Source organism: Rissa tridactyla, chromosome 18, assembly GCF_028500815.1.
Source record: "Rissa tridactyla isolate bRisTri1 chromosome 18, bRisTri1.patW.cur.20221130, whole genome shotgun sequence".
Classification (NCBI taxonomy): domain Eukaryota; kingdom Metazoa; phylum Chordata; class Aves; order Charadriiformes; family Laridae; genus Rissa; species Rissa tridactyla.
Window position 1 is genome coordinate 953,175 of NC_071483.1, and position 113,702 is coordinate 1,066,876.

The window sequence follows — 113,702 nt, forward strand, 5'->3', positions numbered from 1 at the left end:
GAGTGGAGTGTCCCGGGAGCAAGCCCCCCAAACCACACGGTATCGAGCATCTCTGGAAGGAGCATCTCCAGAGCGAGTGTCCCTGGCCACCGGACATGGAGTATCCCAGGCACGAGCTTCCCAAGCCAGCCAGCATCAGCCCTCCCAGAGAGCACCCCAGGCCGGGGCATCCCCCTTCCTCTCCTTTCCTCTAGGTCCAGGAATTGCTGGAGGCACCGAGGTTTACAGGGACACCAAATACCTACAGAGACTTCACGTTTCTTGGGAAGGGCAGGGCACATCCTCGTCCTCCAGTTCCCGGGCCAGAAGCCCAGTGGAGCCCATTCCCGCTGGAGTCCCTGCTGCAGGCACAGCCTGCCCCCACCCATTCCTCTCCATCCTCTACAAATCCGCTTTGAGACGGGCTCCAAGTGTGTTTCCCAGCCAACACCCACAGCTTATTCCCACTGACAGATGAGGAAACTGAGGCACGCTGCTGGGAATCCCCTTTCCGAGCAGGCGGGGGGTCAGGGGTGCCCCGTCCCACACTTTCCGCACCTCTGCAGAAGCTGGGTCCCCCCCACCCCCCGCGGGTGCCTGGGGCCTGTGCTCCTGGGGAGGAAAACAAGTTAAAGGCTTTGCTCAGTGAATTATTTAACGTGGCGGTTGGAGATCCTGGCACCGGCGCGGGCCCTTGTGAGCACTGCGGTATGTGGTAGGTCTCGGGAAACACACTCAATAAATAGACAATTTTATTTACTCAGGCACGGGGGAAATGGTGCTGGTGAAACCCACCCCAGGAGCCAGCCTGTAACCCCCCCTCCGAAAACGCGTCTCCATCCTGCCGCCACGCAAACTCCACGGCAGCGAGATGGGGACGAGAGCCACATCCGTGGAGGCTGAAATCCCATAAATCCCAACCAAATTCTCCCCTGGGGGTGGGTGGCGTCTCCTCCACGCTCCCCTCCGGCCCTGCCCCCTGCCGCCCCCTCCAAAGGTGGGCCAGAGCCCCTGGGCGCAGGGTGCCCCCAGCTCGTCTCGCCCCCCCGGCAGACACTCCCCGCAGCCGAGCCGCCACGGCGGGAGCACCCTGACCTTCATCCCACCGTTTGGTTCAGCGTATTCCCCTCGGCCGCGAGGTTTAGGTTTCACCTGGAGATTGATTAAAGCCTCCGGGCTGGGGCCGGCAGGGGGGGGCAGCGTTAAGGTGACCTGGAAAGGACTTGGGCCATGGTAGGCGCTCGCTGGAGAGGAGTCGGGGGAGTTGGGAGTTGTTTTATTCCTGCTGCTGGGTGGGGAATATCCAGGCTGATGTCCCGGGCTCGCCAGGGAAGCCTGGGCAGAGCTGTGTTTGTAAGTGAAGAAGAACTGCTGATTTTTTTTTTAAACAAAGACGTCACTTCTCTAAATTGTTTGCTGGAGTCGGCGAGCCGCTAATAAATTAGGGGAGAAAGTGAACTGCCACCACCCACCAGCCGCCTTCTCCGTTACTGTCACTTTCTGGCCTCCCGCACTTTTATTTTTGCTTTCCAGCCCCCGAGCAGCCCCCGGCAGCCGAGGGAACTCCGCAGGGCTGCGGGGCCCGCCACGCCGCTGGCTGCCGGCGGGGCTGAGCCCGGGGGGGGTAACAGGGACACAGAGCTGGGGCTGGGCTGGGGCGGTGGGTCCCATCCGCACCCTGTCACTGCCCGGACCCCGGGAACCTCCATCGATCCTGGGGCTGGGAGGTTTTGGGATGGAGCCAGGGACTCTGAATCAACACGGTACTGACCCATCCATGGGAACCGGCGGAGGTTTTGGGAAGCCGTCCTGGGTCCTGCCGGCTTTGCCCCCCTCCTGCCCGGCCGCGGGGGTCCCCCAGAGCCATTCGTGTCCCCCGGCCCAGATGGAAGTTTAAAGCGGATTTCCGAGGCTGGGAGATGGCGAGTGGGGAGGCCTGCGTGCTCGGAGCTTGATGCCCTCTTGGGATTGCAGCTCGAGTTCCTGGCACGGCCGGGAGGCCGGGATTTGCATCTACAGGATTTCCAGTAAGTTTTGCAGCCCTGGTATGCAGCGGCGCGGCTGGGGCTGGGCAGGGAGGCCGGCGGAACAGGGGGGGAGCCGGGATTCCTCACCCGGGCACGGGGACCGGAGCGATGTCCCAGCCTGGCTCCCTGGATGGGGGGATGCTGGGGAGCCCCAGGCAGAGCTGGGGGTGGGGGGAGAAGCAACGAGCCCGCTCTGTGCGAGGAAGCCTGGTTTGGTGCTCAGTGGCTGGGACAGGCAGAGCCGGGGGCAGGTGGGCTCAGGGGACCTGGGGCTGGCGTTGCCCCGGGAGCTGGGTGAGCACCGGGGACAGCCAGCAGCGGTGCCGGGGGGAGCGGGGAGGGCTGCGGAGCACCTGCATCTGCAGAAGGCTTGGCCTCGGCCCAGGGCAATTAGCTCCTGGCGTGGGTGCGAGCACACGCTCTGACAAACAAGCGGCTGGGACGCCCCGGCATCGCTTCGGAGGGTTCCCTCCCTCCCTCCCTCCTGCCGCCGGTGTGGGACAGGGAACCCCCCGGGGCGGGGGCCGTGGGGCCGCTCTGCGGGGTCCCGGCGCTGCTGCGGGGCCGTGTCAGCGCTCGCCCACCCCGACCCCAAGCTCGGAGCGACGCCAGCACCGCTGGGAGCTGCGGCGGGTCCCACGGAAGGAGCAGGGATGCTTCCACCCCGCTCTGCCGCGATGCCACTGCACAGGGAGTGGGATGGGGCAGGGACTCGGCTCCTTTTCCCAGCTCCGACGGCAAGGAAGGAAGAACGGACAAGGGCTTCAAGCGAGCTTTGCACCCCCAGGAGCCCTGGCGTTGGCTCGGCAGACGCTTCACAACCAAATCCCTCCAGAGGCGTTGGGTCCCTGCGAAGGTGGAGGGGAGTCCTGCAGCGACGGCAGCGAAGAGCCAGCACCGCTCCCCGGGGAAAGACGATTTGCCAGCACTGGCTGCAGGGGGTGAACCCAGAGCCCGCCCCGCGCAGCTTCACCCCAGTCCTTTTCCCTCCATGCCCGGTGGCTCCCGCACCCTGTGGTCCTCATCCCCACGGTGGCCGCGTGACCTTCATCACAGCGAGTTTTTCCTTGGAAGAGGGTGGCTGGATGCGGCCGCCCCAGGGAAGGGCAGCCGTCAGCAGCAAAACCCGCAGTAAACCGAGCGCCCCGGTTCCCAACCGCCAACGGCCAGCGCTCGCCCGCGCGGGGGTTGTGCTTCGCTCATCACCCCGGGGAGAGGCGGAAATTAAAACCTCTCCTTGGGGGAAAAACGCTGCTTCCTAATCAGCTTTCGTCCCCTGGGTTCTGGGAGGTGCGATTAGCTCTGCCGCCTTCACACAGCGTCACCCGCCGCACTTGCTGAGCCGCCGACAGAGGGTCCGGTGTCCCTGCCCGCGGGTGCCGTGACTCCCCCAGTCCCTGTCCTTGGGTGCCACGACTCCCCCAGCCTCTTGGGGATGGCGCCTTCCCTTCTGCATCACCCCAGGCCGCTCAATTTGTCACCAGGCTGCCTCGGGAGAGCAAACGAAGGCGCGCGCCCTGGTATGGAAGCTTTGGCTCGTGATAATGCCTGAGGTTTACAGTACCTGTGGCAGACAAACGATGTCAGCTCTCTTCAAAGTGCCTTTCGTGTTGGAGTCAGCCAGGGCACTCCTCTGGGAGCACAGACCAAGTCTTATCTCCATGATTAGCTAAATACGAACACCATCAGCTTCAGTATCGACATCGGTTAAGTCCCCACACTCCTGGATGAGAGCAGATTTTTGGTGACCATTGGGATGACACTGAGCATCTCAAAACCAGCATCCCCTCCAACCAGAGGCAGAGGCTTTCGCTGGAAACTACCCTTCTTTCCATTCCCATACTTCATTCCCATTTTCTGTCCTTTAGGCAATTTATTCCCATTCAAATTTAAACTATTTCAAGCAAACCGAAGTGCTTTGGGTAAAGAGCTTTCCTTCGGAAGAGCCTCGCTCGCTCCCTCTGCCAGCGGCTGATAAGGCATCGCGCTGCCTGCTCCGGCTGCCCCTTCCCGGAGCCGCACGTCTCGCTCCGGCTTTACAAGCCGATTCCCTGGCGCGAGCCAAAAGGACGCTCTGCCAATCCATCACTTCTCGCCTTGCTGCCGAGGGCCGGTGAGGAGCACCACTCTGGCCACGGCACCGTTGCTGCGGTGGCATCAGGCTGCCGGGGACCAAGGGCAGCTTGGACCGGAGGACCAGGACGACCAGGCTACTGGGGACCAGAGCCACTGGCCACCTGCTGGTCCCTGGCTCCAGGGCACCCCCAAGCCAGCCCCGCTCCCCCAGCCCTTCCCAGGCAGCAGCCACCCACGGGTGACCTCTCGTGGCCGGTCCCCACACACGGAGCTTTCATACAAGGTCTTTTTTCCCCCCAAATTCTTCTTCACCGTGCTCCTCCAGGGCAGATCCCTGTCTCTGCCTGCACAAGGCTGCGGTACCGGAGGGCTGATGCTCAGGAAGGTGCCGGGGCTGCGTGGCTCCGGTGCTGCTGCTGCAGTGCGCCGCTGGCTCCCAGGCATCACAGAATTGGAAAAAATTTAAAAAAAAAAAAAAAAATAAGAAAATTGACATTTAGAAAGCCCAGGAGGTGCAGGTAATGCAGCAAGCTCCCTGGCCCGACTGGAACAACCTGGCCCAGATTCCGTAGTTTGCACCAGCCAAATGCTGAGGTGGAGTTTTCCTCCCCCGGCAGCAGCTGCCCCCCGCGGTTCCCGCGCTGGCAGGGCAAGGCAGGCGCCCGCACCGGTGCCAGGGGGGCTCCTCACCCTGCGCCGCCGGGCTGGGCACCGCTGGGAAAAGCGCTGGCAGGGGCTACAACAGCCCACACCTGGGCTACGCGCCACGTGTGGGAGCAGCCAGACTCTCCTGAGTGCGAAATCGCGGCAAACTGGGTGCTTCTGGTAGTGAAAAAGAAGTGGCAGCGGGGGCACCGTCCCCAGAGCTGTCCCCCGGCTCTGCCAAGTGCTGCCCAAAGCCACGGAGCCTCTCCTGGAAAAAGCGCCAACTGTGCCCGGCTGCTCGACGGTGGACGTGCAAAGGTCCTCCGTTACAAACCCGCACCCCTCTTCCAGCTCAGACCTAAACTCTGCCAAACGCCCCCGGGATCCCTGCGGCACGTTCAATCAAACCTGCCCCAAACTCCTCCCTGCGTCTCCGGCTGGGTCCTGGGCACAGGAGCTGCAGGGAGAGGCGGCACAGCCTTGGTACCCGCGGCTGAAGGAGTCCCCGTAGGACGCCCTGGGGTGGCAGGCACCCCCAGCCCCCCCGTGTCGCCACTCCAGTCACTCACGCCCTCGTCCCACCCCTTCTCCAGGCCACCCTTAAACCCTGGCGCTGGTTTCACTAGTTGGGGCGTAACGGTTTTCAGGGATTCAGGATGCTCTTCGCTCGGCAGGTCGAGACTGGGCATCGGATCTCAAAGAAAGCACACACATTATCTTACAAAGGAAATTTATTTCATTTTTATGAAGCTTATATTACATGCATCGACTGAAGCTAGTACAACAGTTAACAGCAGGGCTGGGGTTTGTCCAGATTTCCATTAGTGTTTCTGGAATAAACCAGGCCAAATTAAAGAATCTTTTGCCCTTAGAAAATACAGTCATCATACAAGGAATGGGGTTTTTCTTTTGTTTTGTTTTCACTTTAATTACTCCTCCCCTACTCCCTGCCCTCGAGCGCATATAGCCAATGCTCCGGCTCACCAAAAAAGGAGGCAGGAGAGGAAAATCTAACACACACAGACACACGCACTCCCCCCACCCCATACACCCCTAACAAACCACTGAGATGGGAGGACCGAATCTAGCTCTATTCAGAGAAAAACTACCAACAGAATACCAGGAATAAAGCTCTTAAGCAAACCAGATGCAGTACCCTTTAATAATTTCACTAGATAAAAACGTTTTACACGTTGTTCAATGAGATGCTACAAATTCCTGTTGATTAGTTCTCTTTTGGTTTCATGGGTCTGAACAAGGGGCTGAATACACCGAAATATTGAATTCTAAAAATAAAAATATTGCGTTCTTGTCAGTGTCTGCTGGATATTCTCTCATACCCACCAGAGGAAGGTGTACAGTGCACCGGAGATTGCGGCCTACTATAGGCTTCCTATCAAGTACAGATACACAGAAGCAGATGCGTTCGTCAGGCCGGGCTGGTCTGGCACAGGTCGTGCTGGTACGCGTTTGTTCCCGCGCAGAGAGAAGACTGGCTGCAACGGCCCCCTTCAGTCCCCTGTCACCTGCGTGGCTTGGCCGTCCGAGGTTTGGTTGGTGGACTGAATGAACATGGGCTGGGTGATGTCCTGGCCCGCCGGCATGGTCACTTGCTGGATCTGATAAAGTTGCTGGCAGAGACGGAAGCGGGGGAAAGAAAGGACCGTCAGTTCTCACCCCACCCCGCACCAGCTCCCTCCGGGCACAACGCTGGGAGTTAACCCCACAAGGTCAGCGGTGGTGGTAACAGCAGCTCTCAGGTCCAAGTAAAATCTGTTCCCCCCGCACCCCCCTCCCCCCGCCCCCAAAAAAAACAGACCACAAATTGCCGCTAGACATTTGCTGCTAAATCATAACAAAGTAATTCCGTGAATTTCTGATGCCCAGACTGAGTCCGGGCAACTTATGGAACAGACAATAGCTAGAGTCTAGGACCTTTATTCCTAAACTGGCTAGGATTAAAATGGATCCCACCCAGAGAGCAAGGGACTGCGTTAATTGGGAGCAAAGGCAGCAGAACATGAAGAATCCACCTGAATTAAGACCGGCACCACATCCGCTTATCCTGCTCCCGGTTAGGGCTCGCTAGCAGCAGCAGCGTCTTCGTCGGGAGGAGCGGATGCAGGCTGCAGGACAGTCTCTCTAGCCCTTGACTTCAAAGGGACGTAGCACCAACCGAGTCCCAGGTCTTACCTGTCCGTCTGTGAACTGGCTGAACTGCTGCTGTCCTTGCTGGACTTCTGTCTGCGTTATCTGCAAGGGTAAGAGAAGGACGATCACTGACAGCGCTTTGGAGAGGGTCAGAACCCCGCTAACAATACTCTGCTGCTGCCTTTCAAGAGCTTTTAGACTCTTTCCAACTTCATTACCCCACCACGTGGTAAGACAGGGCTTACGCCGCCGGCCCGCAGTCATGCTGGTGCTAACCACAAGTCAAGAACAAAGGACATGGGATTCAGCTGTTCCAAACCAAACACAAGCATGTCCTCCCTGACTTCCATGAGGAGAACGCTGCCTCCAGGATGACAGAAAAGCAGCAGCCTTCCTATCCTCTGAAGGCAGAGAAGAATCCCTTAGCGACCGGTCTCAACAAGAACATGAGACAACCTGCCGGCAGCAACGCTGGTCCTGATGGTCCACCTCTGCAACAGCTTCCCTGCGAGGCTGCACGGCTGCTCCTCCCTCACCCAGCCAGAAGGAGCAGAAGTAAAGAGAAGGCTGATGAACCGAGGTTTTACCTGCAGTCAGCTCAGAAGCAGCAGGAGCTTTATACAGCGAGACACAGACACACACACACATGCATGCACCTTTCCCGTCCAGGTAAAGGAGGCTTCCGCTATGCTCCTTGCTTTATTATTCTGATGAAAGTAACAGGAAGAAAAGAAAGGCAGGAATCCTAGCCCAAGAGTTGGTAATTTCGACTGGAATTTGCAGTTTCAGGAGCTAGGGAACAACACTTTACCAGTTAAAGCCCTGCTGTTAGAGTGCCTACCTGCTGTGCATTGGTTGCAAGCGTCTGGATCTGCCCCTGGACTACCTGGGTGCCTGATACGGGTTGGGCTAAGCGGATATACTGCAGCTGGCCAGCATTCAACTGAACCTGGAGACAAGCGGAGGGGGCAGGGAAAGAAAATTAAACAGATAACTGTGTAACCTGAAACACACAAACTTGCCGTCTTGTTTCCACAACAGAAGCCTGAGTAACAGAGGACACCGGGAAGCTTCAGTTGATTAACGGTTTAGATGAGTAACTACCACAGACCCTGCCAAAGCAAGAACGAAGTCCACAGAACTCCTGCAGGTTCTCGAAGTAAAACCCTGAGGAAGCGCAACGTTACTACTTCCTCCAGAACGGGAGTGGGCAGTTAGTAGCTAAAGCGTATTAATTGCTAAATTTCAGAGCGCTTTGAGAACGCTTGTTTTTCTTTTGGGTCAGGAGAATCGAGTTACTACTTCGACGTATCATTTCGCACGAAGAAGATTGTTATGAGCTGGCTGCACACAATGGCGCTCCTATTATACCCTGCCAAAAAAATATAAGGGAACGTATGGGAAATTTTCACATAAAGACAGCCAAGATGGCAAACCCCAGGAATACCGCAAGGTAACACGTGGAAGCTTTTAACGCAACTCTGCAGCGCCGACACCCACCTGGCAAAGGCCAATACCTTCCGTGTCAACACTTGGTGTGCTACATTCAAACGCAAATTTATTTCCTACAGTCCCTGATCTTGCAGGGTTAGATGCTGGGGGGGTGCGGGATATGAAATCAGTCTCATCATGGTAACCCCAAGTCTCATCTTGCATTTTGCGCGATAGAAACAGCTAATACTACTAAATACACATCTGAGAAGCAATAAAAAGGTCACAGTATGATTAATACTACTGCTGGATTTTTCATTTAATGTTACTTAATTTTAGAACATTTAGATTCACAGTCTTAAGGTTAATTAAATACAAAGTATGTTTTCAGTTTTTTTTTTTTCTTTTTAAAAAGGGGAAAGAAGGACATACGAAATACCTGAGAACTGCTCAGCGACAAAGGCTCAAGTGCCTAGAACATGGTCTTGGCATCTACATAAACGCCGCTGACTTCACCAGCTGTGTCTAAAAGCTCCAATATTATTTCAAGAGCAAAAAAACTCCACGTGAGCATAAATGTTTCAATAGAGAATTTGTTTCTGCACCAAGGCCTGCCCGCAGATCATGTTTTCCACACTGGGGGCTCCTGCATAGATTTTAGCCACGCTATTAACTGAATGGGTGGAAGCGATGTAAAAACAGCGCTCTTCCAGAAATGAGGGTAAACGCCAAAGAACCCGCCCAATGAGGTCCAGCTAAGATATAGATTACATTTAATACAAGATTAATGCAGACAAACAAATGGTTACCGTTTAATTGACGTGTACACTTCCAGGTTTTTCTCAGGTTTTAAAAAATACAAGCCACCTTTCCTCGGGCAACCCGTGGTCCTAAACGGTAAGCGGCAGTAGGGAAGCGCAGAGGAGCGGGAGCAGGTGGAAAAGCAGCAGACAACATCAGAAAGGTTCTCTCAACACTCCTGCAATGGCCAGAGGCAGCGCCAGTTTTATGAGCGCATTTTAAACTGTCACGTTTGTGTTCTGAAAGATTCTTTGCTGAACCCGAGCAGATACCAGAGCGAAAAGGAACTATCAGAAGAGAGCGCTAACTACATCAAAAGAGAAAGGAAACTCAATGGAAAAATAATAAAAGCACAGCGGAAAGGGCAGAACAGACATCAGCGCTGAAGAGACGAAGGGCTGTAATTCTGTGAAACCAAAGACAAACTGCTTCCCAGGTTACGGCACTAAGGAGCTCTCGCAGCGAGTGCGGCTCCATGTTCTCTTTCACTTCGCTTGCTGGAAGCGAGCAAGGGGAGAGATGCTTCCTTCAGCACGAACCGTGGCTCTTCAACACGCCGTGATTAAGAAGAATCCTCTTAATTACAGTCAAAACAGTACCTCTGCTAGATACAGAGGTGCGAATTGTGACTATTTCATTAAAGCACTGCTCCTAAGTTGCTCTGTTTTGCAGTCTTGAAATTGCCATAGACCCAAGTGCTCCCAAAGACAAAAGACAGCAGACTCTGGCACTTCCAGTTTCCGTCTCACATCTGCAGCATAAGAAGCTTCCGAGGAGCAGTCACAGCTTCCTCGTCTTAGGTGCTCCCGGACAAGAGGAAGGTAGAACCATATGCCTGGCCAAAACCAGACACTAGTGAAAAAGCCTGCTAAAACCCAGGACCACTTACAACAGGATCCAGCTACGTGGAGAACAGGACTTTCTGCAGAAGGTTATGGCCCCCTCACAGCTACTTTATAAAGAATTCTTTCTCCTAGCAAGTCTCCAAGCTCCCTTCTGGTAGGGAGTTACAGCATTCACTGGAAACAACCGGTAAAAAAAAAAGTATGAACCATTTTTTATTGCTGAACCAGAGGAGGCTGCTGCAGCGTTCGGTACCGTTGTAACGGATTCACTGAGGCTGGCGGTGGAGATCTCCTTCCCAAATGCTTTGAAGAACAAGTATCTTGGAGAGACTTTCATAAGGAAAGGAAGGGGAAAAACAAAAACAAAAAAAGAATGTAAAAGAGAAGTAGTAGAGAACGCAGAGAAGAAAAAAGGTTGTCTGTAGTAAACCACTGTATTTGGCAAGCAATTCAGTTCCTTTCTGTTCCTTTCTGACCAACACCTGAAGCCAAGCAGTAGGAATCGGCTGAAGACTTAAGAGATGAAAAGAATTTGGAAGTGAACTGGAAGAATCTGGCCACCCCCACAATCTAAACCTTTTTCAAGATGTTATGGCAAAGCACGAGCACCTGCCAGATGTACGGAGGGAAGCTTAGCAAATCTCGAAAAGCAAAACTTGTGTGAAAGATCAGTTTTGCCACAGCTGTGGGTACACTTCTTAGTAACAGAAATGAAAGACGAAGTGAAGTGCTTGTCCTGGTCACTTGCTCTGACCTTTGGGCTGCTGGTTAAGTACACAGAACTGGACAGATTTTTTTTATTTTCTGTAAGAGGTGTGAAATTTTCCAGATGGGAACCAACAGACCCGGCTTTGTTGTGATTACAAGTTACAGAGACGGGGGGGAAAATGTGACTTTTTTTTGACCCACGTGTTTACCTAGGACACAGGCCAGAATGTCACTGCTGATGCTGGGTACTCAAAATCCCATTCTTAAGGCCACAGCAGGTCTGATGTGAAAAGTGAGGAGATATCTTCTGGTTCTGCAAAGCCATTCCTCCAACCAGCTCAAAGTCTTTTGTAGAAATATTTCTTATAACATAAAAGTTTATTAGTAACTCACAGATGGCACCTTTCCCGCTCAGTCTGCCAGGTCGTGACTTCAGACTGCAGAGGCAGAGCCAAGTAAAGGCAAAAGAAGTTAATTATGCTTGATTGAAACCACGCTGTAGTAAAGAACTAAGGTTTATCCAGGAAATATTTTAGTTATTGCTTCCTAATCGTAACTATTTCACTCGGGGGATAAGCGTGGGGCTGGGCACTGAGTCTACACTAGATGGGTTAGATTTATCTCCCCCTTCATGTCACACCTGGTTATTTTTCCTCTCTAAGTGCAGGAAACACACCACTCCATCCGAACTTCCTCTTGCAGTTAAAAAAGCGTACATATACAGTCTCATGCCAGAACACCAGCGGACAGCTTGCTCACTGTTACACGTTTCCGCTGGCCAAGTCTTACCGGGATTTGCTGGATTTCTCCTGTATTGGTGATGATCTGCTGCATGACTTGCATGGTCTGCCCAGTTCCGCTCTGAGCCTGCTGGGTCTGTCCTTGCGGCTGGGCCTGCACTATCTGTACCTGCTGGCCTTCTCCAACCTGCATCGTCACGGGGGTGGTCTGCATTCAGAACGGGGATAAGGACCAAGCAAGGACTGAACACAGGTGAAACGGCCACAAGATACAAAGACTGTAAGTGACAGACTGCTTCCTAGACCCGCTGTTCCTTGTTGATGCTTAAATCAGCAGGAAGGGAACCCAGAACCTAGATGACCCTTGTTATTCAGATATTTGAACAGCTGGTCGTGACCAGAAAACACATTTCTATCTCGGTATTGACTGTTCTGAGCAGCGAGAACAGGATACTGCAACACATTGCACTTACACACGGGCAAGCCGAGGGTTTCGCGGGCTCCACTGCCTGCGAAGCCCCTGGCCGCTGCTCGTGGCTCACCTGCCCTTGCTGAGGCTGGGCGATGATGATCTGTCCCGGCTGGATGGTGGTCGTGGATGTGGTGGTCTGCTGTCCTTGCTGCTGTCCCTGAACCTGCACCGCAGCAGGCTGCTGAGCAAGCGTGAAATAATACTGTACGGGCTCAGCTGGGGTCACAGCCTGACGCACCTCCTCCTGCGGCACAGCGGAACGACAGGTAAATGGCAGGGAACGGATCAACACCCAAACACCCCGACCACGGCTGAAGCATCCCCCCCATAAGCATGCTCCATGGGAAAGTATCTTTAATACCTCCCTCGTAACAGTTGAACTAAGTAAATCTGAAATGATATATCGAAACGGGTTTCCTCATTTATTCAGCTATATGGAAATCAAAAACATTTCCAATACCCTGCGTATAATAACGTGGTCACAATTTCATTATGAGAAGCAAATGAGTAAAATTACCATAGTTGAAAACCACAAAAGTCTTCAGTAAATTCCATCATCGCCTGTTATCTTAACACAGAATGAATTGCAAATGCACCAGGAAGACTTACAGAGCCTCATCTGTCAACAAAACCCTCTTCTTAGCCTACGTGTCCAACACAAATCTCAATCTAGCTCCGATGTTAGACGCCTGGGAATAAAAGTCACTGACTTGATGTATACTGTCGTGCCTTTATTTATTTATTTAAATCCAGCTTTTCCAGAATTGTAACAACTTCTTGTACCGTGGCTTAACAGCCTGATTCTGCGGGTAGCAGGAACATCTCAGCAGCATGGAGAAACAAAAGGCTCTGCTCTAACTCACTTTCAGAAGGAAAAAGCTGTCTTGTTTTAGCTAAGCATGTCTTTAGGAGAGAAAAGCCCCATACGATTAACAACGTTTTAGGCAAAGAAGTAGATTTTCAGAGATTACGTTAAGTGGCAAGCCGTTAACACTCGAGAATCAATATTTCTAAGCTCCCTAGAGGAGCAGGTGGATGTTACACCTTACGGAAGATGCAGCTCGCCAGATGTTCACTCCATGGCAGAAGGCGTAAACAATCCTCTCCCAGCCACCTCGAGTTCACAGCTGAGAGTGTAGGATGTTTACACGTGCTACGACATGGTGAATTCCCCCTTACACAGGTCTGCGTGATTCCCCCACGTTAAACGAGGCTTGCTCATGGGTTACCTTCAGCGTATCCGACTGGACAGGAAAAGAAAGGTTCACATTAAACCAGGTCAACGTATGTTGTCTAGATGGGCACCGGGCCTGAGTGAGAGAGCCCTTTTGCTCAGATGCTAGTCTCTCAGAGGGACGGCAACTAAAGAACAGACTTACTATTGGGAGGTTTCTCAAAAGCCTACCAGGAAATTACCCCCAAAGATTAAGCTGTTCACGGTTGGCTGTAATCAAGGAGTGACTTCTACGCCTGGCTCTCAGGGCAAACACTGGCACTATCCCACGCTACTGCAAACCACTGCAATCAAACACTTGCAATACTGCCTACACATGGTAATTTGCTGATTATTCCTACTGGCTTCATCAAATCCTTTGGGGGAGGGATTAATAACAAATTTAAAATACATATATACTCAACAGGACAGGTCTCCGGTTAACCATAAAAGCACACACACAGAAGACCTGCAGCTGTTTCTGTGAAGCCCGGTCCTTAGCCGTGTTGTTTCTAGAGCGCTCCAATCTAGCTGAATCCTGAAACAACTACGGGAACCGAGTACTTCTGTACGTATCCATTCCAGGCTAAGTTGCTTTTGCTACAGGCAAAAATGGCTTTAAATTTAAATCTGCTTGAACTACGTTATATCGCACCGTTTGCCATCTTTTATTTTCAAGCCACAGCTTTAGTTACCAGAGCAACATAACAGTTGTGGTTTCACTCCCAGCTCTTCCACGTAACCAACACTAACCTGTCAAACAGTCCTTTCCGTGGTAGAGATAAAATACAGATTGCACCCCCAGCCAGAAAGTGCAGGCTGTCAGCCTATAGGCAGCTGCTTTTCAACGCTGTTGAATCAAAGGAGCATTTTCCACTGCAAAGTCCTAACCCACATTGTTATTGGGCAGCTATTTCTCCATTAATCTTCCCGCGCCACAAGCGGTACTTCTAGTGACTCAGCAGTGTTCGCAGGCAGTGGATGTATCAGCGAGAGACAGATCTCTAAAGCCTGTTTCAATCCAAAACCCGACAGGGTTTCACTGCTGATGCTGTGCGACCCAAAAGACACAGCTCTGGGGTGATGTATCATCAAGACACACCACCCCAGCAACCTATATGCATCTAACACCCTACTAAAATACCGCAGACACTCATTTGATTATAGAACTGGAATGTTCTGTAATCAGAACATTCTGATGCCAATCAAAAAGCTCCAGCGAGGAAAAGATACGGGCAACATTCTCCCTCCCAAACATGGAATACTTCTAAAAATAGCGCTACGAAGTAGAATAACTGAATGAGGCACCTAGAAGAACGGAATTTGCAATGCCAGAATTAACCCGGGTTACTTCAGGCTGCAGCCAACTCGTTTCGGCTTATCAGGCTGAACCAACTGAAACGCGGGCTTTCTTCCCCCCAGCTGGGCAAAGCACCGAGAGCGGCTGCGCAACCTCCTCCTTTGTCTTTTTATTTAATATTGAACTAGTGATCTTTGGACAAATCATCTCTGCTGCACTGCTGCGGGGATAAAGCAGGGAGCTCAGGGAAGGGATGGAAGGAGCCGTGCCGCGCTCCCAGGTGTGATGCTCACCGTGCGTACAGAATACAGAGTTCCCAGCACACCTGTAAGGAAGCCTTGTGATGCTGCTAGTTTTAACCATAGCAGACTGCAGCAGTAGGAATGGACTCTCCAGCACATACTGTGACACTTAAAGGTATTTTCCTCATTGACTAGAAAGTTATGCTGCTTCTGGAAATCAGGATGAGAGGTTAAACTGAACTCAGGACATCTGAAAGGATGAAGCCTGTATTTCCTCCCTTTGGCTATCGCTTCCGTAGCACCACGAGGGCTTTGCATGTTTTCCAGACTTATATTGAAATACGAAAAAAACCACCCCAACATGTCAAAGAAAAACTTCCAAGTAAAACACTTGCCAGAAAGATGTTTTAAAGTATGCCAGCCTCTCCAGTTGCACTCACCAGAGAAGCTATTTTAATGCTTAATCCATGTTGGATTTTTTCAAAGGCTAACCCACTGCAAACCCTCAAAAGTATCAGGAAAAAAAAAAAAAAAAAAGCTGAAGGAATTGTTGTAAATCATTATAAACTACTGAAAAAATTTACTGTTCAAGAGAACAAATTGGCCCAGCTGAGTCCTGGCCAATGATTCCAGGAGTTGCTGAAGAAGGTGCAGCAGTGTCCAAGCGGAGCTGTTCCCTAGAAGAAGCGTATTGATGGTAGCTCAGCCACGTTATCTACTTGTAACGAAGAGAGATAAGCAATTACCAAACCGGTGAAAAGCAAAGACCAAAGCTTTGGACAGCAAAACATCGAGCTTTTACGTGGAAGAGAGAAATTAGTCTACCAGGAGCTGGATCCGTTTCTTCGTGCGTTTGAAGCGGCAAGACTGAGCTTCAGCCACACCTCATGGCGTCTTCAGCCCCGTTTCACACACGGAGGGAAACAAGCGGTTTGTAAAACACAAGCAGCCTGTTAAGTTTGAAAGATGTTGTGCTCAGAGGACCGCAGCAGCCTGCTGCTGTAAACATCCGACTGAAAGCTCCGTCTAACACCTTACAGCTTCCAGTCAAGGATGTTTACAGTAGCAATGACTGCCCCAAAGGACGCAGGAGGTGGTACAAGCAAAGAAGGCGGTTTCTCCCGTTACAAGTCAAAGGATGCAGACGCAGCACATTTTTTAAAGTTAAATTTTTAGCATTGGCCGCTTTTGGTATCAGAGCTATTTAGCAATGTCTTTATCACTGAAGTAAATCCGCAAGTCAGACTGCTGTAAATCCCCCCCTCAAGCCCTATTTCCATTAAAAAAATAAATTTAAGAACCTGAAAATCACTGTAAATAAACATGCAAAAGAGAGAGGCACAAATCTCACGTGTAAGTCTGATTCTGTATTGCTTCAATCAACTTTATTTTAATTAGGGACCGAAATCACACCAAGGAAAGGACAGACGATAAGGCAATCATTTTTATGTCTTACCTGCCGCTTCGGAGGCTTCAGTTCATCCCTTGGAACAATATCGATGAGAAAGTCAAATTGATCAAACTTTGTAATTGCCATGGCAATGTCATTCCTCTACAACAACAAAAAGAGAAAACCGTTCTTCAGCTTTAGAAGTCTGTTTTGCCACTGGATAAATAAAGTTCGAGCTTTTCAACTGAGTCAAGCGAGGATGTCTTTTCCAGATCCCAAGTGCTCAAGCCGGGTGCCAACCCCACCGCCTCGTGCCGTGTGAGGCCTCCAAGACGCGTGATAAGGTGCGTGATAAGGTGCTTATCAAACTCAGGCTTCTACAGTCACCTGCGCACCCACCCAGCCTCATCAGCCTTTCCACAACGGTACTGCTGTAACACGCCGCAGAGGGCTCATGACGATCACCATAGGCTTTTAGCACATTTAAAAAAATGAAATTCTTCTAAAAAAACAACAACAAAAAAATAAAAATCCCAAAGCTATCTGAAAAGAAGCTTTGCAGAAAGGTGAGGATCCTCCGTGTATTAGTAGCAACGTATGCAGAATCTATGAGTTGGGGATGGGATAAAAAAAAAAAAAAAGAAAAAAAAAGTATCACAGGATCTTATTCAGGGCAGGGGAATCCCAAGAGATCCTGAGAGAACAAGCTTCAGCATGTGGAAGGGCAAAACAATTAAAAGAAAGCACAAAGATTAAAACATATACTCAGCAAACTGGCCAAACATGTAACAGAAAATGGATGTGTAAGAGCCAACGAGCTTCTAAGAAAAACTGGCAAGGTATCCGCTCAAAATGGCTTATAACTTTACTTTTATACCTTGCCTGAAAAAGAAATCCAAAGAACAGCATTACGTCAAAGCAGTAAAAACCTGAATAAAGAGTTACCCAGCAGTAAGTCATCACTTAAATGTATTTGCTTAAGATCCGAAACAAGATAAAAAAGCTGAATTTCTTTAAAAAAAAAGAAAAAAAAAAGAAAAAAAATAAGTACTCTTTCATTTTAGAATCCTTGCAAGCCATCTTAAAGAGTAGGGATAATTCAAGAAGTTATTAAAAGCCTCATTCTCATTAGCTGAAGATAAATTTGTAAAGCATATATATGAACAAGATTTGCGACAAAGATGCCTACGCTGCCTAACGAGTAGGTAAAATCTACCAGACCATCAGTCCTCTCATTTCAGGCTAGTTGACGCTTCTAAACCTTACACCGTCTTGGCATTTAATTGCCAAACATGGATCACGTAGAAAGCATGAGGGAGACAATCAGCAGGCTGAATACGTTATAAAAGTATCTTCACCGGGAAGAAAACTTTTACTGGACAGAGGTATCTGGTATTTCATTCTCTCTGCTGAGGACTGGGTTCAATCCATTCTCCTCAGGAATAGACTTCCATAACTCAACCCTCTCCACTGGAAATTTTCCCCCCGAATACTCGCTGAGCCGAGCCTGCGTTTCTGCAGCTGCTCCGGGACGGCAGCTGCCGGGGAAGGCACGGCACTCAGAAATAAAACCCAAGTCAATTCAAGGTCTTATACGTTAGGATCAGGATTTAAGTGGGATTCTGAAATAAACGGACCCATCCGAGCTTGAAAACTGTTACCAGGACATGCCCGAGTCAGCACTTGTGCTTACGAAGCGTCTTATTCATGGAATTTATAGCAAATACATCCTTCTCCCAGTAACTGCATTAAAACCTGGGTGAAGCGAGTAGCATCACGCAATTCAGCGGGGACCGAGTGGCTGGGTGCCCACCCAATTTAGCAGCTTTGGAGTGCAGTCAGACGGGTCTCCCTGCCCCTACAGCAATCTCTGCGCCCGTGTACAGGAGAGCGGACATCACGGTCCTTACCGCCACAGTCTCCCACCTCTGATCTGAGCGCCTGAACTGACGGTCATCATCATTTCAAGTAGTTCTGGTCAACACATGAGACTAGAAGTCAGTGCCATTTTTTTTCCCCCCATAAAAAGACCCTGAAGAGTTACAGCTTGCTCTTGAATCGCTGAGTGACTACAATCGAGGGCCTCTCAACCCAGAAGAAACAGTAATCTGTTCTGGAGGAGGGTATTTTCGTTTTCATCTCTACACATTTATCGACACAAACTGCCACCTACAAGCTTACATTAGAACTACGACTCAAAACCAAATCAGCTGGAAGTTGAACAGCTACAGCTATCCCGAGTGCTCCAGCAGGTGACAATTAGCCGACAGCTGCAGCTTTGGGGTTTTATTTGGGTTTTTTTTTTTTTTTTTGGGGTGGGGGGGGTGGATTGTGTTTTGTTTTTTTGAAAACAAATGAAGAAAAAAAAGCATTTCAGTCGCCCAGTTCCACTGCGCGTTGTGCTTCGTACACAGGTTTGTAGAGATAAACACAGGTACTAAAGTTACTGTCTACAAAACATGCCTTATATTATGGAAACAGAGTTGGAAACAGTTCCTGAAGCAGCTGAAGGCCAGGTAGGAGCAGCTCTGTTACCTGCAGAGTCCTGCGCTTGTTGTCTTCTGTGTGTATCCAGGCTCGCAAAGTCAATTCTGTTATGAATATCTGAGCTGCCTTGGCGAACAACACGGGAGCTTCTGCACTGATCATCTGCAATCAGATTTACGATTTTTTTTTTTTTTTTAAGTTTTACCATTAGTATTCTAATACTGCAAAGCTGTAGTCAGAGCAACTTTATCACGTTAGTCGAATCTGAGTGGCTGCATTGTTTAACAGTGAAGTTGAGGGAATTTCCACATCATCCCTGGGTGTGACAGTCCAAAGAGCTACCAGCCTCAAGTTAAACACAGTGTTACGAGTATTGCGCATCTAAAATCTGTCTCGAAAGTCTGTTGCCTCCACGACTAGTCAGGTGTCAACTCCATGCTCCATGGATTATGGCGGGCCAGTAAATGGCACCAGGGCACATCCATCTCCAGGGTGTCAACCAGCAGCTTCTCCTGGCAGCGCCCTGGCACGCGCATAAACCATTTGGAAACTGAAGGGGACAGGGTGAGGGCTCGTTTTAAAAACCTGGCGCTTACTTTATCGTTGTAACATTTATATAATTTGAAATGAATGCTGAAATTGCAAAGGAGGTTTGGAGGCCTGAGAAAGACTCTGCCTCACCAAATTCCTTTTCCTTAAAAAGTATCTAGCTCAAGTTTTACTCAAATTAAGCAGTTTGACTATTAGCCGGCTTGGCATTAATGCTTACTAGTACAGCCTTCTCCTTGTTAAATAACGTTCCAGGAAGGTCAGAGACTTCCCTCCCGCCCTTAAATCTCACCTTCCCCTTCATCAGCAAAAAAAAAAAAAAAAAAAATCGGCATTCACTCGGTTCAGCCACTGAACCGGGAGCCCAGAGGGCTGGGGTCGCTCCCCTGCCAGGCTGGATGAATCGCTGCCTTGTGTGGGAAGACAACACACACCTTTTTCAGGATCTCATTTAACTGTGAAAAGTTGTCCTAACAGAAGGACGGTGTCACATTGAGAAAAAGAAGAAAGTGCAAGCCCTTCTCTTTTCTCTTAGGGGTTAAGTGTCTGACAGTTTTCCGCCTTAAAAAAGCAGGAGGACTGGAGCAGCGCAGGAGTCAAACCTGACAGGTGATTCCCTTCTCTTTCCTCTTATGTCACTAAGTTTTCATCAGCCAACTCATGTATTACCATCATCGTCAAGGGGTCAGCTCAAACACCGCCATCAAAACCACGTTTATCTACCTCAATTATTACTTATTTTTTCCATAAAACTCAAAATAACGTAGCACCCTTTGAAGTGACATCGCTCTTCATACTCAACACTCTAGAGATTTGTGAAAGGCAGAGCAGAGAGAAACAAGGAGGGAACACGAGAAAAGGCAATTAAGCCCTAGAAAAAAACCCCAGGAAATACAGAATTAGAGAGTACACTGGTATTTACCAGAAGGCAGCAAAACTGCAAAAGTCTTCAGCAAAGATCCCAAATGATTTTGCTTTCCCAGCTCAGTTTAATTATACAAGGCCAGCTAATATTGCATTCAAGGCAACTGTTGAAACGTGCTTTAAAAATAAACAATGATAATAAGTAATGAATTGCAAGGAATTATAACTACAATATCCACCAAAAGGATCATCAACACTTAAGAAAACCCCCGTGAGCGTACCTTCACGTCTTCATCTAGTTTCATTATCTTCTTAATACGAGCCAGAGGGAGTTCTTGAACTCTGAAGTCTTTCTGCAGAGAGATTCAATTTGAGAGAGTCTTTACTGATACTTAACTGCAAACAAAGGTAAGACAAGAAATGTTAGAAGTCACTATTGTCTGGAACTAAACTGGCTAAAATTACATTTAGAAAAATAACTTATTTTCTTTGAGGTATGGCAGCTTCTCCTCAGGCCCGAGAATTCCAGTGGGCTTTTCCGTATTTTATACCGGTAGAATTCTACTTGAATCTTCCATCAGACACTTGTATCTACTACTTCACCTCAAAGTGGAAGGCATTCTGCAGAACAGAACGTTTCTGACGGTACACATTTCTGCATCTATTTATATTTGCAGGGACTAATTCAATTAGCTGTCTTGGGATCCAGAAACCATTGGAATTTACAAAAAGTCACAAGAGAAAATGAAGGCAAACGAGCCATGGGGGGCCACAGGATGAAACCTTCTTTGCTTTATTTGTACTTCCCTGTTGCCCAATACCAATTTTGGTGTTAGAAACCTCGCGAGAATCTCGTTCAAAAAAAAATAATCTCTTCTATGATGGATTTCACTATTTTCCAGCAAAGAGAACTGCTGACTCAAAATGGTGAAATGATGGTTTAGGGGAGAGCGAGCGAGCGCTGTCACCCGGCCTGAGCAGAGCCTCACCACCACCAGCGGTCTCCCTTCTCTGAGGGTAGAAAGAGGAATAAAAAAAATATAAATCCAAGATGTGTTGCTACCAGGAGCCTCTTAAAAAGGGAGAAAAGCTGAGGCTACGTCCCATTGCATTAGGAATGCAGAATCCCTACCCACAAAGGGCTGCTAAAAAAAAAAAAAAAAAAAAGTCTTCCCTTCTTCACAAAAATGTCATAAAAAAAAAATAAAATCAAAGGAACCTCATTTCTCTAGGGATGAAGGCGCTGCAAGACATTTTAGTGAAACAAAAGGGGGGAAAAAAAGCTGAAAATGCTATTTTCTGTTGAAGGAAAATACGGAAGTTGTGCCTGGTCCAGCCAGCGCTCCAGCAGGGGGCATTTTATTTAATTCGTATATAAAAAATTTATGTCTATTTATATACATTATTTTATATGCGCATATACTTTAAAGCGCTCCATGCCCTCATTCTGTAGAGAAACATGAATGAGGTGCTCCTGGTGCTCCTAGTAATGTGCTGCAGAGGAGAACGGATCTGGAGGAGCGCCGAGGGCTGCCGCATCCCGCTGCAGAAGGAAGGGTCAGTTTGGAAGGGTTTGGGCAGTGGGAGAAGGGGGCAGGCAGGGCTGGGACCCGGGCCTGAACACACGATGAGCTCAGGGTGACATTTCCAACCAGTAACTGCCACATAAACAAGTTACAGGGTTGCTAGGGCATGAAAAAATATCCCAAAGGTGTTTTTTGAGTTTGTTTTTATTTGAGGGTTTGTTTTTTTTTTTTTTTTTTAAAAAGCTCATTCCTTTTTAAAGAGCCTCCTGAGCTTTGAGTAAGGCTCAAAGGAAGTTGAGGACAAAATTTCTAATTTGTGAAACCCCTAACAGTCTTAAGTATCTTAACTGCTATGAACAGCAGAACTGCAAGTAGACACGCATAGGTACAGCTATTAAAATCTTTAGAGAAGAGACAGTGGGAGAAATTACCAAAAATTAAAGCTCCTTTATTCCTTTAAGGCAGACAGGCAAACGTCACATAAATCAAAATTAATACGCAAGAAGCATGGTGAAGGGAAGCATGACCACTACTGGCTACTACCCAGCAGAACAAACTTTAGACACCAATTCTTCATCTTTTCTTTTTTCCAAATTAGGTCTCAATGTTTTCACAGGCCTCTTCTCGCTCCGTGTGGAGCTCAAACGCGAGTTCCAGCCTAGTCCTGCTCCCTGTTCCTCCCAGAAAGGGAGACCTTTCTGTTATCCAGGGCAGAGCACGAGGAGCTCTGCTTCGTTCTTCTAAAGCAGCTCCCTTGGTGTTTTCACCCTGAATTTTAGCTACTGGTGGCACGTGGCAAACCCACCAGAGCAGGCAAAGCGTGCCCTGGAAAGCGGGCAACCAAAGCAGGCTTTCCACCAAACAGCGGCTCTGGCCTCCGCTATGGATACTTACGTCCGCATCCACGGGAGCGCTTCCAGTAAGATGCACAATTCAATTTCAGGATTTGATTACGCAGGAGACAACCACACGGGAATGTTTTGCGGGTATCCCTATCCCTTTCCCTTTCCAACCCCCTTCACTGTCCTCAGTTAAATTTTCAATGACTTACTAGCTTGCAATGCAATAAATAGATTCATACGAAGTTAAAAATTAAGCTGCCCATACTTGATAAGCCGCAGAATAAACCCCTTTCATGTGGAGATGAAGACAAACTACAGCTCTTGAACACAAGAATTCACTGCGCTGAAAGAGGAAAGTAATTAGTTCTGGTTATGCATACAAATTTCTACATCTGTTTCTTTAATCAACTATCTGCACGCAGGCTGAAAAAAGCAGCTTATCTTCATGCTACTGGGTTGGGGTTTTCACTTTGAACAGCCCGTCTTTGACTGGAGTTCCTTTGTTTTCGGGTACATTAAAAGCACAGGAGTGTGCTTTCAGGACCACTGTATCACAGTCATCCATCAATCTCTCTTGAAAAGCCATTTTTATTACATGCCCTTGTTCTCAGGCACATCTCTTTTGGGGATGGAAAAAAATAGAAGCTACTTAGTCCAATTCTTATTCTCAGCCTATACAGGATTTTTTTAATCAAATGCCTTTAAATTAATAAAGCATGTGATAATGATGCACTTGGCATTCAAGTGATTTTCAAAACTTCAGGCTTGTCAAAGGAGACGGTTCTGAAAGAGGGCATAATAGTCCCATACAGAAGACTAAAGCCAAAAATTCATTCACAAAATTGTAACTGTTTGCCAATAGCCAGGTGTTGGAACGATGAAGGGGGAAGAGACTAAGTCCCGTTTTGAACGGTGACATCTCCCAGGGTGTACTGATGTGGCTTGTCCTTTGGTGCGGGTAAGGGTTTCCTCACACGCTGCTCACACATTTTGTATTTCAGAATTGGAACAGCAGTTAAACAGCCCACATAGTACAACGTGAGGTATATTCTCAAATCCCTCAATCTTCTGTTAACTAAAAGAGCTTGTGGCAGCTACACTTATACCTATAGCTATTTTAAAATCGCATCCCTTTCCCCCCCAAACAGAAGATAGTTCCTCTGCCATGCTCTAGAAAGCAGCCACGGTCATCATTTCACCTGTTAAAAGAACCTTTGAGTCAACTTTGTCCTCTTGTTTAGTCCAGAAAGAGCTGAAGGTGTGACTATTATATCTCACTGTGCTATCAATCAGCCGCGTTCAATTTATATCTCAAGTTTTGGCAGTTGCAGCCAACAGTCAAAAGCCTGGCTGAATGATTATTTATCAGCTCTTAAGGCCACCTTGCAGGCTGTAAACAGCCGACTCTACTGGATCTCATAAGCAGCAGGAATTTGTTCAAGCTGAGGTTTATCTTGCCAGCAGACGTTACCAGGCACTTTCCACTGTCAGTTCTTCAGAAATAACACAGCCCACGAGGACACTCACCACCGTGAGATTGCGTATCTCCTCCATGACTCGCGGCCAGAAGGACTGGAGGCTTTGCTGGGCATCGCTGTTGCTAGCTGTGCCGAAGCCACCATCCGTGGACATTCTGGTAGCTGGGAGAAACAAGAAGCGTTAGCAACGAGGGAGGCAGGAGTCAGAGGCCCCCAGCGGTTCCAAGTCCCAGGGCTACAGGAAGGGGCCAGCCTGGCTAATCGCTCTAGGAGACTGCCAAAGTAAGATATGCCAGCCCAGGTCTCACAGCCTCTGGAATAGTTATTTAAAGTTTTATTTATTTTTCCAAAGATTGAAAAAGAACATTAAAACAAAATAGTCTCGTTATTCCCCTATTAGGGCCCTGCCTTTACACCAGGAGTTACAGAGTGAAACCGATGCTCGGTCACAGCTCACACTCCAGTGCGCGCCTATTATAAAAATCATTTTTTCTCTTGCTTTTCACAGCCAACAACAGCACAGGATACGGCAAGCAAACCCCCCTCAAGTTGAAACCAGAATGTCAATGTAAGTCCGATATTATTTCTAAAAAGTGTTCTAAAACAGTTGCTTCTGTGCCTGTGAGAGGTGTCAGCTTTTGTGGCTCTACACTATTTTTAAAATACCTCTTCTCCTTGGGTATAATCAACAGGAGAAATTAACAGCCTGGATAATGCAGAACGTCAAATGCAGAAAGTAACATTTAAAATTCAAATCTTTTAACTGAAACAATTTTTTAAAAAGCCCCATGCCTGCCATTTAGTATTCTGCAACTGCAGGATGTTAAGCAAGTCTGGCTATTATTAAATTTATACTGGATGTTGCCTGTGCTTTCATTAAGAGTTGTATCTTTGCAAACGGCTTTATTTCCAGTATGCACCAGTAGTTAGTCATCAGCAACTTTATGGGGAAGACGAAAGGACAGTAACTGGTTCAGACCTTCCCCTGGGAGCACGCTGCGCTGCAGTGAGGATGGGGAAGAGGTCAGGACACACGGCCTGGGTCAACCTCGTCCCCGGGTGACCGGGATGGTGCCAGCCCGCGTGGCACTGCCCAGGCACATTTCAAGTTCCAGCTGACACAATTCTGTTCCCCCCCATAAACTCCTGGATCAAGTCCTGCCTTTTTGCCAGGGAACTCTTAGGACAGCTCCAGTTAATATTAAAAACGAACTCAGATGCGCAACTTGGGAATCCCTTGGAACGCCACGACCAGCCTTGCTGGCTTCCCCTGTGCGACCGGAGTGCGTGGCTCCGGCAGGATTCCCAGCAGGATGGCAGCCTGGAAGGACGGGGGAGACGTGCCAAAAACCCACGCACACGTAGGACCTGCCAAGACGCGGACTGCAGCAGGACAGGACACGGTGCTTCCCAGGTACCAAAAACACCTCGGCAAGTTCCCGAAGAGTCACCGCGCACTTCTCAAGCAAGCGGAGCAGAGGAAGCCAGCGAGTTACTGACGTTAAACGCTCTCGGGGTCACTCAGGGCAGCTTTGAAGTTTCCATGAGTGATACACACACACCGTGTCCAAACAATCACTCCCCGTGTCTCTCCTAACTTACAGCAAGAAAGAAAGGGTGCTCCATTTTCTATAGGGAGAGATCTCAAGATACTCTCAGATACTTGTGTGTCGCCATGTCATGGAAAAAGACACAAGAGTAGATTTAGCTCTGACATAAACAGCCACAATCCCCGTCCGCTTTTGATCCGCCACGCGAAGGTCTATGTCAGTCCTTCCTCAAGCCGAAGGGAAGCACAGTACCGCTGTACAACGCACCAGAACACCCATGGGAGGCAGCTGCCAACTGCCAGCAATTTCAAAACCTACTATTCCGAAGCAACGATGATACATAAAATCTTATTAATAGATCAAAGAGATGAACGTCAGACAATTAGTTCGTTACCTCCTGCAGCCTACACCTTCCACGGCAGACTCTGTGAACAGTTGTATTTTCCTTTCGTCAACCCGAGCAGGGGACACGGGAGACGTGGGAAGAGCCGAGGGGGATTCTGACAGGGGGTGACAAAGAGGAGGGCAGAAGATCATACTTTCAGTCTCAACGCAAATGTTCAAGACAGGAAGAATTCCTGGTAAGGAACCTGTGGAAATAGGTGACTGGCAACTTGATGACTCTTCAACAACTATTTGCATTATAATACCATCTGCCTACCAACTAAGATATTTCAAGTATTTATAAGAAAATACAGAGAGATAAATATTCTAATGAGAGTGTTAAATTGGCAATTGATTCTCCCCCGCTTGATGTGCATTGTCAAACGTAGACAAAAAAATAGTTTAGGCGCATAAATGAAAGCTCATCCTTGAGATCTGCTCTGTGCTGGCAATATTTCAACACTAACACCAGGCAGGGTCTCTTCTGCAACCGGAGATGCAATTCGTCCGGAAGACAAGCCAAATCACTTCTCAAGGCTTTATTTTAAAACACAAATTACTTGCACTCAAGCGACTTAAGTGCTGTACTGGAATATAATGCTCTACATAACCCTAAGAAAACAACAGGTTAAAAAAAAAGTAAAAAGCTAATGGAGTGAAGAGGAAGAAAATTCCTCCACCACCACCGCCGCCGCTTTACCCCCTGCCGCACGCAAAAGCGAATTTCTTGCATTAAATATATGCCTCTGGTATTCATCCAGATTTCAGGAAGAGCTAGAAATGGTTTACTCCAGTTATCTATAATTTAAAAAGTCCTGTCGATGAATACAAAAAAACTCCTCTCTTCAAGGTAAACGCAGGACTGATTTCAGAATGCAAAACGAACAGCCTGACGCTCGACCCAAGGGACAATTGCTACTTTAAGTGACTGTTTGGGATAATGGTTAGGAAATTGAGTTAGAGTAGAAACAAGAGCCACCAATAGGCTAATTTTTGGAAAAACTCACGGAATGAAATCACTATAAACTCCAAAATAAAAGCCTGAGCAGGTTAAAAGTGCTCAGAACATTACTACAGTAATTTCTTCCCCTTACAGCGGGGATACAGAAGCGGGGCTGAAGGTGCCTGCAAGCATCAGAGGAGGGCGGTAAGGAAAAGAGAAAGACCCACACCAGCACGCAAACCCACAGCGTTGGCTCTGCGAGACAAACGTCACTAATGAAACCATTCCTGCGCAATTAGGTGAGTTCCTTCACCCAAGGGGAACCTGCGTCCTCTTCTCTTAAGAACGCCTCCTCTCAGGATTAGCGCCAAGCCAGAAACATACCAAAGCACACAACAGAAGATAAGCCCACCAAAGCCAACGGGGAGGCGGCTCCTCTGATTTCACGGTATCAGCGTCTCAACCTGTTTGTCTTTTTTGATAGGCAGGTTGCAGGGAAATTTTTAGACCTTCATTATACTTCACCTTTCCTCCTCTAAAGATTTCCTCCAGAAGCCCGTGCAGAAGGGGAGAGGTGCCCTGAGGATCCCCACGCTCCCCGCATGGCGGGGTACGGTCTCTCCAAAGTTTTAAGAGTAAACTGGTGGCTCCAACGCCATCTTGCTGCTGAATAACAGAAGTTAATCTCCCGTATCACCTGGTTGCCACAAAGCGTAACCGCAGCCAGAGAGAACTTGCTGATTCCAGCCACGCTGCGTCTCCGCACAGAAGCTGGGCAAGCACCTTGCAAGCTTGACACGCTTTTGCTCTGGCACAATACTTAATTGAACAAAAGGCGGCATCTCCCCAGTGCGCCTGAAGCAAACGGGACACTGCGATGACCTCGGATGAGCGAAACCACCAGCGTGAGTCCCAGGAGCCTGCAGCCTGAAAACCAGGCTAGCGGAGATGCTCTCGCAGAAGAATCTAGATGAGGAGGGTCACGCACACAAAGCGCACTAAGTCACAATGCGAACACATTACTGAATTAGATATAAGCAAGGAAACAACCACTCCCCCCCCCAAAAAAACCCCCACAGCAAGAAATAAGGGTGTAAGTACAGGAGAGACTGCGATACACCTGCTTCACAACAGCCAGCCCAGTCCACGCAGCCTGGAAGACGCTCCATGAAGGCAAACGTTTTGTTTCCAGACTAAGGGAAAAAGAAACCTCAGCCAAAAAGCTGAGGTCTGCGCATAAAATGCCTGGAGGTGATTACGGAGCAGATTAGCAAGCACATCCCGAGAGCTACGACATCAACACTTTGCAATTAGAGCTTTTCTGCTCACCGGAGCAGAACACCTTTTACAAACATTACAACTTACAAAATCCTGTGGCAGCTGACAGATACTTAAGAGCTTCACTTCAGAGGAGCACAAAGCAAGCACGAAGACACCTCCAGTGTCTGTCGTTCATTTTTTTTGTTGCTGTTGCTTGTTTGTTTTTAAGTTTAGTTTGTTTGTTTTTTAACCAGATGCTAGTTTGTGCTCTGTCTTGAACGCGGAGGGACGGGGAAGCAGGCAAACGGAGCTGTCAGCCTGGATGCCTACAATCTGCACGCTTGAGCAAGAACCTGCTATTGAAAACACGAGCTACAGTATAACCACAAATAAAACCAAGATCTCTGATCTTGCAATTCCACCTGGAGCAGGAACCCAGAGCTTTTCAGCTGGAAAACCAACCGCCAGGAACATCCCACCAGACCCGGGACGTTCCTGGGCATCACCGGTGCCGCTGCCCAAGTCAGCTTGGGAAGGGGAAGCGGAGGACAACGTCCCCGGCCGGCGAGGGTCACCTCACAGCTTCCAACGCGCGCGCTTTTAAGCTACTCCCAAGCTGGCCTTGACTAAGAATTCAACCAAAGGCAGCTGGGTGGAGAGCAGATCTAAATTAAGTTTATCCAAATATCCGCAGGAATATGCAAAGGGCGAATGCCAGAGGGAAGTGCTGAAAAGCCTCGAGGCTCTTGATGAAGGTGGTTTTAACCCGGCAATATCAGCAGGTACCGCAGCCCCTGGTGACAGCACGCGGCAGGCTCTTTGCATGCGGCACACTCAGATTCCCACGACTCGCGTTATGGGAAAGAGCCGGTTTTACACAGCGTCGTATTACAGGGCGATAGAAGCATGTTCCATCCAAATGTCTTAAAAAGACGGATAAATCTGAAGTAAGATGAAGGCTAAAAAGAAATTAGACAGAAGCGGAGGCAAATGTTTTGCCTCAACCTCCTCAGTGTCTAGCTACAGATGAGGATAACACACAAATATTTCTGAAAACTGACACTGCAAAAACAAACTCCCCTTGCCAGACCCACCACCACCCAAAGACAGATTTAACACCTCCACATCGACAGTGGTTAGAAGACACCCCACCACCCCCCAAAAACCCCCTCCTCACACAACTCCTCTTATGATGCTGTTGGTTTTACAACATCCACTATGGCACAAAACTCGCAAGTTAATTACTAGGAAGTATTGTTACAGAAAAGGAGTAAACAAGCAATGCAGGGGGTTGTTGGGGTTTTCTTTTGGTTTTGTTTTTTGGGTTTTTTGTTTGTTTGTTTTTAAATGAAACATCCCCTTTACTACCAAAGAACAAAACCCAATGCCAGAGACCTAGCAAAAACTCTGGAAGTCTGAAGAATTAAAAATAGATCCATACAGCTGAAAAGTGAGTATTTGGAATAAATACCAATCCCGGCATTCTGTGATGCTTCCAGTCTGACGCCCTAACTCTCAGAACTGTAGCGTTCTGTTTTGGGAGCCCGTCCTGTGATTTGAAAGTGAAATGCGCAGCGCCACACTTGCTTATCTAAAGAACGAGCTCTGCGCAGCAATAAGCGCCAGACACCTGATCCTGCCAGAATCAGAAGGAACAATCTAGCAACCAAGAACTCGTTTCACAAGAAGAATAAATATGGTTTTATGTGAATTTAGTAACGCATTTCTTTAAACGCGAGCAAAGGAGGAGTCACCGAGGCAGGAGAGCAAGCCACGTACCAGCAGCCTTCGCGAGACGCTGCTCTCCTTGCTTCCGTAGGAGCAGTTTGCGGTGCTGTCTGGAGGGAGCAGCAGAATATCAAATGCAGAATATACACCGAGTTTGAAACGCACGACGACGACAATCTCTGGCCTCAGCAGCAATCGCAATGGTTGAAGCTGTCTGCGCTGCAGCTCAGCAGCACATGTTTTGCATGACGTTATGCCCTAAGCTACCCTATTTTAAAACAAACCTTTGTGAAGTTATGGTCATGGTCCAAAATTGCTTCTACAGAGGTATCATACCTTGATTCACTGTGCTTTTTCTCTGCTTCAAGACCTACTCAAGTCAACAGATCTTTTCAGCTGAGCCTCCTCTCATGAAATAAGATCAAATTTATTTCCATTACAGTTCCAAACTGCGTGTTGACTAGACAGAGGCCAAGCAGCACAAGAGCACCAGCACAGCTGGAAACACCAAGGTGTTGGAACCACAGCCAAAAATTACTTCTACTTGCTTTTGGGGGTGGCAGTGGTGGTGTAAAGATAGTTCTTAATTGTGTTTGAGATCAATGGTTTCTTCTTCTACCTTAACATTCAGGCCTTGTCTGCTCAATTATGTAAATTTCTTACACCAAGCATGCAATTCCAAAACTTGAGTCATGTCGGCAGTTACGTTGGCACTGCAAACGGACAGCTATTTCTTCCAAACCGGTGCCATGGATTTTGTGTTGTGTCCGCTTTCCGCACCTCCTGTCCATCCCAGCTCTCGCTCTCATGAGGGAAGTGGTAAGAGCTATTCAGAATGGCCGAGGGAACTTACCCGACTCCTGACACACCACCGAGAGAGCACATGAAGGTGGTCTCCACATGGCCACCGGGAATACAGCCTCAGACAGGCACATGACGAGCGTACCATCCCCTACCGAAGGTTTCCCAGCTACGAAACAAGGCACCCCAGTTACAAGTCCCATCAAAACCATACACAAACCCCACCTCCACGGCACACTTCTGACCTGATGATGAATCGGCAGCTGCCACCAGTGGCAAGAGCTGAACAAACCAAGTCTGAAATCATGCTACAGAAGTCTAAAAAAATAAGACGTTGCCACAGCATGGCACAAAGTACTGTGGCAGACAGATGAACCACCAAAAAGATTTGTGCCTGGCCCTGCCGAAGCAAGAGGAAAGACACAAGCTGTAGCACGCAAGGCTCCGGTGTTACGACACAGGAGCCTTTGGCCCCTGATGTTTTGAACGATTCCATGAGCAAAACCAGTGAACGTGCGCCCTGGGAACAGGGCTTGGAGAGAGCCAGGCTGGCACGTGCTCCCATCGCCACATGTGCCAAACGCCTTCCGAGAGGAGGAGTCACTTCAATGTACGCGTCCCAGTGAGACCCACTCCCAGTTCTGGTATGTCAGCGGGAGAGTGCAGAAAAGGCTTTGCCTGTAAAACGTTACCTGACCAAGCACCAGGGGAGGAGGGGGAACACCACCTTTAAAGAGATTTATAGAATGCTTTTTTGGACACAAGACCAGCTTTGAACAAAACCCAATACTCCACATCATAACAAAAAGGAAGCAGGAACACTATAAAGATGAAACCTAACTGCCTATATAATCTATAGCATTACATATACAGCACAATAATTTCAGCACATCACAGCAGTAAGGATGCTGTTATTATTAAAGCATAAAAACTTCTATGATCACACACAGGCAACAAATTGTGAATATAGTTACAGCTAAAGCATGGGCCAAAACCAGAAGTCTTAGACTAAGTTTAACACTAGATTTATTTATCGAAAAGATATGGGAACTCTCTTCCATTTCCATAAAATAGTGCTATAAAATCTAAGGCAATCTTTCAGGTAGTGGAAAAAAGGTGAAGATCACAAACTTAGGAAAGTCTGAAGTTCTGCTTTTGATGAAAACATAACCTTTCAACTTCTTCAAAGTAATTTCAAGAGGCTTTCAGTAAAGCCAACATAATTCAAAACACAAGCGCTTCCTTCCAATGTGCTATTATAAGAAACTTTTGCAATTTCTCAGTTTTATTTTTATCCGTCCCCCCTTGCGGTATTACATACGCACAATCCTCCAAGCATATAGCTGGCAACAGAAGTGGTTGAGTCCAGCTGATGGGAGAATCATTCGAGGCTGCTGGATACGGTGCGTATTTGCAGATTTCTCTTGTTCGATAAAACTAAAATTGCACATCATGGTCAGGCTAGTTAAATGCTGCACTAAATTACCTGCGGAGGATACTGAGTACTTATTGCTAAAGGGTTTTAAGACAAGGTTGCAAAATGGTGTTCAAGTTGAGTTGATCTTGCCTTAGGGCAGAAAAAATAAACAAGATGACCTCTTCAGGTGCCTTCTAGCCTTCTTTCTATAAATATTTAGCAGCACATTATTCGATCTTCAAAGCACTGTTTGAACATTAGCTCCCTAATAGCTCTAATGCATTACTTCTGTTTTCATTCACACGAGGTACTGCATTTGATTTAAGCCCAAGTCAGCTGCGAAGTCGGAGAGAGGGATCCAGATTACTGCTTCCAACAGCGGACAACTCGATAAACCAGCAAACTTTGGTTTCAGCAGCCAGCAGGGCCAAATCTGCCTTGCACGCCTCCTGTCACTGATCCGCTGCTAAGAGCATTGCAGGCCATGTTCTGCTGGCTCACACACACAGCCGTGCCTCCTGCTCTCCCTCTCTCCACCCCAGTACCTACGGCAGGAATTCTGCTCCTCCCTTCTCCCACGCCGCACAGGGTGGCTCGGTTTGGGCACGCTGGGGTAAGAGCTGCCTCTCCAGTACCCACTCAAGAGGCAGAGAGCAAGCAGCAGCGCTGATCCCGGCTCCTCAGGAGGGGAGGCAGCAGGGCCAGAGTAACCACCCCGACTCCATTCATGCAAAGCAGAAATTGGCCAGATAACCTTCCTGATACCGACTTTGGTATGAAGTTACAGCCCCGATGTTGCAGAGGGCGGCATCTAACTGCGAGCAAACCAGTACCTTTCACTGGGCGCTGAGTGGCAATGGCCTCGCAGGGAGGCGCGTACTGGGAAGCTCAGCAGGAACGAGAACCCAAGTCTCCAAAGCTGCTTCAGCTGCACAGGGGATGAGAATATCCTGTAGCACAGACAACGTGCAGCAAAGGCATTTTACTGAACACACACACAAGCACACAGAGAAACCATGCTGAGTTTCGTACCTGAATACAGAAGACAGAGTGACCTAGCAGCGAAAGGCAATTGCTAGCGCAGACAATGGTACGCTGCAGTCTCAGGCAGGCCACTGTCAGCTGGCTTTACTCCTTCAGGAGAAAAAAACACCAGGAATAACGCCTACTTTTACAGAAGCATTGAGTTTCTATTCGCTACATACCTACCAGCGCTGCTGAAAAGTCCTCTGCCCAGCAGCAATCCACATCAGTTTGTGCCGAGAAAGACCGAGGACACGCACAGACTGTGCCTAACGCTGGGCAGGGGTTTGGGAGCGCCCAGAAGTACCCTGGAGGCTGGTATCAGAAACCCCCCAGGAGCACGGCGTGGCACCAGAGACCGCGCTACAGAATCCAGAAGCGACCTCCCCACGGTGCAGCACCAAGTCAAAAATGAGGCTGCAAATATTAGAGCACCACAAGAAAACAGCACAGGAACAGCTTGGGGTTTTTTTCTTAAAAAGGTAAAGCAAACAAACTAATCTGAGTTGCTGTTTGTACTGGTTATTTTACTCTCTTTTCTTCTTTAAATGAAAGAGCACAAGGGTCACACTTGATATTTGGTGTTTCAACAGTTAAACATTATTAAATAGTGGCTCTTTGCAGTGCAATTTTGGCAGGCAAGCACTCAGAGTAAGTAGAGGAAGAAAATTCCCAGACAAACAACAACAAGTGTCTAAGATGAATGGTGCTGCCTCTCCAGCTCCTACATTAAACACCCGGCAGATATGGAAAAGCTCTTTTAAGTAAAGTGGGTTCAAGTTAGTCAAGTCTACTTCACACGATAAAACAGTTGGCACATACCAAAACAATACTGCATATTGTGTATTTCACCATATAAACTTTAATCTCAACCGATTTAGCATAAAATTGATGTTATGTATTGCAGCTTTATAGATTTAAAAGAAATTACAAGCTACACACCTCACAATGCATTTCCCAGCCCTGGTATACGTGTGTTTTACTCACTTTCCTTAAACAGCAGCCTCAATGAGGATAACAAGGGAAAAAAAAAAAAAAAAAAGTGATACCAAACTCACCTTCACAAAATTACCTGGTGTCAGTCTTGGAAAGCTGTGTGCTTGCACTTTTATAGAAAAATCAATCTCCTGAGAAACATTAATGCAGTGCCTTGCTCTCAGAGGCAGGAGGCGTCTCACCCAGACTTGTACCATATGGGAACGAAATTTCACAACTGGAGAGACATCAGCTACTCACAAAACAAAAGCACTTGTCACATACCCTGAACGTATACAATACACGCAGCATATGGGATATTAATAAGCCAAGCTTGAAAGCCGACAAAAATATTTTCAGGCCCATAGGCACTATTTTGGCATCAACAAGCGGCAGCGTTAACCAAGTGACTGGCTTCATTTACTCAGAAAGTGCTTCAAATATTTCAAAACCCAACGACAGTTTCCAGCTTTGGTGGTATCTATTTGGGATTTGTCAACACCCAGGCACCCGTGGCAGGGACCACCTCGGGCTGCTGTCCCCAACAGCTCACGCAAGCACGAGGGGTTTGCCAGAGGGGGCTGAGCGGCACTTGGGGCAGTTTGCCCATTTCTTGTATTTTGTATGTTAGGCAGCAGCAGGTCTCATCACGCAACACACACGCTCACTGCTCCGGAGCACAAGCAAAATGCCTGTTAAGACAGTACGGATTAAACACACACTCAGCTTGGGGCATTATTACTATTTTTTTAAATGTTAGTCCTTAATATTTTAAATTATTGATAAATAATTCTGCATTAAATCAAGAGTTTCTATATACAAAGTCCTACGTGTGCCCACACGTTTTCTCATCCTTCTGATAGCCACTCGACTTAACTGGCTGAAAAAGCTAAATTGGGCGCTCGCTATTACCCTCCTGGTGCGAGCGGGACCCAGGCAGCAGCTGGCGCAGACAGCCCTCATACGATCCTGCGCTACCACCCAGACGCTGCAGCACATTTAGGGCAAAGTTAGGTTTTAATTTTAATGCAGCCTTAAGTGTTGCGTGTTCTTTTGCTCTTCTGCTGCATTTTTAGGCTCAACCACCACCGTGCTGCTCGAGAGGGAGGAGAGGAAGGCAGAAAGAGCGGTTCAAACCACAGCAGGACAGCAGCGGACACAACCTAGAAAACCGTGAATGATAAATACGAGTTACTCACAAGAACTTGTGACGGTTTTAAAGCAGAGTGAAAGGCTGTACCAGACTACAGCTGGGCATGTCTTCGTCAAACTTTGGTTTTCTAGGTAAAAAAGTAGAATAAATGTATTCCTTTTAGGGGCCTGCAGGGTTATTTTTCTATAGGGATTACTCTAATATTCAACGTTCCTATTATTTTCTTTTCTAAGTTAAATTATCAAATGGCATCTTGCAAAAGTTAAAAATAATTATTTTCATAGAAACAACCACAAACCCTTTGCCTCTTGAGATCAGCAGATCTTAAATGAAGCACAACCTGCACTGCTCAATAGGCTGACAGGATGGTTCCATCAGGCCTCTCTCTTTTTTAATTTTTTTTTTTTAATTATTTTTTAAAAATGATCCTATATTATAAACATGCAAATCTTGACCTTCTGCGTCACCTTCATTGAATGAAAAAAGACAACTGAAAGTGACCCAATAGCAGAGCAAGTTTTAAACAGACAATGGAAAAAAAATCCCCCAGTAAGATCGCAGCATGTAGAAAATCTTATGTTTTTGAGAACAAATCAAAAACCCAACTTCCTGTAACTCCTGGGAAGCTTTGGCAGGTATCCTGAAGTTTGATCTTGCTGTCCGTGCCCCTTGTAACAGCTGCTACGTTTTTTGACCCTCTGAAACATAAGGTAAGCTGCCATCTTTATCAAAACGTATTAGTTTAAGAGTTTAAGTTAGCAACCATACAAATTTAATTTGGCTGGCAGACCGCTAAGCCCTGAAATTAAGAAACCGCTTCATGTGCCCACACTATTAAAATACAGATGTCACGCTACATTATATAAATGCAAGATACTAGTCCGATTAAAAAAAAAAAAACCAAAACAAAAAAACCAAAAACCCACAACCGAACTCAAATACAAACACTGACTTGAAAGGTGACCTCCTGCGGGCATCCACCACCATCACACGCATCCTCCTCCTCCTCGCCACTGAGCTGCTCAGCCCAGGGACAGCAATTTCCCACAAAAAAACTTGTCCTTTACACCTTCACTACGTGCGCTGCCAGTTAAGTTAGTATAAAAAACAAGGATGGAAAAGTCCCTTAAACAAAAAGATGAGCCTGCTTTCTGAGCCCGCATTTCCAGCGGGTAAAACCACTAGGAAAGCCCAGGGGACCTTTGGGGCACAGAGACACGACAAACTTCACTGAACGGCATAAAATGGGACCCAAGGACCTTCCTTTCCCTTATGGTGCTGCAAGAAAAAGTCAGGAACCAGTGACATTTGTTAATAAATCCCTTTACAGTGCTACCAAAAGCTTTAGGTTTTTCCTGCTGCTCTTGACCTAGAAAGATCAAGCAGCACCTATGCGCACACAGCTACAACCTCCTGCAAGCTTTAGCAATGAAATATGACAAACATTGGGCGTAACGAAGCCCTCTGCAGCACTTCTTATTTCATCTTAGGTAGCTGCACATTCCCTCACCTTCTGCCACCCCACAAAAGCAGGGAGCGGCTGAATATATCCTAATTTCAAGGCAAAAAAAAAAAAAATCTTAAAACGTCTCCTTTTTGCTTAAAGATGCTAACAATGACCTTCACTCTCACAGTAAATCCCCCGACTCTGGCCAACAGCCTGCTACAGAAGTTACTGCTATTCCACTAACATAGCGGAGCAGCCACCATTATTAATAGATGACTTACGGTGACGTTTCTCATTCTGCCCCTTTCTCGGATCGAAACTAGTATGACACGCCAGATGCCGCAGAAAGTTGAATAAGCTTTCCCTGAGACAAGGTGATGCTATTCACCAGTCTGAATTTAAATTAAAATACCCAAAGTAACAGTTGAAGGCTGTAACAATTCAAAGACCGTTCAGGTTGAAGTTCAACCCAAGACGCAGTCCTTTGTTAGCAGCTGACACCGAGGAGCAGATCAGGTTCCTGTGTCAGGGCCCGCTTTTCTAGCATCCCTACAAAAAATAAGTTGCACAATGTAATTACCTCTGATTTTCAAAACAGTACTTTTAAGGTCAACAATTAGCAATCGGCGGGGGGGAAAAAAAAAAAAAAAAAAAGATAAGAGCAGGACTGAGAACACTCGAGCCGTGTCACCCAGTTCACCCCCGAGAAGGCAAGGCCGGTAGCAGGAACATTTAGCATCTCTCTCGGTAGGAGTGGAGGAGAAGGAATGTCTGCAATGTGATTTGACTCCTCGCTGAAAACTAACTTTAATTCCAACCGACAAACTATTCTCCGTGTCCTCGCTGCCCTCAGCCATCGGGGGCAGCTTCATTTCTCAACTTTGATTCTTTTTTTTTGCCGTCCAAAGTGCTGTAAACAAACTTTGTCCTTCATTCTAGAAACTCGGAGCCGTGGTATTTCAAGGTCACCGGTGGTAGCAAAGGAAGGCCTAGCTCCAGCAACTTTAGCTGCTGCACCGCTCTGCCGGCGGGAGCCGTGCCGGAGCCCAGCCTGGCCCGAGTTGGGGTGACACCGGGATGGCAGGGAAAGCCCTTTACGCTGGAAAACTTCTAAGCCAAGACGCACTCTCACCCCGTTCCTCCGCCTGTCACCGCCGGGCTGCAGGGCTCCCGTGACCTTCAGTGCTTATTTGCGAATAAAAAAGGAAAACAAAGGGCTGCTTATGCTCCTCAGGAGTTCGGCTGGCGGTTCGGGGGTGACGGGGGCTCCGTGGCCCCCACCCCCGCCCCCCAGGAACCGTGTTTTCCATGGGTGCCCGCGGGCCAGCTCCCGGCCAGCCGGGCAGCCCCCCTCAAGGGCAGCCGGGGCAGCCCCCCCCCGGCGCTCGACGGCTGCCCGGGGACGGGGAGCGGGGCAGACGCGCTGCCATTTTGCGTGTGGCCCCTCCGGTTACCGGGCCCGGGGAGGCCCCCCGCCCCAGGGCGCGGCCCCGCGGTGCCCCCAGCCCTCCCCACCGCCCCAGGGAGCTCAGCCCAGGGCCCCAACCGCTGCCCGCCCTCCCCCCCCCCGCGGTGTTCCCTCCCCGCCGCACAAGGCCGGGACACCCCGAGGCCCGGCGGGCAGCCCCCCGCCACCGAGGCCTGTTCCCCCATCATCGAACCGGGCCGCGGCCGCTTCACCGCCATCAACTTACCGGGCCGCGGCAGGCCCTGCCCCGCCGGTCGGGGGAACGGCGGCGGCCTCCGGGCCTCCCCGCCATCCCTTTGTCTTTGAGCTGACCCCTGTCTGCCGGGACTCCGCGTCCCCGCCGGACCGGGCCGCCGGCCCCTTTAACAGCGGACGCTCAACCTACCCTGCTGCGCCCGGCGGGGCAGCGCCTATTGGCTGTACGCCGCCGGGGGGGCGGGGCGAGCCCCCGCGCGCCCATTGGCTGCCGGTAGGTAGCCAATGGGCGCGCGGGGGCTCGCCCCGCCCCCGGCGGCGCAACCTAACGGTCTACTTCCGGTTTTAAAGTTACCTTGAGAGGATTTCGAGTTACGTTCCAAAATACAAATTACTGCTAGAAAATAACGAGTTTACAGGATTTTAGAGAGAGCGGCAGAGGGAAAAAACAGAACAAAACCAAACCATACTACAAAGCACTAGTCCGGCAGATTAAATTAGTTTGGGTCAGAGAGCGAGGAGAGATTGATTTCAAAATGGATCTTCCTAGTGATTTATTAAATATAGTGGGTTAAAACGCGTCTTAAAAATAATAGTATTTAGAAATGCTTTATTCTCTCCCTGTGTCATTCCTCAGATAAAAGCAAGGGCCTCCAAGCTCAGCTGAGGACAAGCACAGGTCAGCTGGAGCGGCCTAGTCCAAAACCATCCCCTAATTTACAGATTTATGGAAAAAGCCTCGTGATGTCGCCAGGGGCAACCGCAGCAAACAAGGGGTGGTGACCCAGGAGCTCTGTTTTATGTAGGACGAGAGGGGAAGTCAACCACACACTCACAGGCTGTTCGCTCGGCATCGCAAGTTGAGGCTTTCCTTCACTTGCCTGCACTCAGACAGCTATCCAAACAAGGAGTATTTATTCCTAAGTACGTGGAGAATACTTTCCTCAACGAGTGTCTCAAAAGGCGACATGAAGAGTCACATTCCAGAACAAGTAGCCAGCATTATTGTTTCTTCTTCTGTGAGCAAAAGCCTGCCAGAGCTCCGGGCTCTGGACCCGGGCATGGCTCAGGCAACACGGAGCGTGAGCTGGCCCTGCCACCACCCCTCAGCCCTCACCCCCCAACACCCAATGCTGCGGACGTAGAACGAACTGACCCCACTAAAATCCAGCCCAGCCAAAAAGAATTCGCTTTTGCCCATACTGCTTTTAACATACAGCGCTTCACCGCTCACTGCGAGGCATTTTTTCCACTTTCTCGGCTCAGCCCAGGCAGACCACGTTTATGTGCAGGTATTTCCACAGCTCTCAGCGCCCCTGGGTTTCCAGCACAGATTAAACAGCCCCTCGGGGGATTTACCGGAGACCCACAACTCATCTCCCACCGCTGCACCTCGCGTCCCGCCCCGCTTCGCTCGGGCGCTGGGGCAGCCCTAGAGCAGCCCCCTTAAGGCTTGTGGAGCAAAAAGCCCTCGAGATCGGTAAAATACGGCACCACCAGCATGTGAAACCCGACTCTCCCGCAGCAAATCCCCTTGTCGGGGCCCGGCAGACAGGGCCTGCCGCCGCCGGGGCCTGCCTGGGAAGGCCCCCGCGCCCTGCCCTGCCCTGCCCTGCCCTGTTCACCGGCGGACTGGCGGCGCCTGCCCCGGGCGCTGCCCTCGGGTCCCGGCGCCCCGCCGGCCCTGGGCCCGCACAGGCCTGGCTCCGTCCCGCCGGGGCCCGGCCGCCGCCCCTCCCCCACCCCCGCGGCCGCGCGGGGAAGCGGTTCGGTTTCCTGTCCTCTCCCCGGTCCGCTCCCCCGGCAGCCAACCAGCGCGCAGCTCCCTTCGCCCGCCTCCTCCGGCAAGGGCCAATCAGCGAGCGCGGTGCGTCTCAGCCAATGGGAGCAAAGCTGGAGAACGGAGGGGGGGACCCCTCGGGCCGCCCCCGCCCCGCGCCCCCTCACGGGCCGCCCAACGGCCCCCCGCCACGGCCTGCCGCCCGCCCCCCGCGCACTCACCGGGCCGGCCGGCGCCGCGACCTCCGCCTCCTCCTCCCGGCGCCCGCGCTGCCTCCGGCCCGACCGGCGGGAGGCGGGAAGGAGGGGGAGGGAAGGGGGGGGCGACCGGAGCAGAGCGAGCGCCCAGCGGCCGAGAAACAAGATGGCGGCGGATCCGTGAGGCGGTGGTGCGGAGGCCCCGCCCCTTTCCCCCCGGGGCCCGCGGCACTGCGCAGGCGCATGACCCGGGGCTGTTCTCGCGAGAGCTGCGCTGGGGAGAGGCGGGCAGGGATGCGCCATGAGCCCGGGCTGGGGGGGATCCACCGGGCCGCGGGGCTCCAAAACCGCGACACCCGGGCCTCGGTGTGAGGGATTCCGGGTCCCGACCGTCTCTCGAGGGGGAGCCAAGCCCCTGGGTGCACCAGGGCCTGGCCCAGGCTGGCTCCGGCTTAGGCCTGCCAGGGACTGGGTTCCAGCAGGGCCTAGGCCTTAGGCCAATGTGGACTGGCGGGGGCCCGGGCCTCGGCGTGAGGGGCCCCCGCTGCCGGCCGTGCTTCGAAGGGGAGCCAAGCTCCTGGGTGCAGCAGGTCGTCCCCAGCCCGGGCCTTCCCGGGCTTGCCTAGGCATTAGGCTGAGGTGGGCTGGTGTGGGGCGGTCCCCTGGGCACAGAGGCTGCTGCTCCACTGGTGCCCTCTTGCCTGAGGCTTTGGATGAAGCTGTCGCTGAGTGTCTTCCCAGGTCCTGGCTCTCCCCTGCCTGGCAGCAGGGGAATTGTAGCCCGAGGGTCCTCCAAGCACCCTGCTGCTGGGGCTGGCAGCTAGAGCTCTGTGTCCCTCAGCCAGCCAAACCACGGTGGAGGAGTTCCTCCTCTGTTACCTTCTTATCTCGCCCAGGGAGGTTTCCAGCCCTGCCTGTCATGGCACTGAGAGCTGTCCAAGTTAAACCTCAGTGTGCTGTCTGACACTCTTCACACAGGCCCCTGATCTATCATCGCAGGGTAACGTTCTGCTACTATCCTGCCCGAGCTGGAGCCAATTCAAGCAAAAGTCTGTGCGCCAGTTCAGCCAGCTATCTCATTTCCCAGGGACTGTTTTTCTGGCTCGGGGACATGTTATACTGAAGCGTGACTCATGCTGCTTCAGTATTTTTCCCATGAAAAAGTGCATCCTGAAAAGTGACTCCCATCTTTGCTTCCTTACTGTCTTTCTGGTGCCCAAATTGTTTGCATCCAATTTACAACTAGAGAGGGGATTTGCCTGTCTGGTGCTTTAAATGTCATTTGAGATGGGAAAGGAAAGTCAGGTCCTGCGTGGCTGCTGCCTTCCCCTCACCCTTTCCATGGAGTTTACAAAATTGATGACGTCTACTGGTGAAGCTTCTTGTGCGGCATTTCGGTGCATGGTCTCTGCGCCCTGCACAGGAGAGGAGAATGTCCCTCCTGCATCCTGCAAACACAGAGGGTTCGGATCTGTGGTTTCTGTTGTGTGACATTTACCCAAATGCAGGAAACGGGACAAATTTCTGCATACGCTGCGGTTTCAGAGCTCGGCTGCCCTGAGCGCTACATGTTGGCACTGAAGTGGGAGAGATCTTGCCGCAAATTCCTGCAGTTTTATTGAAAGTCTTGCAACTTCATGATCTCAGAGCACTTGCAAGGCAGCCAAGAGAAATAAAAGTCATGCTAGTTGTTTCTTTTTTAAAATTAATTCTCACAGTTTCTAAGCTAGCCTCCTTTTGTTGTAACGTTTGAGGGTGATGATATGCAATGCTATAGGGCTCCTCTTCAAAACGACACATTTATAAATCAATTAGCCGGCACTGCTGCTGACTTTGCTGTCGGGCACAGCTGTCAAACCAACCAGCTGTTTTTCCTACTGGGGACCAGGCCCCACTCGAGGGGTTTCTGCATAATACCCTGCTCCTCCTCCTGCCAAATCCTTTTGTGTGGCGTTGCGCTGCGCCCGTGATGCTCCGTTTCCTCCCCACCTGCTCTCCCGGCGGCAATGGATGCATTGTCTGGAGCCGCTCAGCTTCCCCAAGAAGGATCGCAGCCATCTGCAAACACAGAGGTCTCTGTGTCAGCCTGCCCGAAACGCGGAGCAGCCAAGAAAAACAAGGAAAAAAAAAAAAAAAAGAAGAAAAAGCAAGCGCTTTTCCACTCTCTGCTTTATTTGTGCTTGCATAAATTTGTTTGTGGTTTGTTGAGTTTGCACTTAACCAGCATCTGCTCCCTGCTCGGCAGATTCCCTCCCGCGCCAGCAGTGGGACCCCGAGGAGCTGTGCTGCACTGACGGCACCCTGGGGGCAGGTTTGGGAAGGGCTGAATTTGTTTGACGCTTAAGAAAATGGGTTATTTGAGCAGAGGTGACATGCCTGGCCCTTCTCAGCTCAGTCCCCTCCCATCCCCCGGGACTCCCATTACAGCACTGAGTCCTCTGGACTCATCCCACATAAGCTGTTGCTTTGGGGCAATTATCCCCAAGCAAAGCAAAGTATAGAAAAGCAAAACCTGGGCATAAGTTATATATGGACACGGACACGCTGCCTTGTAGATTTGGGGGAAAACAAAAGGCTATTTTAAGGCCAGATTTTGGGGCCCGTTAGCCCTGCAGGCTGTGTCACATCTCCGTTCACACCTGATACCAGGCTCCAAACCTGGCTCTTGCCCAGCTTGCAAGTGCCACGTCCCACCTGGGACATCTCCCAGTTGGGAACCATCTATATGATATTTAAGTATATTTAATAGGGGTATTTAACATATATCAGTATGCCTGTACGCATACACACGTTTCTGGAGGCCCCGTAGAAAGCTTGTCTTCTGCCTTCAAAGACAAACCCGGAAGGATAATGTGAGACAGGAGAGATGATGGTTTGGGTGTTGCCAAAGGATCCCTTGGGAGACCAAAAGGCCGAAGGACAATCTCGTGGCAGCCCCAGTGCTGTGGGTCACTGGCAGCGTTTGTTCTGGGGTAGTTTGAGGTCTGAACTGGGCTCCCAGAACAGCACAGTGCTTTTACCTTCTCCGCCACAGACAGGAGCCCCCAACCAACCATCGTGTTCTCCCCAGTTCTCCCAGTCCTCCATCCCCAGGACAGAGACAACAGAAGTCATTAAAACCCCCCAGAATTATGGAATCTAGAAACCTTAAGAGCTGCAGAAGAGCCACTTGGAGCTGACACTGAGCCCAGCTCTAACTGGGAGACCCCATTTGCAGCTCCCAGCTCAGCGCTGGGATTCAATCCAGCGTGTTTGGTCCCGCTGCAGGACAGCGGGTTTCCCAGTGCCTGCAGCATCCCGAGGAGAAGCAGATGGTGTGCTAGTGCCTCTTTGCCTGGCTGGTGCCCAGCACAGATCAACCACACTGTCTTTCCCAGTAGGATACTGGTGAGCCCACGTGACCCGGTTGCTCCCTGCAGAACGGCAAAAGGAGGTTTTACAGCATCTCCGTGTAGCTCCTTTTCCTGCGAGAAGTGGGACACGGCGCAGGAGCGGGAGCGCAGGCTGCAGAGCTGACGCAGCACCGACAGTCTCCCCGAGCACCGGCAGCAACCTGCTCCCCCCCGGGGGCGAGGGCTCCAGCGGTGCCAAGGGGACAAACCCCTCTGCCCACCCGGGGCCCTCCCCACAGCCCGGCGCTCTGGAGGGGGCCTGGGGCAGCATTGGTCTGGAAAACACTGCAAAACACGCTGGGTTTACCCAGTCCCAGCATAAACCATCCTCTCCCCATAACCCTTCACGAGGAGCAGCTCTCCCTCCCCGACGCCCAGCCCCAGGGCAGCCCCCTGGAATTTCTGCCCCTTCTTTGTGTTTCCTGTTGCCCTCTACATCCACCTCTTGCCAGGACAAGCAGCGGCCGCGCCAGGGGCGGATCTCTGCCCTGCAGAGGCAGGGTAAAGGCAGCACGTGGCACTCGGAATCCCGGGGGTCGATCCATGCAGGGCCACCACGTTTTGGGCTGCCTACGATGGCGGGGCTGGCAAAGCCTCTTCCGCGCTTCCCGTTAACTCACAGCCAGCACACTCGTCCCCCTGTGCCACACGCTGCCGATGGCCCCTGCAATACCACAAAGCCGAGCCCCGCGAATCCTCTTACGTGGGTTTTACCGGAGTAATCGCATTAAACCACCCCCTTTTTGCCGGCACAAAACCAAAACGTAAAGGAGAAGGTGGTGAGGAGCCAACAAACCGGAGAGCTGAGCTCCTTAACGAATTAAGAGACATTAAAAGATGGGAGAGCCCGATGGGATCCCAGCGCAAGACCAAGTCTGGGGCTTTTGTCCATCCCGCTCCAGAGAAGCGCTTCCCAGGGCTGCGGGGGCTGTCGGTGCCGCACACCCCTGGCCCTGAGTGCGTCTCTCCCGGCGGGAGGTCGCCAAGGGATCCCGGAGCAACCCGCACGGGGAAGCAGAAAACCAGAGTCAGTCAGAAACTTTCCTGCCAGTGGAACTGAAAATGTTGTCATTATTATTTTATTATTGCCGTGAAACTTCATGTTTTATCATTAAAATATGGACGTTGAAAAAAACCCAAAATGTTGGGAGGAGAGGCTTTTCACCACCGAGTCACGTGTTACCACTATCTCTCCCCCCAAAACAATATGTTCCCAGGACTGACACTTTCCCCACAAAGCTGGAAGTTTTCTTTGATGAAATAGCCTTCCTTACCGAGATATTTTCAGCCAGTTTTTCTAAATATTACTCATAAAGGCCCCCTCCAGACAACCTCTCTCCCTCCCTGAGTTTGTTTATATGCTTTGAATTCTGTTAGGAAACCATCTCCCTACTTCAGCGATGTTTTATCCAAGTTTCCATATTTAGTTCTTTCAGCTATTCCTGCTCCTTAACCAGCTTTCCCGTGCACGACACCAGGACCCGATCACATCCTGGCTCTCCCAAGCGTCCCCTTCCCCTCCAGCAGCCACCCCATCCTCCCTGCTCCGGCCCACCTGGGGGCTGCAGTCCCAAATCACCCCCCAGGCCCTCACGCCAATCCGGAGGCTTTGCCCACGAGGGCCGGGTGGTTCCCCGCAGCCCAGGGAGCCTGTGGCAGCCCCGGGACCCCCGGCATGGCGAGGATGGAGAGCCCACCCTCTGGGAAAGTCAAACCCGGCGTTATTTTAGGGAGGGACAGAGTTAAAGTTGGCGAAGGAGGGTTTCCTCCTGGCACGTGGCTCCATGTCAGCCGCGGTGTGCAGCCTGCAGAGGAAACGCAGGGAAAGCACTGGAGGAATTTACCACGAGTAAAAAGAGACACTGCTTAGAGAGAAATTAGCGTCGGTATTCAGGGAGCCAAGGTGAGTCCAAGGGCAGCACGGGAACCGGGGCTGCTTCTCCGCTCAAACTTTCTCCTTTGGAAGGAAGTAGGGCACAAGAAGTGCCCCCTCGGTCCCCGTCCCCCCGGGAGGGCCACGCTCGCTCTCTGGCAGCAGCCGAAAGGCTGGGAGCACGAGGAGACAGCGGGGATCGGAGCCGGGAGGTTTATGTGTTCCCGAAGGAGCAGGCACCGCGGCCACCCAGGAGGAGCAGGGACCGGCTGGCAGCACTTCAGGTCTGGCTGGAGGCTCCCGTGGGCAACACTGGGGGGCTGATGGGCGTGGGGTCTGGCTGGTGACTCTTGGGGTCCGGCTGGCAACTCTTGGGGTCCGGCTGGTGGGACAAGGGTCAGGTTGGCAGCTCTTGGGGTCCAGTTGATGGGTGTAGGGTCTGGCTGGTGACTCTCGGGGTTTGGCTGGCAGGTGTAGAGTCCTGCTGGTGGATTTTGGGGTCCAGTCGATGGGTGTAGAGTCTGCCTGGTGACTCTCGGGGTCTGGCTGGCAGGCGTTGTGCCTGGTTGATGGGTGTAGGATCCAGCTGGAGGCTCTTGGGGTCCAGCTGGCATGGGCAGAGTCCTGCTGGTGGATTCTGGGGTCCAACTGATGGGTGTAGGGTCCAACTGGTAACTCTTGGGGTTTGACTGGCATGTGTAGGGTCCTGCTTGAGGCTCTTGGGGTCTGGTTGGTGGGTGTAGAGTCTGGCCAGTGACTCTTGTGGTCTGGCTGGTGACTCTTGGGGTCTGGCTGGCAGGTGTAGTGTGTGGTTGATGGGTGTAGGGTCCAGCTGGAGGCTCTCGGGGTCCGGCTGGCAGGAGGAGGGTGCAGCCAGCAGCCCTTAGGATCCAACTGATGGGCGCAGGGTCCAGCCGGTGGCTTTTGGGGCGCAGCCGGCAGCACCCGGCACGCTGCTGCGGGGAGCAGGACGCAGCCGGCAGCTTTCGGGGGGTGCCGTGCAGGCCCGGGTCGGACCCTCGGGGGGGACGCCGGCCCCCCTCGGCGGCAGCCCGGTCCGTCGGGGCCGGGCGCGGGGCTCCCCCGCCCGCCGCTCCCAGCAGCCCGCCGGGGCCGAGGGGAGGAGCGGGCACGGGCGGCGGCGGCGGCGGCAGCGGCGGTGAGTGCCCGCGGCGGCGGCGCGGGGTGGGGCGCTGCCGGGCGAGCGGGACGGCCACCGCCTCGGTCCCCGCGGCCACCGGCGGGGAGCGGGGCCGCACCTGCCTCGGAGCATCCCCCGCCGGCGGCCGGGGTTGGGGAGGGGCGGTGATTTTGGGGGATGCCCATCGCGGATGCGGTGCCGGGGAGGAGCGGGACGGGCGCTGCGGCAGCCCCGGGAGGGTAGAGGGGGGGTCCCGACCCGCGGTGGGACAGCCCCGGTGCTCCTCCCGCACCCCACGGCTGCCAACGAGGTGTGCCTGGCACCCCTAAAACATACTCCAGGCTCCGTGCGGAGACGTCGTACCCCAAAAACATCGCTGCACCGAAAGCATGGGGGCTGTGGCCGCGCTCTCCCCGTGCCCGAGGGCTCCCCGGCTGGGCGCCGCTGGGGCCGGTTTACCGGAGCCCTCCCCGGCTCAGGGCGGCGGGCAGCGTTTCCCAGCTAGCGGCTCGGGAACAGGAGCGCTTTTCCGTGCCATCCATCATCCCCGCTGAAAGCCCGTTGACGTCAACCCCATCCCATGCACGACGGTCCCGCCACCGGGGAAATGGGGGTTAGGGACTGGGGAAAGCAGTGGGTCCTGCCTGGGGAGGGCTTTGCCTCGGGGCCTCACCCTCCCACCGAGCAGCGCACGTAACGCCAGCACTCACCTCTTCCCGGCGTCTCCAGCCTGCGCTTTGTACATTGATTTGACTCTGCTCGGTCCGGAGAGCTTGTTCTGCCCTCCATGGCGTTTTGGGCAGGTGCTGTGGCTGGTTCTGTAGGGAAATCCATTAAAGAACTGGTGAGGAGGAGTGAAACGATGGCCCGGGACGGGCAGAGGCCCCTGCGTTGCCCCTGCTAACTCTATACTGGGGTTTCAGTAAGTGGGGAGAAGTCCGAGGGCAGTGTGGGCATCGCTTACCCCCCGCCGCGGGGAAGCACCTGAATGGGCATGGGCCTGCCTGGCCACCGCATCCGCTGTGCTGCTGCGGAGCGATGGCTGCTCTGCACCTCCAAATGGGCCCCCCCAGAGCCAGGGCCACCGCCTGGGTGCTCATACTGAGCTGCAGAGTTGTCCCGGCAGGAGGTGGTGGCCATGCCAGGCTCTGTGGTGGCCAGTGCCCACTCCCGGGGGTCTGGGAAGTGTCACCAGGGGTCTTTCGAGGCTGAGCAAAACAATTAGCCCTGGGCTGAATTGCACCACTTGGCGCGCAGGGAGCATCCCGTGGGGCTGGGCTGCTGATTTCATTAGTGCGCTGAGAGCAAGAGCCTGCGATCCCCTCGGGCCGGCAGCACAGCACAGACCCGTCGGCTTCGCTGCCAGGCACCACAGCCTGCGGACGTCCCTCGCCACCGGACAAGGGGCCGCCTGCCCGAGCCAGCCCTGGCACGGCCGGCTGCGTGGCACGGCCCCTTCCCCGAGCAGTGGAGCGGCCGCTCCCGCTCCTCTCCCCTCCAGCCCCAATTTAGACGCGTGCTGGTTTCTTTCTACATCAACACCTCTCAAAAGCCAGCCCTTCTGCTGCGCTCGCGCGGCTCTCTCGAGGAGCCACGCACCTTCTCCGACATCCCTTTGCCAGGGCAAACTCTTGCCGCCTCCCACGTCCCAGCGCTCCTGGGCTCTCGCTTCGTCCCCATTTCAGCCCCGTCATCGCGGCACCGGTCGCAGTAGCCTTTGTGGGACACGGACACCGATGAGATGGCGGTGTCTTGGTCTGCCCCTTGCACATCAAACTGGGAGGCAAATCCCCACCGGCTTCCCCCGACACCCCAGGTCCATCCTCCCACAGCTTCTCAAGCTCTTCGCAAGCTCTGCTGCCCCTCAAGCTCAGCCCCTGCGGATCGGGCCCGTGGTGGGCTCACGCCTGCTCTCGCTGCGCTGCAGCCCCCTGGGAAGCATCAGCACATTGAGGCGAGATGCAGTCTAAGGTTATGAAAACGCCTAATTCTCCTGCTTATTAAAACCCAAGCCGTGCAGCACCATCTCCTTGCATCCATTTCAATGCACTTAAAATGTTTTGTCACAGCATCTCAAATAGCAGGGAAACAGGCTCATTTAGTAATTATTTTAAAGCGATTTAGCGCGGGATTGACAGCCCTGCTGACACGCTGCGCTCGCTGCCTGCCGGGTTCAGGGGCTCCCCTAAATGTGATGCTGTGTCCGACTGCGGAGGGATCACGGTGGGACCCTCCCTGGGGTCCTCATCCTCCCCACAGACAAAGCGGCTCCCGGAGCTGGAGGTCTCTCAGCCTGAAAATAGCGAATTGCGCCTATTTTAGTTGCTGGGCAGTGGAGTGATGCGGGAGCATTTGCCCTTCGCCCCAGGCACACTTGTGTGTTGCCGTCTCCCCAGCCGAGGCACCCGTGCTCCGGAGAGCAGCGTCTCACCGGCGGCAGCACCTCGCCGGGAGCAGCCGCTCCAGCGCCTCGTCGGCCCGTCCTCCCGCTCTGCCGGGGCCGCGGGTGCCGGTGCCGGCCCAGGAGAGCTGCCCTGGCTCCTCTCGCCAGGTCAGGCACCGACCACGATGGGCGTTTGCCGCAGGCAGTGCCAGGCTCCCACCATCTCCTGGCATCGCTCCGGCTCACAGAAGCCTTCCTACGGCAAGCAAGATTTTTGCTGATCCCATAAGAAGCTTTGCTGTAATAGTGCAGCCTTAGCATTTAAAAAGCAACTTTTTCTGCAAACAGGCTGCCTCACCCCCCGGCTCCCGCTGAGCCAGCTGGGACCTGCGGGCTGGACGTGGCCGGGCAGGGTGGATTGGACCCAGTCAAACGGGGTCTGGGCTGCTGGCACCGGGCTGTCACGGGGCCATGCTCACCGATCTGCTGCTGGACACGGAGCTGGGGGGGGCCGCAGGGAACATGGGTGGGTTTGGTCACCCGTCCTGGAGCTGCAGAGCTGGTGTCTTGGTGCCAGGGAGCCCAACACGGGGCCGCGGCGTTGGGCATCTCTGCGGTGAGCAGGGGAGCGACCGGGGCAGAAGATGGTGAGATTTGAGCCCGAGGGCACTTCACAGCTCTTGCCCCGCGTGGGATACAGAGCCCTGAAAAGACAAAGCGATATTTGTAAGGCAGAAGGAGGAGGGAAAGAGGGGGCTGTTGGGTGCTGGCCACCAGTGGAAGGAAATCGGATGTTCTCTGCCAGAAGAGGAGCGCTGGTAGGAGCAGCAGAAAGCCGGAGCTGATAGCAGTCCTTCCCCTGGAGGAAGCAGCTCCATGAAATATTGATGGGATTCACACACACGGCGAGCGGTGTGAGCTGCATTGCAGAGCTCGGAGCCATGCAGCCGGGAAGGCAGCGGCTGCTGGGTAACGGGAAAAGCTCCTTCCCACAGCCCCTCCGTGCCGGTGGAGGTTAGTACTGGCCCCAGCGCTGTCGTGGTGGTACAAGCCCTCTGCCCAAGCACCGGCAAGGGGCTGTTGGGGTCTGGGTGCCGGTGACCCCATCCCCGATCCATCCTGGGGCCACCAAAGGGCCTGGGCTGGTTTCTTCTGTCCCTGCTGCCTCCCCATGGACGTGGCCCAGTTGTCAGGGCCGCCTGGCTGCAGCGTCACGCTACTCAAGGCGGCTGCTGGCAGCGGCCACATGCCCGCTCCTGTGTCCCCAGCGAGGTCCGGCTCCATCTCGAGCTGCCCATCATGGCCAAAACCAGCCCCGGGGTGCAGCCAACACAGGGACCATGAGATTTGCCCTGCCTGGTCCAGGCAGCACGTCTGTGGGATGCGAGCTGTCAAGGATGCCCCGGTGCTTGCCGCAGTGCCGTGAGCCCTCGCCACCAGACAGCTAGCCCAGCAGGCCGGGCGCAGCGGGAGCCGGCCATCCCCCAGCCACAGCCCTGCCGGGTGGCATTTGCTCCTCTGATTCTTTTATGTTGCCTAGGAAACGGCGGGATTCAGCAAAGATCTGATTTAACCGAGTGGCAGACGTCACGCAGGGACACGGGGGAAAGGGATGGCGTGGTCAGGGCACTGGCCCTGGGCTCCCGGCATCTCGGAGGGGGTTTAGCCTGAGATCAGGCCACCAGACAGGGGCAGACATGGGCTCCCACGTCCTTCCCCCCCACCCAGTGAAGGATGGCAGCGAGGTGGGTGCAGGAAGATGCCGTGTTCCTGCCTGTCCCTCCTGGAGATACTCGGTTCCTGGTCCTGGTGCTCCCAGACGGATCCCGTCTGCCAGGAGCACCGATTCCGCTGGAGCTGTGGCCCCCAGCCTGGCTGGAGATGGACACGTGCTCCGTGAGCGGGGATGGCAAGGAGCTCACCGTGGCCGAGGCGTGTGTGGGAACAGCCGGGACCAGGGAAGGTTCACCCTCCGGCACAGGACAGCGGGTTCTTGTGTGTCAGTGCTGCGCTGGAGACCCCACGCAGGGCTGTGGCTCCCGTTACCTCTCGCTCGGGCTCCCAGCGGAGCCTGTCCCCACGCACAGGACACAGAGGAGAGCGCCTGGAGCAGGAAGGCTGTTCAGACCCGATCCACCCCCGGCCTTCAGGAATACCATCCCACTGCTCATCCCAGAAGAGATGCGATGCGTTGTGTGGGTCGCTGGAAGAGCTGCTCTCCATGAAACCACCTCTCAGCCCTTGGGGACGTCCCCAGGCTGCAGCATTGGCTGCTGCCACCACCATCCCATCAGCAGGTCCGTGCAGGGACCGAGCTCTTCCCCCACACCACGACCATCGGCACTTCCCATCCCGGTGGAAAGCCTCCTGGTACCGCAGACAGACCGGGCTGTGCGGTCGCCTTCTCAGCAAAGCCCCGTGTGCCGGCACTGCCAACGCAAGCGGCTCCTGATGCTGCTCTCCCATCCCATCCCATCCCTCCCGGAGGCAGCGCCAGCACCCGACAGCAGCTCTGGTGGTTTCCCCTCCTGCTCCCATCCAAGCACAGGGTGGGATTTTGGAAAATCATCCGTCCTGGAGCGACCCAGCCAGAGCATGCCACAGAGTTTGCCCCATGGCTCTCCTCCTCTCCTTCTTCCTGCCAGGCACAGGGTTGCCAAACCTTCCTCGGACAACAGCCGGGCCTTTTCCAGGTGCCCGGGCTGGAGCACCCTCGGGTGGGAGCTGCTCCGGGGGGATCCCTGAGCACAGCCCTGGCGCAGCCCCATCCCAACTTCTCCCCTCTAAGCTCCACGTCTCCCACAAATGGAGCACATTCAGACCCATCCTTTCATTTCAAGGTTCCTGTTTTCCGTGGAGATTGTGCGGGAGGATTAATGCCGTGCCTGCCGCGCGCTTCAGCCGGAATATAACTTTGATAACCTGCCTGGGCAATGGGACACGCAGCTCCAGGAGCCGGAGTTACTTGCAAGTTCTCAGCTCATGTGCACTGAGTTGTGCCTCTTGCTGGGCAATTGAATTTGTATGAGCAACTGTCTATCAAACCTGAAGCAATTAATTAGAATTAAGTACTTTTAGGGGAAATAAGCCCTTGCCTTACTTCCCAACAGAAGGAGGAGCAGGTGCTCGTGCGCTGCGCTGCCGCGGCTCACCCTGTGTGTGGTGTGCCCTGCTCAGGGCTGGCAGCAGCAGCTCTTTACGAGCTTTGGGTTTGGTTTTATTTTTCCCCCAAAAGTGCAGATTTTAGGGCCTACCTGCTCCAGGTGTCGGCAGCATTTCAGTGTTCTCCCTGCGGGTGGGGGGCTGCAGGGGCAGCTGGGGGCAGGAGGACCCGCCGCCCTGTTGTTGGGGCTTTCCAACCCCGTCTCTCCTTGGGGACGGTCACCCTGAGGGCTTTGAGGGAGCAGAAACCCCCCAAAATCCCTCTGCCAGCTTCCCTGCTGAGGCAGCATCCCAGCCAGCCCCGCTTACTGCTGGGTGCTCATTTATCGCCTCCCTCCTCCTCCTCCTCCTCCTCCTCCTCTCCCCGCCCGCCCCCAGGGACCCTTCCCCACCTGTGTGGGGACACCACGGGCTCCTCCCTCCTTCCCCACGGCCTTTGCCAAAGCACCCAACTTCCCCCATCGATGCTTTGCCCCCCGTTTCTATCTCAGTGGGGTGTTTGGGGCCAGGGCTCCCTCTCAGCCCCGTTCCTCGCCCCTCACAGCCCCTGACACCGTGTGGGCAGTGGGATGTGCCGGCGGCGGGGCCGTACAGCTCTGATGGCCCCCCGGGGTCACCTGTGACCCCCCCACCCTTGCTCCCCACTTTTCCCAGCTCCGTCACACCCCCGCCAGGTCCGTGACACCCGGCTGGGGGGACCCAGCGGGGTGACCGGGCACCCGGAGCCTGGCCCAGGGGTGCCCCCAACCCCACCGAGGCGCATCCCGCTCCGCTGGACCGCTCTGCCCCTGCTCGGGGCTGGGAGGAGAACTGGGTCAGCCATGTAACCATGGAGATGCTGAAGGAGATGCTGAAGCAGCGCCGGCACAGCCCCGCTCTCCAGAACCCTTTAAAGATTAACCAGCCCCGTCACCCTCCGTCTCCAGCCGGGGATGGGGCTGGGGGGCTGAGCCTCCTCGGCAGGGGGAGCGGGGCGGCTGCTGCCCAGTCCTCCTCCACCTGCGCAGGGCGGTAAGATGCCTCCGTCTCCTCTTTAACTTGGGGGTGCCGGTGCGGGGAGGGCTCGGCCCCGGCAGCCTCGCCGCAGCGGCGATGGGAATGCAACAGGGAGCCCGTTTTCCTGCCGGTCGTGCTCGTCTGCGCCTTGTGCATCGGTGCCGGGCGCTGGCTGCGTGTCCGCCCCGCAGCGGAGCAGCCGGGGGGATGCTACAGCCATGACACCTCTCCCGGCTGCTCAGCCGGTGCCCGGTGGCTCCCTGCATCCCACAGCCATCCCGGTCCGTGGGGGAACGGGGCCTGGCTCGCTGGAGAAGGACGGTGCGTGGCGGCGGTAAGGGCTGGCGGGGGCTGTGGGAGCTGCCCCCCACTCCGGCGGCTCAGGGATGTGCTTCCATGGCAGGGAAGCAGGGGGCTTGCATGCGATCCAGCCGCTGCTAGAGCATCGCGGTGGTTTGTTCTGAGAATGCCGGTGTTTTGCCAATATAGAGGACAAATAAAATCTGGAGCGGGGATGAAGGGAAGCGTGGTGCCGATCTCTGCATCCCCCCACCCGCTGCTGGGGACGGGGAGCTGGGGGAGAGGCAGCATCAGGGCTGCCTGTGCCGGCTGGGCATGCTGTGGCGGTGGCCAGAGATGCTGTGGTGGTGGCCGGGCATGCTGTGGCGGTGGCCAGGGATGCTGTGGCGGTGGCCGGGCATGCTGTGGCGGTGGCCAGGGATGCTGTGGTGGTGGCTGGGCATGCTGTGGCGGTGGCCGGGGATGCTGTGGCGGTGGCCGAGGATGCCGTGGTGGTGGCCAGGGATGCTGTGGCGGTGGCCAAGGCTGTCTCGGCGATGGCACCCACAGGCTCTGGAGCTCTTGGTGCTCGGGCTCCGGCTGGGCTCCACTCAGCAGCGAGCACCGGGCACCCCGTGATCCCCCCGTCTGTCACCCGCTCCCCGCAGAGGCCAGAGGCAGATTGGGAAAAGAGATAGGGGGTAAAATTATGGGCAGGGTAAAGAAAATCCTTCCCTTGGGCTGAGGAGCCTGCGCTCCCCGTCCTTTGCAGTGGATTATCCCCGTGTGTGTTGCATTGGGAATGATCCCATTAGCGCTGTGCTCTCCTGATCTAATTTGCCTCCACCAGAGCCTGGTGCTCTCCTGGCGGCTGAAGCGCCGAGCGGGGAAAACAGCAGTGGGAGCCTTTTGTGTGTTCCTGGCGGGGGAAATTACGGGGCTGGGTTGTGCCAGAGCCCTTCTCGCCCGTGAAGCCGCCGGGAGAGGCCCGAGCCGGGCGCTGCACCCGGCTGAGCCCCTGCAGAGGGACGGCGCTTGTTTTGGCACGGTCTCGCGGCAGGTTTGCAGGTGGGGAAACTGAGGCATGGGGTCGGGAAGCTGAGGACGCACTGAGGCTGCGGTTGGGATCCATTCCTTGTGGCATGCTGAGAAACCCCAGCCCTTGTGAGCGGCCACAGCGGGTTTAGAGCCTGGAGAGTGGCGGGCGGCGTTGGAAAACGCTCATCCCAAAGGTCCCGGGGGTAGCGGCTCAGCCCCGACTCCTCCTCGAGGAGACGCTGAGCGTAGGGCAAGCGCTGCTGGCTGCTCTCGCCCGTCTCGGCTTGGCGCGATGGCCGGCTCCGGAGCTGGTGCTCACCCCACACCGACGGCTTTATCCAAGGGCTCGAACCCTCCTGTGGGGGGCTCGGCAGCAAAGGCAGGGCCCTCCATGGGATGTACACAAGGGGAAGCATGTGCTGCGGTCGTGGTGCACCCCCAAATCTTGCCGAACGCAAGCGGCCGTGCCGGGGTCCCGCTCGGGAACGAGCAGGGCTGGGGTGAAAGCGGTGGGACATGGCTACGCACTCACCCGGGCAGAGCAGGGGCGGGGGGAAACACCAGCCAGACGGGAAACGGGGGGCGGCTGCTGCTCTCTGGGGCTCATTAATGATATTAATGACTAATCGCCCACTTGCCCCTGTTCGCATCCCTTCTGCAATTGATAAATCAGCGGTGCTGGAGCCCAGCCTGCGGCTCCCGTCGGGTCTCAGCCCAGCCCTGCCCTGCGAAGCTCCTTCCCCCGAGGGCAGCAGGCAGCAGAAGCCCCTGCCGTGCCCCACTGCCCGTCCCCAGCCAGAACTCGTCCTCGACGCTTGCAGCCGTCACTCTCTCTCTCGAAAGAGAAATATTTTTCCAGGCGTTGCCTCCATCCATTATCATAAAGTGGCTTCACTTGGCCTGGAGTTAATAATTCACCTTTCCTTGGAAGATGGATGCTCCCATCCCGCTGGAGTTTAAATATTCATGGGGAAGGGAAGGGAGCCACCGCTGCGCCGCGCGGGAGGTCTGGCAGCCGCGTCGCAGCCTCTGCCGCCGGCGAACGCCCCACACCCTGGCACCCCCAGAACCCCCAGCGGGGTCCCTCCAGGCTCCGGCGGCTGCCGGGGCTCCACGGTGGAGCCGGGTGGCAGGTGGCCATGTCAGGGCACAGCGGGGGTGCTGCAGCCGCCGTGAGGAGGAGGAGACGCGCGGGAGGAACTTTGCTGGTTGCAATGTTGGATACCTTCAGCGGAGGTGGACGGGGCTGTCCCCAAGCCTCAGCGTCACCTCCTGCTCCTGAGCCTGGGGGCTGGTGACGCACCGAGCCCTCTGCCCACCGGTGGCTCCCTCCTGGCCACCATGGGCTGTCTGGGTCCCATGGGACAAGGCTGGTGGGTCCGCCCCATGCAGGGGGGTCCTGCACCCCTTCCCTCGCCAGCCCCGGGTGGGTAACATTGGCGCTGGTGGGTTGTGCCACCTGAATGCCATGGCTTTGGGGGATCATCCATCCCCGTGTGGCTGCTCCGGGTGGGAGCGTGGTGACGTGGCCAGTGCCACCGCCTGGCGTTGCTGGCCTTGACGCGTCCCCTGGCTTTTCCACCCCCCCCCCCCCCGCCAGCTGATCCCACCCAGCAGAGCCGGGGCCGGCGAGCAGGCGAGCGAGCGGCTGACCATGTTCAACGGGGATGCCAGCTCCTCGGCGGCCAGGAGCGTCGTCCGCAGCTCCAGCATCAGCGGCGAGATGTACAACATCGAGAGGAGCGCGCGGGGCAGCGCCGACTCCGTCACCATCACCGCCAGCAAGAAGCGACGCTCCAGCCTGGGCGCCAAGATGGTGGCCATCGTGGGGCTGTCCCAGTGGAGCAAGAGCACGCTGCAGCTCAACCAGACCGGTGAGACCCCCCCTCCCGGATCCCCACATCCCCCCCGGCACCCCCAGAGCCCTCCCTTTGCTTTTAGGAGAGGGGCAGGCTCCCGGCTGCCCACAGCGATGCTCGAGCCGCATGTGTTTGATGGAAACACCTAAAAAAGCCCAACACAACCCCCCCCAGCACTTCTCCAGGTGTCAAATCCATCGGCAAACCTGAGGCGGGGACGTTGCTGGAGCTCTGCCAGTGGGGGGGGGGGGGATGGATCTGGGCTCCGTGTCCCCCCCCAAGTAACGGCCAGTCCCGGCTGCGGGCAGGGAGGGAGCTCGGAGAAAGGACTTGTCAAACGCTCCGGCTCTGGGAAATATTTAAATGCTTAAAATAGCTTTTTAAAGGGTGGGAGAAGCAAAAAAGCTCATTTTAGTGCAGACTTTCTCTCTAGTTATCGCTTTTTTATTCTGGTTCTTGTTGGCATTTCATGATTCGGGAGATGTTCTGTAAAGGGAGGAGTTAATTGGGAGCCCCGCACATCCCAGGTGTTTCTGAAGGGCTATAATTATCCCCAGGAGCCAGGTGAGAGGTGCCGGAGCGGGGCAGAGCCACACCTGGGGACGGCGGGACCGGGACCCTTGGGGCTACGGGTGCCCAGGGGAGCAGCGCCTGCGCCGGGGGGGCTGCCAGGGCCAGGCAAATGCTTCCATGGGGGGGGCCCAGAGTGAGCAGGACAAACCTGGCTCCCCCAGGAGCAACCGCGGCGCTGTGCTGACACACGCACGGTCACGCAGCGGGAGCGGGGCTGCCGGCGGTGCCAGGGATGCCGGCAATGCCAGGGCTGCCGGCGGTGCCAGGGATGGATGCTGGGTCCACGCTCCTCCTTCTGCCATCTGCCGCCACTGGGGACATGTGGCAGCAGGGACAGTGTGACCGCGTGGAGAAAGGGAGACTTTGCTGATCAGCCCGTGTTGGGGCTGTTCCTGTTTGCGGCACCCGGGGGGGGCCGTGGGACACCCGTCCCCTGCGGCACGGGGACGTCGTCACGTGTCAACGGGGCTCTGGGGATTTTGGAGGCCGGGAGGTGGCTCTGCAGCAGTTGCTGGGATGGTGTCAGCACACGTGAGCTGAGTCTGGCAGGTCTCAGCACACGGGGGAGGTGACTGCGGTGCGGGGGGGCTCTCAGCCACGCAAAGGCACGATGGCGAGGGCTGTGGGGAGAGATGGGGCTGGGACACAGGGGGTGCGGGCAGCCCGTGGCTCTCCAGCAGGGTGTGAGTGGCACCGGGACACGTGCCTGCACGGGGTCCTGCAGGGTTTCATCCCCAGGGATGAAATCCGAATCACTAAATCACGCTGAGTAACGTACCGAAAGTGGGGAGCAGCACGTGGGGAGGCTCCGGCCGTGCCCGGCATCCCGGTTTGTCCGTCTGGTTTGACGCCCATCCCGCAGGAGGGTGTGGGGGCAGCCAGCGCTTCCCGGGCTCATCCCTGGGCTCACCCCCTGTCTCGGCTTCCAGAGGGTGGCCCCAAAAAGCTGCGCAGCAACATCCGGAGGAGCACGGAGACTGGCATCGCGGTGGAGATGAGGACCAGGGTCACCCGACAAGGCAGCCGGGAGTCCACTGACGGCAGCACCAACAGCAACAGCTCCGACGGCACGTAAGGCACCGCGCAGGGGGGCCGGGAGCTGGGGTGGGCATCCCCCCCGCGCTGCCGGGGGCTCTCACTTCAGCCCGATGCTCCACGGAAGCCCTTTGCCCTCCCTGGCGCAGGTTCATCTTCCCCACGACCCGTCTGGGCGCCGAGAGCCAGTTCAGCGATTTCCTCGACGGGCTGGGGCCGGGCCAGCTGGTGGGACGGCAAACGCTGGCGACCCCGCCGATGGGTGAGTGCCGGCCGCGGGGGGGTCCCTGCCCGGGCAGGGGGTGCCGGTGCCATCTCCCGCCCCGCGGAGCGAGGGTTGGGGTTGCGTTTTGGCTGGTGCGGGGCTGGGCAGGGCAGAAGGATGCTCCAGCGAGAGGGAAGGGGCTGCGCGGGGGGGAAGCAGCTGTGTGCTGCTCCATGGGGCACTGGCTCCGGGGGACAGGCTTGATCCCGGCAACATCCTATGCCGAGCACATGCCGGGGGGGTGCATGGCTTGCAGGAGCCCTGGCCTTCCCTGCTGCTCCCGCTGCCGGCTCCGCACCGGGAGGGAACGTCACGCAGGGCTCCGGGCAGGACACCCGCCGGGGGAAGCAGCAGCTCTGCCTTTTCCCGAGGCCTCTCCTCTGCAGCAGCTCCTCCGAGCATCCCGCCGCAGAGGGGACCCAACTAAATCACCTTTCGTTCCGTTTTTCCCTTTTAAATCCAAAATGGCTACGGAAAGTCCCCCCATGAATTTGAATTTCCAGCCAGCAGCAGCGTGTCCCTGGCTGCTCCCAGGACACACCGAGGTGTCTGCCCCGTGTCCTGCTGTGGGGCCGGAGCTGCCGGCAGCGGGGAGAACTGCCCCGGGGGGGACACACCAGGGTCCCGTGTCCTGCCCCCCCGTCCCCACGGCACAGGGACCTGGTCCTGCTGGCCCCGCATAAACCCCCGAGAGGGTGGGAGGGAAGGGAAGGGGGGCAGTTGGACCCCTCTGGGTTTGCCCACCTCCCCCGGGAGGGGACATGTCCGGCTTCCCCTGGGACAAGGTCCCACAGTGCCGAATCCCTACAGCATCAGCCGGTTCCTGGCGCAGCCCCCGGTGCTGTCCCCTGACTTGCTGTTGAAATGCCGAGTGTGTTTTGAGACCATCCAGGTTCATCTCGCTCCTATTAAACCCCACTGGGACGTCAGCTCACCCCTTCCCCGTCCCCATTCTCCCCCCCCTGGGGCCACAAGGCAGCGAGCGACGGGGACCCGCCAGCCAAGGGACGTACGTATGTACGGGCAGGACAGCGTAAGTGGGAGAACAACTTCACCCCGAGATCCAGAGGTGCCCGGCCACATTTCCTCCCGCAGACGCCCCTCCGCAGGGAGCGGGGAAGGACCCCAGTGAAGCACCGGGGAGATGGGGGCTGGTGGGTGCTGGCCCCCGGGGGGTGCTCGGCCACCGACCCCTCCTGCTCTTGCCAGGGTCTCGCCTCCCCCCCCCGGCTGAGGGCATCGCCCGGCCAAGGCACCTCCCCGGTTAATCCCAGACCCTTTTCCCATCACGAGGGAAAAAACGCCACCAACGAGGCTGCCGTGGGATGGAGCCAGTGGGGAGGGTGGGGAGTGGGGGGCTCTCACCTCTCTCTTTGCTGCTCCCATCTAAGCGTCTTCACATCAGCTCGGCTTTGTCCTTCCTCTAAATTCAGGATAAGTCACGCTCCGGCGGCGGGATGCTCGGGGCGCTTGAGCGCTGGGTGCTGAGGAGGGGGCGCAGGCGGTGGCAGGGGGGGAAGGGGCTGCCGGGCCCCAGAGACGACAGCTCCCGCCGGCTTTTCGGCAGCACCAAACGGGAGAGCTGGGGGGCACGCGGGGCTGCGGCTGTCCCCGGTGGGAGGTGGCCATCGGGAAGGTGCTGAGCGCGTCTCATCCCCCCGCCCCAGGTGATGTCCATGTCGGCATGGCTGACCGGAACGGGCAGCTGGAGGTGGAGGTGATCCAGGCCAGGGGGCTCATCCCGAAGATGGGCTCCAAGTCCATCCCTGGTAGGTGGCTGGGGAGGGAGGGGGTCAGAGGGGGAGTGCTGGGGACGGGCGCTGTGCTGGGACCGTCGCAGGAGCCAGCTCCGAGTCAGCGTTTCTCACCCGTTTTCCAACGCAGCCACCTACGTGAAGGTTTACCTGTTGGAGAACGGCGTCTGCCTGGCCAAGAAGAAGACCAAGGTGGTGAAGAAAACCTGTGACCCGTCCTACCAGCAGCCTCTACTCTTCGAGGAGAGTCCCCAGGGCAAAGTCCTGCAGGTGACGCGCGCCCCGCACAGATTCTGGGGGACAGGGCAGGATCAGGGGAGCGAGGACAGGGCATAGAAACGCAGTGTCCTCACTGCTGTCCTTCAGACTGTAGCCTCCCTGTCCTGATCACGGCCAGCCACGCTGAATTTGCCGAGTTTCCCCCCAAAACTCCCACCTGGCGAGTGGGGCAGCTCCTCCAACGCCTTCTTTGCCCCGCAGGTGATCGTCTGGGGAGATTACGGGCGCATGGACCACAAGTGCTTCATGGGGATGGCCCAGATCGTCTTGGAGGAGCTGGATCTCTCCAGCGTGGTCGCGGGCTGGTACAAACTCTTCCCCACCTCCTCCCTGGCCGACTCCAGCATCGGGCCCCTGACGCGCCGCCTCTCCCAGTCCTCCCTGGAGAGCTCCACCAGCCCCTCCTGCCCGTAGGCACAGCTCGGTGGGAGAGACCGGGAGGCGAAAGGAGACGTCCTGACCTACCAAAACTGTTAGTGGAGAGCTGTAAATATCCCGTCTTTTTTTTTTTTTTCTTCCTTTTTTTCCTTTTTTTTTTTTTTTTTTTTAAGTCTCCTTCCCGAAACAAACCTGCTCTCGACCCGCTCCCCCCCGAGCACGCGTCCCGGCACGCAGAGGGGGATGCTGCAGAGGGAGCGAGGACCGTGTGTTTTGAGACAGGGGAAGGAGAAGCAAACCCCCCACACACACCCCGGAGGGCTGCGACACCGACCGCCCCCGAGACTGTTACCGCACCTCGTCCCGCCGGGAAGGAATGGAAGCGACACGTTTCTCTCCCGACCACCCGGCGAGAGCATCTCGGTCCGATTCATTCAGCGCCGCTGCCGAGCAGCGCCTCGACGAGGTTTCTGTTCCTCCGATTCCATTTCCTTGCCTCCGAGGAAAAGGCAGCTTTGCAAAGGAAAAAAAAAAAACAAAAACTCAGAAAAAAAATCCAACTCAGCACTATTATTTTTTTTTTCCCCCCAAGGAATGTAGCATCTTCTATTATGTAGCTTTGCCACGTGCTAACAACACACTCACTCTCTGCAATATCTAAGAGACTCCGGATGGACCGGAAACATCTGCCAGTCACTTCCCGTTTGTTCGTTTTCCAACACAAATCCCGCCACACTGAGCAAGCACTTCTGGTGGCCATTTTTCTTTTTTATTTAACTTTTTTTTTTTTTTGGTAGCATGTAGCCTGTGACCAGTGACATTGCCAAAGCGCGAGAGGACAGAAAAAGGTGCACTCGCCTCCCCTGAGCACGAGCTGGTCTCAGCCTCCTGTGTCACCACTGGCCCTGGGCTTGCGCAGCCAAAGCAAGACCCGGAATATAAACTCTGTGATGCCTCACGTGGAAGTTGGAGTCAGGAGAAGGTGACACGACCCAGCAGGAAAACCGCGATGCTGGTGGATCGTCTGGCTCCCGGCCCCTTCCTCCCGCGAGGGCCAGCTCGGGGTCCGGGATGCTCTCCGTGGATCAGGGATGTTCTCCTCGGATCCGGGATGCTCTCCTGGGGCCCGGGATGTTCTCCTCGGCTCCAGGCTGCTCCCCTCAATACTTGAATTCCAAGTAGGAGCCGAGGGTTGGCCGGCCCCGCGGCAGGACGCACCTTTCTCCAACTCTCGACTTGTTGGTACGCTACAGGGGAACATCTCAACAGCATCTTCTGCTGATCTGGAATTGGGGTGACTGAGAGGTTACGAACAAAGGACTAAATGCTTTGACTTTATTATCAGGATGAGTGTTTTGGGTTTTTTGTTTGTATGTTTTGTTTGTTTTTAAAGCAGCATTTTGGTTCCCCCCCGAGGGACCAGTTCTTGTAGCAAAACCAAGAATTACGGAAGCTTTTTTTGAAGGTGCCTAATGAAATTTGCTGAAAATACTCAGGGGAGACACCACTAGAAACTCTGGTTTCTTCATAAAATATACTTAACACAATGACTGTCCTGAAGGATCAGTTTCCAAAAGAGAGAAAAAAACAAACAACCAACACACCAAAAGATGAGCAGTCGTGAGACTGGAAGAGGACGAGAGGTGAATGGGGAATTGTCACCGAGCAGACAGCTCTGACCTTCAGTCTCTAACACAGATCAACCCACAGCACAGTTGGGATTTTTTACAGTTATTTCTTGGCAAAGCAGAGAATTCCACAATGCACAGAGCACAACAAACCAACCTGTGGTTCTCCTGGTGACGCCGGGAACGATGAACCAGCTCGAAGCTGTTGCCAGAACGGAACAAAAGCAAACCCGCAGGAACAGCCCGTTGCAGTGAAGCTCTTCCCTCCACAACCCCCAAAACGGGGGTCAGCGAAACTCCGCTGCTCGGCGGCTCGTTTACCCGACACCGCGAGGATTTTAGTGACATCGTGTCAAGGAATTTCAGCGACATCGTGTCAAGGAATTTCAGCTGCTATGGTGGATTTTGGAACTTCACAAGTCAAAAAAAATCACTGTAGACCTCTGAGAAGAGAGGGAGCTGGATGCTGCTGACCCAGGGATGGAGAGCGGTCTGCCCAAGACCCCGGTACCTGCCTCCTCAAGGATTAAATCCTCGTTTCCCAGAGCGGGAAGCGCTCGTTCGAGCGACACGCGCTGGTTTCTGAGCTCGTGCTGAATGTCAGTGTGCAGGACGGCGGGACGCACGGACAGCCGCAGGCGGTTTGGGAAAGCAAACGCGGTGCCCTGACTGCCGGGATGGGGATAAACAACGGGCTGAACACGACGTTCCTTCCGAGCACGGAGCAGTTAGATGAGGCCAGCGACGCCTGCATGAGGCTAAACTTTCTCTGCCCTGGCGTGCTGGAATTTTGAATACACGTGAGGGAAGGCATCTTAAGAGGAAAAGCTTTCTGCTCCTTCAAGCTAACATTATTTGCTTTTGCTTTACAAACTCTATTTCAACAGGAAAAGGAAAAATTTGCCTGTGGCAGGACAATAAACCATGTCCACGGGGAACGGAACAGCAGCGTGGGCAGAGCTCTGTGGGTATTTTCTGCTCACTGGTGCGGAGACAGCATCCCACCCCCTTCCAGCACGGAGCCGGCTGGCTGTGCAGCTCTCCAGGGAGGCGCAGAGCTTTCCCGGTCCCTCTCTCCACGCGCAACACAAGGCTTTTCTGGAGCTGGAGAACCGACGCGGGCGCCGAGCAGCAGCAGCCCCGGGGCAGCCGGACCCACAGCAGCAGATGCCTCAGGTCCAGCAAAAGGCTCGCTGGTTCCGCACCCCGTGAAAACCTGCCCTTGCTGGCCCATGCAAAATCCAGGGAAAAGACCCGCCACAGCTGGAAGGCACACCTGGGTACTCCAGGGAACACAGAAAACCCAAGTACTTTGGCTTATTTATCATCATCGATAGACTGAGGGTGCATCGGAGGAGAACAGCGCAGCTCACGCCAGAACAAACCGCACCCCAGTTCTTTGCCAGTGGGGTACTCTCGTCTGCTGGGTTCGGGGGGAACGATTCCTCCTGCTCAATGAGAGACCGGCAAGGTGGAGCCACCGCGCCAGTGACTTCCAGTGACCGTCACTCACTAGACAAACTGAGATCCATCAAAACCTTAATGTCTTCACTGTCAGCAACACGCGTCCTGTCCCCCCGGGGGGCTGGGACTCACTTCTCCAGGGAAGCATCTGGGTCAGGACCCACCTTACGCCAGTGTGGAAAAACTAAAATGGGAGGAGAGATGGAAACGTGCCACGTTCACATCGCGGCATCATCTCCTTCGTGTCTCTGAGCGCCGGGGACCACGTGCCAGATGCTTTCCCTCCTCCAACAACAAGAACAAAGAGGCCAAGACACCCAGTTGCTTTCTACACCCAGAAAAACCACAAGCTTCTGGACTCCAGGTTTTTGTCTGGGGGAATGTTATATTGCAAAGGGCATTTATTTTTTTTTTTAACATACTATATGATTTGCAAAAGGTGGCTGCGCCGCCTAGGTATTATGCACTGTTATTTCCTCCCTTTCTTCCACCTTCCATCAGGAAATTCAAACCATTTGAATTTCCAGATATGTTCCCCTAGAAAGAATAATTAAGTCTTAAATGGAATTAAACTTGCAGCCCGTTTCCTACCCAGCAGCAAGTGAGCACCCAGTAGCACCCACCTGAGACACAGAAGACCTTACCATAGCCCGGCCGACAGTAGATGCTGGTGTCGGAATCAAGGCACCCTACTTGAGTAACAAGGGTGGATTTTGCCAAAATAGCCTGGAAGTTATACTTAAACATCCCCTAAACTCTAGTAAAAAAATAAAAGTCTTGGCCCCACAGCAAAGCACAGAAAGCACTAGATGATTTCGTGCCCAGGCCTAAGTTATCCCTGGGTTTTTGACAAGCCTGGAATGGGCTTTATTTGCCAAAGTTGAGTGACTGAAAATTTTCTAGGCTGCCAGAAGATGGGCCAGGCCTCTGGGCTCAATCAGAAATTAGCTCCTGTTTCACCTACGTCATAGAACGGGAGAGGATGCTTAGACAGAGTTTTCCGGAGATCAGGTGAGACACAGAACCAGTCACCTGGCCAGCAGTCACAAAACTAAACCTATTAAGTGGCTTTGGAAAATGGCACAGAACCACTGAGACGGTGGGAAATATTCCCTCCACGACCACCTTTTCCAGCTCCTAAAACCTTTTCTCCAGAAGCGGTTACAGATGTAGCTCTCAATAGCAAATACGAGACCAGGGACTGGCAGAGGAGTGGGATGGGGGTTCCCTTTGCTGGGAATCCCGTCTGTTCACCATCTCACGCGCCCGCTCCAGCAGCGACGAGACGTGAACCACCAAGCCTGCATTTGTAGGTGTTTGCCCACGTCGGTGCATGTGAGGAGTTAACGCATTTGAATACCCGTGCTCGTTTAAGTGAGCTTGCAAATACTCAGCAGCAGCGAGTACAATATAAGGGTCTTTACTGATATAAGGCCATTTATAAACACATCACCGGTGATGTTTTTCCAGGCGTAAAGAGTCTACCTTCTGTTTTCTTCCAGTTGACTCAGACACTTCTTCCCAGATTGATGTGAAACACTTGGACAACGCACATCTGTAAACTTCCTTAGGGGTGTGCATTTGGTTACTGATTTGGAAAATAACTGCATTTTAAAGGTCAAGGAACAGTGTTCAGGCACCGTTCTTCTTGATGGCTGAACTCAAAGTCTAAATGTGTTTTGCATCACAGATGGAAAAAAGATATGAAGAGCTCTCTCCCTTTTCCTTTGGGTTTTCGTGCCTCCGGACAGATCCGTAGAATTACCTTCAGGAAGGGCAAGGTTGGCAGCCCGCGATGTGCCGAAGGCGTGACGGCCCGCCCCGGTGTTTCTCTAGCAAAGCTGTTTCAACTGGAAGTCTTCCTTCTACTCCACGGCCGCAGGCACAGAGAACACCCCAACCCTTGGCTGGTTGTTAGAGGTGCAGGAGTTACGTGTAGGAGCTAAAAAGAAGGTTGAAAGGCTGCAGAAAAGATTTCCTATGGAAAAAAAGCCAGCCTCTGCAGCAAGCAGGGTTGGAATGGGTGGGGTACAGACGTGCTACGCGTAACGCAGATGAAGTCCCACAAAACAGACTCAGTGACCTGATGTGACAGTCACACTCACCTTAACCGAGCTGGTCCGTATTTGGGGAAGATGTAGGTTTTAAAAGTAGACTTAGAAAAAATGTACAGTAAAGGGCCTAAGTGTTTGTCTTGCTGTCCGAATAACCGCCGCACTGTTTGACCCCCATCATCTGCCTCGGGCACAGACGCCAGGATGGCGCATGGGAGCACCCAGGGATCCCGGAGAAAGCAGCTCGGTTGGCAGCTGCCCCCGGGACCCAGGAGCTGGAGTGTGACCACTGGGCCTGTCTGAGCTCCGATTATCGGTATACCTCATTTATTATTTTTTTTTCCCCTTCTTTTTCTCTTTTTTTTTTTTTTTAAAGAACCAGAGCTTAGCGCGCTCTATCACATTCAGGTTATTTTTCCGTTGTACCTGTGCAATGAAGAGCAATGCCACGGGGTGTGCATTGACCACCTGCTGCCAGCCCCACCTCTGCTTCGTTTAGCACTTGCACTATTGATCGCCGAGCGAAAGGGCACGGGAAGCAAGAGGCCAGAGCGCTTCCCTGCAGGGAGGGATGGTTCGGCTGGACAGTAGGTACTGCCCTGGTAAAAAGGATGTAGATAAAAGCGGTCCAAAGGCTGCCCCTTAGCCCGGCACAGGCGGGTTTTTGCAGTCCTGCTCCCCTAAAAAGTCCTCCCCTCCCACCGAGGAGGCGAGCATCGCGGGTGCGATGGGCCGAGGACGGTGCTGCTGCTCTCGGAGGGGCACTAAGCCCTCGCTAAAGCTTTTGTCTGTCCCGCGGCTGGAGCGAGGGAGCCTCGGCAGCGGGCAGAAAGGGCGTCCCTCCAGCGGGACGACGGGCATTGAATATCAATCCCATTTCCAAACAGGAGCGCTGTCCGAATATATTCACTAGATCCCCGTACTCGCTAAAAAAAGGGACCTTTGCCCTAACGCTTGCAGTGAAGCGACACTTGATGCCAGAGAGCCTCCGGACGGAGCAGCACCCCCGCCTTGTCCCCAGCTGGCCAGGGACCCTGGCAGCGGATGCCTCTTGAATGTTAGCACTTTGAAGTTGGTGGCCTTGTTTTCTTAAAAGGGCTTGATCTTTTCATGCAGTTAAAAGTAAATAATCGTCCCCATCATGTTGTCCTACTCCCCACCTCAAAATTAAGCGATGAACAAGCACCTGGACCGTTTAAGACATTGTCCAGGACTCAAGAATCTGTCATTAATCTCAGAAGTTTATACCTCAAATATAAAAACATATACATCCGTCTTAGTGACAACACTTGGTAAAGTAGCAGCTCCAAGTCTGAACTGAACTGTGTCCTTGAATTTGCTTACTAATGGCACCAGGAGAAAAAACCAAACCCACAGACGCACACAGAGAAAAGCACCAACTCATTTTTCGGAAGCAACCAAACTGAAGCATTCATCCTATCCAAAAATTCAGAATTTATATTCCCAAAGATGACACATGAGGAATTTTACCTATACCTTACAAGTCTTTAAATACAGCCCATGCCTTTTAAACTGCGTTAGTCCCCCCAGAAGTACGAGGGGCCAGAATATGAGCACACACTGGCACAGAAAATGCACATAAAGGGTCCAAGGCTATTAAAGGTATGAGGCAGTGAGAGATGCACCCAGAACAGCTCAGCCAGCCGTTTCTAACCATCGCCTTTTCCTCCCGGTAGCTGCTTTGGAAGGCTCAGATGAGCATCTTGACGGGTGCATCATACAAAAGCGATACGGCCACGCAAGGACACAGAAGTCTAGGCTACTTCCCATTTTCCATCCTTAAGTCCCCAACAAGTTGCATTGGGAAGAATTTCCTAAAGCAAGGGTCCCATTAGACTGGGAAATCGTCAGAACTCCATTAGCCACAAGTTAATTGCTACTCTGAGCTTAGCCTCCAATCCCTAGTGAAGGAAGGCAGCAGACATCTCGCCCTTTGGGTGGCGCTCACCAACCCCACGTCTTTCCGTGGGCACCCGTTACCTATGGAATTGGGTGCAGAAGTCATCCAGGACTGACGTGCTCCCCCGGGGTAGCTCTGTACTTTTGGAAGCCGGGACGTAATCGCAGTAGTGAACAGATTCGGCTGCCTTCACTAGCCCACTCGTATTTTGTGATAAACTTTGCTTTGATGACAGATTCGTAAGCGTAACAACTCCCCCTTAAAATAAATGCCGCAGAGGGGGGAACTAGGGGTCTTCTGAGCCCCAGTTCCATGTTCAAGACAAGGGGATGGGCTTGTGATGGATACTTGAGAATGGTGATAGATTTAAAAAAAAGCAAATGGCAATTTTATACCTGTGTTATGTAACGTTTTATATGTGCGTGTGGTCTTTCTTAATGTAAAACTCTTGTATTTTTGTGGTTTATATGCAGCAGGACTGATGGCTGTGAGGGTGCACGCTATTTTGTAAAATACTCTTAGCCAGTTTTCCCAAGGAGGAAAAAACTGAAGTCTTCACACTTTCATTGGCTTGTACCTGCATGTACAGTATCGGGGCAGCAAGTGAAGATGATTAAAGCCAGCTTGAAAACTTTTTTCTGTGCTTGGAGTTGAGCTTCTCAAAGCATCCATCCCAAACCCACGTGTGTAGCTGAAAAAAAAGCCAGCTCTCTCCCCCAGCTGATACGCTGGGGCGGAGGGGAAGAGGAAGAAACCCTCTTTTTTTCCTGAAAAGAGCAGGTTTTGACTTGAGGAAAGAAATACCATAATTAATATGCAAGCAGAGTACCATCAAGTCAAGGCGCACACAATTAGCTGAGCTCTCCCCCCTGCAGCTGCACATGGCCAGCCACAAGCCCAAGGGAGACCGGCCTTCATCCCTCTTCTTTAGGCGACTCCCAAACCCCCCCAGCCTTCCATAGTCTCACTGTTTCCACTTTTAAAAAGCTTAAAATTTACCTTTTGAACAGGCCACGGCCAGGTTTTGTTGAACATTGGTGTAAAGCTGCAGTCCTGATTATTCGAGTTCTCCCTGCAGCCACCGCTGCAGGAATGCTGCGTTCACCCCCACCCCCAAGCTGTGAGTCTCTCTTGTATATAAAAGTGTCAACTGACCTGATTCTGCCTCTGCCGAGCCTGGTTCTTTGCACGCTGATGGTCCTTAGCTTTCAGGCAAACACTGTTCTCGCCTGACACTTGCTACAAAGCAGATGGAGTCGGTCCGATTCGGATGAAAGGCTCCAAATCCCCACACACCTGAAGTGAACAACTCGCGCCAGTTAAACAGCGTTCAACACAATCTGTTACGCTCTTTAAAAACAAGATAAGTCAGTTGAGGTTTCACTGCAATATTTTATTTGGGAATTTACATATACACAGGATAAAGCAGACCACAGAAGTCTGACTTCTTGCTCACGCTGATGAGTTCAAGCAGTTGTGTTCTACTGAAGATGAGAAAAGAAATCTGACCCACCCACTTTCTATGCCTAGATTAAAATGTCAAAAGCTAGCCGGGAAAGGGTACCAGGATTACACAGGAACAACAAAAAAAAATATATGAAAAAAGTATAAATTAGGATGTCGTAGTAATTTTAAAAGTGTAAGAAAACTTGCAGTGGGCTCTCAGCCCTTGATAAGTTAACTCTCAGTTAGATTGTTAAAAGTTAAATACATCAATACCACGTATTAGACAGAAAAGCCACTCTGAAGTGCAAGTTTCACATTCCAAACAGCTTGCCCCCACACTGCGCGAGAATCCTGCTTGCTCACGGGGGGAGGGAGAGGGGTCTTCAAAATGACTTTGGTTCCAATGAGGGTTGGCGAGCCAAGCACAGCAAGGCCTCAGCTCCGGAGAACTCCACTCAAGGGAAGAGGTAGCAAGGCTTGCTTGCCCCTGGGCGTGGGTTAAAATCCAGTTCCTCAGCACCAAACAACGTTTCCACCCCTCTGGTAACCAAAACCCCTACTAATACTAGATTTTAAGTGGTTCTTAAAAGGGCGGACATTACAGGCCTGTGTTAAGTACAGATTTCCCAAGTTCCTCAGTCCCACCTCTGCTCAGATGCCCAGCAGGGCGTTAAGTGCTACCCAGAAGCATCGGTGGAGGTTTGTGCAAGGAGGGGATCCACCCCAGAAGTGTGTGCATTGACTGTGCTAAATACAGGGGAGCTCATGTTCTGGTCACTGAGGTTTCACCGTGTCTGACAGTGAAAAGGCAGAGATGGGTCTCAGTTATGGAAAGAGGCTCAGGCTGGGCAGCCAGCCGGAAAGAAAAAACCCTGAATGTCTCATGGAGCAGTTTTGAAGAACAGAACAGAAGGCAAGAATGGTCACAACGCAAGGGATCATTTCCACATCTGAGTGCTGAGGGACTGATTGCTTCCCTGGGCACCTCCGCCACCCATTGACTGTCCATAGCCCATCATGCCATTAGCTCCATAGAAGTTCATCCCAGCCATCTGCTGGGTCATCTGCAAAGGGGAGAGGAGAGAAGTCAAGGCTATGTCAAGGAGACTGCCAGCCCACAGCAGTCAAAGGTAAAACTCTTGCTCCCCAACACATTACAGGCTTAAGCCAGTTCTTTTAAAGAGTTATGGTGAACAGAAGTCACTGGCTTCTCGGGCGTGTGCCCACCTAGCAAGCTGAGGAATTTTTCATTTTAGCTGCTGTCGCCCTGATGTTTGTTCTCCACCAAGCACTGAGGCCTCTGAACAAGTTACTCCTTTGTGATCCCTGTTTGCCTGAGGTGTCAGCAGACCTCACCCAACCCCAGGCACCAGGCCATAAAAGCACTGAAGTTTTCAGGTGCGGGGCTAGATTTAATTGTGTGTGCTTCCCCTGCCCTCCATCCACCTTTGGGTCAGCAGAAGATCACGCCTCACCTGAGCAATGTTCCACTGAAGCTGCTGCGCTGGCTGCACGCCATAGACGGGCTGGGGAACCGCTGCCATGCCAGCTACGTAGCCAGCCTGCTGCGCAGCCATCATCCCGTTGGGGACACCAATGACAGCTGCCTGCACATTACCCACATATCCAGCTGGTATGGCCATGGGAGTCACCATCCCCGCAGCTCCAGGCTGGGCCATCATTCCCACTGATGGTGCCATCATGCCTCCCATCATGCTGCTGGAGGGGGCTACTCCCGGGAAGCTTGTATATGCTGCTGCAGGATATGCCATCTGAGCCGGGGCCATGAACATTGCTCCTGGAAAATGGCAGAGAAGCCATGAAGAGAAGAACTGCTGCACTCGTTGTCAGGGAATGAAACGCTGACCTTCAGATCAGAGACTATCACAACATGCACTTGGCCATGACATCCAGACTAAGCTGCTCATCATGCTACTCACCAGTTCTCCAGAAGGACCACCTACATTCCCACATCTTTGCTTGTCAGCTGTCAGGACACCCCACCCACTCCGGATTAGCGTACTGCTGTTCCACAGCTCTATTCTGAGATCCATTACCTTGCGCAGGCAGCTGAGGTGTTTGAGAGCCATACAAGGAGAGGATGGAGTCTTTAGAGAGCTGCTTCTTCCCCACTTCCTCCCCTTTTCCTCCTGGCTCAGGGAAGAGATTCAGGTTTTCGGGAACAGAACCAGCACTTCCAGATGTCGGCATAGAGCCAGTGACCTGAGACAGAGACAGCACAAGTGCACCAGCTGCATCCAGCACTGGGGGAAGACACATCTCATTCAAGCATCTAACTGGGCTTTGCCAAGCACCGACGTTCCCGACTTACCTTCCTGCAGTCGGAGTTTGATCCCACTGATGCAAAAAGATCGAGATCCTTCTCCAAGCTGCTAGGCCTGCCGTTTGTAACGGTGGCTGTCACAGGAGCATCTGGGGGAGACAAAGCTGCGTGAACACCCACCGCAGGTGGCCGCAGGCTGGGGGGCAGCCTCCTTGCCAATTGAGCAGGTTGCCCATACACCGCTCAACCCAGTGACCTGACCTGTAACCTGCTTCAGCCAGCGCACATTGCCAGCTCTTCGCTCGTCCTTCTGGTGCCAAGAAGGAACTGGCTCAGGACCGAGGAAGCGCACTGCGCCATGTCTGTCCTGTTAACCTGGGACCAGCCAGGAGCCACATGGTGTCTGGAGACCACTAGAGCCGGTCCTGGAACACTACAGGCACAACCGCTGCACCCCCACAAAGGGAAACAAGGAAAACTGCCTCTGCTGCAGCACTGAGCACTGTGCTTGAGTTGCACTGCAGTAGTTTATGCAAAACACTCCAGTATTCCTACCAGCTGTTGTTCACCGACATGGAAAATAAGTACTAAAAGCTCGTCAGATTCCCAAGACCAAAGATGGTGCACAGGGTCACTGTAACAAGTGCAGTAAGGCTGGAAAGGCTCTCACCAAGTCCTAGCAAGTCCATCACTGGTTCAGTAGATTTAGGAGAACTTTTTCTAGACTGCTGTGTTTCTTCTTTCTTTTGAGGCTAGGGAAAAAGAACACCAAAAGTCCTGTTCAAATTTTGGGTTTACTCTGATATATTAGAGGCTTTAATGAGACATTAACCCTTAAAATCCTTTTTTCCAGTGGGCGTAAGTGCTCCCAAAGCAAAGGGAATTTCAGAGTGAGTATTACATAGTTGTTTTATTGTCCCATTACTTTGGGACCCACTGCTAAATTTAAGCATGCTCTAAACTAGGAAACAAGTAGCCGCTCAAGCTGGAAAGCTAAGCGGGGAGTAGCTGGATTCCAATCTGCTCTGCATTGCGAGGCAGAACACGTCTGCTTAGTATCTAGATGAGCAGTAAAAACAAGCCACTACCATTAGCGTGACTCAGTGCACCCACTGCTATGACTGAGGCCAGAAAAAATGCCTCCACATCAAGCTGGACTGCTCTGTTCCGCTTGAGAGAAGTGTTTGCAACTGATCCATGACCATGCCTTTCGGTCTTACCATTTTCACCTTCTCAAAGATGATAGGTTCCAGTTTTCTTTCTGATACTGGCTCATTACTCCTTTTCCATTTGTCATCCTTTTCTTTCTGTAAGGAAAAAAATACTGACATGAGGGTCAAAACTCATGCCATCATACCAAGAGAGAGTTCACACAGAGCTTTAAGTAAAGCTGCTACTAATCTAAAAAGCCTCAAAGATACAGCTAAAGACTATATTTGAAGCTAGTCCTGCCAAATTTGCGGAAGGAGTTGGACAAGATGGCCTTCAAAGCTCCCCTCCAACTTAAATTCTTTCTACAGAATGACTGAGCGCAATCAGCCTTGGAGAGAGATCAGTCACTAATACAGGAAACATTTAAAGTGCCTGTTTTCATGGAGCCACTGCTTACTCATGAGACAGGCATACACTTATATCTTAACATGCACTCAAGCTCCTGTAGAAGTGATTAGAAACTAACCCTAAACGCGTTGATGTCAATACTTCGGTCCATGTATTTCTTCTTTTCGTATTTATCCCGAATGAAGCTCTCCACGGCTCTGCAAGCAGCTTGTTAAAGACAAACGATTCAAGAATAGAAGACTTACGTAGTATTATTTGACACGTGGATACAAGGTACAGGCTGTAACTAAACTAATGACTGTTTAAAGAGTATTTCCAGCAGGAACTTTCTTAAAATAATTTACTGTTGGATCCAACTACTTTACCTGCTCAATTTTAGCCCTGGGGTTATTCCAAGCATGATGGTGCTATAAAAGGTATATTAACTCAGGGCTTAAATTCCCAGCGTATTTTCTTCACTGACGTATATTTACTCCAACCATCACTTAAGAGCATACACGTCATTAGCACAAATCACACGGAGGTCAGAGAAATGGATCCTGCACATTCAGAAGCATCTCAGCCACCAGCTTAAGACAGAATTGATGGTAGAGGTGCTCCTGCCTGTCTTTAGGTTTACATCACTATACTCCTGTTGCACTCTGCATCCAGAAACCCTCCCGTATGATTCCAGTTACAGCTTAATTTTTCAGAAGTGTTAAACCTTTTTATCTGTCTCCACTGAGACTTCTAAACGCTCAGCGCTTTTGAAAGTGACCCCTCCTATTTGCCCCAGACTCTAACACGCATCTCATGCAATAGCTTCAGGTCGTAACATTCGTGTTCCGGTTCTCCACCCTCAGAGCTCAGAAGGGATCTTTTTAGCTCTCTTCCGCTTCCTTCCGTAAGCGAGCAGCCTGCGGGTGAAGCAATGCTCAGGGGGTGCCTAGCTAGGAACTCATTCTCACAGCTGACGCCCAGGCACACGAAGTTAAGCCTCCTATGCAAGGAGTGCAGCTACAAAGCGACAAGATGAAGAGGCTCCATGTTTCCCCAGCAGCAAAGGAAGAAAGGATGCTGATCTGTCTGAGGTCGCCTGAAGTTCTCTGGCAGGTAGGCTTCATAAAGACGATTTGCTTTTCCGTTTCCCATCTCTTGCATGCACTGCAATTCAAAAGAATCCTTGAACCCTTTGTTTCACAGACATTAAAGCTCTTATACATACTAGCATGACTGACTACAAGCAAAAGCCTCTCTGTGTGGACCAGAAGGCACGTGTAGACTTTTGAAGTCTGTTCTGTACCTGGAAGCCACTCCTCAGGCTTTTGGTGCAAGCCTACTAGCTGGGAATCCCTGATGCAGTTGCTATGATCCCCCCTCGCACAATTAGCCAACCCTAAGCACCACAGCACAATATGTATTCAAAGACAAGAAAAATATCACATTAGCAGCCTAAAGTCACTCTGGAAGTTGAGAATTTGTCTTCTGGGAACCTCAAGGAGAGGAGGTGGGCAGCAGCTCCAGACACCAGCAGCCTTTGGCAGTTTACAGAAGCTTGCAGCGTTTGTCTTCACCCTCTGATGTTTGCTGAGCCTGAAATCATGACATTTTCCCCTCCCAATCTAATCTCACTTGGTATCTTCTTCCTGCTTCACTTCCCACATCTTTGGCCTATTCAGACTTTGTTTATCGCCCAGCTTACCCATCCCCGCCAACAGAACGCCGCTGTTCGTGTTTCGCTCATTACCTGTATCTGTTCTTGTGTCCACTGGTCGAGATTGACAGATTTTACCCTGGATATATGAACTCCCAGGTTCCTGTGGATCCCAGCACAACGAATACAGATGAATACACCGATATTCCAGGACGCCCATCGTGGCCCTGCAAAGAGACACAAGTGTTTCACACCAGCACGTCAAGCTGTAGTTGCCTCTAGCAACTGAGAAACTGTACCAAGTGAACTGGGACCGAGGCGTTTACATTTTCATCCAGATTAGAAACTGCGTTAGACATCAGCAGGACATTTAAAGATTGTCTCCCAATGCTTATACTCAGAGCTAGTATTTTACTGACTCCCTCTTCCGTTTTGAGGGCTCTACACAACTCTAAGGGGAGGAGGGAAGAAAACAGGCATTCAGACCACCCAAGGCACTACAAAACCCCAATTTCTTCTTGCTTAAACTGATGCAACAGTCATGTCAGTGTAAGTCTGTGTTCCTGCTTTAGCAATGGAGAACTTTTCTCAGGTAACCCTACTGCAGTGGGATCAGCTCCAGAATATTCACTACTGCTCTCGGAAAGGCAGTATAAAATAGCCAGCGTCTGACAGACAGACTGTATCATCAAGTCTTCTGAGAGGCTTATGCAGGGAGCTACGGCTGAGGCAGGAGAGCAGGACAAAGCCCAGTACGCTGGCCACCAAAAAGCCACAGAGCCAGGGGCAGGACCCCGGGTTGCAATCCTGGCAGGAGGCTGATGATCAGTTCACTCCGCAGTTTCTACAGCTCTCATCAGATTCGTGGTTTGCATGCGGCTTTCAGACAGGCAGGAGAGCTCCAAGGGGCAGAAGGGAGATCATGCCAGGGGAAAAAAAAACACAAGGGAAAGATTGACAAGCTTAGTTTTACTCACTGCAAACAGTTCTCTGAAGGAAACCCAGCAATGCATCACCCGGGGGAGGGCAGAGGACCACAGGCACTCCCACCCCTCCCAGCCAGGGCCAGCAGACCCTGGCCATCGAAACCCTCAGTCCCGCCGAAGGAATACCAGCTTCGGAAGTAGTTCTCTGCAGTGCAAGACAAGCAGGTTTTCAAACTAAATCATCTGGCTGGAGCTGCCAGCCAGCCACACAGTCACTGCGGCCAGCTTCCATCCTGGGCTGGATGTCACCATCCACGGGTAACCGGCCAAACAGCCACAGCAAAGCCACATCCTGAATGAGGGACCCAATAAACTGTACCAGCACTTTTTATAGGGATTGCAGGCATTATTGCAGGTGAATAGTTATTCTGCCTTTTCTTGCCATAGTTAAAATAGCAAGCATCAAAGCTAATGAGACTGAGGTGGGAGGGGGAAGAGGGGGAAAGTGTAATTTCAGAGCCCTAAAAAAGCAGCACTGTATTTGACTCTCCTGGATGTGCTAGATGGCTGTTAACAGTTTAACTCCTATTTAGCGGAAAAGCCTAGAGTATCCTGAGGGATTTGGTGCTGCTGAGTGCAATCAACGGCTCATGGTCCCTTCCAGGGCAAAGGCGTGCAACCTCTAACTCACCCCCAGTACCTATTCCAGCTAACTCAGGTTATGATTAAAAAAAAAATCTCTTAAGGCTTCTGGCCTGGCCTGCCATTGCTTTCTGCTTTTTCAGAGAATCATACCCAATTAATGAAGCTGATGAAAGTCACTTCCCAGCAGCTTAGACACAGCTCTCGGCGAAGACCTGAGCAGAAGCACACTCCTGCCTATACCTCAGTTCCTTTGTTGTACTTACCAAAACAGGACCGAATGCAGCAAAGCGGGGGCCCATACTTTTAGCAGCACCTAAGTATGCCAGGCACAAAATAAGGCATGGAAATAAAAGGCTTCTTCAATGTTACACCTGTAGCACGCCAAGGTGAAGCCAGGAACCCTGATGCTTCATTTGATTTATTTGTGGAGCTCTCTCCCAGATACACACTGAAAGCTATAACGTGAGACCGCCGTCAGGATTAAGCATGAGATTCAAGGTTAGATTTAAACTCTAGATATATTTAGCCTTTATAGGACTAAAAGGATTAATAGTCAGCTAGATACTACATCAGGGCTGTAGTAATCAGCTCACCGGTTTGTCACATGTGCTCGCTCGAGCCACTGCATCCTCCTACCCCGCGATGCCACACGAGAGGATGATTCAGTGGTACAGCCTGTTATGCCCACCCTGCCTTCGCCTTACTTCATTTGTGATGCAGGATCTGAAATAGCAAGGGCTGAGTACAGGAATAACAGCTGACGGTTGCTGCAACTTGTAGGTCCCAGCTCTGGAAGACCCTAGTACTGGAAGAGCTTCATTGTGCCAGTGACTGTCTTAAAGAAATAAATATGTAGGCTTTCAGAAATCCTCCTAGCAGCTAGCATTTGGCTTGGTGATAAACACATATTATACAACCAGGGGTAGTTCTCTTTACTGATGCTTATTTCAGCCAGGGTTTGGGCCTACCTGCAGTGCCAATAAATGCCATAAGGCTTTAGGTGTACCGACTAGAGGAAATACCAGAAGCACAGGGCTGTGAGGTCATTTTTGCCTGAAGCCAGGAGGAAGAGGGTGAACCCAGAAGTTCAGCAGTCTGCTCTGACACGGCGGTGACTCCAGAGCCACAGGAGCAGGATGTTTGGGTGGTTCTCTGGAAATGCTGCCCAAAGTCTGCAGCCAGCTCTGTGGTTCTGCACGGCGTGTCAACTTGAACTCTAGATCCAAGGGCCCCAGGCTTTTGGAGATAACCAGCAATTTCTTTAGCCTAGTTACACAGCCCTGTATTCTAGCAACACTGTGATTTAAAAAAAAAAAAAAAAAAGAGAGGAACAAGGTAACAGCTACATCCCTCGAGAGTGGAAAAGTTACTTTAAGATAAGCAGCTGCGGAAGAGACCCCCTTGCCTCAACGGCAGCAAAGGCTGACACGGGAGGGCTCAGAAAACGGGGAAAGAACAGCCAGGGCTGAGCGGAGCAGCAGCCTGTTGGCAGCACTGTCAGGGAAGTGAAGTGTGTCCCGCTGAATCAAACTCCAAATAACTCCATGCTCATTAAAATTATCATTTTTACCATTTCACTTCTTATAAAGCACTTAGTTCTGTGGGCAAGGGGGGGATGGGGTTTGATGGAAATGTAAACAAGCTCCCCACTTCCCTCTTTTCAGGCCACGGTGACGGAGCTTGCACTAGAAATCACACGGGGGAAGTGCCCATAAATATCTGGCTGGGGAGAACATTGTACAGTCATTTCCCCTCAATTTCACATGCCATTTTCAAGGTGACTGACTTGCAGAAAGCTCCAGGTGGTATTTACAGACACAAGTTTGGTCACATGCTGCAGCATCTAACTTCCCAAAAACTAAACCGAGCTGAAGACTGCACAGAAGCTCCAGCGACGGAGCATTGGCAGAAGTGGTAAAACACCTTAGTAGAAGTTAAGGGCACAATTTTTTCAGAGAAAAAATGTTTTTATGTCGGAAAGTCACTTTAGAGAACAACACAGCAGCGTTTATTGGCATTGCCAGCGCCGCCATGGAGCGCTATCATCCCTCGCAGCCTCTGCGCACACCCCGACACTCACCACTAATTGCTCGCGCGAGGGCAGGGCACGCCACGGGGAGCACTTCACCCGCCAGGTTCAGTCAATCCCGGACACTTAAGATGCCAAAGGTTTTAGGACAAGGCTAAGAGAAACACTTAGCTTGTTAAACCACTAGAAAGAAACATGAAAGAAATTGGTCCTCGCATGAATACTCCCGCTAATGCTATAAAAATAGTTCCCCCGAGGCTGGCATCCTCGCAGCCACCAGATGGCTTCAGAGCTTACGGCCCAAATGAAAACTCGTTCCCATATGCAGCGCTGGGAGTTTGCTGCAATGACAACCAGTATCAGACACGCGAGCCTGATGCTGCAGTCACTTTTGTTTCAGCATTACGGCTCATTCTAACAGCTATGGGAAGCAAGTTACTTGGCACCAACTCGGGCTGGGCATCGCTCGTTCCGTTCTGATTAAGCCTGCCATGCCCCTGTACATCACCTCATACATGCACAAATCCTTCCTGGAGAAGGCCAACCATCTGCAGGTGAACACGAGATTAAAAAAAAATGTCAGTTTTGAGTAAGAGTCAAAGCTTATTTAAGAGCCCAGCTATACGCTCAGTTCTGGCACAATATTAAGGCCAGCTCAGACCACCTCGGGACATACTCCTAGCCTGGCAGTGGTTGCAGGAAGATCTCGAGCTTAAAAGCATCTCCTGCTCAGTCAGTTTTCATTTTAGAAAGCTGCACTGAGTACTCGAGTGCATTGCTAAGCGAGGATGCGTCCCCACCTAGCAGACTAGAGAGCTACATGCGAGCAACTCGGGTGCCTGGCCGGTGCTTCCGTGAGACAGCATCACCGCCTGTTTTCTACCCCAGCCTGTCCAAATAAACCCCGCATCCCAAGCTGGTCATACCAGCTTAAGTTACAATCATTAATGCCTACAAGGACTGCCTGAATGATCTGCCCTTACTGAAGAGGTTCTCGGTTCCCTCTAAAACCCCAGCGCAGCCTGGCTAGTCCCCATCATGTCTTAGTCACTTGCTGAAAGTTCACACCCTTGAGTGGTTTTAATCAAGGAATCCCAAGGGGATTCACTCCTCGCCCTTTATTCAGGCATTAGATTTTGGCTCAAGCTACCCGTGCAGGTTTCTTTGGTAATAACCCTCCAGAAGGCGTTTAAAAATAAAACAGAAGTTGGCTGCAAAGCCATCGCTCTTTTGAGAAGGGGGGGGGGGTCAGGAAAAAAAATAGATGCTTTCATAGGCAGGAAGGAGAGAACATCGCTATTCAAAGCCTAATGAAATATTCTTAGTGCAAACAATCGTTCGACTCGCGGGCTCCCTGCCTGCAAGCGCTCCAGCAAAAGCCCAGCTGTAGCAGGGAGAAGCGCCTGCCCAGCCCATTGATCCCAGTTAACACTGCTGCGTGTGTTGGGCTACGGCGGCGTACAACCAGCCCCTCTCAGCGCTCCCAGGGGAGGTGGATGTGGGAAATTCGCCTGGGAGTGGGATAATCCCTGCGAGATGACAGTCACATCCTCTCGGACAAGCCTTCACCAGTACTTGGAAATTTCTCATCGAGACAAAGTTGAAAAGCCCTACTTTTTTGCAGAGCCAAATGAGGAAACAGCCAAGTATCCAAGAGCTTCCTCTGACTTGTGGTTTCCTTATTCTGGAAAGGGATTGCTTAATGACTTACTGAAATTCATTCCGCTCATAGAAAAGCTATGACAAAGGCTGTCTTACAAAACAACTTCCTCTGCTCTTTACTGTAGATGTCTGTTCTACAGTCAAGTGTTCAGATTAGTTTGGGGAAACAAGGTAAACTCCGCAAGTGGGTAAAAAGCACGGTTAAACTCGACTTCAAGATCTCTAAATTACGCTATTTAATTATTAACACAGCCTAGTTAGTTACTGGCCTGAGCGTGCATCCTGATGCAGGGTTCATGGACCTATCCGAGATTTGTGAAGGCTGATACCTGCTGTACCTCCAGGTTTCGTACCAGATAAGCTATTTGTGTAGTTTTTGGGAAGCCATTGGAACCCAGTGAAACAGGGATGCTAAAGCCAAAAACTCTGTACCAAGGGAGGTTGGTAGGGATATATATCTACTCAAGCAGTTTAGTGGTTCAAAAATTCAACTTTATGCCATCATTTTAAAGAGGAAAGGGCTGTTTTCAGGGTTTTTCTTCGTCTTGGTTTTTTTTCCAGTAGAAGATTGCTGCAGTAGTTATAGGCTTTAACCACTCTTTGCAGGAAAAAGGAAGAGCCAGAGGCATCTAAGGAGGCTGAGAATATTGCTTCCAACAACAGCTTGGAGTTTGCCTTAAAAATCTTCTTGGTTGTATTAGCAGCAACCAGTATACTCTCTCCTTCCCCAAACCATGATGTTGGCTACAGGTACCTTACTGGCCAAGTCAGATCAAACTGACTGGTGCCGGCTCTGTTTCCTCTCAGCAACAGGCTTTGAATCTTCTACGGTTTACCAGAAATGCATAATATTTGAGTGCCCGGTGGCCTTGAAGGCAGCCACACAGCAGCACTTGATCTAGCTTTGCGTAGCAGTGAGCTTGCAGAAGCAGCCTTCAGTGCTCATCTTATCGTTACCATCTTGTTCTTTGAACACGTGCTGTGCTGATACAAATGCAGATGGAGCAAGGTGGAGGAAATTAAAATCGATGCTGTGAACAGCAGGGCGGGTCCTTCCTGTTGTTCAAGAAAGTGATGTTTATTACTTCAGTAAATAAACGCGAAAGCGACAATTTCAAGCAGGTGCTATAATAAGAATCCATGCAAGAGGACTGGTTAACATTACCAATACTGATGACCACAATGCCTAAAAATAGATAAATTCGGCCAAGTTCCATGATGCATGTATTCCTGCATAGCAAGAGTCCCAGCAGCTAGATGTTCAATATCAGAGATCAGGATTTCATAGTGTTCCAGCGACGAGATAACAGATGTCCAATCACTAGATTTTAGCCAAAACTACACATGAGTCAGTCCTAGAAGGTGCTAGGGTAAAGGCAACAGATTTCAAGGAGGCCTGAATTTCCATGAAATGCAAAAAAACTAGGTAAACACCATCCCTATGCCCAACCCGCACATAGACAGAGCAGCAGGATGGAAACTCACACTATCACTACCATTTCACCCCACCAAAATTCAGCTTAGAATTTCTCCACCAAACTCCTTACAAGACATCTGCTCACCCAGCTTTAATTCCTCACTGCATTTTGGAAATATTTAGACCCTATCTTCCAATCTCAATTGAGTTGTGGAGAGAAGTAGAAGTCACTAAGTCCTTAAAATAGCTCCTAACAGAGGAGGGGTCTGAGCTCCTGGGCCACTTTCTACTTGGTTGACAATCCCTTCAGTATCTAGAGCTAGACATGAACTACTTTTCACTGTCAAAGTTACCAAAAAGGACTTGACATTCATAAGGAAAGGGCATAACCTGGCCAGTAAGGAATGGCATGTTTTGCCAAAAATAGAGGTAAGCAGTTTAACGAGGCACTGAAGGTCCAATGATAGCGCAGGTAACCAGCTTTGCAGTCAGAGGAAGCTTTGCTCTAAGAGAGTTTCTCTTAAAAACTCAAACTTTTCCTGTCCTAGATTTCCCAGGACACACAAAGTAATCACTATTCTGGATCAACCTGGAGGAGACCAAAGCTATTCTTGATTCTCTAGTTGGTTTTGATAACCTACTTGCATTTTGCAAGATGAATTACCTTTAAACAGCAGAGGCATTTTCTGAAGAGGCTGGCACGCAAGTTCCTGAGCATGTTTGAAACCTTATGTAATTCATCTGGCAGTTACTATAGGAACAAACTTTTACTAGAAGTTACAGCTATGCTCTGAGAATCACACAGCATTTTTTGGACCCTTGATGTACACCCTCTGCTATACAGCCACTCGCCACGCAGGCTCTCCGTGTCCCAGGTGGGTCTGTACAGCTGGTAGAGAAGAACAAGGCTGTTCGAGCTGACATGGTTTGCCGAGATGCCCTCCGCTTGGAGGATTATCTTTGTTATCTATTTCTGGCAGATGTAGAGACACGTACATCCCTGTATGACTCAGAGCTCTGCGCATCTTTTCTTAAAGGGTATCTTCCTACAACTCTCCTAAGCACAAACCAATTCCAGAGCAAGTCCCCACTGGAAAGGCTGATGCTTTTTTTCCTTGCTTGGTGGCTGGAATGGGAAGTTAAAACTTCCTTCGAGCAGGTGTACGTAGGGCCAGGCTGACAGCTGGACAGAGCTGCGCTCCTCCCAGCCAGTCGTACACCATGGCGGTGCTGCTCAGACAAAGATCACTGTGGGATAAAGCCAGTCTCACAAAGTTAATTTCTGAACATTTATTTGCACTCACTTGAAATTAATGCCACCTTATGCACAAGGCTATTCCTTCCAGAGCTGACTTTAGAAGAGAAGGACAGTTCAGAAGCAGAAGAGAAAACGTAGTGCTCATTAAGATAACTGCAGATATTGTGACTGCAGCTCAGAATCAAAGTGAGTGCACAAGCACATACGCATCCCCTCCGGTAAGCTTCCATTACATAAGACTGAGCTTTCTCCTAATACAAGATTTTCTAAGGCATGCTGAGAAGCTTTAGTGCTACCACTTTGGTTTTTGAAGCCCACTGCAGGCAAACAGTACACATCACTACCCACTGCTCAGCTTTCCCATAATGATCATTTCTTCATCTCATGCAGTTGTTCCAGGCAGCTATTTAAAAAGTTACTCTTCATATTGCTTTTACTGAAAAGGAAATTCAGCTGCGATTCAATAGTCTGCTGATGGAGGAGTTGAGTCACAACGGATTTTCACTGAATATTAGCAACATGTTTTATATTAATACTAGTTTGGCTGGACTGAACCAGCTGTAATAAGCCAACTCCCCCATTCCACTGGAAGTCGTCGTTCCTTAACTGCACCTACTCTAGCCCCAAGCTTTTTATCCTGCTCTTCCTGCTTCCCACCCAGTATTTAACCACATCTTAACAGGTATTTTCAAAGTTCTACCCCTCTTTCAGAAAAGACTGCTGGACGAATTAGATCTGGGCTTGTGTTGGGGATCAAGTAGTTTCCCATCTAAGCACTAAAGTTACAAGAAGGGGTTGATTTCGGCATGGAACCCACAGTTCTCACGAGACAAAGGACGAAGGGAAGAGTCAGACAAACCAGGAGGAGCACAGGGCAACCTTAACTGATGGACAGAGCAGTCCTCGCTGGTGCTCCCTGTGGAGGAACCTGCCGTTCTGACGTCAACGAAACTGGATCCAAGGAGCCTGTTGGATAGATAGGACTGGAAGAGCAGAGGGGAAGAGTTTGGGAGGAGGAGAGAATCAAATAGAATTAGCTGTATGTTACACAAGTTGAGCACAGAGCTTCAGAGTCAGAAATGCAGAGAACCCCGTCAATGCAAGTGTTACTCAACACAAGGCATCTTCCATTTATTGGAAGGCATCTGAACCCTTAGGTCAAGCCCAGCTTGCACAGATTACACCACATCCCTCCTTCATCTACATTGCAATTGCAGCCTCCAGACTCATTCTGATGCTCAGCAGCGTATCTTCTGACAGACACTCAATACGGTCAGGCTGCTCCACAGTCGTGTTATCTTACACACACACAAAACCACGACAGCAACACAGCTGCCCTCAGAAGGCCCTCTGCCATGAAGAATGCACTGGTAGAAGAGATCCCGATCTCACTCATCAACAGCTGCTCTTTTAAGGCGTTTTGTTCAAGTGATTCATACAGCAACAGCCTTCAAAAAGAGGATTATGATAATTCACCACTCCAGCTTTTAGCCAAGACAGCCGCGACCACCTCAGCCACGCTGGGCAGTCCCGAGGGGAGAGCTGCATGGCTGCAGGTGGAGCACTGCTGCGAGGACTTCACACCGGAGTGTTGCTTTTGATCATTGATATTAGTATCGTGACAGCATTCAGAGCTGCACGTGAAAACCACTGAGTAACCTTCGATAGCACTTGCAAGCGGAAATCCGCTGTTCTGTTTGTGCCTGACACAGCTAGATTATGTCCTGAAAGGCTGCCACTGAGCTGCCGAGTCCTGTTCTGATCAGGTAGTGAAGAGACCCCTCTCACACACACGTGAGTTTTCACTCCTAAGCCCCACTGCCAGAAAGCCACGCTCTGCTTTGGCGCAGGAGGTACTACTCACTGCCTGTCCACCCGCCTTTGCTCAGATCACCCCGTTTACCCACAGTTACTTTGGACAGAAAGTTCGCAATGCAAAGAGGAAGAAGAAGGCGCGAGATCTTGCCCAGCTTCCTCCAAAACAAGAGCCTCTAACCACAGCAGTGTTTATTGTTGCAGAAGCAAAAACCACCCTGAGCTCTCTTTCCTGGTTTCCTTGTCTTTTTTTCCCCCCTCCAACCCCTTATACCCAGGACATTAATGGCTTGCCTAGGCAAGCCATCAGACTCATGCTTCTGCATTTTTCCTTTCAGGCTCATCTGTGTAGCTCTTACAGAAAAGTTATGCAGAGAAACCACGTGAAGCCATCGTTGTCTTCAACAGCTTGTTGGAAGAAAAGCCTTGGGAAGGGTGATGGGCCCTGCTGAAGTCACTTGAATCCCAGACATAGGGGGGGGAAGGAGAGTATATGGGAGAAACTAGTTTCCCCTCCTTATCACACTTAAAGACGCGAGTTGGACTAGGAACCACTTGTATGCACTGCCTGATGGAAAGCAAGTAATAAGAACATCACAGAAGACGACCTTCTCTCTAAGCAATCACTTTGATGAGGGCACAAGAGATGGAAGATGCCCAACTGTTCACCAGCACGGCACAGCAAACAGTGTGCTTGCTATACTGGTCCCAGAGCACCGGGCCCAACCAGTAGCCAGCATCAGAGAGCTGATGTTGCTGAAAACCAGACTTTTACCCCAAGGCTGTGAGTTTCGGCAGAGCACAAAATCAAGTGGGCACATACTAGCACTGCAGCTCACACTAACAGGTACTGAGATCTCGTTTAGTTCTGTGTATAGAAGTGGAAAAAATACAGTAATGAAACCCGGCAAGTAGTTAGGTCATTGGGAACAGGCATAATGGAAGTGTGGGTGGCAACTGAACAGTCTCTGCCTATGTGTCATGGTAGCTTTGAAACGCTCCGATCAAGCAGCAAACCACTACAAAATTCAGTAACTTCAGCATAAAAACAGATGGTCAAAAGCCAGTGTTTTATTGTAAAAGTATTTTGCTAGGTGCTGTATGAGCCGCTAGGCTCTCACTCTGCCCTCAGTTTTGTTGAAACTCATGCAAAAATCCTTATGATCTTGAACAGGAGCTGCCAAAGGAGGGAGCTGGCGTAAGGAACATCACCTGCCACCACCAATCAGTGGTTGGTGACCAGATTTCAGCTGTGACCTTGGCACAGCTGAATAAGAACAATATACTTGTGTATATTTTATTATTCTTAATGTATCTCAACTAGTGTAGCTAGACTTGCAGTTGGGTAAAACCAGAGCAAGTCAGCTGTACAGCAAAGCGGCTTTTCTTTCAGGTAGCACTGGAAATGCTGAGGGAAGCCATCTGGAGGTAGCAAATACCACGTGGCCGCTCATTAGCACACACTTGCACAGAGTTTTAGTTATTAAGAAGCCATATATCAAATGAAGTGTGCTCTTTACTCTGCACTAGCGCACCTGGGGTTCACGTCCATACGCAAAGCAGAACATTGCAGTTACTTTCAGCAGCGGTAAGGACATCGGGCCTGCCTTGCCATCGCTGCAAACCAGCACCAGTGCCGTGCTGGGAGAACACCACATCAAGCGCCAATAACCGAAACGCAGCCCAATATGATGCTTTGACTTGCATCAACTCCCAGTCAGACACCTGGCTGGAGAACTCACTGCATCTACACCTCCTGTGGCCACGATCTCCATATGTTGCCCTCAGGAATGAGATTTCACATGTCCATGAATCTCATTAGTATAGTGGATAATTATTTTGCCAGATAACTCTGTACAAGAGACACCTAACTCTTCATGACTGATGCAACCTACCTGTCTGCCCAGACACGAGCAGCTTCCAGCTTTAGTGACTGAACTGTACGCTTTGATTTTTATACATAATTAACTGGAATACTGCATTCCCAGGATGTACTATGAAGAAGAAAAGCTAGTCGCATCAAACCAAGTAACCTGGAACTGTTATGAGAATTTGTTTCCGTGTTGTGTACACTACTGTCTCATGCCTCAAAACACAAGATAAGACAGCTATTTTTGCCCTTGGCACTGGCACTAGGTGCCAAGAGATAAGGGATTTGCAAGCGAGAGGAACATTCTGCTCTCTGCCAACACCACCATGTTCAACCTACGTGGTCAACCAAAGCCAGGTGTGAAACACATCTCAAAACACACCATCTCCAAGATAAGACAGGTTGTTACAACACGGTTATGAGGCTTTAGGGGTCCTCTCAGAGCAGCACTGAAAACAAACCTTAATAGCAAGATTTTTTTTTATGTTGTTCAGCAGTGCTCTCTGCAGTTTTTAGAGGTCATACTGAGGTCACTACATCTCCCACTTACAGATGGACATAGAAAGACAGCCCCTACTTCATTTGCTGCAACAATTGGCAAACAAGCCTCAAGTTCAGATCTCCAAATCATTACAACAGCTCATTAAAATAGGATTTTAGGTAGGCATGGGCATAACCTCAACCCTTTTGCTACAGGAAAGCAAAGCATTTCACAGTAGCTAACTACAGAAAGGCACCTGCATCACCACTGAACAAGTAACAGTTGCTTTAGTCATTTGTCTTCTAGAATTCAGACATTTACATCCGGCTTCCTCTCTACCCCATTCCACTCCTTTCTAAGAAAAATAAGGAACACGACATGCCTTGAAATCAATATTAAGTGGAAAAGGAAGCACAGGACTAAATATGAAATTCCTTCAGTGGTACTTGGCTCCAGGGCTAGGTTACAATTCCTTCCTTTTCCTTACACGCTGCACTTCAAGTGCTGCTCCTATCTGATGCCTAAGGATGATCTGCTGCTCACGTTACAGCTCTGATTTACAGGATATTACTCCTCAGCTGGAATGCCCTCCAAAATTACGCAACACCAGCTTTCCAGGCTCCTCCTAGTGCAAGGCTTCTCCAGAAGAGCAGTTCCCACAGGCGATTAAGTGTTTTCACACTGACATTTGAGGTCAAGCCCCAGCGTACTCCAAGAGCCGATGAGTTTCCATAAGCCGATCTCCAGGGGTTTCCTACTCAAGAGCTGCAGAAGCTGGGTTACAGAGGCTGCAGGAGGGGGTCTTCTGACAGGAGCACCGCCAGCCCAGACTGCCACCACCACCAAGGAATTAAATTCTGCTGAAGCCAAATTTTGTGGGATTTTTTCCCCTTTTTTTCAAGCACCAACTAAACCAACAGGGAAACCACCTACAAACCCTCAAACCGCCCCCGCCCGGCAGCGGCACCGCTGGCCCTGCCCGCGGCCGGAGCTCTCCCTGCCCGCTCACGGGGGACGCTGGAGCCCAGAGCTGCGCCCCCCACTCCCGTCCCGGGCCCAGCCGGGCCTGTCCTCCCGGAGGAGTCGTCCCTCCTCCCACCGCTGCGGCGGCCCCCGGGGATAGGGGACATCGTAGGACCCCCGAGAGCCCACTGTCAGCAAGCGGTGGGGGGGCAGCGCCCCGCCACACGCCGGCACCGAGAGGGGGACAACCGCGCCGGCCCGCTCCCCCCAAGGCCCCGCCGCCCCCTCAACCGGCGCGGCCCGCGGGGAGGCCGCCGGTACCTTTGGCTTGGCAGTCGGCGCAGTACTTGTTCTCCTCCTCCACCAGCAGGCTGGCCAGCACCGCCTGGTACCGGTCCACGTCGCGGACCGACTTGCCCGTCATGGCGCGGCCGGCGCAGCCCGCCCGCGGGTCACGGCGCCGCCGTCCCGGGCACCCGGCGCTTCCTGCTTCCGGCCGGCGGCGGGGGCGGGGCCACCAGGGGGAGGAGCCAATAGGCGGCAGTGCGCGGGCTTTAAGGCCTTCCCCCGGCCGCTCCCCCTAGCCGTTGATTCGCTGCGGCGCGGCCAGCGCCCGCGGGAGCCAATCGGAGGAGGCGGGGCGGTGGCGGGGGAGGCATGAATGGGCAGGGTCACGTGACGGGCTGGGCCGGGGGCGTGGGGCCGCGGGGGGGGGCTGCGAGGGGGCGGGGCTGGACGGGGCTGCGGGGACTGAGGGGTTTGGGGGGCTGGCTGGGGGTTTTGAGGGGGCTGCGGGGCTTGGAGGGGCTGGGTGGGGGTCTTGGGGAGGCTGAGGGGCTTGGGGGGCCTGCGTGGGGGATTGGGGGGGGCTGGCTTGGGGTTTGGGGCGGCTGCGGGGCTTGGAGGGGCTGGATGGAGGGTTTGGGGGGGCTTGGGGGGGATGGGGACTTTGGGGCGGCCTAGATGGGGGGGGTCTGGGGGGCTTGGAGGGGCTGATTGGGTGATCTGGGGGCCTGGCCGGGGGTTTGAGGGGCTGGGGGGCTTAGCAGGGCTGGCTGGGTGATTTGGGGGGCTGGCTGGGGGTGGGGGGATGCTGGCTGGGGGGCTGGCTATGGGATAGAGGTGGGGCAGTGGGGTGTGAGGTGCTGGCTGGGCGTTTGGGGGGACTGGGGTGTCTGGAGTGGCTGGATGGGGGCTTTGGGGGATGTGGCGGGGGGTGCAGGGGTGCTGGCTGGCGGGCTTAGGGGGGCTAGCTGTGGGATGGAGGGAGGACTGTGGGGTGCAGGGGGCTGGTGGGGGGTTTGGGGATCAGCAGTGGGGAGGAGGGGGAGGTCAGCGCCTCCGTCCCTGCCCAGGCCAGGCTCTGCCCCAGGTCTCTGCCCCACAGAGGCACGCGTGGATTGGGGCTGCTCCACAGCTCTCCTGTAGCAGCCCATGGGGCCGTGTGGGTCCCAGCTCCTCCTAACCCTGTTTCTGACGCTGTCACGGCGGTTTGGGACACGGTTGTGCCCGGTGCCGGGTCACTGTGGGCCCGATCCTCCCACAGCTCCTCAGGGAGGGGGACGCCAAGGGCAGTGGGGCAGACCCTGCAAGCACGTACCCCCAGGTACATGGGGGGACTGCTGGTCAAAACCACGTGCTCCAGTTGTATCCCGCAGTAAAATTAGTGGGGGAGAAAAAGACCGAGTCTTTTAAAGAAGATGGAGATCGTAAACCAAACCCCGGTATTCCCATACCGAGATACTGGGGGGAGGATTTGAGAAACGGCATTATGTGAAAAGCTGCAATCATCAAATGAGCAATGGCATCAAAAGGAGAAAAAAAATATGTCACTATGTAGTAACCTGAGAGATACTTGAAATTACATAATTCTCCCAAAAGTGACACTGGCGTCCCAGAAAGGTGCTGGGCTTGGTGGCGGCGCGGGGGCACGTCTGCCTGGGGCACAAGCAGAAATATCCCAGCGGCTCCGTGAATGGTGAGGATCCAAATTTAGATGCTCTGAAAACAAGGTGCTCTCAGCCTCAGCCTGGAGCCAAAAGGATTTTTGCCTCAAAACACCAAGGTTTTGGTGGAAGTGTTTCCCCGCTGCTGCTGAGGCTCGGAGGAGCGGGGCGGGGGGCAGGATCCTGTTGGTATTCCCAACGCTGGGCTGGGATGTGGGGAGAAAGAACCGGAGAGGAGACAGGAGCCCTGATGGGGCACCACCAGTCCAGACTGGTCCATTTGCTGGGACAGCCCTGTGCCCACTAGCACGGATGGAAATCCGTGATCCCTGACCTGCGCTGAGCGCAGGCAGCAGCTCCTGGGGGGCTGCTGAGCCCCCCCGCTATGGATGAATCAGCCTGCAGCGGCTCGCTGCGGAGCCTTCGAGCCCTCCGTGAGGAGGAGGAAGAAATCACCAAGATGAATCATCCCCATGTTCCCTGGGAGCCGGGGGGTGGCGAGTTTAGGGGGCGGCTGCCAGCGAAGGCAGGAGCTGGGCTTGGGGGGGTGATGAGTGGGGTGTCCGTCCCCCCACGGAGATGGACCTCATGCCTTGCCAGGGCCATGGGGAGCTGCTGGTGCCCCCCCGGCACGGTCCCCCTTCCCCTCCCAGTTTCACGCTGGGGCCACGGGGGTATTCACAGGGGTGCGCTGGGACCCGCAGCGGGTGGCTGCCCTGCCTGGGGCTGTCTGGGGCCTCACGGGGCAGGAATTGGGTCAGACATGTCAGAAATCCCCCAGGACCCTCCGCGGGGTGGCAGGAACCGGCTCCCTGTGCTGCCCCATCACAGGGGCAGCCCCGGCTGGCACGATGCCCGATGGCGCTGGCACCGGGATGGGGACGTGCCAGGGGACACCCCGGCAGAGCCCCACTCCCGAGGGTGTCCGCGCAGATGTCCTGGCCGGGGTCTCACCGTGCAGCTCCAGCAGCTCCCCCCCCCGCCACCTCCAGCGCATCCCCCTCCTCTCCCAGCCCCTTGCCTGCACTAAGGCCCCTCTGTGCCACTCCTGTCGAATCCTCTGCCACCCTTGTCGTGTCAAATCCTCCATCACCCTGCAGCCCAAAATAGCCACGGGCTCACCTGAGTGGGGGGGCGGGGGGCCAGGGCTGCCCGCCTGCCTTCGTCCCGCTGCTCCATATTAATGAGCCCCCTCCTCCTCCTCCTCCTCCTCCTCCGGTGTCCGGCTGTGCAGTCTGGGCTGCTGCCGTACCTGAGCGCAGCGAGACGAGGCCCCCGCCATGGCCAGCTGCTCCCCCAGCCCCCAGCTCTGGCTCTTGCTCCACGTCGCCTGCCTCTGCCTGGCCCAGATCGTAAGTCCTCGGCTTGGTCCCCCTCGGCTCCGGGCTGGGATGGGGGACGGAGAGGGGACGGAGAGGGGACATTGTCCATCTCCCCCATTGCAGATGCTCGCTCGCGGTGCTGAGCGCCCCTGGGACTTGCTGCTTATTTTTCCATCACCTTTTCCTCGCTTTTCCCAGGAATGCTCCACTGGGGGTGGTGGGAACAGCCCCCAGCAGGGACCCACAGCCCTGACCCACCGGGAACCTCTTCGTGCCGAAAGCTGCCTCCAGCCGCCCAGAACGGGGACAGGGCTGGGCTGCACGCCCAGGCGTTTGGGACTTGTTAGCTAAAGTGTAGTTTTATTTTCCCCTTGGGGCAGCAATGGGGGCTCTCTGCCGTTTCCCTCCCCAGCAACTGCCAGATCTTCTGCCTCCCGTCATCTGGGAAGACAATTATTTGCTTCTGCTCTGCTGGGAGGTGCTGAGGAGCTGGGCTGAGGAGGGCTGAGGGGGGCTCTGACCACCCCAGGGCTGCCCCGGGGGGGTCTTGCCGAGGGGCAGTAGGGAGGGACAGCAGTGGTGGAGGTGCTGGGGGCCGGGGGTCCTGGGGGGCTCGCTGGACTCACCCCGGGGCAGGAGAAAACGCGTGGGAGAGAAGTGAAGGGAAGGTGTCCCTCTGCTCCACGGGGCGAGCAGGGCAGGCAGTGCTCCTCCTGCGATCCCACCCGGAAAGAGGGAAAACTCTTCCTGCCCTGCAACCACAAAAATCAGATTTTTATAACAGATTTGGGAAAAATCTTCCCATGTGGCTCCTGAGCTGCCTGCCGGCACAGAAAGCCTAAATGCGGAGAGCTGGGGGGGCAGCTGCCTTCCGAAACCAGCCCCCCCGGGCTGCCCGTGGGCTTGTGGTGGCAGGGTCTGGGCAGGGGAGCGGGCTCCGGCCGGAGCGAGGGGGATGTGGGAGCTCCTGGAACAAGGAACCATTTGGAAATGGTTCGGGCAGGACAAAGGTGCCATTCACGGATGCTCCCAGGGACGGGTGCTCCCACCCCAACTGTGGGATTTGCTTCCAAGGCGAAGCCGGAGTTCTCCCGACCAGCAACACCTCTCATCCTTATATATTTCACTTTAAAATAAACAAGCCTGGCAGGACGGAGGAGCCGCAGGCGTGCAGCCTGTCTGGTTTTCATTTCCAGGAACACCGGGTCTTCGGTCTCGGGGCCCGGAGTCTCTTCCCCCCCGACACTCCATTGGGATAACGGAGATTTCTTTGCAAAGTTGCTCCTGTGGAGCACTGCGCAAACCCCCGCGCGGGGCCAGGCGGCTCGGGAGCCCCCCTGCTGCCGCTCAATGGGGCTTTTGTGCGGTGCCGCGGCAGGCAGCCAGCCCCGCGCGGGGACGGTGGCTCTCAGGGGGGCTGGGGGGTCCCCATTTCACACTGAGCCTTCGGGCACCTAAATCCTGCCGGCGCGCTCAGAAATCCCAGTGCTGGGCTTGCACCCCGAGCCGCCAGGGGCCTTTGCAAGCGCTGCCGTCACCCCACGGAGACCCGGCTCCGTCAGGGCAGGACTCCGCGGGCACTGGGGCAGGAGGGGAGCGCGATGGGATAGAAACCAGGCGGGACATGGGGAGCTGGTTGTGCCACTGTGGGGGAAAATTCCAGGATTTCTCCATCCATGCCCTTGCCAGGGGGCACAGGCCAGGCAGCGGGGAACCCGTAGGGAGGGACAGAGCCGTGGGGCGCTCGCTCCATCCCAGCTCTCTGGCGACGGGTCCCCAGCACATGCCGGTGGTGAGCACTGCACCCTGGGCTCCCTCTGACCCCCAGCATCTCCTGGGGTCCAGTTGCTCCTTCCTGATGTGGGTCCCATCCCTTTCTCCCCTTAGCGAGGGCCGCCGGGAGAGCCCGGCCCGCGAGGTCCCCCCGGTCCCCCAGGAGTGCCGGGAGCGGATGGCATTGACGTGAGTACGGCACAGCCGGGAACCTGCACAGGCTGGAGGGAGGGAGGGAGGGAGGGGACCTGCAGCACAAAGAGGGACTTTGTTTAGGGGCAGAGGCTCGGTGGAGGGCAGGGGGGTGCTGATTCCGAGCGATTCCCGCACTGCTCTGCTCTTGGGCTGGGGAGAAGGAGGGCCACAGCTCCTGCACCGCGGCTGCATCCACCTCCCCAGGACAGCAGCCCGTGGCCTCCTGACCTTCCTGGGAAACGGGGCCTGAAATGCTTTTTTGGGGACCAGAGCGGCAGGGAGGTTTCGGTGCTGGGTGCTCGGGGCATCCCCGTCCAGGCAGTGGAGGATGCTCAGGGGGTCGAGTGCAGGGATCATCCCGGGATGTCCAGGGAGGAGGGGGACTCGGGGGGGCCGGCGGGGAGCAGGACACCCAGGTCGGGTGCCCGCAGAATGGCAACGTGGCCGAGGGCTGTGGCAAGCAGCCGAGGGCTCCCTGAACAGAGGGGAGATCTGTGAGCCAGCAGAAAGCACCCTTTCTCCCAGCCTTGCCCCCGCTCCCCCCTGCCCCAGGCTGTTATTTAGTGCTATTTATACCCGGAACAGCCGCAGCCCTCCCACAGCCCCAGCACAGCCCTCTCACCTCAGCCCCGGCCCCATCCTGACCCGGCCGCTGTGCTGGGGGATCCAGCATCTCACTCCGGCTGGGGGAGGTCAATGGGAGACACCGGTCCTGAGCCCCCTGCGCTGCTGGACCTGGCTCCGTGGGGTGACAGACCCCTTTTTATAACTTTCTTCTCTTTCCCCAGGGTGACAAAGGCTCTGCCGGAGCCCCTGGGTCCCCGGTGAGTACAGCTGCCTGCCCCCAGCTCACCAACAGTCTCACTCCTTCCAGAGGAGCTCCTTTCAATCTGCCCCCATGCTGCTTCTCTTTTGAAGGGTGCCAAGGGCGAGCCCGGAGCCCCCGGTCCAGACGGACCCCCAGGGAAGGCAGGCATTGATGTGAGTACCGACCCCTTGTCGTCCCTCCCCACAGCATCCCTGGCCACAGCCCCCGGGTCACAGCAGGGTCTCAGCAAACTCCTCTCCCCCCCCGGTGCAGAAAGTGCCCAAATCCCTCCCTGCGGGAGCTGAAAGCACCTTTTAAGTCCCATCAGAAAACGCAGGCAGAGGTTGGGCAGAGCTGCTGCCACCCCCCTCCCCCTGCACTGGCCCCAGCAGCGCATCCCTGCTCTACACAGCGTGGGAGTCGGGCCGGGAGAGCCAGGGCACAGCACCGACATCCCGCGACGTGAAAAGGCTTTTCCTTGTCCTTTTCCTCAGCTGCTGCCCCGAGCCCTGGTTCAGCTCTCGTTTCCTCCAGCATAAATCTGGAGCAATCCCTTGCTCCCCCCGGCACCACCCCCTTGGCACCCACATGAGTGGCAGCGGTGACTTTCCCCACTGTCCCCTCGCCGGCAGAAGCACAGCCAGGGCAGAGGTGGAAGCCAGAGCTACCTCCTTGTCCTGCTGTGATGCCGTGATGAATGAATGGAATAACTGTCGTTACAAGCACGCATTGCGCATCCAGGCGAATCTGCCTGCAAAAGAGTTTGGCTCCTTTGAACATGGACGCCACGGGCATGAGGTGCTCCCCTCCCGTGGCGTCCAAATCAGCCCGTGGGTGAAGCACAAGCCATCAGCTGTGGGGATCCAAACCCCGGCACAAGGACTTGGGGACGGGGGAGCCAGGGAGCGACTCTGAGTTGATATAACCGGGATCATGGATGGTCCAAGCTCCCCACGTGCCTGTGCCGGGGCCGGGGCAGCCATGCTGGATATGCCCTGTGGGCGAGGGTCCCTGCCGAGCCCCGCTGTGGGGTCTCGGAGCTCACGGGGGCCGTGAAGCATCGCCGTGAGGCTCCCTGTGCCATCGGGGCTTGGCTGCAGGGACCAGCTGCATCTCCAGGTTTGCTGCGTGACGTGCACAGGGGTGACAAGCACAAATTCCCCACTGATCACCCTCGACCCCTCATGGTGGAAAAAGCCCCAGCAAAAACGCCTGGCTGGAGAGCAGAAGCGCTGGCAATAACCTCCCACCATCTCTCCTCTTGCAGGGCTCGACGGGAGCGAAAGGGGAGCCAGGGCCCATTGGCGGGCCAGGAATTAAAGTGAGTGAGGGGCTGCTCCGGGGCAGCCACTGCGGGCTCCCACCTTCCCTCCCTGGAGCCAGCGGGGTGGCCAGGCTGGAACCAGCCCCATCGCCCCGGGGGGATGCACGGATGCAGGAACTGGGCGATGGAGTATTTGGCAACAAGGGGGCACTGAGGCTGGGTCCAGGGAGGGGCGAATTCTAGGCTTGGTGGGGCCAGACTCTCCCATTTTGGCTCCTGACTTTCCCCTTCTCCCGGCAGGGCCAGCCCGGACTCCCAGGGCCGCCAGGGCTCCCCGTGAGTATCTGCCTCTCCCATGGGCACTGGTGATGCACGTGCTCCCGACTCCGGCACCCACTCCCTGAGCACCCACGAGTGGGGTGGGAGCAGAGCAGCCCCCCCCAGCTGCATCCTTGGTGGTGGCGTGGGCATTGCCCCGCTCGGGGCAGGGATGCTGGTGGTTTCAGGGGGGTATTGGAGAATTCGGACCAATTTTTTCTTTCTTTTTGTTGCAGGGCCCTTCACTGCCAGGACCACCCGTAAGTGCTGGGCTCGTGGGGCTGTGGGCAGCCAAGGACCCTGCTCGGGGTTGTGTTTGAAGAGCTGAAACCCCAGCACCCCCAAAGAGGGGGTCTCAGGGCTCGACCTCTCTCACTCCGTGAATGTCTCTCTTCTCCTTAAGGGGCTTCCAGGCCAGGTTGGGCTTCCCGGAGAGATTGGAGCGCTGGGACCCAAGGTGAGGGGTCGGGGGGGGTGTGGGAAAACCTCCCCTCCTTACCCCAGCATCTGCTTCTCCGCACTTTCGGGGCCCCTGGGGTAAACACGGATGACCCTGTAATATGGGCGAGTGGGGTCCTACGGCAGGGACGGAGAGGTGACAGACTCCATGCCTGCAGCCAAGTCCCCCAGCACCATCCGTCCCCTCCCAGCTCGTGGCTGGGGGATGCCCGAGTTCCCGCTGTGACCGTCTGGGTCTCTGATGCCTCGTCACCCCTCTCCATCCCGGGTGGAGGGTGGTACCTGCCACCTCCCCACCCCTGAATCTCCTTTCCTGGGGTTGTTCTTTCCTAGGGCGACCCTGGACCCGACGGCCCGCGGGGTCCCCCAGGCCCTCCAGGGAAACCCGTGAGTATCCCCCCAATTATTGGCATTTTCTGCAGGCAGGAAAAAGCCCCCCAGCCCAGGGTTTGGGGCCGGGACTCTGGCTCTGGCACAGACCTCCCAGCCCGTGCCTTGCCTCCCTCCCTCCCAGGTGTGACATTCACCCCTCCCGTAAAAGAGTGCTGATATTAAACAGTGCATGCTGATGGTCTCCTTCCCCCCAGGGCCCCCCAGGACACATCCAAGGAGTGGAAGGCAGCGCCGATTTCTTGGTGAGAGCTGCCATTGCCTTGTCCCTTCAGCCGGCCTTTGCAGGGCAGCGGCAGCTGGAAGAGCGAGTGCTGCCCTGGCCTGAAATACAGGCACCAGCGTAATCTGGTACCTGGGGGCTGGCAGAGCGGGGAGGACCAGGGTCCCCAGCCAAAACCATGCTGTCAGCGGTGGCTCCCCTGCGTCACCGCACAGCCCTGCGTGGCGCGGGAACCCATCCTTCCCAGCACGGCTTCTCCGCAGCCGCTGGGTCCTTTCCCAACTCAACCTGTGCTGCTTCTTCCCCACCAGTGCCCCACCAGCTGCCCGCCAGGTCCCAAGGGCCCCCAGGGACTGCAGGGACTGAAGGTAAGGGAGCCCTGGAGCTGCCAGGGAGCGAGCAGGGACCGTCACCTTCATCACGCTTTGCCTGGGCGAAGGAGCCTGGACAGGTTTGGAGCGATGTGGGGCTCCGGAGCTGCCCTCTTCCCCTGGGAGCACAGGGCCATGCACACTCAGAGAGCCCTGGGGGCAAAGGCGCTGTGGGAGAGGTCCCCCGCGGCTCCTCCTGCCAGCCCCTTGCTGGGGGGTGAGACCCCATGTCGAAGCCCCAGCCCCAGCCATGGCTCCCCAGCTCCTCCGCTGCAAAGCCCAGAGGGTTACAACCAGCATCCCCACCGCACGCCCTCGGGGCTGCGGGATGCTGAGCCCACCGTGTCACCAGTGGGATGCTGAGCCCACCATGTCACCAGTGAGCACCCCAGGGTGGGACATTGCGGGCAGGGTGACTGTTGGTGATGTGGCCATCTGGACGCTGCCTTGACCCCGCTGCTCTGCCCAGGGATGCTCACCATCTTCGTCTTCACCCGTAGGGACACAGAGGCCGCCCTGGCGCCCTCGGGGAGCCCGGCAGGCAGGGCAGGCAGGTGAGTGACCCCCCCCCCGGCAGCTTCCCAGCGGGAGCCAGGCTCCCCAGCCCCCTGCCTCAGGGGAACTGGGGCTGAACTGAGGGCAGGGGGCTCTGGGGAGAGAAAGGGGTAAGGAAGGGAAGAGGTTGGAGAGGGAGGAGGGAGACCCAGGGCTGGGAGGTGGAGGGTGGGCAGGGTGGTCTTCCCATGGTGGCTCTCTGGGGGACAATGACCTGTCCCCATCCCCTGCTGGGTCCCTGCTGAGGGGGTCTCAGGTCCCCAGGGCAGTTTGTGTCCCCACTCCACCCCAGCACTCACCTCTCTCCTCTCCATCCCTCCCCAGGGACCCAAGGGTGACGTTGGTGCCTCCGGAGAACAAGGTGTCCCGGGCCCTCCGGTAACGTATTCACTTCTCTTTGCTGCTCTGCGCCCGGGTGCCCCAGGGGCTGGGGGTGTCCGGTTTGTGCTTGGCCCCAGACAATGCGGATGGGACACCAGTGTGTCCCTGCTCCCGGGGACCCACCACTGGGACCGGGGTGAAGCCTTCGTCCCATCATCTCCCTCCTCCCAGCCCCAGAGCTGCCACCAGGAAGGTGGCAAAGCCGTATCCCTATGGAGACCTCCACGGTCAGCGCTGGCCTGGGCACCTCGGTCGTTAGCGCACGTTAACGAGGCTAACTCACTGGCTGAGGACAAATGGCTCATGTACACTGATCCCCGCCCCCCTTACCCCACCTGAACGGGGGTGCGGTGCCCAGCTCGCTGCGGGGATGCGGGGATTAAAGCTGTTTGAGCTCGCCGAGCACTTTGAAGATGAAAAGCAATTAAGGGGCTGAACCCTTCAGTCCGGGAAAGGGCAAAACTGCTTTGAAGCCAAGAGCTTTGGAGGGGGAGCAGCACCAGTTTGGGCCCGTTGCTGTTATTGAACCGACAACTGGAAAGGCGCCCGGTGGGGGGGCTGCAGAATTAGGAGCCAGTGGTGGGACTGAAACACCTCGCGTTTGGCAAAACTGGCTGATTTCCAGTACTGGCTTTTGCTTTAATTGCGGCTTCCCCCTGGGCTGCTCCTGGGGCCGTTTCCAGCTAAACGGGCTGTTGTTTCCTTCCCTGCAGGGACCGCAGGGCCTGAGGGGTTACCCTGGGATGGCGGGACCCAAGGGCGAGACGGTAAGTGCCGGTGAGATGCGGGAGGGGGGCCTGTGCCTGGCTCCAGGGTCAGGGGGACCAGCTCCCATGGCGACGCTTCCCGGGCTGGAGGCTGCATCCCAGGAGCATCGCTAACGCGGCTGTTTGGCATCTCGGGGAGCTGGAGACTGAGTCTTCCTAATGGGGTCAGACCTGGCTGGGGGCTGAGGTTGGGATGGGAGGAATTGACCCCCCCATGCTCTCTTTACAGGGTCCTACTGGTTACAAGGGGATGGTTGGGACCATCGGAGCGGCCGGGCGGCCGGTGAGTGCCCTCCCTCATCCCTGGGGGCTGCGGGGCAGGCGGGGTACCCCGCACTTCACTGCTCAGCCCCCCGTCTTTCTCCCCTCCAGGGCAGGGAAGGCCCCAAGGGACCACCTGGGGGCCCCGGTGAGAAGGGAGATGTGGTAGGTAACGCACCCCGGCGGCAAGGGCAGCGCCGTGCCCTGCGCGATGCCAATGCCCCCTTTCCCCAGGTCCCCTGCACCGAGAGGGCGGCTGAAATAACCTTTTCTCTCTCCTGCTCCAGGGTGGCCGTGGCATCAGGGGCCCCCAAGGAGACATCGGTCCCAAGGGGGAGAATGTAAGTACAGCCAGCAGCACCCGTGCCCACATCCAGGGCTGAGCCCCTTGCAAGGAGTAGGCATCTCTGTCCCTCTCTGCCCTTTCGGGGCCACCCTGCATCCTTGCACCCTGGCTCAGCGCAGGGCTGGAGCTTTCCTTTCCCTTCCCAGCTCTTTTTTGCCCCCACCACGAGCCTTTCAGACCCTCTCTGAGGTGTCAGACCAAGTGACTCTCCTTTTGCAGGGTCTCCCGGGCATCGATGGCAAGGATGGCACCCCGGGTATCCCAGGCGTGAAGGTGAGCTGCTGCGGGGGGGGCGCCGCCAGGGGCACGGGCACACGCTGTTCCTTGCACCAGTGCTTGCTGGAAATAACGGGGATGGCAAGTGGCATATGGTCCCGGCCCCTTACATGGCATCTCCTGACTAGTGGAGTGTGGCTGTCCCCATGGGGTCAAGGCCAGTGCCCCCCTTTGGCCGGGAGTCCCTTGTCCCACCCCATTTCTGCACCTTTCTCCCCCATGCAGTAGCATCCTCTCTGTCCCCTGCAGGGTGCTGTGGGACAGGCTGGCCACCCAGGAACGCCAGGACATAGGGGACAAGCTGTGAGTACAGGCTTGGGACCCCTCCGGCTGTGGGGAACCCCATTACCCGTGGGGTGGCACCACCACGCGCGAGCTGTGCAGGACCAGCGCCCAGCAGGGATGCTGCCTCCGGGCATGGGGCACGGGGCAGGCTCGCTGCCTCCGGTGCTGCACATGGGTTTTGATCCTGGCTTTGTTTCCTCAGGGCTTGCCGGGCCAGCCGGGAAGCAAAGGTGGTCCAGGAGACAAGGTGGGTCTGGGGCAGCCGGGGCCGGGGTCACCCCTCTGAGCACCCACCCCCCGGCCCCGCTCACCCCACACAGTGCCGCAGCAGCCTCCACGCTCCGTCCCTGAGCCTGCAGCCTTGTCCCCATCCTGTCCCCTCCTCCGTCCTTGCTGTCCTGAACCGCTTCTCTCTTCCTCCATTTGCAGGGCGAAGTGGGGGCTCGGGGCCACCCCGGTGTCACTGGTGCCCCAGGGCAGATCGTAAGTACAGAGACGTCACCATGTTCCTCCCGGGCACAGCCTGGGGGTTGCTCTCTCTCTCTCTCTGTGTTTTTCCTATTTGCTGGCAAACAGAAAGCAGAGTTGGACACTTCACCCCCCCCAACCCTCCTCTTCCCACTGCCCCCCAGCAGCTTCCTCATGGGGAAGCTCCTGTGGCCACTTCTCCAGCCTTCACCCAGCACCTCCTTGGCCACCTGGTTCAGTGGCAGCCCTTCGCGGGGCTGCAGGGGACAAGGACAGGGCCACGCATCCCTCGGGGAAGGTTGAAAGGCAGACGATGGCACGTGAATGCAACACAGGCAGGTTTTTTCCCCCCCTTTTAGGGTGAGCCTGGACCTCGGGGTGAGCAGGGACCGCAGGGTGTCCCTGGGATGAAGGTGAGTCGGGGGCACCGTGGGGTTGGTGGCGGTGCCAGGAGCTGCCCCTGACTCTGTTCCCTTCCCGCATCTCCGCAGGGCGACCGGGGCGAGCGCGGCCTTGTGGGCCCCCCCGGTGAGCAGGGGAAAGCGGTGAGTCGCAGCCATAGCCCGGCTGGGAAATGGGCATCGCCTCGGGGATGCTCAGCCTGGGGGGCTCGGGAGGGATGGGGACAGCAGGGCACGGCTGGCACTGCTGCACGGACCCCTCGGCTTTGATCACGGCCCGGGGGGGGGTCACACACCCTGTCCCGCTGAGCCTGGCTGCCGGGGTGAGGGATTAGCCGAAGGGGCAAATAGCGCAGGGATTAGCAGGCCTGGGGCCACGCTGGTTTTGCAGCCCCAGCCGGGAGAGGAATTTCCTCCCCTCTTGGAGGCTTTCCCAGGATGGAAAACGGCCAAAAAATTACCCTTTTCCCTCTGGCTTCCTGGGGGACGGGACCCTGTCCCTGGCGAAGCTCCCCTCTGCATGGCTGTTGGGGGTTGGACCAGATGACCTTTAAGGGTCCCTTCCAGCCCAAACTGTTCTACGATTCTGTGATCATTTTCTGCCCCGTGCCCGCCCAGAGGCTGCCTGGGATGCTGTGGGGCAGCCTGAGCCGCCGGAGGGGACGGGGAGCTGCCCGTGCATCTTGTTGCCTTGGGGAGGACGCTCCAATGCGAGGGGAGGGTTTTCTCACCGCCTCTTCTCACTCATTTTTCTCTTTTTCCCATGTTACCTTGATTTCCAGGGGTCGAAGGGCGAGCAGGGTCCGCCAGGGATCCCAGGACCCCAGGGCTTGCCGGGAGTCAAAGGAGACAAGGTGACCGCTCCGGCTGCAGGGGCCGGGCTGCTCCGGGGTCTGGCTCAGGGATGCTGGGCTGAGCTGGGCTGACCCCCCCTCTCCTTTCTCCAGGGCTCCCCAGGGAAAACCGGCCCCAAAGGCAGTACTGTGAGTACATCGCCCTCTCGCCCGGGCTGGGGGACCGGAGGGGAACCGCTGACACCCATGTTTAACAGGGCTGGCACCCACCCGCACCAGGCACTTTCTCCGTTAAAGCCCCCGGCATCGCGGTCGAGCCAGGGGGGGAAAGTGCCTGCGGAGGAGGTGGGTGCTGGCTGCGAAGGGCCACCTTTCTCATTGCCTTTCCTTTAGGGAGACCCGGGCGTCCACGGCCTCGCAGGGCTGAAGGGAGAGAAGGTGGGTCCCCTCCGACGGGTTCTGGGGTGGGATGGGGGGGGACAGGGGCTGGGTGTGGGTCCCTGCCCGTGCTGGGGTCTCCTATGCGGCACAGCCCTGGGCACTGCAGCATTGCAGCCCAGCACAGCCGCGGTACGCCCTGGGGGGGTACAATGCCTCCCGCCAGCTCCGTCTCTAAATTCCCACTGTCCCCCCATTGCATTTCTTGTGTCCTCTGTCCCCAGGGTGAATCGGGTGAGCCGGGGCCGAAGGGACAGGTGAGTGACCGGGGGTTTGGGAGCGAGGGGTCCCCTCACCTTCTCACTGGGTGCCTCTGTGGGACCCTCACGGAGGCGATCGCCCTGACGAAGGCAGTGGTGCTCCACGGAGCTGGTGCGTGCTGCGTGTGGCCTGAAACGGTGTCTTCACTGGAGATGGGCTTCAGCCACCACATTCAGCCCTGGGTTCGGGTTCAGCCCTGGGTTCGGGTTTGAGCCCTGGCTGCAGTGGCCGGTACCGGAGGTCCTGGAGGTCTCGGGGTGCAGCCCCTGTGCTCAGGATGGGGCCGAGCCCCCCCGCTCCTCACGCTGCTCTCCATCCCCACGACAGCAAGGCATCCAGGGAGAGCTCGGCTTCCCCGGCCCCTCGGGGGACGCAGGCGCACCCGGTGTGCGGGGCTACCCGGGACCCCCCGGCCCACGAGGACTCGTCGGGGAGCGCGGCGTGCCGGGGATGCCCGGCCAGTGGGGCGTAGCGGTGAGTACCCCCCCAGTGCCCCACATCCCCCTCTCACCTCCTGCACCCCCCAGGTGGTGCCATGGGGGCTGTTGCCTTCAGCTTGTTCAGATCCGCGGGTCGCTGTCTCCGACCTTTTCTCACCAAGCAGTTTTTGGAAACGGGTGCTGTTCGGCCCCGGAGCTGCCGGTGCTCGCCCACGAGCTCTCCAGGAGGGCTGAGCTGGGATCCCACCTTTTTAGAAAAGAGGAATTCTATATTTCTCCCTGTATCTAGCACCAGCAGCAGGTTTAGCTCCAGTCCGTACCTTTACAGCCTGCCCAGGGGCAGAATTTTTCCATATAAGCCTCATTTTATCCTTGCAAAATGGAGGTGCAGAAAGTCACTGCAGTGAGCAGGCTGCACGGCGTGAGCTGAGGCGGGGGCACTTGTACTGGGACCGAACGGAAAGCGCAGAGGGCTGGGAAGGCAGCATCAGGTGCAGGGAGGTGCCTCTGGACCGGGGGGTCGGGATGGGACCGGTGCTGCGGGTGCAGATGGGGATGGAAGGAACGATCTCTACAGCTTGTCCCTCTTCTCACCGCTGGCAGGGCCGGGACGCTGGGGACCAGCACATCGTCGACGTGGTCCTGAAGATGCTGCAAGGTGAGGGGACGAGCGGGGCACCACCGGCCGGGTGGCTGCCGCCGCATCCCGCCCCACACCGGCCCCTCTCTGCCCTACAGAGCAGCTGGCGGAGGTAGCGGTCAGTGCCAAGAGAGCAGCCCTGGGTGGAGTCGGTGCCATGGGACCCCCAGGACCCCCCGGTCCCCCAGGGCCGCCCGGTGAGCAGGGTCCGCACGGACCCATGGGACCTCGAGGTGTCCCCGGCGTCCTGGGTGCTGCCGGGCAGATCGGCAACATAGGACCTAAAGGTAGGTGGTGGGTGGCCATACCCACCCCGTGAGGGCAGAAATCCTCCTCGGGGCTGGCCCTGCCTCCTCCTGCCACACGTGTCCCCAGCCTGGGTCCCTGAGCAGGGGCAGCCCCCTCCCCTCCCCTGCAGGTCCCTCTTTCTGGCTGTGGCTCCAGCGTGTCCTTCCCCCCCATTTCTTTCCCCGCAGGGAAGCGAGGGGAGAAGGGCGAGCGGGGAGAAGCTGGCCGCGGCCACCCTGGCATGCCGGGCCCCCCGGGGATCCCAGGTAAGCCCCTCTCCCCCGGCACGGACAGGGCAGGCAGCGGTGCGTCCCCGCAGCCCCCACGCCCCCTTGGCAAGCCCAGCAGTGGCTTGGGACCTCCTGGCCCATCCCCACAAACCTGCACGGGTTCATCCCTTGAATCTCCAACCTGTAGCACCCTTTGCTGCCTCCTGAGCCTGCAGCTCTGCCGGCCGCTCTCCCGGCCCCTCGCTGCTGCTCGCTTGCCACATTGCTCTGCACGAACGTCCCCATCCTCACCAGCAGCGTTTCCCATACCCCGGCCCCTGCTCTGCTCCGGCAGAGGCTGGGCTCGGCACCTGCAAACGCAGCTGATGGCCACGTTCCCGTTGCAGGTCTCCCCGGCATCCCCGGCCACGCGCTCGATGGCAAAGCCGGGGAGCGGGGCCTGCCGGGCTCCCCGGGAGAGGCTGGCCGGCCGGGATTGCCGGGTCCCGCTGGCCTGCCGGGATTTTGCGAGCCGGCCGCCTGCCTGGGAGCCTCGGCATACGCCGCCGCACGCCTGACCGAGCCGGGAGCCGTCAAGGGACCCGTCTACTGAGGTGGCACCGGCACCGTGTCAGAGCCGCCGGCAAATCCACGCCGGGGCTGGCAGCAAAGAGACCAGAAAACTGCAAATCCGCAGGGAGCGACCTCTGCCCGTCCCGGCGGCGGGAGGGCGCTGGGCTCGGGCAGCCGCCGGAGGGGAAACGCAGCCTCGGGAATTTAATTTGGTGTCAGTGCCACCCCCCTCCCACAGCCCAGGGGATGGTGAAGGATAAAGAGAGGTCGCCCTGGGTCCTGTCCTCGTTACTGGGGTTCGTTAGCTCCCCCCTTCTGCCCTTCCTCCGCTCCCTGTGCCCCTTCCCAAAGAAATAAATTGTCTTTTATACAAACCCGCTCTGTTATGTCCTGCTTGGTGCTCAATTGGCTCATTGCCAATTTCTTTTTTGTCCTTTTTTTTTTTTTGTAAAACAAAAACCAAACAAAAATTGTGGTTTGATTATTTAAGAGACTTGACAGATCCAGCCTTTTTCACTGCTGGGCACTCACAGAGCTGTAAATCTTTGTAAAATAGGATTATTTTATAACTATGAATAGTAAAACACCAATTTTTTTTTTAAAAATGGACAATAAAAATGAGACGGATTGTTAACGAACTGAAACAACGTGTTGATTTCTTTGAATCCAACAAGACTATATCTGGTGGGGGGTGTTATTTGAAGGCTGACGTTAGTTTTTCTGTTGTATTTCGAGGTTTTTTTAGCAGGTATCTCAATTGCTCATTCCTGACCTTGTGGAAAATTCCAGCCTCTCAATAAGTTTTTTAGGCAAGAGCTCCTGCTTTTTTCCCCTCTTGCACCACTACAAACACACAGAGGAATTTGCCGGCCTGAGCCCCTCATGTCGGAGACCGAAGAAATTTGCCAGAAACACATCGGGCACCTTCAACTAAGGCCGAGTCCCCCCGTGATCAAGTGGGCTGGAAAACTATTAGCAGCACCGCCAAGGGTATTGATCTCTTAATAGTTAAAAAGGCGGCCTGAGGCTCTAACGGCATCCGCAGGTGTCTCTCATTATTGCCATCGACAGCAGAAAGGATTAAAGCTGTGCAGTGGGAGCAATGGGGCTTCGCTTTGTAAGATAAATAAAAATCAATTTTTGTTTATTAGCAAAGCATGTTTGGCTTGGCAGGGTAACAAATCCCAGGGAGAGGGGATGAGAAAGGCTGGCCGGGTCTCTCCTGCGGCACAGAGCATCGCTGCCCCCGGCCGAGGGGACCATGGCAAACGGCAGCCACGACGGGGCTGTGACGGGACGGGGCTTCCGCTGGAGGGACTAATTCCAGCAACGACCAGACCCAAGCCCAGGCAAACCCAGCACCGCGTGCTCTTCCCTCCCCAGCCACACTCCCCGTGTAGCACAGCGTTTTCCCATGCGGATCCTTATCTCCCCCCGCATCCCCAGACTCTTCAAAAGCGCCCTGTACTCCTTCTCCATTTCAATTACCTTCTCTGTGCCCTTTGCAACCGGCTGCCTCCTCACTTACCGCGCAATCAGCTAACTTTAAGGGGATTGTCTTTTATTTAAAAAACAAAAAAAAAGGAAGTGAATTGCAAATGTTTTATTTGCAAGTTGGAATTTAATCAAGGAATTAAGAAGGCTGCATATTAATTAGGGGCCAGACTCTAGTTGTTTCCAATGAGCGGCAAACGCGCTCCAAATCTGCCTCTTCATCAGAGGCCTCATAAATATTCATCCAATAAATAGCAGATTGGATGCCATTACAGAGACAAGAGAGATTGAAACCCAAGTATCTGTGGAAATGAAACGGCTGGAAAGCATCCAATCTCTGCCCCAAATAATAACAGATCATTACTAGGAGGAGGTGGAGAAATAGCCTCCTTGAGCACTCGTCTCCATTCCCGCACAAATGGGGAGATTCATCCCGATTCGGGGGCGGCGTTCAGGTTACCGACCCCCTTCGGGGACAGTCCGGGGCTGGGCTTGCCCCGGGCTCCAGCTGTGCAGCACATCTGGGGCCGCCTCCCGGCTCCGCGGCCCAGATAATTTTCCCCTTGTGCCCACGAGAGGGCGCTCCCCGCCCGCCGAATCCCCTGCTCCCGGGAGCCCGCGCTCGGGCGGCGCATCCGGCCCGTGTCCCCGGCTGGGGCTCGCCGCTGGGCTCCCCCCTCTCCAGGCACAGGGCTGAGCTCTCCCTTCGCTTTGGCGGGGGGGGAAAGGGTGAACCCCTCCCCGCTCAGCCCCTTCCCGGCGCCGGGACGCAGGCAGCAGAGCTGGGAAGCGCTGGGAGAAGGGAAGGGGGATCACCCACAGCATGGTGCGGGTTGGAAGGGACCTTAAAGGTCATCCAGTTCCCACCCCCTGCCCTGGGCAGGGACACCTCCCACCAGCCCAGGCTGCTCCAAGCCTCATCCAGCCTGGCCTTGAACCCCTCCAGGGATGGGGCATTGACAACTTCCCTGGGCAACCTGGGCCAGTGGCCCACCACCCTCACCGTGAAGGATTTCTCCCTGATATCCAACCTGAATCCAAACCTTTCAGTTTGAGGCCGTTACCCCGTGTCCTGTCATTACACTCCCTGATAAAGAGTCCCTCCCCATCCTTCCCGTAGGCCCCCTTTAGGGATGCAGAGGTTTGCTGCAGGGGCCTCGGTACGAGGAGGACCAGAGGGATGGGGGCTGAGCTGTGGTCCTGGGGCAGGGAGAGGCCACGTCCGAGCGGGACAAAGGGCTGCCGGAGGCAGGAAAGCTGCCGCTGGGTCTGCGGAAGGTGCTGGGCTGCCTGGGAGGATGCAGGGTCCTTTCCAAGAAGCCCAGCAGCTCCTCACACCCACGCACGTCCCCCGGCAGGGCTGGCCGGGATGGGATGGAGCAACACTGGTCTCGCTGACCCTGCTGCTGTTCGGAGCCACACACAGCCTCCCGAAAGCTGCTAATTGCGGCGGCGGCTGAGCTCTCCCTTAGCAAGAGGCAGCTTTGACCTTCAGCGGGCAACTGTGCTCGCCAGCCGCATCCCGGGAGATGCCGCAGGGCAGGCACGGCTGCAGCCGGCGCCTGGCAGCCTCACGGGTCGGAGGCTGGCAAGGCCAGTGTCGGAGAAGATTAGGAAGATCAGGTTTTTAATTAAAGTGCCAAGGAAGCAGCTGTCTGGAGCTCTTGCTCTTCTCTCTCCCACCTGCTGATGCCGGAATTTGACATCATGGAATCTCCATGGGGAGCCGGCCCAGGTCCTTGTCACCTCTCCTGTCCCACCAGTCACAGGCAAAGGGGCTCGGGGCTTTCGGGCTGTGCCACTCCTGTCACACACAGCGGCCCAGAGCAGCCCCATCTAACCACTGGCCCCAGTACAAACAGCAGGGGCTGGGCCATGGCCAGTCATGACTTCTTTTCAAAGCAAAAATATGCGGAATCTTTAAAAATTATTTCCAAGGGTTTAAGAACCTGCTCCCAAGCTTGTCCCTGCAGCTACAAAACCTCCAGAAACGTGACGGTGTGGAGTCAGGCACCAGCACATGGCTTTCGTGTGATGTGGAAGGCAAAAGGGAAGAAATGTGGAAGGCAAAAGGGAAGAAATGTGGAAGGCAAAAGGGAAGAAATGAAAAGAAAATCAAGGCAGATCCCTTTGGGGTCACACCGATTGTCCCGCTGGGCCTGCAGAGACCTCCTGCAAGAATCACAACTTTCCTTCTCCTCGCCTCTCCTTTGAAAGCCGTGGGGAAGGAGAAAAAAAAAAAAAAAAAAAAAGGAAGTCCAATTTCTGTAGCCTGGAGTAATTAGGGGGCCTCTGATTACTGCCATTCAAGGCTGATGAGGCCGGCGGCGCTGGCTGCAGTTTGCATTTGGACAAGCACCGCTTGTTCCACGCCGGGGCCATGTGTGCCGTTGTTGCAGCCAAACGTGCTCCGAGCGACCAGTGCTGCGGCACGGGCCTGCTGCGGCACGGCCACGGCTCCCCGCCATCCGGAGGGGACAAACCCACCCGCACAGCCCGGGGCGGCCTGAGAGACCCAGCAGCGGCCGGGAGAGGGGGCAGCCAGCAGAGAGAGGGTGGGATCCACCATCTCACGGCCCACCCTTCCGCAGGAAGCGCTCTGCATCCCTGGCACATCCCTACGGAGCGGCGCCAAGAGAAGGCATTGCCTCCTGCGCGGTTGTCCGTGGGCACCCGTCAGCATCACCCTCTCGTCCCACCCCGGTGAGGGGCGCAGGGCCCCGCTGCGTGTGCCCGCGGCAAGGGGCAGCGCTGCCGCATGAATAATTCAGGGCAAGGAGAGAAAAGTTTCCTTGAGCAGGCTAAGGCATTGATTAGACCAAATTGCCTCCCTCACCTCGAGGAGGTAAAAACGAGCTAATCACCGTTTGTTCTCTCTTGATAGATGATTAACCACAAATTAGAATATTAAACAGAGGACTTCGGGTACGTAAATTAACAGCTGAGAACTAAGTTAATTATTGGAGGAGCCATAAAACTGCTCATTTTTATTCTTGGACTATTGTTTGATGTTTTTGCCTCTTAAAAGGCGGGAGTTATTTTTAAAATGGCTTGTTCTGCTGCTTGTGGGCAGAAGTGCCGTACGGAGCTGGGCCGGCCGGGACGCGCAGGGTAAATGAATCTCGTGCTCCATCAGCAACATACAGGGGAAATTGTTCTCCCCTCAACCGCCGAGAACGGTGCTGCCGGCCCCGTCCATGCCCCACGGACAGGACGCCCCGAGCCAGGCCAGGTAGGGTGCCCAAGGGGCACACGGGCAGCCAGAAGAGCTGATCTCGCTTTCCCGAGGAAAAGGTCAAACTTGGATACTGCCTCTACCCAAAAAAGTGACAAGACTCTTCCAGAGCGGGGACACAGCAGTACCGTGTTGCAGGGAATTAACTTTGTTAATAGCCCGTTCATTTAAATGTAAATAGTGAGCCTGGCTGGTATAATGAGGCTGGGAAATCTTATTAGAGACCAAATTAAAGGTTTGTGGGTGAGTGAGTGCAGGCAGGAGTGGGCCTGAATGCGAGATGGGGCTTCCAGGAGAAGCGTGCCCGGGGCAGGGGTTCCTACCCAGGCAGAAAGCAGATGTGCTCAGCGGGGAAGCACAGGAGGGAGGGCTGGATTTGGGGTTAGACCCGTGCCGGAGGCAGGACACGGGGGGTTAATCCCTGCCCTCACCGCTGCCTTGCTCTGTGCCTGTCCCATGGACGGTGCCCGCAGCGGTCCCCGAGCGGATGGGGAAGGACGGGGGACGTGCCATTGACCCCTTGGGGCAGAGCAACAGCCCCGCACATAACGGGGACCAGCCCTCGGGCAGAGCAGGGCAGCGTCCCCTGCCCTGGGAAGGGCTGCGTGTCCCCAAGCCCTCTCTGGGGGGTTTGGGGGCCGGTAATAGCCCCGAGACAGATGTGCTGCAGCCAGCTCCTGGCAAGCAGCTCCGTTCCTCTCCGATTTCAATTAGCGGTGCCGACTGCGGGCCACCAGCATGGCAAGTGCTCCCAGGGGTGCCCGCTCCTCCTTTGGTGGGGTCCTGCCACCCGCTCCCGCACCCGGCAAAGGGGGAAGGAGGGTGCTGACAAAAGGCTGATTTAATTACTAGAATTGTTCTGATTACAGCCTGCAAACACTGTTATCTTGTAATTATTGCCAAGAACATGCCATTAGTACATGATTAAACACAACGTCTTGTGGGCTGCTAGCTGATTGTCTGATGCCTTATGAACTTAATTACTTCACGCTGATAGAAAGCGACTGGAAGGATGGAGCAGGGCAATGGCTCCGGAGGGGAGCTGGGGCTCTGCTGGGCACCCCGTGATGAAGGGGCCCTCAGCTCCCTCCCGAGATGCTCAGCCCATGTCTGCAGGTGTCCTCGCAATCCCAGCCCCCCGCAAGTCCCAGCCAAGACGCAAGCAGGGTCAGGATTAGCGCCTCGGTGCTTTTCTTGCTCTGTTAAATGCCACCTGCCCTGCGTTTAAACTCATCCTGCTGAATCAGCCAACAAACACAGGGCACCAGCTTTCTCCCTGGATCTCCTAAAGTTCCAGAGTCTCCATTCAGCAGAGATAAAAACAAGGATTTGTTTGGTGCATACCAGGAGCAAGGCGGCATTGGAGGTATCTGGGATGCACTGGGGGTTGCAGAGCGGCCCGAGGCACTGGCTGTGTGCGGAGTGGGGTGGGCTGAGGGATGGATGTGGGATGCTGACCTTAGCCCAGGCATTTCTGCCCTGGGACACTGGGTCCAAGCAGGCAAAGCAAGAGGAGATCCTGCTACTGATGGGCGAAGGTCCTGGTGCAGCCCTCGGCTCCCCGCTCCCTGCGGCCCTCATGGTGGGCTCAGCAGCGCCTCGCAGCCCTCCGCAGCACCGGCTGCGAGCAGCTTGGTTTCCTTCCAGGAAAAGATCAAGTATCGACCTGCTTCGGGGACCCTTCAGCACCTCTCACACGCTGTCACCCTGCCCTGGTGACAAGGGCATACAAACAAATCCTGACATCTCATTAGCAGGATTAATTCTCAACCTCGTTCTCCTCTGGGCTGAGAAATCGGCACTTCCACTCGCTGCTGCCCCAGGCCCCGCTCCCCCGGCCGGGGCTGCCCCCGAGCCAGCGGGCCGCCCCACTCGCGCTGAGCAAACACCACGGAGCAGGAAAACACCCTTCTCTCCTGCTCCCTCCTGCCCTGGCACCCACAGCTCAGGTGGCCTCTGGTCGGTCACCCACATCCCCCTCCGTGCCCCGTTACCTGCTCACAGAGGAGCCTCCACCTCCCCACGGGAACTGCATTCCCCTCAGCAGCCGGGACACCCCGGACTCGGGCTTTCCAGGCACAAAACTCATGCAGCTTTTAAATAAAGAAGGTGTGGGTCCTCAGTGCAGGCTCCGCTGGCCGTGGGACAGACCCACAGCCTCCCAAGGGGTGGGGGTACCCGGGCGGGGGCATTTATAGCAGAGCAGTGTGTGCAGCTGGGACGGGGCGGCCGCAGGAGCAGGTGCCACAGGGAAACCCGTCAGCCCCGGTAATTGCTTTCAGGCCGATCATCTGCTCGACTTTTTCATGCTTGCTTTCTGAACCGGGAGAGCATCCTCCCGGGAAAGGGAAAGTCAAGGAGAAAAACCAAAGTCCTTCTTCTCTGGAAGAGGTTTTCTCCCTGTTTCCTCATCCTCTGCCTGCAGCATCGGAGTTACATGGATATACCATGCTCTGCAAGTTGTGCGGAGCGAGAAAAACTCCACGTGTGAGCGACAAACCGGCCCCATAAGAGGCAAAGGAAAAGGGGGAAACATATTGGAAGCGGGTCTATTAGCCCAGCCTGAGCTCAATAAAGGATCTATGAATAAAATATGACAGCACGAATTTATAATGGCTCATAAACATTTAATCTCCTTACATATATTTTTATATCCAGACGTATGGGCTGCAGAGCCCTCTATTTATGGAAGCGCAGTCTGGGTAAACAGCCTGCTGCTGGGCCAGTGCAGATCACTGGCTACGGGCCCACTCAGCCCCTTCCCGCGTCCCGTCCCCCGCAGTGACGAGGATGCCCACGTGTCCCCGCGCCCCTGCCTGCTCCGCCGGGATGCTGCCGGGATGCGGGCTTGCGCAGCACCGGGAAAAACCCTTGGAGACGCACCTGGCTCTCACCTCGCTGCAATGGGGCGAACTGTGTCTGTTCAGGTCTTCATCGCCTGGGACATGGAGCGGGGTCGCCCCCCCACCGCCCTCCCACCCCCCGGGCAGAGCCCCCGTGTCGCTGCCGAGCCGAGGGACGATGCCGGAGCTGCTGCCGCTGCCTTCCCCGGCTCCCGCTGGATTTACCCCAGTGTAACTCAGGGCAGAACCCGCCTTCCCGCACTCAGGAGTACAATAAAGGTGATAAATGGAGAAAAGCAGAGGAAAAAGTGGAACTGCCCTGGTTGGGCTGGGGTGCCGGCTGGCGGGAGCCCCGGGGCGGTGCTGGCTGACCCCGCGTACGGCTCTGGAGAAACGTTTGCATTTCTCTTAAAAGACGATTTCCATCGCAATAACTTTGCTCCAGTCAGAAGGCAGCCCGGTGTCAGATATGTATTTATGGCTGGCTGAAAATGCCTTTTCTGTGCCGGCTCCTTCCCGTCCTTTCTCTTTTTGCCCTTTATTTCCTGTCTTGCAGGAAAAGGAGAGAAAATCCCCAGCAGATTTGCCGTTTATGGAGTCGTGTTCAACACGAGCAAATCAATACAACAAACTGTACGGCGTGATTCTGGGCCTTGAATAAACAAGGTCCCAGGCAATTCCGCCAGGTGCCTGTCACGTCCAGGAACCCTCCGCATCGCAGCCTGGAATGAAACCAAAATGTCTCTTTGCAGGAGTTAATTACAGCTCGGAATTTCTCGTCTCCCTTCACCAGTGTTATATTGTGTGGCTCCAGGTCACAGGCAATTTCATCCGGGCTGGAGGAGGCATCTCGTAGCTCATATTCCCAGGCAGGGAATTCTGGTGAGGGGAGTGGGGAAATAGAGGCAGGACTGAGCCTGGCTGGGCTTGGGAGACACTTTGCGGGGGGGGCACTGAGCTGCTTTATCCTCTGTGCCCAAATTTCTCACCGTCGTGTTGGTGAGCGAAGGTTCTCCGTGCTCCTGGAGCACTGTGAGACGGGGGGCGGCTGAAGCCGGGGTGGGATTTGGGTTGGGGTTGCTGCCATCCCTCACATGCAAAGATGGTTGGATCGGAGCTTTTGATCCAGGCACTTGGCAGAATCAGGTTTTGCTCCTTCTGGTCGGTCCCCACCAAAAGCTCCCGTGAGACATCATCGGCGGTGTCATGCTCGCAGGGGACTGGAGGCCCCGCGCTGGCTTTGCTCCAGCCACACAGGCCAGCAACCAGCACCACGGGCACGACTGGGAATTACACCAGCGAAGGGGGATTTTCATTAAATGGGAACAATTCTTACCAGTCACCAGCTCGTAACGGGCAAAACCAGCTTTTAACTGCCTCTTGGCCTGGTCTCCAGCGGGAGCGGTGCTCGTGGGAGCAGATCCATGGTTTCGGTCCTTCCCCTTCCACCAACGTCCTCAAGGGTCCTCATCACTGCAAGCGCCCGTTTGTCCACGTTTCCAAAGCGCTTTGAGATCCCCAGCTGAAGGGTGCTGTGGAGAGGCAAAGGGTTATTAAACCCATAGACAAGCCATCAATCATCGGGCCTGACTGTTGCAATATCATATTTCTTATTGACGGAATTAGCAAAGCCGAGCTCCCAGCACGATCAATAGCCTTAATAATTCCATCAAGGTCATGTCAGCTTTCATTTCCCTCAGTGCGTTTTCCAAAAGAAACTCTTCTAAAACCGAGAAATACAGGCGCTGCCTACACCTCCCACCGCCTGGGCTCCGAGGTGGGGCGCGGGGCGGTAGCGGGCGGCGGGACCCACAGCCGCCCCACTGTGCTCTGTGGTAAACGAGGAGGCATCGCCTGTCGGGCGCAGAGACCCGGCTGAGCGCGGGTGGCCACGGCCGGGCATCCTGTGCTACCTGCGTGCTGGAGCAGCGTTTAGGTCCCCCGGTGAGGACCGTTTTAGGAAAAGCTCTGATGGACGACTGCACAGTGAATACAACACACTTCTCATGTCACAGAATCCCAGACTGGCCGGGGTGGGAAGGGCCCTCTGGAGACCATCCCGTCCAACCCCCTGCCAGAGCAGGGTCACCCAGAGCAGGTCGCACAGGATGGCGTCCAGGCGGGGTTG

At 54.4% G+C, this 113,702-nt stretch overlaps 4 protein-coding genes across 25 annotated transcripts; 2 read left to right on the plus strand and 2 right to left on the minus strand.

The window, feature by feature from the left end:
* Positions 1–5,440: 5,440 nt before the first annotated feature.
* Positions 5,441–40,267, minus strand: NFYC (nuclear transcription factor Y subunit gamma). 20 transcript variants are annotated; one of them, XM_054223456.1, is made up of 13 exons: positions 33,931–34,069; positions 32,882–32,983; positions 32,683–32,777; positions 30,485–30,601; positions 23,816–23,928; positions 20,202–20,273; positions 18,556–18,669; positions 16,087–16,182; positions 11,946–12,119; positions 11,453–11,611; positions 7,720–7,827; positions 6,921–6,980; positions 5,441–6,358 (listed from the first exon to the last, which is right to left on the minus strand). In XM_054223456.1, exons 4-13 carry the CDS (start codon positions 30,564–30,566, stop codon positions 6,239–6,241), a joined length of 1,098 nt encoding a protein of 365 aa, XP_054079431.1. In that variant the 5' UTR covers positions 30,567–30,601; positions 32,683–32,777; positions 32,882–32,983; positions 33,931–34,069; the 3' UTR covers positions 5,441–6,238. The 20 variants fall into 20 exon arrangements, with proteins under 20 accessions (XP_054079431.1, XP_054079436.1, XP_054079433.1 ...); XM_054223461.1 differs by lacking the exons at positions 30,485–30,601; positions 32,683–32,777; positions 32,882–32,983; positions 33,931–34,069 and adding exons at positions 35,047–35,127; positions 36,860–36,996; positions 38,142–38,292; XM_054223458.1 differs by lacking the exon at positions 32,683–32,777 and having other exon boundaries at positions 33,945–34,083.
* Positions 40,268–55,282: 15,015 nt separating this feature from the next.
* RIMS3 (regulating synaptic membrane exocytosis 3) lies at positions 55,283–60,569 on the plus strand. Its single transcript, XM_054223955.1, is given in 9 exon segments — positions 55,283–55,634; positions 55,637–55,672; positions 55,952–55,983; positions 55,985–56,225; positions 57,713–57,854; positions 57,968–58,080; positions 59,751–59,852; positions 59,968–60,107; positions 60,318–60,569. Coding segments are annotated over 9 exon segments (1,371 nt in total). The 3' UTR covers positions 60,531–60,569.
* An 8,364-nt stretch (positions 60,570–68,933) lies between these two features.
* Positions 68,934–88,049, minus strand: SMAP2 (small ArfGAP2). Of its 3 annotated transcripts, none has more exons than XM_054223589.1 (10): positions 87,872–88,048; positions 74,578–74,711; positions 73,909–73,994; positions 72,970–73,048; positions 72,512–72,598; positions 71,962–72,043; positions 71,340–71,440; positions 71,065–71,230; positions 70,483–70,805; positions 68,934–70,071 (listed from the first exon to the last, which is right to left on the minus strand). In XM_054223589.1, the coding sequence occupies exons 1-10, from the start codon at positions 87,972–87,974 to the stop codon at positions 69,946–69,948; spliced, it is 1,287 nt and encodes a 428-aa protein (XP_054079564.1). In that variant the 5' UTR covers positions 87,975–88,048; the 3' UTR covers positions 68,934–69,945. The 3 variants fall into 3 exon arrangements, with proteins under 3 accessions (XP_054079564.1, XP_054079565.1, XP_054079566.1); XM_054223590.1 differs by lacking the exon at positions 87,872–88,048 and adding an exon at positions 77,024–77,351; XM_054223591.1 differs by lacking the exons at positions 72,970–73,048; positions 73,909–73,994 and having other exon boundaries at positions 87,872–88,049.
* A 2,727-nt stretch (positions 88,050–90,776) lies between these two features.
* Positions 90,777–104,197, plus strand: COL9A2 (collagen type IX alpha 2 chain). The gene is made up of 32 exons (XM_054223813.1): positions 90,777–90,848; positions 92,706–92,780; positions 93,575–93,610; positions 93,705–93,767; positions 94,862–94,915; positions 95,159–95,194; positions 95,413–95,436; positions 95,580–95,633; positions 95,969–96,022; positions 96,223–96,270; positions 96,560–96,616; positions 97,120–97,173; positions 97,499–97,552; positions 98,269–98,322; positions 98,552–98,605; positions 98,695–98,748; positions 98,871–98,924; positions 99,149–99,202; positions 99,455–99,508; positions 99,693–99,737; positions 99,920–99,973; positions 100,318–100,371; positions 100,450–100,503; positions 101,142–101,213; positions 101,307–101,342; positions 101,547–101,591; positions 101,816–101,848; positions 102,180–102,326; positions 102,896–102,950; positions 103,031–103,219; positions 103,409–103,486; positions 103,837–104,197. The coding sequence occupies exons 1-32, from the start codon at positions 90,777–90,779 to the stop codon at positions 104,040–104,042; spliced, it is 2,073 nt and encodes a 690-aa protein (XP_054079788.1). The 3' UTR covers positions 104,043–104,197.
* Positions 104,198–113,702: the final 9,505 nt, after the last annotated feature.

Bases quoted from the DNA above. Each gene is read 5' to 3' on its own strand.
- NFYC (XM_054223455.1), bottom strand. From the start codon at position 30,644: ATGGTTTTGATGGGACTTGTAACTGGGGTGCCTTGTTTCGTAGCTGGG. The intron at 12,120-16,086 runs GTAAGACATAAA...GCTGTGCCGCAG, and splicing joins TGAAGCCTCCGAAGCGGCAG to GAGGAGGTGCGTCAGGCTGT. The intron at 7,828-11,452 runs GTAAGACTTGGC...GCTTGTCTCCAG, and splicing joins GAGAAATCCAGCAAATCCCG to GTTCAGTTGAATGCTGGCCA.
- SMAP2 (XM_054223589.1), bottom strand. From the start codon at position 87,974: ATGACGGGCAAGTCGGTCCGCGACGTGGACCGGTACCAGGCGGTGCTG. The intron at 72,044-72,511 runs GTAAGACCGAAA...CTTTTTCCCTAG, and splicing joins TCTTTGAGAAGGTGAAAATG to CCTCAAAAGAAAGAAGAAAC. The intron at 71,441-71,961 runs GTGAGAGCCTTT...TGTCTCCCCCAG, and splicing joins GATGGACTTGCTAGGACTTG to ATGCTCCTGTGACAGCCACC.
- COL9A2 (XM_054223813.1), top strand. From the start codon at position 90,777: ATGGCCAGCTGCTCCCCCAGCCCCCAGCTCTGGCTCTTGCTCCACGTC. The intron at 99,203-99,454 runs GTGAGCTGCTGC...TGTCCCCTGCAG, and splicing joins CGGGTATCCCAGGCGTGAAG to GGTGCTGTGGGACAGGCTGG. The intron at 101,592-101,815 runs GTGGGTCCCCTC...CTCTGTCCCCAG, and splicing joins CAGGGCTGAAGGGAGAGAAG to GGTGAATCGGGTGAGCCGGG.